The sequence below is a fragment of the Aquarana catesbeiana genome, linkage group LG09 (assembly GCF_042186555.1).
Source record: "Aquarana catesbeiana isolate 2022-GZ linkage group LG09, ASM4218655v1, whole genome shotgun sequence".
Classification (NCBI taxonomy): domain Eukaryota; kingdom Metazoa; phylum Chordata; class Amphibia; order Anura; family Ranidae; genus Aquarana; species Aquarana catesbeiana.
In genome coordinates this window covers 269,725,187-269,869,365 of record NC_133332.1, presented here as the reverse complement: position 1 = coordinate 269,869,365, position 144,179 = coordinate 269,725,187, and positions in this window count along the sequence as shown.

The following is a 144,179-nucleotide window of genomic DNA, read 5'->3' as shown; positions in this document are numbered from 1 at the left end:
ATAAAATGCCCAGATGGCACAACCCCCCCCCCAAATGACCCCATTTTTGAAAGTAGACATCCCAAGCTATTTGCTGAGAGGGATGTTGAGTCCATGGAATATTGTATATTTTGACACAAGTTGAGGGAAAGTGACAATTTTTTTTTTTTTTGCACAAAGTTATCACTAAATGATATATTGCTCAAATATGCAATGGGCATATGTGGAATTACACCCCAAAATACATTCTGCTGCTTCTCCTGAGTGCGGGGATAACACATGTGTGGGACTTTTTGGGAGCCTAGCCGCATACGGGGCCCCGAAACAAAGCACTACCTTCAGGATTTCTAAGGGCGTAAATTTTTGATTTTACTCCTCACTACCTATCACAGTTTTGATGGCCATAAAATGCCAAGATGGCAGAAAACCCCCCCAAATGACCCCATTTTGGAAAGTAGATACCCCAAGCTATTTGCTGAGAGGCATGTTGAGTCCATGGAATATTTTATATTTTGACACAAGTTGCGGGAAAGTGACCAATTTTTTTGCACAAAGTTATCACTAAATGATATATTGCTCACACAGGCTATGGGCATATGTTGAATTGCACCCCAAAATACATTCTGCTGATTCTCCTGAGTACAGGGATACCACATGTGTGGGACTTTTTGGGAGCCTAGCCGCGCACGGGGCCCCGAAAGTAAAGCACCACCTTCAGGATTTCTAAGGGCGTAAAGTTTTGATTTCACTCCTCACTACCTATCACAGTTTTGAAGGCCATAAAATGCCAAGATGGCACAAACCCCCCCCAAATGACCCCATTTTGGAAAGTAGACACCCCAAGCTATTTGCTGAGAGGCATGTTGAGTCCATGGAATATTTTATATTTTGACACAAGTTGCGGGAAAGTGACATTTTTTTTTTGTACAAAGTTGTCACTAAATGATATATTGCTCAAACATGCAATGGGCATATGTGGAATTACACCCCAAAATATATTCTGCTGCTTCTCCTGAGTACTGGGATACCACATGTGTGCGACTTTTTGGGAGCCTAGCTGCGTACGGGGCCCCGAAAAAAAGCACTGCCTTCAGGATTTCTAAGGGCGTAAATTTTTGATTTCACTCCTCACTACCTATCACAGTTTTGAAGGCCATAAAATGCCAAGATGGCACAAACCCCCCACCCAAATGACCCCATTTTGGAAAGTAGACACCCCAAGCTATTTGCTGAGAGGATGTTGAGTCCATGGAATATTTTATATTTTGACACAAGTTGCGGGAAAGTAACCAATTTTTTTTTGCACAAAGTTATCCCTAAATGATATATTGCTCACACAGGCCATGGGCATATGTGGAGTTGCACCCCAAAATACATTCTGCTGATCTCCTGAGTACAGGGATACCATATGTGTGGGACTTTTTGGGAGCCTAGCCGCGCACTCTAAGATCGTAAAGTTTTGATTTCACTCCTCACTACCTATCACAGTTTTGAAGGCCATAAAATGCCCAGATGGCACAAACCCCCCCCCCAAATGACCCCATTTTTGAAAGTAGACATCCTAAGCTATTTGCTGAGAGGCATGTTGAGTCCATGGAATATTTTATATTTTGACACAAGTTGCGGGAAAGTGACAATTTTTTTTTTTTTTTTTGCACAAAGTTGTCACTAAATGATATATTGCTCAAACATGCAATGGGCATATGTGGAATTACACCCTAAAATACATTCTGCTGCTTCTCCTGAGTACGGGGATACCACATGTGTGGGACTTTTTGGGAGCCCAGCCGCATACGGGGCCCCGAAAAAAAGCACTGCCTTCAGGATTTCTAAGGGCGTAAATTTTTGATTTTACTCCTCACTACCTATCACAGTTTTGAAGGCCATAAAATGCCAAGATGGCACAAACCCCCCCCAAATGACCCCATTTTGGAAAGTAGACACCACAAGCTATTTGCTGAGAAGCATGTTGAGTCCATGGAATATTTTATATTTTGACACAAGTTGCGGGAAAGTGACCAATTTTTTTTTGCACAAAGTTATCACTAAATGATATATTGCTCACACAGGCCATGGGCATATGTGGAGTTGCACCCCAAAATACATTCTGCTGATTCTCCTGAGTACAGGGATACCACATATGTGGGACTTTTTGGGAGCCTAGCCGCGCACGGGGCCCCGAAACAAAGCACCACCTTCAGGATTTCTAAGGGCATAAAGTTTTGATTTCACTCCTCACTACCTATCACAGTTTTGAAGGCCATAAAATGCCCAGATGGCACAACCCCCCCCCCCCAAATGACCCCATTTTTGAAAGTAGACATCCCAAGCTATTTGCTGAGAGGCATGTTGAGTCCATGGAATATTTTATATTTTGACACAAGTTGAGGGAAAGTGACAATTTTTTTTTTTTTTTTTGCACAAAGTTATCACTAAATGATATATTGCTCACACAGGCCATGGGCATATGTTGAATTGCACCCCCAAAATACATTCTGCTCATTCTCCTGAGTACAGGGATACCACGTGTGTGGGACTTTTTGGGAGCTTAGCCGCGCACTGGGCCGCGAAAACAAAGCACCGCCTTAAGGATTTCTAAGGGCGTGAAGTTTTGATTTCACTCCTCACTACCTATCACAGTTTTGAAGGCCATAAAATGCCAAGATGGCACAAAACCCCCCCAAATGACCCCATTTTGGAAAGTAGACACCACAAGCTATTTGCTGAGAAGCATGTTGAGTGCATGGAATATTTTATATTTTGACACAAGTTGCGGGAAATTGACCAATTTTTTTTGCACAAAGTTATCACTAAATGATATATTGCTCACACAGGCCATGGGCATATGTTGAATTGCACCCCAAAATACATTCTGCTGATTCTCCTGAGTACAGGGATACCACATGTGTGGGACTTTTTGGGAGCCTAGCCGCGCACGGGGCCCCAAAAGTAAAGCACCACCTTCAGGATTTCTAAGGGCTTAAAGTTTTGATTTCACTCCTCACTACCTATCACAGTTTTGAAGGCCATAAAATGCCAAGATGGCACACAACCCCCCCAAATGACCCCATTTTGGAAAGTAGACACCCCAAGCTATTTGCTGAGAGGCATGTTGAGTCCATGGAATATTTTATATTTTGACACAAGTTGCGGGAAAGTGACATTTTTTTTTTGTACAAAGTTGTCACTTAATGATATATTGCTCAAACATGCAATGGGCATATGTGGAATTACACCCCAAAATATATTCTGCTGCTTCTCCTGAGTACGGGGAAACCACATGTGTGGGACTTTTTGGGAGCCTAGCTGCGTACGGGGCTCCGAAAAAAAGCACTGCCTTTAGGATTTCTAAGGGCGTAAATTTTTGATTTCACTCCTCACTACCTATCACAGTTTTGAAGGCCATAAAATGCCAAGATGGCACAAACCCCCCACCCAAATGACCCCATTTTGGAAAGTAGACACCCAAAGCTATTTGCTGAGAGTATGTTGAGTCCATGGAATATTTTATATTTTGACACAAGTTGCGGGAAAGTGACCAATTTTTTTTTGCACAAAGTTATCACTAAATGATATATTGCTCACACAGGCCATGGGCATATGTGGAGTTGCACCCCAAAATACATTCTGCTGATCTCCTGAGTACAGGGATACCACATGTGTGGGACTTTTTGGGAGCCTAGCCGCGCACGGGGCTGCGAAAACATAGCACCACCTTAAGGATTTCTAAGGGCGTAAAGTTTTGATTTCACTCCTCACTACCTATCACAGTTTTGAAGGCCATAAAATGCCAAGATGGCACAAAACCCCCCCAAATGACCCCATTTTGGAAAGTAGACACCACAAGCTATTTGCTGAGAAGCATGTTGAGTCCACGGAATATTTTATATTTTGACACAAGTTGCGGGAACGTGACCAATTTTTTTGTTGCACAAAGTTATCACTAAATGATATATTGCTCACACAGGCCATGGGCATATGTGGAGTTGCACCCCAAAATACATTCTGCTGATTCTCCTGAGTACAGGGATACCACATATGTGGGACTTTTTGGGAGTATAGCCGCGCACGGGGCCCCGAAACTAAGCACCACCTTCAGGATTTCTAAGGGCATAAAGTTTTGATTTCACTCCTCACTACCTATCACAGTTTTGAAGGCCATAAAATGCCAAGATGGCACAAAACCCCCCCAAATGACCCCATTTTGGAAAGTAGACACCCCAAGCTATTTGCTGAGAGGATGTTGAGTCCATGGAATATTTTATATTTTGACACAAGTTGCGGGAAAGTGACTAATTTTTTTTTGCACAAAGTTATCACTAAATGATATATTGCTCACACAGGCCATGGGCATATGTGGAGTTGCACCCCAAAATACATTCTGCTGATTCTCCTGAGTACAGGGATACCACATGTGTGGGACTTTTTGGGAGCCTAGCCGCGCACGGGGCCCCGAAACAAAGCACCACCTTCAGGATTTCTAAGGGCGTAAAGTTTTCATTTCACTCCTCACTACCTATCACAGTTTTGAAGGCCATAAAATGCCCAGATGGCACAAACCCCCCCCCCAAATTACCCCATTTTTGAAAGTAGACATCCCAAGCTATTTGCTGAGAGGCATGTTGAGTCCATGGAATATTTTATATTTTGACACAAGTTGCGGGAAAGTGACAATTTTTTTTTTTTCTTGCACAAAGTTGTCACTAAATGATATATTGCTAAAACATGCAATGGGCATATGTGGAATTACACCCCAAAATACATTCTGCTGCTTTTCCTGAGTACGGGGATATGACATGTGTGAGACTTTTTGGGAGCCTAGCCGCGTACTGGGCCCTGAAAAAAAGCACTGCCTTCAGGATTTCTAAGGGCGTAAATTTTTTATTTCACTCCTCACTACCTATCACAGTTTTGAAGGCCATAAAATGCCAAGATGGCACAAAACCCCCCCAAATGACCCCATTTTGGAAAGTAGACACCCCAAGCTATTTGCTGAGTGGCATGTTGAGTCCATGGAATATTTTATATTTTGACACAAGTTGCGGGAAAGTGACATTTTTTTTTGTACTAAGTTGTCACTAAATGATATATTGCTCAAACATGCAATGGGCATATGTTGAATTGCACCCCAAAATACATTCTGCTGATTCTCCTGAGTACAGGGATACCACATATGTGGGACTTTTTGGGAGCCTAGCCGCGCACGGGGCCCCGAAACAAAGCACCACCTTCAGGATTTCTAAGGGCATAAAGTTTTGATTTCACTCCTCACTACCTATCACAGTTTTGAAGGCCATAAAATGCCCAGATGGCACAACCCCCCCCCCCCCAAATGACCCCATTTTTGAAAGTAGACATCCCAAGCTATTTGCTGAGAGGCATGTTGAGTCCATGGAATATTTTATATTTTGACACAAGTTGAGGGAAAGTGACAATTTTTTTTTTTTTTTGCACAAAGTTATCACTAAATGATATATTGCTCACACAGGCCATGGGCATATGTTGAATTGCACCCCAAAATACATTCTGCTGATTCTCCTGAGTACAGGGATATCACGTGTGTGGGACTTTTTGGGAGCCTAGCCGCGCACGGGGCTGTGAAAACATAGCACCACCTTAAGGATTTCTAAGGGCGTAAAGTTTTGATTTCACTCCTCACTACCTATCACAGTTTTGAAGGCCATAAAATGCCAAGATGGCACAAAACCCCCCCAAATGACCCCATTTTGGAAAGTAGACACCACAAGCTATTTGCTGAGAAGCATGTTGAGTCCATGGAATATTTTATATTTTGACACAAGTTGCGGGAAAGTGACCAATTTTTTTGTTGCACAAAGTTATCACTAAATGATATATTGCTCACACAGGCCATGGGCATATGTGGAGTTGCACCCCAAAATACATTCTGCTGATTCTCCTGAGTACAGGGATACCACATATGTGGGACTTTTTGGGAGCCTAGCCGCGCACGGGGCCCCGAAACTAAGCACCACCTTCAGGATTTCTAAGGGCATAAAGTTTTGATTTCACTCCTCACTACCTATCACAGTTTTGAAGGCCATAAAATGCCAAGATGGCACAAAACCCCCCCAAATGACCCCATTTTGGAAAGTAGACACCCCAAGCTATTTGCTGAGAGGATGTTGAGTCCATGGAATATTTTATATTTTGACACAAGTTGCGGGAAAGTGACCAATTTTTTTTTGCACAAAGTTATCACTAAATGATATATTGCTCACACAGGCCATGGGCATATGTGGAGTTGCACCCCAAAATACATTCTGCTGATTCTCCTGAGTACAGGGATACCACATGTGTGGGACTTTTTGGGAGCCTAGCCGCGCACGGGGCCCCGAAACAAAGCACCACCTTCAGGATTTCTAAGGGCGTAAAGTTTTGATTTCACTCCTCACTACCTATCACAGTTTTGAAGGCCATAAAATGCCCAGATGGCACAAACCCCCCCCCAAATGACCCCATTTTTGAAAGTAGACATCCCAAGCTATTTGCTGAGAGGCATGTTGAGTCCATGGAATATTTTATATTTTGACACAAGTTGCGGGAAAGTGACAATTTTTTTTTTTTCTTGCACAAAGTTGTCACTAAATGATATATTGCTAAAACATGCAATGGGCATATGTGGAATTACACCCCAAAATACATTCTGCTGCTTTTCCTGAGTACGGGGATATGACATGTGTGAGATTTTTGGGAGCCTAGCCGCGTACTGGGCCCTGAAAAAAAGCACTGCCTTCAGGATTTCTAAGGGCGTAAATTTTTTATTTCACTCCTCACTACCTATCACAGTTTTGAAGGCCATAAAATGCCAAGATGGCACAAAACCCCCCCAAATGACCCCATTTTGGAAAGTAGACACCCCAAGCTATTTGCTGAGTGGCATGTTGAGTCCATGGAATATTTTATATTTTGACACAAGTTGCGGGAAAGTGACATTTTTTTTTTGTACTAAGTTGTCACTAAATGATATATTGCTCAAACATGCAATGGGCATATGTTGAATTGCACCCCAAAATACATTCTGCTGATTCTCCTGAGTACAGGGATACCACATGTGTGGGACTTTTTGGGAGCCTAGCCGCGCACGGGGCCCCGAAAGTAAAGCACCACCTTCAGGATTTCTAAGGGCGTAAAGTTTTGATTTCACTCCTCACTACCTATCACAGTTTTGAAGGCCATAAAATGCCAAGATGGCACAAAACCCCCCCAAATGACCCCATTTTGGAAAGTAGACAATCCAAGCTATTTGCTGAGAGGCATGTTGAGTCCATGGAATATTTTATATTTTGACACAAGTTGAGGGAAAGTGACATTTTTGTTTTGTACAAAGTTGTCACTAAATGATATATTGCTCAAACATGAAATGGGCATATGTGGAATTACACCCCAAAATATATTCTGCTGCTTCTCCTGAGTACGGGGATACCACATGTGTGGGACTTTTTGGGAGCCTAGCTGCGTACGGGGAACCGAAAAAAAGCACTGCCTTCAGGATTTCTAAGGGCGTAAATTTTTGATTTCACTCCTCACTACCTATCACAGTTTTTAAGGCCATAAAATGCCAAGATGGCACAAACCTCCCACCCAAATGACCCCATTTTGGAAAGTAGACACCCCAAGCTATTTGCTGAGAGGATGTTGAGTCCATGGAATATTTTATATTTTGACACAAGTTGCGGGAAAGTGACCAATTTTTTTTTGCACAAAGTTATCATTAAATGATATATTGCTCACACAGGCCATGGGCATATGTGGAGTTGCACCCCAAAATACATTCTGCTGATCTCCTGAGTACAGGGATACCACATGTGTGGGACTTTTGGGGAGCCTAGCCGCGCACGGGGCCCCGAAACAAAGCACCACCTTCAGGATTTCTAAGGGCGTAAAGTTTTGATTTCACTCCTCACTACCTATCACAGTTTTGAAGGCCATAAAATGCCCAGATGGCACAAACCCCCCCCCCCAAATGACCCCATTTTTGAAAGTAGACATCCTAAGCTATTTGCTGAGAGGCATGTTGAGTCCATGGAATATTTTATATTTTGACACAAGTTGCGGGAAAGTGACAATTTTTTTTTTTTTTTTGCACAAAGTTGTCACTAAATGATATATTGCTCAAACATGCAATGGGCATATGTGGAATTACACCCCAAAATACATTCTGCTGCTTCTCCTGAGTACGGAGATACCACATGTGTGGGACTTTTTGGGAGCCTAGCCGCATACGGGGCCCCGAAAAAAAGCACTGCCTTCAGGATTTCTAAGGGCGTAAATTTTTGATTTTACTCCTCACTACCTATCACAGTTTTGAAGGCCATAAAATGCCAAGATGGCACAAAACCCCCCCAAATGACCCCATTTTGGAAAGTAGTCACCACCAGCTATTTGCTGAGAAGCATGTTGAGTCCATGGAATATTTTATATTTTGACACAAGTTGCGGGAAAGTGACCAATTTTTTTTTGCACAAAGTTATCACTAAATGATATATTGCTCACACAGGCCATGGGCATATGTGGAGTTGCACCCCAAAATACATTCTGCTGATTCTCCTGAGTACAGGGATACCACATATGTGGGACTTTTTGGGAGCCTAGCCGCGCACGGGGCCCCGAAACAAAGCACCACCTTCAGGATTTCTAAGGGCATAAAGTTTTGATTTCACTCCTCACTACCTATCACAGTTTTGAAGGCCATAAAATGCCAAGATGGCACAAACCCCCCCAAATGACCCCATTTTGGAAAGTAGACATCCCAAGCTATTTGCTGAGAGGCATGTTCAGTCCATGGAATATTTTATATTTTGACACAAGTTGCGGGAAAGTGACAATTTTTTTTTTTGTACAAAGTTGTCACTAAATGATACATTGCTCAAACATGCAATGGGCATATGTGGAATTACACCGCAAAATACATTCTGCTGCTTCTCCTGAGTATGGGGATACCACATGTGTTGGACTTTTTGGGAGCCTAGCCGCGTACGGGGCCCCGAAATAAAGCACTGCCTTCAGGATTTCTTAGGGCGTAAATTTTTTATTTCACTCCTCACTACCTATCACAGTTTTGATGGCCATAAAATGCCAAGATGGCACAAAACCCCCCCAAATGACCCCATTTTGGAAAGTAGACACCCCTAGCTATTTGCTGAGAGGATGTGGAGTCCATGGAATATTTTATATTTTGACACAAGTTGCGGGAAAGTGACCAATTTTTTTTTGCACAAAGTTATCACTAAATGATATATTGCTCACACAGGCCATGGGCATATGTGGAGTTGCACCCCAAAATACATTCTGCTGATCTCCTGAGTACAGGGATACCACATGTGTGGGACTTTTGGGGAGCCTAGCCGCGCACGGGGCCCCGAAACAAAGCACCACCTTCAGGATTTCTAAGGGCGTAAAGTTTTGATTTCACTCCTCACTACCTATCACAGTTTTGAAGGCCATAAAATGCCCAGATGGCACAAACCCCCCCCCCAAATGACCCCATTTTTGAAAGTAGACATCCTAAGCTATTTGCTGAGAGGCATGTTGAGTCCATGGAATATTTTATATTTTGACACAAGTTGCGGGAAAGTGACAATTTTTTTTTTTTTTTTGCACAAAGTTGTCACTAAATGATATATTGCTCAAACATGCAATGGGCATATGTGGAATTACACCCCAAAATACATTCTGCTGCTTCTCCTGAGTACGGAGATACCACATGTGTGGGACTTTTTGGGAGCCTAGCCGCATACGGGGCCCCGAAAAAAAGCACTGCCTTCAGGATTTCTAAGGGCGTAAATTTTTGATTTTACTCCTCACTACCTATCACAGTTTTGAAGGCCATAAAATGCCAAGATGGCACAAAACCCCCCCAAATGACCCCATTTTGGAAAGTAGTCACCACCAGCTATTTGCTGAGAAGCATGTTGAGTCCATGGAATATTTTATATTTTGACACAAGTTGCGGGAAAGTGACCAATTTTTTTTTGCACAAAGTTATCACTAAATGATATATTGCTCACACAGGCCATGGGCATATGTGGAGTTGCACCCCAAAATACATTCTGCTGATTCTCCTGAGTACCGGGATACCACATATGTGGGACTTTTTGGGAGCCTAGCCGCGCACGGGGCCCCGAAACAAAGCACCACCTTCAGGATTTCTAAGGGCATAAAGTTTTGATTTCACTCCTCACTACCTATCACAGTTTTGAAGGCCATAAAATGCCAAGATGGCACAAACCCCCCCAAATGACCCCATTTTGGAAAGTAGACATCCCAAGCTATTTGCTGAGAGGCATGTTCAGTCCATGGAATATTTTATATTTTGACACAAGTTGCGGGAAAGTGACAATTTTTTTTTTTGTACAAAGTTGTCACTAAATGATACATTGCTCAAACATGCAATGGGCATATGTGGAATTACACCGCAAAATACATTCTGCTGCTTCTCCTGAGTATGGGGATACCACATGTGTTGGACTTTTTGGGAGCCTAGCCGCGTACGGGGCCCCGAAATAAAGCACTGCCTTCAGGATTTCTAAGGGCGTACATTTTTGATTTTACTCCTCACTACCTATCACAGTTTTGATGGCCATAAAATGCCAAGATGGCACAAACCCCCCCAAATGACCCCATTTTGGAAAGTGGACACCCCAAGCTATTTGCTGAGAGGCATGTTGAGTCCATGGAATATTTTATATTTTGACACAAGTTGCGGGAAAGTGACCAATTTTTTTTGCACAAAGTTATCACTAAATGATATATTGCTCACACAGGCCATGGGCATATGTTCAATTGCACCCCAAAATACATTCTGCTGATTCTCCTGAGTACAGGGATACCACGTGTGTGGGACTTTTTGGGAGCTTAGCAGCGCACGGGGCCGCGAAAACAAAGCACCACCTTAAGGATTTCTAAGGGCGTAAAGTTTTGATTTCACTCCTCACTACCTATCACAGTTTTGAAGGCCATAAAATGCCAAGATGGCACAAAACCCCCCCAAATGACCCCATTTTGGAAATTAGACACCACAAGCTATTTGCTGAGAAGCATGTTGAGTCCATGGAATATTTTATATTTTGACACAAGTTGCGGGAAAGTGACCAATTTTTTTTGCACAAAGTTATCACTAAATGATATATTGCTCACACAGGCCATGGGCATATGTTGAATTGCACCCCAAAATACATTCTGCTGATTCTCCTGAGTACAGGGATACCACGTGTGTGGAACTTTTTGGGAGCTTAGCCGCGCACGGGGCTGCGAAAACAAAGCACCACCTTAAGGATTTCTAAGGGCGTAAAGTTTTGATTTCACTCCTCACTACCTATCACAGTTTTGAAGGCCATAAAATGCCAAGATGGCACAAAACCCCCCCAAATGACCCCATTTTGGAAAGTAGACATCCCAAGCTATTTGCTGAGAGGCATGTTCAGTCCATGGAATATTTTATCTTTTGACACAAGTTGCGGGATGTGACAATTTTTTTTTTGTACAAAGTTTTCACTAAATGATATATTGCTCAAACATGCAATGGGCATATGTGGAATTACACCCCAAAATACATTCTGCTGCTTCTCCTGAGTATGGGGATACCACATGTGTGGGACTTTTTGGGAGCCTAGCCGCGCACGGGGCCCCGAAAAAAAGCACTGCCTTCAGGATTTCTAAGGGCGTACATTTTTGATTTTACTCCTCACTACCTATCACAGTTTTGATGGCCATAAAATGCCAAGATGGCACAAACTCCCCCCAAATGACCCCATTTTGGAAAGTAGACACCCCAAGCTATTTGCTGAGAGGCATGTTGAGTCCATGGAATATTTTATATTTTGACACAAGTTGCGGGAAAGTGACCAATTTTTTTTTGCACAAAGTTATCACTAAATGATATATTGCTCACACAGGCCATGGGCATATGTGGAATTGAACCCCAAAATACATTCTGCTGATTCTCCTGAGTACAGGGATACCACATGTGTGGGACTTTTTGGGAGCCTAGCCGCGCACGGGTCCCCGAACATAAAGCACTGCCTTCAGGATTTCTAAGGGCGTAAATTTTTGATTTTACTCCTCACTACCTATCACAGTTTTGATGGCCGTAAAATGCCAAGATGGCACAAAACCCCCCCAAATGACCCCATTTTGGAAAGTAGACACCCGAAGCTATTTGCTGAGAGGCATGTTGAGGCCATGGAATATTTTATATTTTGACACAAGTTGCGGGAAAGTGACCAATTTTTTTTTGCACAAAGTTATCACTAAATGATATATTGCTCACACAGGCCATGGGCATATGTGGAGTTGCACCCCAAAATACATTCTGCTGATTCTCCTGAGTACAGGGATACCACATATGTGGGACTTTTTGGGAGCCTAGCCGCGCACGGGGCCCCGAAACAAAGCACCACCTTCAGGATTTCTAAGGGCATAAAGTTTTGATTTCACTCCTCACTACCTATCACAGTTTTGAAGGCCATAAAATGCCAAGATGGCACAAACCCCCCCAAATGACCCCATTTTGGAAAGTAGACATCCCAAGCTATTTGCTGAGAGGCATGTTCAGTCCATGGAATATTTTATATTTTGACACAAGTTGCGGGAAAGTGACAATTTTTTTTTTTGTACAAAGTTGTCACTAAATGATACATTGCTCAAACATGCAATGGGCATATGTGGAATTACACCGCAAAATACATTCTGCTGCTTCTCCTGAGTATGGGGATACCACATGTGTTGGACTTTTTGGGAGCCTAGCCGCGTACGGGGCCCCGAAATAAAGCACTGCCTTCAGGATTTCTAAGGGCGTACATTTTTGATTTTACTCCTCACTACCTATCACAGTTTTGATGGCCATAAAATGCCAAGATGGCACAAACCCCCCCAAATGACCCCATTTTGGAAAGTGGACACCCCAAGCTATTTGCTGAGAGGCATGTTGAGTCCATGGAATATTTTATATTTTGACACAAGTTGCGGGAATGTGACCAATTTTTTTTGCACAAAGTTATCACTAAATGATATATTGCTCACACAGGCCATGGGCATATGTTCAATTGCACCCCAAAATACATTCTGCTGATTCTCCTGAGTACAGGGATACCACGTGTGTGGGACTTTTTGGGAGCTTAGCAGCGCACGGGGCCGCGAAAACAAAGCACCACCTTAAGGATTTCTAAGGGCGTAAAGTTTTGATTTCACTCCTCACTACCTATCACAGTTTTGAAGGCCATAAAATGCCAAGATGGCACAAAACCCCCTCAAATGACCCCATTTTGGAAATTAGACACCACAAGCTATTTGCTGAGAAGCATGTTGAGTCCATGGAATATTTTATATTTTGACACAAGTTGCGGGAAAGTGACCAATTTTTTTTGCACAAAGTTATCACTAAATGATATATTGCTCACACAGGCCATGGGCATATGTTGAATTGCACCCCAAAATACATTCTGCTGATTCTCCTGAGTACAGGGATACCACGTGTGTGGAACTTTTTGGGAGCTTAGCCGCGCACGGGGCTGCGAAAATAAAGCACCACCTTAAGGATTTCTAAGGGCGTAAAGTTTTGATTTCACTCCTCACTACCTATCACAGTTTTGAAGGCCATAAAATGCCAAGATGGCACAAAACCCCCCCAAATGACCCCATTTTGGAAAGTAGACATCCCAAGCTATTTGCTGAGAGGCATGTTCAGTCCATGGAATATTTTATCTTTTGACACAAGTTGCGGGATGTGACAATTTTTTTTTTGTACAAAGTTTTCACTAAATGATATATTGCTCAAACATGCAATGGGCATATGTGGAATTACACCCCAAAATACATTCTGCTGCTTCTCCTGAGTATGGGGATACCACATGTGTGGGACTTTTTGGGAGCCTAGCCGCGCACGGGGCCCCGAAAAAAAGCACTGCCTTCAGGATTTCTAAGGGCGTACATTTTTGATTTTACTCCTCACTACCTATCACAGTTTTGATGGCCATAAAATGCCAAGATGGCACAAACTCCCCCCAAATGACCCCATTTTGGAAAGTAGACACCCCAAGCTATTTGCTGAGAGGCATGTTGAGTCCATGGAATATTTTATATTTTGACACAAGTTGCGGGAAAGTGACCAATTTTTTTTTGCACAAAGTTATCACTAAATGATATATTGCTCACACAGGCCATGGGCATATGTGGAATTGAACCCCAAAATACATTCTGCTGATTCTCCTGAGTACAGGGATACCACATGTGTGGGACTTTTTGGGAGCCTAGCCGCGCACGGGTCCCCGAACATAAAGCACTGCCTTCAGGATTTCTAAGGGCGTAAATTTTTGATTTTACTCCTCACTACCTATCACAGTTTTGATGGCCATAAAATGCCAAGATGGCACAAAACCCCCCCAAATGACCCCATTTTGGAAAGTAGACACCCGAAGCTATTTGCTGAGAGGCATGTTGAGGCCATGGAATATTTTATATTTTGACACAAGTTGCGGGAAAGTGACCAATTTTTTTTTGCACAAAGTTACCACTAAATGAAATATTGCTCACACAGGCCATGGGCATATGTTGAATTGCACCCCAAAATACATTCTGCTGATTCTCCTGAGTACAGGGATATCACGTGTGTGGGACTTTTTGGGAGTCTAGCCGCGCACGGGGCCGCGAAGACAAAGCACCGCCTTAAGGATTTCTAAGGGCGTAAAGTTTTGATTTCACTCCTCACTACCTATCACAGTTTGGAAGGCCATAAAATGCCCAGATGGCTCAACCCCCCCCCCCAAATGACTCCATTTTTGAAAGTAGACATCCCAAGCTATTTGGTGAGAGGCATGTTGAGTCCATGGAATATTTTATATTTTGACACAAGTTGCGGGAAAGTGACAATTGTTTTTTTTTTTTTTGCACAAAGTTGTCACTAAATTATATATTGCTCAAACTTGCAATGGGCAGATGTGGAATTACACCGCAAAATACATTCTGCTGCTTCTCCTGAGTACGGGGATATCACATGTGTGGGACTTTTTGGAAGCCTAGCCGCGTACGGGGCCCTGAAAAAAAAGCACTGCCTTCAGGATTTCTAAGGGCGTAAATTTTTTATTTCACTCCTCACTACCTATCACAGTTTTGAAGGCCATAAAATGCCAAGATGGCACAAAACCCCCCCAAATGACCCCATTTTGGAAAGTAGACACCCCAAGCTATTTGCTGAGAGGCATGTTGAGTCCATGGAATATTTTATATTTTGACACAAGTTGCGGGAAAGTGACATTTTTTTTTTTTTTTGCACAAAGTTGTCACTAAATGATATATTGCTCAAACTTGCAATGGGCAGATGTGGAATTACACCCCAAAATACATTCTGCTGCTTCTCCTGAGTACGGGGATATCACATGTGTGGGACTTTTTGGGAGCCTAGCCGCGTACGGGGCCCTGAAAAAAAGCACTGCCTTCACGATTTCTAAGGGCGTAAATTTTTTATTTCACTCCTCACTACCTATCACAGTTTTGAAGGCCATAAAATGCCAAGATGTCACAAAAGCCCCCCAAATGACCCCATTTTGGAAAGTAGACACCACAAGCTATTTGCTGAGAGGCATGTTGAGTCCATGGAATATTTTATATTTTGACACAAGTTGCGGGAAAGTGACATTTTTTTTTGTACAAAGTTGTCACTAAATGATATATTGCTCAAACATGCAATGGGCATATGTGGAATTACACCCCAAAATACATTCTGCTGCTTCTCCTGAGTATGGGGACACCAAATGTGTCGGACTTTTTGGGAGTCTAGCCGCGTATGGGGCCCCGAAAAAAAGCACCGCCTTTAGGATTTCTAAGGGCGTAAATTTTTTAATTTTACTCCTCACTACCTATCACAGTTTTGATGGCCATAAAATGCCAAGATGGCACAAAACCCCCCCAAATGGCCCCATTTTGGAAAGTAGACACCCCAAGCTATTTGCTGAGAGGCATGTTGAGTCCATGGAATATTTTATATTTTTTCACACAAGTTGTGGGAAAGTGACCAATTTTTTTTTTGCACAAAGTTATCACTAAATGATATATTGCTCACACAGGCCATGGGCATATGTTGAATTGCACCCCAAAATACATTCTGCTGATTCTCCTGAGTACAGGGATACCACATGTGTGGGACTTTTTGGGAGCCTAGCCGCGCACGGGCCCCGAAACAAAGCACCACCTTCAGGATTTCTAAGGGCGTAAAGTTTTGATTTCACTCCTCACTACCTATCACAGTTTGGAAGGCCATAAAATGCCCAGATGGCTCAACCCCCCCCCCCCAAATGACTCCATTTTTGAAAGTAGACATCCCAAGCTATTTGCTGAGAGGCATGTTGAGTCCATGGAATATTTTATATTTTGACACAAGTTGCGGGAAAGTGACAATTTTTTTTTTTTTTTTGCACAAAGTTGTCACTAAATGATATATTGCTCAAACTTGCAATGGGCAGATGTGGAATTACACCGCAAAATACATTCTGCTGCTTCTCCTGAGTACGGGGATATCACATGTGTGGGACTTTTTGGGAGCCTAGCCGCGTACGGGGCCCTGAAAAAAAAGCACTGCCTTCAGGATTTCTAAGGGCGTAAATTTTTTATTTCACTCCTCACTACCTATCACAGTTTTGAAGGCCGTAAAATGCCAAGATGGCACAAAACCCCCCCAAATGACCCCATTTTGGAAAGTAGACACCACAAGCTATTTGCTGAGAGGCATGTTGAGTCCATGGAATATTTTATATTTTGACACAAGTTGCGGGAAAGTGACATTTTTTTTTGTACAAAGTTGTCACTAAATGATATATTGCTCAAACATGCAATGGGCATATGTGGAATTACACCCCAAAATACATTCTGCTGCTTCTCCTGAGTATGGGGATACCAAATGTGTGGGACTGTTTGGGAGTCTAGCCGCGTATGGGGCCCCAAAAAAAAGCACCGCCTTTTGGATTTCTAAGGGCGTAAATTTTTGATTTTACTCCTCACTACCTATCACAGTTTTGATGGCCATAAAATGCCAAGATGGCACAAAACCCCCCCAAATGACCCCATTTTGGAAAGTAGACACCCCAAGCTATTTGCTGAGAGGCATGTTGAGTCCATGGAATATTTTATATTTTTTCACACAAGTTGTGGGAAAGTGACCAATTTTTTTTTTTCACAAAGTTATCACTAAATGATATATTGCTCCCACAGGCCATGGGCATATGTTGAATTGCACCCCAAAATACATTCTGCTGATTCTCCTGAGTACAGGGATACCACATGTGTGGGACTTTTTGTGAGCCTAGCCGCGCACGGGGCCCCGTAACAAAGCACCACCTTCAGGATTTCTAAGGGCGTAAAGTTTTGATTTCACTGCTCACTACCTATCACAGTTTTGAAGGCCATAAAATGCCAAGATGGCACAAACCCCCCCAAATGATCCCATTTTGGAAAGTAGACACCACAAGCTATTTGCTGAGAGGCATGTTGAGTCCATGGAATATTTTATATTTTTTCACACAAGTTGTGGGAAAGTGACCAATTTTTTTTTTGCACAAAATTATCACTAAATGATATATTGCTCACACAGGCCATGGGCATATGTTGAATTGCACCCCAAAATACATTCTGCTGATTCTCCTGAGTACAGGGATACCACATGTGTGGGACTTTTTGGGAGCCTAGCCGCGCACGGGGCCCCGAAACAAAGCACCACCTTCAGGATTTCTAAGGGCGTAAAGTTTTGATTTCACTGCTCACTACCTATCACAGTTTTGAAGGCCATAAAATGCCAAGATGTCACAAAAGCCCCCCAAATGACCCCATTTTGGAAAGTAGACACCCCAAGCTATTTGCTGAGAGGCATGTTGAGTCCATGGAATATTTTATATTTTGACACAAGTTGCAGGAAAGTGACATTTTTTTTTGTACAAAGTTGTCACTAAATGATATATTGCTCAAACATGCAATGGGCATATGTGGAATTACACCCCAAAATACATTCTGCTGCTTCTCCTGAGTATGGGGATACCACATGTGTGGGACTTTTTGGGAGTCTAGCCGTGTATGGGGCCCCGAAAAAAAGCACTGCCTTTAGGATTTCTAAGGGCGTAAATTTTTGATTTTACTCCTCACTACCTATCACAGTTTTGATGGCCATAAAATGCCAAGATGGCACAAAACCCCCCCAAATGACCCCATTTTGGAAAGTAGACACCCCAAGCTATTTGCTGAGAGGCATGTTGAGTCCATGGAATATTTTATATTTTTTCACACAAGTTGTGGGAAAGTGACCAATTTTTTTTTTCGCAAAGTTATCACTAAATGATATATTGCTCCCACAGGAAATGGGCATATGCTGAATTGCACCCCAAAATACATTCTGCTGATTCTCCTGAGTACAGGGATACCACATGTGTGGGACTTTTTGGGAGCCTAGCCGCGCACGGGGCCCCGTAACAAAGCACCACCTTCAGGATTTCTAAGGGCGTAAAGTTTTGATTTCACTGCTCACTACCTATCACAGTTTTGAAGGCCATAAAATGCCAAGATGGCACAAACCCCCCCAAATGATCCCATTTTGGAAAGTAGACACCACAAGCTATTTGCTGAGAGGCATGTTGAGTCCATGGAATATTTTATATTTTTTCACACAAGTTGTGGGAAAGTGACCAATTTTTTTTTTGCACAAAATTATCACTAAATGATATATTGCTCACACAGGCCATGGGCATATGTTGAATTGCACCCCAAAATACATTCTGCTGATTCTCCTGAGTACAGGGATACCACATGTGTGGGACTTTTTGGGAGCCTAGCCGCGCACGGGGCCCCGAAACAAAGCACCACCTTCAGGATTTCTAAGGGCGTAAAGTTTTGATTTCACTGCTCACTACCTATCACAGTTTTGAAGGCCATAAAATGCCAAGATGTCACAAAAGCCCCCCAAATTACCCCATTTTGGAAAGTAGACACCACAAGCTATTTGCTGAGAGGCATGTTGAGTCCATGGAATATTTTATATTTTGACACAAGTTGCGGGAAAGTGACATTTTTTTTTGTACAAAGTTGTCACTAAATGATATATTGCTCAAACATGCAATGGGCATATGTGGAATTACACCCCAAAATACATTCTGCTGCTTCTCCTGAGTATGGGGATATCACATGTGTGGGACTTTTTGGGAGCCTAGCCGTGTACGGGGCCCCGAAAAAAAGCACTGCCTTCAGGATTTCTAAGGGCGTACATTTTTGGTTTTCCTCCTCACTACCTATCACAGTTTTGATGGCCATAAAATGCCAAGATGGCACAAACCCTCCCCAAATGACCCCATTTTGGAAAGTAGACACCCCAAGCTATTTGCTGAGAGGATGTTGAGTCCATGGAATATTTTATATTTTGACACAAGTTGCGGGAAAGTGACCAATTTTTTTTTTTGCACAAAGTTATCACTAAATGATATATTGCTCACACAGGCCATGGGCATATGTGGAGTTGCACCCCAAAATACATTCTGCTGATCTCCTGAGTACAGGGATACCACATGTGTGGGACTTTTTGGGAACCTAGCCACGCACGGGCCCCGAAACAAAGCACCACCTTCAGGATTTCTAAGGGCATAAAGTTTTGATTTCACTCCTCACTACCTATCACAGTTTGGAAGGCCATAAAATGCCCAGATGGCACAAACCCCCCCCCCCCAAATGACCCCATTTTTGAAAGTAGACATCCCAAGCTATTTGCTGAGAGGCATGTTGAGTCCATGGAATATTTTATATTTTGACAGTTGCGGGAAAGTGACAATTTTTTTTTTTTTTTGCACAAAGTTGTCACTAAATGATATATTGCTCAAACTTGCAATGGGCAGATGTGGAATTACACCTCAAAATACATTCTGCTGCTTCTCCTGAGTACGGGGATATCACATGTGTGGGACTTTTTGGGAGCCTAGCCGCGTACGGGGCCCTGAAAAAAAGCACTGCCTTCAGGATTTCTAAGGGCGTAAATTTTTTATTTCACTCCTCACTACCTATCACAGTTTTGATGGCCATAAAATGCCAAGATGGCACAAAACCCCCCCAAATGACCCCATTTTGGAAAGTAGACACCCCAAGCTATTTGCTGAGAGGCATGTTGAGTCCATGGAATATTTTATATTTTGACACAAGTTGCGGGAAAGTGACATTTTTTTTTTGTACAAAGTTGTCACTAAATGATATATTGCTCAAACATGCAATGGGCATATGTGGAATTACACCCCAAAATACAATCTGCTGCTTCTCCTGAGTATGGGGATACCACATGTGTGGGACTTTTTGGGAGCCTAGCTGCGTACGGGGCCCCAAAAAAAAGCACTGCCTTCAGGATTTCTAAGGGCGTACATTTTTAATTTTACTCCTCACTACCTATCACAGTTTTGATGGCCATAAAATGCCAAGATGGCACAAACCCTCCCCAAATGACCCCATTTTGGAAAGTAGACACCCCAAGCTATTTGTTGAGAGGATGTTGAGTCCATGGAATATTTTATATTTTGACACAAGTTGCGGGAAAGTGACCAATTTTTTTTTTGCACAAAGTTATCACTAAATGATATATTGCTCACACGGGCCATGGGCATATGTGGAGTTGCACCCCAAAATACATTCTGCTGATCTCCTGAGTACATGGATACCACATGTGTGGGACTTTTTGGGAGCCTAGCCACGCACGGGCCCCGAAACAAAGCACCACCTTCAGGATTTCTAAAGGTGTAAAGTTTTGATTTCACTCCTCACTACCTATCACAGTTTGGAAGGCCATAAAATGCCCAGATGGCACAAACCCCCCCCCCCCAAATGACCCCATTTTTGAAAGTAGACATCCCAAGCTATTTGCTGAGAGGCATGTTGAGTCCATGGAATATTTTATATTTTGACACAAGTTGCGGGAAAGTGACAATTTTTTTTTTTGTACAAAGTTGTCACTAAATGATATATTGCTCAAACATGCAATGGGCATATGTGGAATTACACCCCAAAATACATTCTGCTGCTTCTCCTGAGTACGGGGATACCACATGTGTGGGACTTTTTGGGAGCCTAGCCGCGTACGGGGCCCCTAAAAAAAGCACTGCCTTCAGGATTTCTAAGGGCGTACATTTTTGATTTTACTCCTCACTACCTATAACAGTTTTGATGGCCATAAAATGCCAAGATGGCACAAACCCCCCCAAATGACCCCATTTTGGAAAGTAGACACCCCAAGCTTTTTGCTGAGAGGCATGTTGAGTCCATGGAATATTTTATATTTTGACACAAGTTGCGGGAAAGTGACCAATTTTTTTTTGCACAAAGTTATCACTAAATGATATATTGCTCACACAGGCCATGGGCATATGTGGAATTGCACCCCAAAATACATTCTGCTGATTCTCCTGAGTAGAGGGATACCACATGTGTGGGACTTTTTGTGAGCCTAGCTGCGCACGGGGCCCCGAAACAAAGCACCACCTTCAGGATTTCTAAGGGCGTAAATTTTTGATTTTACTCCTCACTACCTATCACAGTTTTGATGGCCATAAAATGCCAAGATGGCACAAAACCCCCCAAATGACCCCATTTTGGAAAGTAGACACCCGAAGCTATTTGCTGAGAGGCATGTTGAGGCCATGGAATATTTTATATTTTGACACAAGTTGCGGGAAAGTGACCAATTTTTTTTTGCACAAAGTTACCACTAAATGAAATATTGCTCACACAGGCCATGGGCATATGTTGAATTGCACCCCAAAATACATTCTGCTGATTCTCCTGAGTACAGGGATATCACGTGTGTGGGACTTTTTGGGAGCCTAGCCGCGCACGGGGCCGCGAAAACAAAGCACCGCCTTAAGGATTTCTAAGGGCATAAAGTTTTGATTTCACTCCTCACTACCTATCACAGTTTTGAAGGCCATAAAATGCCAAGATGGCACAAAATACCCCCAAATGACCCCATTTTGGAAAGTAGACACCACAAGCTATTTGCTGAGAAGCATGTTGAGTCCATGGAATATTTTATATTTTGACACAAGTTGCGGGAAAGTGACCAATTTTTTTGTTGCACTAAGTTATCACTAAATGATATATTGCTCACACAGGCCATGGGCATATGTGGAGTTGCACCCCAAAATCCATTCTGCTGATTCTCCTGAGTACAGGGATACCACATGTGTGGGACTTTTTGGGAGCCTAGCCACGCACGGGGCCCCGAAACAAAGCACCACCTTCAGGATTTCTAAGGGTGTAAAGTTTTGATTTCACTCCTCACTACCTATCACAGTTTTGAAGGCCATAAAATGCCAAGATGGCACAAAACCCCCCAAATGACCCCATTTTTGAAAGTAGACATCCCAAGCTATTTGCTGAGAGGTATGTTCAGTCCATGGAATATTTTATATTTTGACACAAGTTGCGGGAAAGTGACAATTTTTTTTTTGTACAAAGTTGTCACTAAATGATATATTGCTCAAACATGTAATGAGCATATTTGGAATTACACCCCAAAATACATTCTGCTGCTTCTCCTGAGTACGGGGATACCACATGCGTGGGACTTTTTGGGAGCCTAACCGCGTACGGGGCCCCGAAAAAAAGCACTTCCTTCAGGATTTCTAAGGGCGTACATTTTTGATTTTACTCCTCACTACCTATCACAGTTTTGATGGCCATAAAATGCCAAGATAGCACAAACCCCCCCAAATGACCCCATTTTGGAAAGCAAACGCCCCAAGCTATTTGCTGAGAGGCATGTTGAGTCCATGGAATATTTTATATTTTGACACAAGTTGCGGGAAAGTGACCAATTTTTTTTTGCAGAAAGTTATCACTAAATGATATATTGCTCACACAGGCCATGGGCATATGTGGAATGGCACCCCAAAATACATTCTGCTGATTCTCCTGAGTACAGGGATACCACATGTGTTGGACTTGTTGGGAGCCTAGCCGCGCACGGGGCCCCGAAAATAAAGCACCACCTTCAGGATTTCTAAGGGCGTAAAGTTTTGATTTCACTCCTCACTACCTATTACAGTTTTGAAGGCCATAAAATGCCAAGATGGCACAAAACCCCCCCAAATGACCCCATTTTGGAAAGTAGACACCACAAGCTATTTGCTGAGAGGCATGTTGAGTCCATGGAATATTTTATATTTTGACACAAGTTGCGGGAAAGTGACATTTTTTTTTTGTACAAAGTTGTCACTAAATGATATATTGCTCAAACATGCAATGGGCATATGTGGAATTACACCCCAAAATATATTCTGCTGCTTCTCCTGAGTACGGGGATACCACATGTGTGGGACTTTTTGGGAGCCTAACTGTGTACGGGGCCCCGAAAAAAAGCACTGCCTTCAGTATTTCTAAGGGCGTAAATTTTTGATTTCACTCCTCACTACCTATCACAGTTTTGAAGGCCATAAAATGCCAAGATGGCACAACCCCCCCCCCAAATGACCCCATTTTGGAAAGTAGACACCCCAAGCTATTTGCTGAGAGGATGTTGAGTCCATGGAATATTTTATATTTTGACACAAGTTGCGGGAAAGTGACCAATTTTTTTTTGCACAAAGTTATCACTAAATGATATATTGCTCACACAGGCCATGGGCATATGTGAAGTTGCACCCCAAAATATATTCTGCTGATCTCCTGAGTACAGGGATACCACATGTGTGGGACTTTTTGGGAGCCTAGCCGCGCACGGGGCCCCGAAACAAAGCACCACCTTCAGGATTTCTAAGGGTGTAAATTTTTGATTTTACTCCTCACTACCTATCACAGTTTTGAAGGCCATAAAATGCCCAGATGGCACAACCCCCCCCAAATGACAACATTTTGGAAAGTAGACACCCGAAGCTATTTGCTGAGAGGCATGTTGAGGCCATGGAATATTTTATATTTTGACACAAGTTGCGGGAAAGTGACCAATTTTTTTTTGCACAAAGTTACCACTAAATGAAATATTGCTCACACAGGCCATGGGCATATGTTGAATTGCACCCCAAAATACATTCTGCTGATTCTCCTGAGTACAGGGATACCACATGTGTGGGACTTTTTGGGAGCCTAGCCGTGCACGGGGCCCCGAAAATAAAGCACCACCTTCAGGATTTCTAAGGGCGTAAAGTTTTGATTTCACTCCTCACTACCTATCACAGTTTTGAAGGCCATAAAATGCCAAGATGGCACAAAACCCCCCCAAATGACCCCATTTTGGAAAGTAGACACCCGAAGCTATATGCTGAGAGGCATGTTGAGGCCATGGAATATTTTATATTTTGACACAAGTTGCGGGAAAGTGACAATTTTTTTTTTTTTTGCACAAAATTGTCACTAAATGATATATTAGTCAAACATGCAATGGGCATATGTGGAATTACACCCCAAAATACATTCTGCTGCTTCTCCTGAGTACGGGGATACCACATGTGTGGGACTTTTTGGGAGCCTAGCCGCATACGGGGCCCCGAAAAAAAGCACTGCCTTCAGGATTTCCAAGGGCGTAAATTTTTTATTTTACTCCTCACTACCTATCACAGTTTTGATGGCCATAAAATGCCAAGATGGCACAAAACCCCCCCAAATGACCCCTTTTTGGAAAGTAGACACCCCAAGCTATTTGCTGAGAGGCATGTTGAGTCCATGGAATATTTTATATTTTGACACAAGTTGCGGGAAAGTGACCAATTTTTTTTTTGCACAAAGTTATCACTAAATGATATATTGCTCACACATGCCATGGGCATATGTTGAATTGCACCCCAAAATACATTCTGCTGATTCTCCTGAGTACAGGGATACCACGTTTGTGGCACTTTTTGGGAGCCGAGCCGCGCACGGGGCCGCGAAGACAAAGCACCACCTTAAGGATTTCTAAGAGCGTAAAGTTTTGATTTCACTCCTCACTACCTATCACAGTTTTGAAGGCCATAAAATGCCAAGATGGCACAAAACTCCCCCAAATGACCCCATTTTGAAAAGTAGACACCACAAGCTATTTGCTGAGAGGCATGTTGAGTCCATGGAATATTTTATATTTTGACACAAGTTGCGGGAAAGTGACAATTTTTTTTTTGTACAAAGTTGTCACTAAATGATATATTGCTCAAACATGCAATGGGCATATGTGGAATTACACCCCCAAAATATATTCTGCTGCTTCTCCTGAGTATGGGGATACCACATGTGTGGGACTTTTTGGGAGCCTAGCTGCGTACGGGGCACCGAAAAAAAGCACTGCCTTCAGGATTTCTAAGGGCGTAAATTTTTGATTTCACTCCTCACTACCTATCACAGGTTTGAAGGCCATAAAATGCCAAGATGGCATGAACTCCCCCCCCAAATGACCCCATTTTGGAAAGTAGACACCCCAAGCTATTTGCTGAGAGGATGTTGAGTCCATGGAATATTTTATATTTTGACACAAGTTGCGGGAAAGTGACCATTTTTTTTTTTCACAAAGTTATCACTAAATGATATATTGCTCAGACATGCCATGGGCATATGTGGAGTTGCACCCCAAAATACATTCTGCTGATCTCCTGAGTACAGGGATACCACATGTGTGGGACTTTTTGGGAGCCTAGCCGCGCACGGGCCCCGAAACAAAGCACCACCTTCAGGGTTTCTAAGGGCGTAAAGTTTTGATTTCACTCCTCACTACCTATCACAGTTTGGAAGGCCATAAAAATGCCCAGATGGCACAAACCCCCCCCCCAAAATGACCCCATTTTTGAAAGTAGACATCCCAAGTTATTTGCCGAGAGGCATGTTGAGTCCATGGAATATTTTATATTTTGACACAAGTTGCGAGAAAGTGACAATTTTTTTTTTTTTTTGCACAAAGTTGTCACTAAATGATATATTGCTCAAACTTGGAATGGGCAGATGTGGAATTACACCCCAAAATACATTCTGCTGCTTCTCCTGAGTACGGGGATATCACATGTGTGGGACTTTTTGGGAGCCTAGCCGCGTACGGGGCCCTGAAAAAAAGCACTGCCTTCAGGATTTCTAAGGGCGTAAATTTTTTATTTCACTCCTCACTACCTATCACAGTTTTGATGGCCATAAAATGCCAAGATGGCACAAAACCCCCCCAAATGACCCCATTTTGGAAAGTAGACACCCCAAGCTATTTGCTGAGAGGCATGTTGAGTACATGGAATATTTTATATTTTGACACAAGTTGCGGGAAAGTGACATTTTTTTTTGTACAAAGTTGTCACTAAATGATATATTGCTCAAACATGCAAAGGGCATATGTGGAATTACAACCCAAAATACATTCTGCTGCTTCTCCTGAGTATGGGGATACCACATGTGTGGGACTTTTTGGGAGTCTAGCCGCGTATGGGGCCCCGAAAAAAAGCACTGCCTTTAGGATTTCTAAGGGTGTAAATTTTTGATTTTACTCCTCACTACCTATCACAGTTTTGATGACCATAAAATGCCAAGATGGCACAAAACCCCCCCAAATGACCCCATTTTGGAAAGTAGACACCCCAAGCTATTTGCTGAGAGGCATGTTGAGTCCATGGAATATTTTATATTTTTTCACACAAGTTGTGGGAAAGTGACCAATTTTTTTTTTGCACAAAGTTATCACTAAATGATATATTGCTCACACAGGCCATGGGCATATGCTGAATTGCACCCCAAAATACATTTTGCTGATTCTCCTGAGTACAGGGATACCACATGTGTGGGACTTTTTGGGAGCCTAGCCGCGCACGGGGCCCCGAAACAAAGCACCACCTTCAGGATTTCTAAGGGCGTAAAGTTTTGATTTCACTGCTCACTACCTATCACAGTTTTGAAGGCCATAAAATGCCAAGATGGCACAAACCCCCCCAAATGATCCCATTTTGGAAAGTAGACACCACAAGCTATTTGCTGAGAGGCATGTTGAGTCCATGGAATATTTTATATTTTGACACAAGTTGCGGGAAAGTGACTTTTTTTTTTTGTACAAAGTTGTCTCTAAATGATATATTGCTCAAACATGCAATGGGCATATGTGGAATTACACCAAAAAATACATTCTGCTGCTTCTCCTGAGTATGGGGATACCACATGTGTGGGACTTTTTGGGAGCCTAGCCGCGTACGGGGCCCCGAAAAAACGCACTGCCTTCAGGATTTCTAAGGGCGTACATTTTTGATTTTACTCCTCACTACCTATCACAGTTTTGATGGCCATAAAATGCCAAGATGGCACAAACCCTCCCCAAATGACCCCATTTTGGAAAGTAGACACCCCAAGCTATTTGCTGAGAGGATGTTGAGTCCATGGAATATTTTATATTTTGACACAAGTTGCGGGAAAGTGACCAATTTTTTTTTGCACAAAGTTATCACTAAATGATATATTGCTCACACAGGCCATGGGCATATGTGGAGTTGCACTACAAAATACATTCTGCTGATCTCCTGAGTACAGGGATACCACATGTGTGGGACTTTTTGGGAGCCTAGCCGCGCACGGGCCCCGAAACAAAGCACCACCTTCAGGATTTCTAAGGGCGTAAAGTTTTGATTTCACTCCTCACTACCTATCACAGTTTGGAAGGCCATAAAATGCCCAGATGGCACAAACCCCCCCTCCAAATGACCGCATTTTTGAAAGTAGACATCCCAAGCTATTTGCTGAGAGGCATGTTGAGTCCATGGAATATTTTATATTTTGACACAAGTTGCGGGAAAGTGACAATTTTTTTTTTTTTTGCACAAAGTTGTCACTAAATGATATATTGCTCAAACTTACAATGGGCAGATGTGGAATTACACCCCAAAATACATTCTGCTGCTTCTCCTGAGTACGGGGATATCACATGTGTGGGACTTTTTGGGAGCCTAGCCGCGTACGGGGCCCTGAAAAAAAGCACTGCCTTCAGGATTTCTAAGGGCGTAAATTTTTTATTTCACTCCTCACTACCTATCACAGTTTTGAAGGCCATAAAATGCCAAGATGGCACAAAACCCCCCCAAATGACCCCATTTTGGAAAGTAGACACCCCAAGCTATTTGCTGAGAGGCATGTTGAGTCCATGGAATATTTTATATTTTGACACAAGTTGCGGGAAAGTGAAATTTTTTTTTGTACAAAGTTGTCACTAAATGATATATTGCTCAAACATGCAATGGGCATATGTGGAATTACACCCCAAAATACATTCCGCTGCTTCTCCTGAATATGGGGATACCACATGTGTGGGACTTTTTGGGAGCCTAGCCGCGTATGGGGCCCCGAAAAAAAGCACTGCCTTTAGGATTTCTAAGGGCGTAAACTTTTGATTTTACTTCTCACTACCTATCACAGTTTTGAATGCCATAAAATGCCAAGATGGCACAAAACCCCCCCAAATGACCCCATTTTGGAAAGTAGACACCCCAAGCTATTTGCTGAGAGGCATGTTGAGTCCATGGAATATTTTATATTTTTTCACACAAGTTGTGGGAAAGTGACCAATTTTTTTTTTGCACAAAGTTATCACTAAATGATATATTGCTCACACAGGCCATGGGCATATGTTGAATTGCACCCCAAAATACATTCTGCTGATTCTCCTGAGTACAGGGATACCACATGTGTGGGACTTTTTGGGAGCCTAGCCGCGCACGGGGCCCCGAAACAAAGCACCACCTTCAGGATTTCTAAGGGCGTAAAGTTTTGATTTCACTGCTCACTACCTATCACAGTTTTGAAGGCCATAAAATGCCAAGATGGCACAAACCCCCCCAAATGATCCCATTTTGGAAAGTAGACAATACAAGCTATTTGCTGAGAGGCATGTTGAGTCCATGGAATATTTTATATTTTTTCACACAAGTTGTGGGAAAGTGACCAATTTTTTTTTTTGCACAAAGTTATCACTAAATGATATATTGCTCACACAGGCCATGGGCATATGTTGAATTGCACCCCAAAATACATTCTGCTGATTCTCCTGAGTACAGGGATACCACATGTGTGGGACTTTTTGGGAGCCTAGCCGCGCACGGGGCCCCGAAACAAAGCACCACCTTCAGGATTTCTAAGGGCGTAAAGTTTTGATTTCACTGCTCACTACCTATCACAGTTTTGAAGGCCATAAAATGCCAAGATGGCACAAACCCCCCCAAATGATCCCATTTTGGAAAGTAGACAATACAAGCTATTTGCTGAGAGGCATGTTGAGTCCATGGAATATTTTATATTTTTTCACACAAGTTGTGGGAAAGTGACCAATTTTTTTTTTTGCACAAAGTTATCACTAAATGATATATTGCTCACACAGGCCATGGGCATATGTTGAATTGCACCCCAAAATACATTCTGCTGATTCTCCTGAGTACAGGGATACCACATGTGTGGGACTTTTTGGGAGCCTAGCCGCGCACGGGGCCCCGAAACAAAGCACCACCTTCAGGATTTCTAAGGGCGTAAAGTTTTGATTTCACTGCTCACTACCTATCACAGTTTTGAAGGCCATAAAATGCCAAGATGTCACAAAAGCCCCCCAAATGACCCCATTTTGGAAAGTAGACACCACAAGCTATCTGCTGAGAGGCATGTTGAGTCCATGGAATATTTTATATTTTGACACAAGTTGCGGGAAAGTGACATTTTTTTTTTTGTACAAAGTTGTCACTAAATGATATATTGCTCAAACATGCAATGGGCATATGTGGAATTACACCCCAAAATACATTCTGCTGCTTCTCCTGAGTATGGGGATACCACATGTGTGGGACTTTTTGGGAGCCTAGCCGCGCACGGGCCCCGAAACAAAGCACCACCTTCAGGATTTCTAAGGGCGTAAAGTTTTGATTTCACTCCTCACTACCTATCACAGTTTGGAAGGCCATAAAATGCCCAGATGGCACAAACCCCCCCCCAAATGACCCCATTTTTGAAAGTAGACATCCCAAGCTATTTGCTGAGAGGATGTTGAGTCCATGGAATATTTTATATTTTGACACAAGTTGCGGGAAAGTGACAATTTTTTTTTTTTTTTGCACAAAGTTGTCACTAAATGATATATTGCTCAAACTTGCAATGGGCAGATGTGGACTTACACCCCAAAATACATTCTGCTGCTTGTCCTGAGTACGGGGATATCACATGTGTGGGACTTTTTGGGAGCCTAGCCGCGCACGGGGCCCCGAAACAAAGCACCACCTTCAGGATTTCTAAGGGCGTAAAGTTTTGATTTCACTGCTCACTACCTATCACAGTTTTGAAGGCCATAAAATGCCAAGATGGCACAAACCCCCCCAAATGATCCCATTTTGGAAAGTAGACAATACAAGCTATTTGCTGAGAGGCATGTTGAGTCCATGGAATATTTTATATTTTTTCACACAAGTTGTGGGAAAGTGACCAATTTTTTTTTTTGCACAAAGTTATCACTAAATGATATATTGCTCACACAGGCCATGGGCATATGTTGAATTGCACCCCAAAATACATTCTGCTGATTCTCCTCAGTACAGGGATACCACATGTGTGGGACTTTTTGGGAGCCTAGCCGCGCACGGGGCCCCGAAACAAAGCACCACCTTCAGGATTTCTAAGGGCGTAAAGTTTTGATTTCACTGCTCACTACCTATCACAGTTTTGAAGGCCATAAAATGCCAAGATGGCACAAACCCCCCCAAAAGATCCCATTTTGGAAAGTAGACAATACAAGCTATTTGCTGAGAGGCATGTTGAGTCCATGGAATATTTTATATTTTTTCACACAAGTTGTGGGAAAGTGACCAATTTTTTTTTTTGCACAAAGTTATCACTAAATGATATATTGCTCACACAGGCCATGGGCATATGTTGAATTGCACCCCAAAATACATTCTGCTGATTCTCCTGAGTACAGGGATACCACATGTGTGGGACTTTTTGGGAGCCTAGCTGCGCACGGGGCCCCGAAACAAAGCACCACCTTCAGGATTTCTAAGGGCGTAAAGTTTTGATTTCACTGCTCACTACCTATCACAGTTTTGAAGGCCATAAAATGCCAAGATGTCACAAAAGCCCCCCAAATGACCCCATTTTGGAAAGTAGACACCACAAGCTATCTGCTGAGAGGCATGTTGAGTCCATGGAATATTTTATATTTTGACACAAGTTGCGGGAAAGTGACATTTTTTTTTTTGTACAAAGTTGTCACTAAATGATATATTGCTCAAACATGCAATGGGCATATGTGGAATTACACCCCAAAATACATTCTGCTGCTTCTCCTGAGTATGGGGATACCACATGTGTGGGACTTTTTGGGAGCCTAGCCGCGCACGGGCCCCGAAACAAAGCACCACCTTCAGGATTTCTAAGGGCGTAAAGTTTTGATTTCACTCCTCACTACCTATCACAGTTTGGAAGGCCATAAAATGCCCAGATGGCACAAACCCCCCCCCCAAATGACCCCATTTTTGAAAGTAGACATCCCAAGCTATTTGCTGAGAGGATGTTGAGTCCATGGAATATTTTATATTTTGACACAAGTTGCGGGAAAGTGACAATTTTTTTTTTTTTTTGCACAAAGTTGTCACTAAATGATATATTGCTCAAACTTGCAATGGGCAGATGTGGACTTACACCCCAAAATACATTCTGCTGCTTGTCCTGAGTACGGGGATATCACATGTGTGGGACTTTTTGGGAGCCTAGCCGCGCACGGGGCCCCGAAACAAAGCACCACCTTCAGGATTTCTAAGGGCGTAAAGTTTTGATTTCACTGCTCACTACCTATCACAGTTTTGAAGGCCATAAAATGCCAAGATGGCACAAACCCCCCCAAATGATCCCATTTTGGAAAGTAGACAATACAAGCTATTTGCTGAGAGGCATGTTGAGTCCATGGAATATTTTATATTTTTTCACACAAGTTGTGGGAAAGTGACCAATTTTTTTTTTTGCACAAAGTTATCACTAAATGATATATTGCTCACACAGGCCATGGGCATATGTTGAATTGCACCCCTAAATACATTCTGCTGATTCTCCTGAGTACAGGGATACCACATGTGTGGGACTTTTTGGGAGCCTAGCCGCGCACGGGGCCCCGAAACAAAGCACCACCTTCAGGATTTCTAAGGGCGTAAAGTTTTGATTTCACTGCTCACTACCTATCACAGTTTTGAAGGCCATAAAATGCCAAGATGGCACAAACCCCCCCAAATGATCCCATTTTGGAAAGTAGACAATACAAGCTATTTGCTGAGAGGCATGTTGAGTCCATGGAATATTTTATATTTTTTCACACAAGTTGTGGGAAAGTGACCAATTTTTTTTTTTGCACAAAGTTATCACTAAATGATATATTGCTCACACAGGCCATGGGCATATGTTGAATTGCACCCCAAAATACATTCTGCTGATTCTCCTGAGTACAGGGATACCACATGTGTGGGACTTTTTGGGAGCCTAGCCGCGCACGGGGCCCCGAAACAAAGCACCACCTTCAGGATTTCTAAGGGCGTAAAGTTTTGATTTCACTGCTCACTACCTATCACAGTTTTGAAGGCCATAAAATGCCAAGATGTCACAAAAGCCCCCCAAATGACCCCATTTTGGAAAGTAGACACCACAAGCTATCTGCTGAGAGGCATGTTGAGTCCATGGAATATTTTATATTTTGACACAAGTTGCAGGAAAGTGACATTTTTTTTTTTGTACAAAGTTGTCACTAAATGATATATTGCTCAAACATGCAATGGGCATATGTGGAATTACACCCCAAAATACATTCTGCTGCTTCTCCTGAGTATGGGAATACCACATGTGTGGGACTTTTTGGGAGCCTAGCCGCGCACGGGCCCCGAAACAAAGCACCACCTTCAGGATTTCTAAGGGCGTAAAGTTTTGATTTCACTCCTCACTACCTATCACAGTTTGGAAGGCCATAAAATGCCCAGATGGCACAAACCCCCCCCCCAAATGACCCCATTTTTGAAAGTAGACATCCCAAGCTATTTGCTGAGAGGATGTTGAGTCCATGGAATATTTTATATTTTGACACAAGTTGCGGGAAAGTGACAATTTTTTTTTTTTTGCACAAAGTTGTCACTAAATGATATATTGCTCAAACTTGCAATGGGCAGATGTGGACTTACACCCCAAAATACATTCTGCTGCTTGTCCTGAGTACGGGGATATCACATGTGTGGGACTTTTTGGGAGCCTAGCCGCGTACGGGGCCCTGAAAAAAAGCACTGCCTTCAGGATTTCTAAGGGCGTAAATTTTTTATTTCACTCCTCACTACCTATCACAGTTTTGAAGGCCATAAAATGCCAAGATGGCACAAACTCCCCCCAAATGACCCCATTTTGGAAAGTAGACACCCCAAGCTATTTGCTGAGAGGCATGTTGAGTCCATGGAATATTTTATATTTTGACACAAGTTGCAGGAAAGTGACATTTTTTTTTGTACAAAGTTGTCACTAAATGATATATTGCTCAAACATGCAATGGGCATATGTGGAATTACACCCCAAAATACATTCTGCTGCTTCTCCTGAGTATGGGGATACCACATGTGTGGGACTTTTTCTGAGTCTAGCCGTGTATGGGGCCCCGAAAAAAAGCACTGCCTTTAGGATTTCTAAGGGCGTAAATTTTTGATTTTACTCCTCACTACCTATCACAGTTTTGATGGCCATAAAATGCCAAGATGGCACAAAACCCCCCCAAATGACCCCATTTTGGAAAGTGGACACCCCAAGCTATTTGCTGAGAGGCATGTTGAGTCCATGGAATATTTTATATTTTTTCACACAAGTTGTGGGAAAGTGACCAATTTTTTTTTTGCACAAAGTTATCACTAAATGATATATTGCTCACACAGGCCATGGGCATATGCTGAATTGCACCCCAAAATACATTCTGCTGATTCTCCTGAGTACAGGGATACCACATGTGTGGGACTTTTTGGGAGCCTAGCCGCGCACGGGGCCCCGAAACAAAGCACCACCTTCAGGATTTCTAAGGGCGTAAAGTTTTGATTTCACTGCTCACTACCTATCACAGTTTTGAAGGCCATAAAATGCCAAGATGGCACAAACCCCCCCAAATGATCCCATTTTGGAAAGTAGACACCACAAGCTATTTGCTGAGAGGCATGTTGAGTCCATGGAATATTTTATATTTTTTCACACAAGTTGTGGGAAAGTGACCAATTTTTTTTTGCACAAAGTTATCACTAAATGATATATTGCTCACACAGGCCATGGGCATATGTTGAATTGCACCCCAAAATACATTCTGCTGATTCTCCTGAGTACAGGGATACCACATGTGTGGGACTTTTTGGGAGCCTAGCCGCGCACGGGGCACCGAAACAAAGCACCACCTTCAGGATTTCTAAGGGCGTAAAGTTTTGATTTCACTGCTCACTACCTATCACAGTTTTGAAGGCCATAAAATGCCAAGATGTCACAAAAGCCCCCCAAATGACCCCATTTTGGAAAGTAGACACCACAAGCTATTTGCTGAGAGGCATGTTGAGTCCATGGAATATTTTATATTTTTACACAAGTTGCGGGAAAGTGACTTTTTTTTTGTACAAAGTTGTCACTAAATGATATATTGCTCAAACATGCAATGGGCATATGTGGAATTACACCCCAAAATACATTCTGCTGCTTCTCCTGAGTATGGGGATACCACATGTGTGGGACTTTTTGGGAGCCTAGCCGCGTACGGGGCCCCGAAAAAAGCACCGCCTTCAGGATTTCTAAGGGCGTATATTTTTGATTTTACTCCTCACTACCTATCACAGTTTTGATGGCCATAAAATGCCAAGATGGCACAAACCCTCCCCAAATGACCCCATTTTGGAAAGTAGACATCCCAAGCTATTTGCTGAGAGGCATGTTGAGTCCATGGAATATTTTATATTTTGACACAAGTTGCGGGAAAGTGACAATTGTTTTTTTTTTTTTTGCACAAAGTTGTCACTAAATGATATATTGCTCAAACTTGCAATGGGCAGATGTGGAATTACACCCCAAAATACATTCTGCTGCTTCTCCTGAGTACGGGGACATCACATGTGTGGGACTTTTTGGGAGCCTAGCCGAGTACGGGGCCCTGAAAAAAAGCACTGCCTTCAGGATTTCTAAGGGCGTAAATTTTTTATTTCACTCCTCACTACCTATCACAGTTTTGAAGGCCATAAAATGCCAAGATGGCACAAAACCCCCCCAAATGACCCCATTTTGGAAAATAGACACCCCAAGCTATTTGCTGAGAGGCATGTTGAGTCCATGGAATATTTTATATTTTGACACAAGTTGCAGGAAAGTGACATTTTTTTTTATATAAAGTTGTCACTAAATGATATATTGCTCAAACATGCAATGGGCATATGTGGAATTACACCCCAAAATACATTCTGCTGCTTCTCCTGAGTATGGGGATACCACATGTGTGGGACTTTTTGGGAGTCTAGCCGCGTATGGGGCCCCGAAAAAAAGCACCACCTTTAGGATTTCTAAGGGCGTAAATTTTTGATTTTACTCCTCACTACCTATCACAGTTTTGATGGCCATAAAATGCCAAGATGGCACAAAACCCCCCCAAATGACCCCATTTTGGAATGTAGACACCCCAAGCTATTTGCTGAGAGGCATGTTGAGTCCATGGAATATTTTATATTTTTTCACACAAGTTGTGGGAAAGTGACCAATTTTTTTTTTTGCACAAAGTTATCACTAAATGATATATTGCTCACACAGGCCATGGGCATGTGGTGAATTGCACCCCAAAATACATTCTGCTGATTCTCCTGAGTACAGGGATACCACATGTGTGGGACTTTTTGGGAGCCTAGCCGCGCACGGGGCCCCGAAACAAAGCACCACCTTCAGGATTTCTAAGGGCGTAAAGTTTTGATTTCACTGCTCACGACCTATCACAGTTTTGAAGGCCATAAAATGCCAAGATGGCACAAACCCCACCAAATGATCCCATTTTAGAAAGTAGACACCACAAGCTATTTGCTGAGAGGCATGTTGAGTCCATGGAATATTTTATATTTTTTCACACAAGTTGTGGGAAAGTGACCAATTTTTTTTTTGCACAAAGTTATCACTAAATGATATATTGCTCACACAGGCCATGGGCATATGTTGAATTGCACCCCAAAATACATTCTGCTGATTCTCCTGAGTACAGGGATACCACATGTGTGGGACTTTTTGGGAGCCTAGCCGCGCACGGGGCAACGAAACAAAGCACCACCTTCAGGATTTCTAAGGGCGTAAAGTTTTGATTTCACTGCTCACTACCTATCACAGTTTTGAAGGCCATAAAATGCCAAGATGTCACAAAAGCCCCCCAAATGACCCCATTTTGGAAAGTAGACACCACAAGCTATTTGCTGAGAGGCATGTTGAGTCCATGGAATATTTTATATTTTGACACAAGTTGCAGGAAAGTGACTTTTTTTTTTGTACAAAGTTGTCACTAAATAATATATTGCTCAAACATGCAATGGGCATATGTGGAATTACACCCCAAAATACATTCTGCTGCTTCTCCTGAGTATGGGGATACCACATGTGTGGGACTTTTTAGGAGCCTAGCCGCGTACGGGGCCCTGAAAAAAAGCACTGCCTTCAGGATTTCTAAGGGCGTAAATTTTTTATTTCACTCCTCACTACCTATCACAGTTTTGAAGGCCATAAAATGCCAAGATGGCACAAAACCCCCCCAAATGACCCCATTTTGGAAAGTAGACACCCCAAGCTATTTGCTGAGAGGCATGTTGAGTCCATGGAATATTTTATATTTTGACACAAGTTGCGGGAAAGTGACATTTTTTTTTGTACAAAGTTGTCACTAAATGATATATTGCTCAAACATGCAATGGGCATATGTGGAATTACACCCCAAAATACATTCTGCTGCTTCTCCTGAGTACAGGGATACCACATGTGTGGGACTTTTTGGGAGCCTAGCCGCGCACGGGGCCCCGAAACAAAGCACCACCTTCAGGATTTCTAAGGGCGTAAAGTTTTGATTTCACTGCTCACTACCTATCACAGTTTTGAAGGCCATAAAATGCCAAGATGTCACAAAAGCCCCCCAAATGACCCCATTTTGGAAAGTAGACACCACAAGCTATTTGCTGAGAGGCATGTTGAGTCCATGGAATATTTTATATTTTGACACAAGTTGCGGGAAAGTGACCAATTTTTTTTTTGCACAAAGTTATCACTAAATGATATATTGCTCACACAGGCCATGGGCATATGTGGAGTTGCACCCCAAAATACATTCTGCTGATCTCCTGAGTACAGGGATACCACATGTGTGGGACTTTTTGGGAGCCTAGCCGCGCACGGGCCCCGAAACAAAGCACCACCTTCAGGATTTCTAAGGGCGTAAAGTTTTGATTTCACTCCTCACTACCTATCACAGTTTGGAAGGCCATAAAATGCCCAGATGGCTCAAACCCCCCCCAAATGACTCCATTTTTGAAAGTAGACATCCCAAGCTATTTGCTGAGAGGCATGTTGAGTCCATGGAATATTTTATATTTTGACACAAGTTGCGGGAAAGTGACAATTTTTTTTTTTTTTTGCACAAAGTTGTCACTAAATGATATATTGCTCAAACTTGCAATGGGCAGATGTGGAATTACACCCCAAAATACATTCTGCTGCTTCTCCTGAGTACGGGGATATCACATGTGTGGGACTTTTTGGGAGCCTAGCCGCGTACGGGGCCCTGAAAAAAAGCACTGCCTTCAGGATTTCTAAGGGCGTAAATTTTTTATTTCACTCCTCACTACCTATCACAGTTTTGAAGGCCATAAAATGCCAAGATAGCACAAAACCCCACCAAATGACCCCATTTTGGAAAGTAGACACCCCAAGCTATTTGCTGAGAGGCATGTTGAGTCCATGGAATATTTTATATTTTGACACAAGTTGCAGGAATGTGACATTTTTTTTTGTACAAAGTTGTCACTAAATGATATATTGCTCAAACATGCAATGGGCATATGTGGAATTACACCCCAAAATACATTCTGCTGCTTCTCCTGAGTATGGGGATACCACATGTGTGGGACTTTTTGGGAGTCTAGCCGCGTATGGGGCCCCGAAAAAAAGCACTGCCTTTAGGATTTCTAAGGGCGTAAATTTTTGATTTTACTCCTCACTACCTATCACAGTTTTGATGGCCATAAAATGCCAAGATGGCACAAAACCCCCCCAAATGACCCCATTTTAGAAAGTAGACACCCCAAGCTATTTGCTGAGAGGCATGTTGAGTCCATGGAATATTTTATATTTTTTCACACAAGTTGTGGGAAAGTGACCAATTTTTTTTTTGCACAAAGTTATCACTAAATGATATATTGCTCACACAGGCCATGGGCATATGTTGAATTGCACTCCAAAATACATTCTGCTGATTCTCCTGAGTACAGGGATACCACATGTGTGGGACTTTTTGGGAGCCTGGCCGCGCACGGGGCCCCGAAACAAAGCACCACCTTCAGGATTTCTAAGGGCGTAAAGTTTTGATTTCACTGCTCACTACCATTACAGTTTTGAAGGCCATAAAATGCCAAGATGTCACAAAAGCCCCCCAAATGACCCCATTTTGGAAAGTAGACACCACAAGCTATTTGCTGAGAGGCATGTTGAGTCCATGGAATATTTTATATTTTGACACAAGTTGCGGGAAAGTGACTTTTTTTTTGTACAAAGTTGTCACTAAATAATATATTGCTCAAACATGCAATGGGCATATGTGGAATTACACCCCAAAATACATTCTGCTGCTTCTCCTGAGTATGGGGATACCACATGTGTGGGACTTTTTGGGAGCCTAGCCGCGTACGGGGCCCCGAAAAAAAGCACCGCCTTCAGGATTTCTAAGGGCGTACATTTTTGATTTTACTCCTCACTACCTATCACAGTTTTGATGGCCATAAAATGCCAAGATGGCACAAACCCTCCCCAAATGACCCCATTTTGGAAAGTAGACATCCCAAGCTATTTGCTGAGAGGCATGTTGAGTCCATGGAATATTTTATATTTTGACACAAGTTGCGGGAAAGTGACAATTTTTTTTTTTTTTTGCACAAAGTTGTCACTAAATGATATATTGCTCAAACTTGCAATGGGCAGATGTGGAATTACACCCCAAAATACATTCTGCTGCTTCTCCTGAGTACGGGGATATCACATGTGTGGGACTTTTTGGGAGCCTAGCCGCGTACGGGGCCCTGAAAAAAAGCACTGCCTTCAGGATTTCTAAGGGCGTAAATTTTTTATTTCACTCCTCACTACCTATCACAGTTTTGAAGGCCATAAAATGCCAAGATGGCACAAAACCCCCCCAAATGACCCCATTTTGGAAAGTAGACATCCCAAGCTATTTGCTGAGAGGCATTTTGAGTCCATGGAATATTTTATATTTTGACACAAGTTGCGGGAAAGTGACAATTTTTTTTTTTTGTACAAAGTTGTCACTAAATGATATATTGCTCAAACATGCAATGGGCATAGGTGGAATTACACCCCAAAATACATTCTGCTGCTTCTCCTGAGTACAGGGATACCACATATGTGGGACTTTTTGGGAGCCTAGCTGCGCACGGGGCCCCGAAACAAAGCACCACCTTCAGGATTTCTAAGGGCATAAAGTTTTGATTTCACTCCTCACTACCTATCACAGTTTTGAAGGCCATAAAATGCCAAGATGGCACAAAACCCCCCCAAATGACCCCATTTTGGAAAGTAGACATCCCAAGCTATTTGCTGAGAGGCATGTTCAGTCCATGGAATATTTTATATTTTGACACAAGTTGCGGGAAAGTGACAATTTTTTTTTTTTTTTGCACAAAGTTGTCACTAAATGATATATTGCTCAAACATGCAATGGGCATATGTGGAATTACACCTCAAAATACATTCTGCTGCTTCTCCTGAGTATGGGAATACCATATGTGTTGCACTTTTTGGGAGCCTAGCCGCGTACGGGGCCCCGAAAAAAAGCACTGCCTTCAGGATTTCTAAGGGCGTACATTTTTGATTTTACTCCTCACTACCTATCACAGTTTTGAAGGCCATAAAATGTCAAGATGGCATAAACCCCCCCCCCAAATGACCCCATTTTTGAAAGTAGACACCACAAGCTATTTGCTGAGAGGCATGTTGAGTCCATGGAATAATTTATATTTTGACACAAGTTGCGGGAAAGTGACATTTTTTTTTGTACAAAGTTGTCACTAAATGATATATTGCTCAAACATGCAATGGGCATATGTGGAATTACACCCCAAAATACATTCTGCTGCTTCTCCTGAGTATGGGGATACCACATGTGTGGGACTTTTTGGGAGCCTAGCCGCGCACGGGGCCCCGAAAAAAAGCACTGCCTTCAGGATTTCTAAGGGCGTACATTTTTTATTTTACTCCTCACTACCTATCACAGTTTTGATGGCCATAAAATGCCAAGATGGCACAAACCCTCCCCAAATGACCCCATTTTGGAAAGTAGACACCCCAAGCTATTTGCTGAGAGGATGTTGAGTCCATGGAATATTTTATATTTTGACACAAGTTGCGGGAAAATGACCAATTTATTTTTTGGACAAAGTTATCACTAAATGATATATTGCTCACACAGGCCATGGGCATATGTGGAGTTGCACCCCAAAATACATTCTGCTGATCTCCTGAGTACAGGGATACCACATGTGTGGGACTTTTTGGGAGCCTAGCCGCGCACGGGCCCCGAAACAAAGCACCACCTTCAGGATTTCTAAGGGCGTAAAGTTTTGATTTCACTCCTCACTACCTATCACAGTTTGGAAGGCCATAAAATGCCCAAATGGCACAAACCCCCCCCCAAATGACCCCATTTTTGAAAGTAGACATCCCAAGCTATTTGCTAAGAGGCATGTTGAGTCCATGGAATATTTTATATTTTGACACAAGTTGCGGGAAAGTGACAATTTTTTTTTTTTTTTTTGCACAAAGTTGTCACTAAATGATATATTGCTCAAACTTGCAATGGGCAGATGTGGAATTACACCCCAAAATACATTCTGCTGCTTCTCTTGAGTATGGGGATATCACATGTGTGGGACTTTTTGGGAGCCTAGCCGCGTACGGGGCCCTGAAAAAAAGCACTGCCTTCAGGATTTCTTAGGGCGTAAATTTTTTATTTCACTCCTCACTACCTATCACAGTTTTGATGGCCATAAAATGCCAAGATGGCACAAAACCCCCCCAAATGACCCCATTTTGGAAAGTAGACACCCCAAGCTATTTGCTGAGAGGCATGTTGAGTCCATGGAATATTTTATATTTTGACACAAGTTGCGGGAAAGTGACTTTTTTTTTTGCACAAAGTTGTCACTAAATGATATATTGCTCAAACATGCAATGGGCATATGTGGATTTACACCCCAAAATATATTCTGCTGCTTCTCCTGAGTACGGGGATACCACATGTGTGGGACTTTTTGGGAGCCTAGCTGCGTACGGGGCCCCAAAAAAAAGCACTGCCTTTAGGATTTCCAAGGGCGTAAATTTTTGATTTCACTCCTCACTACCTATCACAGTTTTGAAGGCCATAAAATGCCAAGATGGCACAAATCCCCCACCCAAATGACCCCATTTTGGAAAGTAGACACCCCAAGCTATTTGCTGAGAGGATGTTGAGTCCATGGAATATTTTATATTTTGACACAAGTTGCGGGAAAGTGACCAATTTTTTTTTGCACAAAGTTATCACGAAATGATATTTTGCTCACACAGGCCATGGGCATATGATTTCACTCCTCACTACCTATCACAGTTTTGAATTCCATAAAATGCCCAGATGGCACAACCCCCCCCCCCAAATGACCCCATTTTTGAAAGTAGACATCCTAAGCTATTTGCTGAGACCCATGTTGAGTCCATGGAATATTTTATATTTTGACACAAGTTGCGGGAAAGTGACATTTTTTTTGTACAAAGTTGTCACTAAATGATATATTGCTCAAACATGCAATGGGCATATGTGGAATTACACCCCAAAATACATTCTGCTGCTTCTCCTGAGTATGGGGATACCACATGTGTGGGACTTTTTGGGAGCCTAGCCGCGTATGGGGCCCCGAAACAAAAAGCACTGCCTTTAGGATTTCTAAGGGCGTAAATTTTTGATTTTACTCCTCACTACCTATCACAGTTTTGATGGCCATAAAATGCCAAGATGGCACAAAACCCCCCAAATGACCCCATTTTGGAAAGTAGACACCCCAAGCTATTTGCTGAAAGGCATGTTGAGTCCATGGAATATTTTATATTTTTTCACACAAGTTGTGGGAAAGTGACCAATTTTTTTTTTGCACAAAGTTATCACTAAATTATATATTGCTCACACAGGCCATGGGCATATGCTGAATTGCACCCCAAAATACATTCTGCTGATTCTCCTGAGTACAGGGATACCACATGTGTGGGACTTTTTGAGAGCCTAGCCGCGCACGGGGCCCCGAAACAAAATACCACCTTCCGGATTTCTAAGGGCGTAAAGTTTTGATTTCACTGCTCACTACCTATCACAGTTTTGAAGGCCATAAAATGCCAAGATGGCACAAACCCCCCCCCAAATGACCCCATTTTGGAAAGTAGACACCACAAGCTATTTGCTGAGAGGCATGTTGAGTCCATGGAATATTTTATATTTTGACACAAGTTGCGGGAAAGTGACATTTTTTTTTTGTACAAAGTTGTCACTAAATGATATATTGCTCAAACATGCAATGGGCATATGTGGAATTACACCCCAAAATATATTCTGCTGCTTCTCCTGAGTACAGGGATACCACATGTGTGGGAATTTTTGGGAGACTAGCCGCGTACGGGGCCCCGAAAAAAAGCACTGCCTTCAGGATTTCTAAGGGCGTAAATTTTTGATTTCACTCCTCACTACCTATCACAGTTTTGAAGGCCATAAAATGCCAAGATGGTACAAACTCCCCCCAAAAGAACCTCATTTTTGAAAGTAGACATCCCAAGCTTTTTGCTGAGAGGCATGTTGAGTCCATGGAATATTTTATATTTTGACACAAGTTGCGGGAAAGTGACATTTTTTTTTTTGCACAAAGTTGTCACTAAATGATATATTGCTCAAACATGCCGTGGGCATATGTGGAATTACACCCCAAAATACATTCTGCTGCTTCTCCTGAGTACGGGGATACCACATGTGTGGGACTTTTTTGGAGCCTAGCCGCGTACGGGGCCCCTAAAAAAAGCACCACCTTCAGGATTTCTAAGGGCGTAAAGTTTTGATTTCACTCCTCACTACCTATCACAGTTTTGAAGGCCATAAAATGCCAAGATGGCACAAAACCCCCCAAATGACCCCATTTTGGAAAGTAGACACCACAAGCTATTTGCTGAGAAGCATGTTGAGTCCATGCAATATTTTATATTTTTACACAAGTTGCGGGAAAGTGACCAATTTTTTTGTTGCACAAAGGTATCACTAAATGATATATTGCTCACACAGGCCATGGGCATATGTGGAGTTGCACCCCAAAATACATTCTGCTGATTCTCCTGAGTACAGGGATACCACATATGTGGGACTTTTTGGGAGCCTAGCTGCGCACGGGGCCCCGAAACAAAGCACCACCTTCAGGATTTCTAAGGGCATAAAGTTTTGATTTCACTCCTCACTACCTATCACAGTTTTGAAGGCCATAAAATGCCAAGATGGCACAAACCCCCCCCAAATGACCCCATTTTGGAAAGTAGACATCCCAAGCTATTTGCTGAGAGGCATGTTCAGTCCATGGAATATTTTATATTTTGACACAAGTTGCGGGAAAGTGACAATTTTTTTTTTTAGTACAAAGTTGTCACTAAATGATATATTGCTCAAACATGCAATGGGCATATGTGGAATTACACCCCAAAATACATTCTGCTGCTTCTCCTGAGTATGGGGATACCACATGTGTTGGACTTTTTGGGAGCCTAGCCGCGTACGGGGCCCCGAAAAAAAGCACTGCCTTCAGGATTTCTAAGGGCGTACATTTTTGATTTTACTCCTCACTACCTATCACAGTTTTGATGGCCATAAAATGCCAAGATGGCACAAACCCCCCCCCAAATGACCCCATTTTGGAAAGTAGACACCCCAAGCTATTTGCTGAGAGGCATGTTGAGTCCATGGAATATTTTATATTTTGACACAAGTTGCGGGAAAGTGACCAATTTTTTTTTGCACAAAGTTATCACTAAATGATATATTGCTCACACAGGCCATGGGCATATGTGGAATGGCACCCCAAAATACATTCTGCTGATTCTCCTGAGTACAGGGATACCACATGTGTGGGACTTTTTGGGAGCCTAGCCGCGCACGGGGCCCAGAAAATAAAGCACTGCCTTCAGAATTTCTAAGGGCGTAAATTTTTTATTTTACTCCTCACTACGTATCACAGTTTTGATGGCCATAAAATGCCAAAATGGCACAAAACCCCCCAAATGACCCCATTTTTGGAAAGTAGACACCCCAAGCTATTTGCTGAGAGGCATGTTGAGGCCATGGAATATTTTATATTTTGACACAAGTTGCGGGAAAGTGACCAATTTTTTTTGCACAAAGTTATCACTAAATGATATATTGCTCACACAGGCCATGGGCATATGTTGAATTGCACCCCAAAATAGATTCTGCTGATTCTCCTGAGTACAGGGATACCACGTGTGTGGGACTTTTTGGGAGCCTAGCCGCGCACGGGGCCGCGAAAACAAAGCACCACCTTAAGGATTTCTAAGGGCGTAAAGTTTTGATTTCACTCCTCACTACCTATCACAGTTTTGAAGGCCATAAAATGCCAAGATGGCACAAAACCCCCCCCAAATGACCCCATTTTGGAAAGTAGACATCCCAAGCTATTTGCTGAGAGGCATGTTCAGTCCATGGAATATTTTATATTTTGACACAAGTTGCGGGAAAGTGACCAATTTTTTTGTTGCACAAAGTTATCACTAAATGAAATATTGCTCACGCAGGCCATGGGCATATGTTGAATTGCACCCCAAAATACATTCTGCTGATTCTCCTGAGTACAGGGATATCACGTGTGTGGGACTTTTTGGGAGCCTAGCCGCGCACGGGGCCGCGAAAACAAAGCACCGCCTTAAGGATTTCTAAGGGCGTAAAGTTTTGATTTCACTCCTCACTACCTATCACAGTTTTGAAGGCCATAAAATGCCAAGATGGCACAAAATACCCCCAAATGACCCCATTTTGGAAAGTAGACACCACAAGCTATTTGCTGAGAAGCATGTTGAGTCCATGGAATATTTTATATTTTGACACAAGTTGCGGGAAAGTGACCAATTTTTTTGTTGCACAAAGTTATCACTAAATGATATATTGCTCACACAGGCCATGGGCATATGTGGAGTTGCACCCCAAAATACATTCTGCTGATTCTCCTGAGTACGGGGATACCACATGTGTGGGACTGTTTGGGAGCCTAGCTGCGTACGGGGCCCCGAAATAAAGCACTGCCTTCTGGATTTCTAAGGGCTTAAATTTTTGATTTCACTCCTCACTACCTATCACAATTTTGAAGGCCATAAAATGCCAAGATGGCACAAAACCCCCCCAAATGACCCCATTTTGGAAAGTAGACACCCCAAGCTATTTGCTGAGAGGCATGTTGAGTCCATGGAATATTTTATATTTTGACACAAGTTGCGGGAAAGTGACCAATTTTTTTTTGCACAAAGTTATCACTAAATGATATATTGCTCACACAGGCCATGGGCATATGTGGAGTTGCACCCCAAAATACATTCTGCTGATTCTCCTGAGTACAGGGATACCACATGTGTGGGACTTTTTGTGAGCCTAGCCGCGCACGGGGCCCCGAAACAAAGCACCACCTTCAGGATTTCTAAGGGCGTAAAGTTTTGATTTCACTCCTCACTACCTATCACAGTTTTGAAGGCCATAAAATGCCAAGATGGTATAAACCCCCCCCCCCAAATTACCCCATTTTTGAAAGTAGACATCCCAAGCTATTTGCTGAGAGGCATTTTGAGTCCATGGAATATTTTATATTTTGACACAAGTTGCGGGAAAGTGACAATTTTTTTTTTTTGTACAAAGTTGTCACTAAATGATATATTGCTCAAACATGCAATGGGCATATGTGGAATTACACCCCAAAATACATTCTGCTGCTTCTCCTGAGTACGGGGATACCACATGTGTGGGACTTTTTGGGAGCCTAGCCGCGTACGGGGCCCCTAAAAAAAGCACTGCCTTCAGGATTTCTAAGGGCGTACATTTTTGATTTTACTCCTCACTACCTATAACAGTTTTGATGGCCATAAAATGCCAAGATGGCACAAACCCCCCCAAATGACCCCATTTTGGAAAGTAGACACCCCAAGCTTTTTGCTGAGAGGCATGTTGAGTCCATGGAATATTTTATATTTCGACACAAGTTGCGGGAAAGTGACCAATTTTTTTTTTGCACAAAGTTATCACTAAATGATATATTGCTCACACAGGCCATGGGCATATGTTGAATTGCACCCCAAAATACATTCTGCTGATTCTCCTGAGTACAAGGATACCACGTGTGTGGGACTTTTTGGGAGCCTAGCCGCGCACGGGGCCGCAAAAACAAAGCACCACCTTAAGGATTTCTAAGGGCGTAAAGTTTTGATTTCACTCCTCACTACCTATCACAGTTTTGAAGGCCATAAAATGCCAAGATGGCACAAAACCCCCCCAAATGACCCCATTTTGGAAAGTAGACACCACAAGCTATTTGCTGAGAAGCATGTTGAGTCCATGCAATATTTTATATTTTTACACAAGTTGCGGGAAAGTGACCAATTTTTTTGTTGCACAGAGGTATCACTAAATGATATATTGCTCACACAGGCCATGGGCATATGTGGAGTTGCACCCCAAAATACATTCTGCTGATTCTCCTGAGTACAGGGATACCACATATGTGGGACTTTTTGGGAGCCTAGCTGCGCACGGGGCCCGGAAACAAAGCACCACCTTCAGGATTTCTAAGGGCATAAAGTTTTGATTTCACTCCTCACTACCTATCACAGTTTTGAAGGCCATAAAATGCCAAGATGGCACAAAACCCCCCCAAATGACCCCATTTTGGAAAGTAGACATCCCAAGCTATTTGCTGAGAGGCATGTTCAGTCCATGGAATATTTTATATTTTGACACAAGTTGCGGGAAAGTGACAATTTATTTTTTTAGTACAAAGTTGTCACTAAATGATATATTGCTCAAACATGCAATGGGCATATGTGGAATTACACCCCAAAATACATTCTGCTGCTTCTCCTGACTATGGGGATACCACATGTGTTGGACTTTTTGGGAGCCTAGCTGCGTACGGGGCCCCGAAAAAAAGCACTGCCTTCAGGATTTCTAAGGGCGTACATTTTTGATTTTACTCCTCACTACCTATCACAGTTTTGATGGCCATAAAATGCCAAGATGGCACAAACCCCCCCCCAAATGACCCCATTTTGGAAAGTAGACACCCCAAGCTATTTGCTGAGAGGCATGTTGAGTCCATGGAATATTTTATATTTTGACACAAGTTGCGGGAAAGTGACCAATTTTTTTTTGCACAAAGTTATCACTAAATGATATATTGCTCACACAGACCATGGGCATATGTGGAATGGCACCCCAAAATACATTCTGCTGATTCTCCTGAGTACAGGGATACCACATGTGTGGGACTTTTTGGGAGCCTAGCCACGCACGGGGCCCAGAAAATAAAGCACTGCCTTCAGAATTTCTAAGGGCGTAAATTTTTTATTTTACTCCTCACTACGTATCACAGTTTTGATGGCCATAAAATGCCAAAATGGCACAAAACCCCCCAAATGACCCCATTTTTGGAAAGTAGACACCCCAAGCTATTTGCTGAGAGGCATGTTGAGGCCATGGAATATTTTATATTTTGACACAAGTTGCGGGAAAGTGACCAATTTTTTTTGCACAAAGTTATCACTAAATGATATATTGCTCACACAGGCCATGGGCATATGTTGAATTGCACCCCAAAATACATTCTGCTGATTCTCCTGAGTACAGGGATACCACGTGTGTGGGACTTTTTGGGAGCCTAGCCGCGCACGGGGCCGCGAAAATAAAGCACCATCTTAAGGATTTCTAAGGGCGTAAAGTTTTGATTTCACTCCTCACTACCTATCACAGTTTTGAAGGCCATAAAATGCCAAGATGGCACAAAACCCCCCCCAAATGACCCCATTTTGGAAAGTAGACATCCCAAGCTATTTGCTGAGAGGCATGTTCAGTACATGGAATATTTTATATTTTGACACAAGTTGCGGGAAAGTGACCAATTTTTTTGTTGCACAAAGTTATCACTAAATGAAATATTGCTCACGCAGGCCATGGGCATATGTTGAATTGCACCCCAAAATACATTCTGCTGATTCTCCTGAGTACAGGGATATCACGTGTGTGGGACTTTTTGGGAGCCCAGCCGCGCACGGGGCCGCGAAAACAAAGCACCGCCTTAAGGATTTCTAAGGGCGTAAAGTTTTGATTTCACTCCTCACTACCCATCACAGTTTTGAAGGCCATAAAATGCCAAGATGGCACAAAATACCCCCAAATGACCCCATTTTGGAAAGTAGACACCACAAGCTATTTGCTGAGAAGCATGTTGAGTCCATGGAATATTTTATATTTTGACACAAGTTGCGGGAAAGTGACCAATTTTTTTGTTGCACAAAGTTATCACTAAATGATATATTGCTCACACAGGCCATGGGCATATGTGGAGTTGCACCCCAAAATACATTCTGCTGATTCTCCTGAGTACGGGGATACCACATGTGTGGGACTGTTTGGGAGCCTAGCTGCGTACGGGGCCCCGAAATAAAGCACTGCCTTCTGGATTTCTAAAGGCTTAAATTTTTGATTTCACTCCTCACTACCTATCACAATTTTGAAGGCCATAAAATGCCAAGATGGCACAAAACCCCCCCAAATGACCCCATTTTGGAAAGTAGACACCCCAAGCTATTTGCTGAGAGGCATGTTGAGTCCATGGAATATTTTATATTTTGACACAAGTTGCGGGAAAGTGACCAATTTTTTTTTGCACAAAGTTATCACTAAATGATATATTGCTCACACAGGCCATGGGCATATGTGGAGTTGCACCCCAAAATACATTCTGCTGATTCTCCTGAGTACAGGGATACCACATGTGTGGGACTTTTTGTGAGCCTAGCCGCGCACGGGGCCCCGAAACAAAGCACCACCTTCAGGATTTCTAAGGGCGTAAAGTTTTGATTTCACTCCTCACTACCTATCACAGTTTTGAAGGCCATAAAATGCCAAGATGGTATAAACCCCCCCCCAAATTACCCCATTTTTGAAAGTAGACATCCCAAGCTATTTGCTGAGAGGCATTTTGAGTCCATGGAATATTTTATATTTTGACACAAGTTGCGGGAAAGTGACAATTTTTTTTTTTTGTACAAAGTTGTCACTAAATGATATATTGCTCAAACATGCAATGGGCATATGTGGAATTACACCCCAAAATACATTCTGCTGCTTCTCCTGAGTACGGGGATACCACATGTGTGGGACTTTTTGGGAGCCTAGCCGCGTACGGGGCCCCTAAAAAAAGCACTGCCTTCAGGATTTCTAAGGGCGTACATTTTTGATTTTACTCCTCACTACCTATAACAGTTTTGATGGCCATAAAATGCCAAGATGGCACAAACCCCCCCAAATGACCCCATTTTTGAAAGTAGACACCCCAAGCTTTTTGCTGAGAGGCATGTTGAGTCCATGGAATATTTTATATTTCGACACAAGTTGCGGGAAAGTGACCAATTTTTTTTTTGCACAAAGTTATCACTAAATGATATATTGCTCACACAGGCCATGGGCATATGTTGAATTGCACCCCAAAATACATTCTGCTGATTCTCCTGAGTACAAGGATACCACGTGTGTGGGACTTTTTGGGAGCCTAGCCGCGCACGGGGCCGCGAAAACAAAGCACCACCTTAAGGATTTCTAAGGGCGTAAAGTTTTGATTTCACTCCTCACTACCTATCACAGTTTTGAAGGCCATAAAATGCCAAGATGGCACAAAACCCCCCCAAATGACCCCATTTTGGAAAGTAGACACCACAAGCTATTTACTGAGAAGCATGTTGAGTCCATGCAATATTTTATATTTTTACACAAGTTGCGGGAAAGTGACCAATTTTTTTGTTGCACAGAGGTATCACTAAATGATATATTGCTCACACAGGCCATGGGCATATGTGGAGTTGCACCCCAAAATACATTCTGCTGATTCTCCTGAGTACAGGGATACCACATATGTGGGACTTTTTGGGAGCCTAGCTGCGCACGGGGCCCCGAAACAAAGCACCACCTTCAGGATTTCTAAGGGCATAAAGTTTTGATTTCACTCCTCACTACCTATCACAGTTTTGAAGGCCATAAAATGCCAAGATGGCACAAAACCCCCCCAAATGACCCCATTTTGGAAAGTAGACATCCCAAGCTATTTGCTGAGAGGCATGTTCAGTCCATGGAATATTTTATATTTTGACACAAGTTGCGGGAAAGTGACAATTTTTTTTTTTAGTACAAAGTTGTCACTAAATGATATATTGCTCAAACATGCAATCGGCATATGTGGAATTACACCCCAAAATACATTCTGCTGCTTCTCCTGAGTATGGGGATACCACATGTGTTGGACTTTTTGGGAGCCTAGCCGCGTACGGGGCCCCGAAAAAAAGCACTGCCTTCAGGATTTCTAAGGGCGTACATTTTTGATTTTACTCCTCACTACCTATCACAGTTTTGATGGCCATAAAATGCCAAGATGGCACAAACCCCCCCCCAAATGACCCCATTTTGGAAAGTAGACACCCCAAGCTATTTGCTGAGAGGCATGTTGAGTCCATGGAATATTTTATATTTTGACACAAGTTGCGGGAAAGTGACCAATTTTTTTTTGCACAAAGTTATCACTAAATGATATATTGCTCACACAGGCCATGGGCATATGTGGAATGGCACCCCAAAATACATTCTACTGATTCTACTGAGTACAGGGATACCACATGTGTGGGACTTTTTGGGAGCCTAGCCGCGCACGGGGCCCAGAAAATAAAGCACTGCCTTCAGAATTTCTAAGGGCGTAAATTTTTTATTTTACTCCTCACTACGTATCACAGTTTTGATGGCCATAAAATGCCAAAATGGCACAAAACCCCCCAAATGACCCCATTTTTGGAAAGTAGACACCCCAAGCTATTTGCTGAGAGGCATGTTGAGGCCATGGAATATTTTATATTTTGACACAAGTTGCGGGAAAGTGACCAATTTTTTTTGCACAAAGTTATCACTAAATGATATATTGCTCACACAGGCCATGGGCATATGTTGAATTGCACCCCAAAATACATTCTGCTGATTCTCCTGAGTACAGGGATACCACGTGTGTGGGACTTTTTGGGAGCCTAGCCGCGCACGGGGCCGCGAAAACAAAGCACCACCTTAAGGATTTCTAAGGGCGTAAAGTTTTGATTTCACTCCTCACTACCTATCACAGTTTTGAAGGCCATAAAATGCCAAGATGGCACAAACCCCCCCCCAAATGACCCCATTTTGGAAAGTAGACATCCCAAGCTATTTGCTGAGAGGCATGTTCAGTCCATGGAATATTTTATATTTTGACACAAGTTGCGGGAAAGTGACCAATTTTTTTGTTGCACAAAGTTATCACTAAATGAAATATTGCTCACGCAGGCCATGGGCATATGTTGAATTGCACCCCAAAATACATTCTGCTGATTCTCCTGAGTACAGGGATATCACGTGTGTGGGACTTTTTGGGAGCCTAGCCGCGCACGGGGCCGCGAAAACAAAGCACCGCCTTAAGGATTTCTAAGGGCGTAAAGTTTTGATTTCACTCCTCACTACCTATCACAGTTTTGAAGGCCATAAAATGCCAAGATGGCACAAAATACCCCCAAATGACCCCATTTTGGAAAGTAGACACCACAAGCTATTTGCTGAGAAGCATGTTGAGTCCATGGAATATTTTATATTTTGACACAAGTTGCGGGAAAGTGACCAATTTTTTTGTTGCACAAAGTTATCACTAAATGATATATTGCTCACACAGGCCATGGGCATATGTGGAAATGCACCCCAAAATACATTCTGCTGATTCTCCTGAGTACGGGGATACCACATGTGTGGGACTGTTTGGGAGCCTAGCTGCGTACGGGGCCCCGAAATAAAGCACTGCCTTCTGGATTTCTAAGGGCTTAAATTTTTGATTTCACTCCTCACTACCTATCACAATTTTGAAGGCCATAAAATGCCAAGATGGCACAAACCCCCCCCAAATGACCCCATTTTGGAAAGTAGACACCCCAAGCTATTTGCTGAGAGGCATGTTGAGTCCATGGAATATTTTATATTTTGACACAAGTTGCGGGAAAGTGACCAATTTTTTTTTGCACAAAGTTATCACTAAATGATATATTGCTCACACAGGCCATGGGCATATGTGGAGTTGCACCCCAAAATACATTCTGCTGATTCTCCTGAGTACAGGGATACCACATGTGTGGGACTTTTTGTGAGCCTAGCCGCGCACGGGGCCCCGAAACAAAGCACCACCTTCAGGATTTCTAAGGGCGTAAAGTTTTGATTTCACTCCTCACTACCTATCACAGTTTTGAAGGCCATAAAATGCCAAGATGGTATAAACCCCCCCCCCCCCAAATTACCCCATTTTTGAAAGTAGACATCCCAAGCTATTTGCTGAGAGGCATTTTGAGTCCATGGAATATTTTATATTTTGACACAAGTTGCGGGAAAGTGACAATTTTTTTTTTTTGTACAAAGTTGTCACTAAATGATATATTGCTCAAACATGCAATGGGCATATGTGGAATTACACCCCAAAATACATTCTGCTGCTTCTCCTGAGTACGGGGATACCACATGTGTGGGACTTTTTGGGAGCCTAGCCGCGTACGGGGCCCCTAAAAAAAGCACTGCCTTCAGGATTTCTAAGGGCGTACATTTTTGATTTTACTCCTCACTACCTATAACAGTTTTGATGGCCATAAAATGCCAAGATGGCACAAACCCCCCCAAATGACCCCATTTTGGAAAGTAGACACCCCAAGCTTTTTGCTGAGAGGCATGTTGAGTCCATGGAATATTTTATATTTCGACACAAGTTGCGGGAAAGTGACCAATTTTTTTTTGCACAAAGTTATCACTAAATGATATATTGCTCACACAGGCCATGGGCAGATGTGGAATTGCACCCCAAAATACATTCTGCTGATTCTCCTGAGTAGAGGGATACCACATGTGTGGGACTTTTTGTGAGCCTAGCCGCGCACGGGGCCCCGAAACAAAGCACCACCTTCAGGATTTCTAAGATCGTAAAGTTTTGATTTCACTCCTCACTACCTATCACAGTTTTGAAGGCCATAAAATGCCAAGATGGCATAAACCCCCCCCCCCCAAATGACCCCATTTTTGAAAGTAGACACCACAAGCTATTTGCTGAGAGGCATGTTGAGTCCATGGAATATTTTATATTTTGACACAAGTTGCGGGAAAGTGACATTTTTTTTGTACAAAGTTGTCACTAAATGATATATTGCTCAAACATGCAATGGGCATATGTGGAATTACACCCCAAAATACATTCTGCTGCTTCTCCTGAGTATGGGGATACCACATGTGTGGGACTTTTTGGGAGCCTAGCCGCGCACGGGGCCCCGAAAAAAAGCACTGCCTTCAGGATTTCTAAGGGCGTACATTTTTTATTTTACTCCTCACTACCTATCACAGTTTTGATGGCCATAAAATGCCAAGATGGCACAAACCCTCCCCAAATGACCCCATTTTGGAAAGTAGACACCCCAAGCTATTTGCTGAGAGGATGTTGAGTCCATGGAATATTTTATATTTTGACACAAGTTGTGGGAAAGTGACCAATTTATTTTTTGGACAAAGTTATCACTAAATGATATATTGCTCACACAGGCCATGGGCATATGTGGAGTTGCACCCCAAAATACATTCTGCTGATCTCCTGAGTACAGGGATACCACATGTGTGGGACTTTTTGGGAGCCTAGCCGCGCACGGGCCCCGAAACAAAGCACCACCTTCAGGATTTCTAAGGGCGTAAAGTTTTGATTTCACTCCTCACTACCTATCACAGTTTGGAAGGCCATAAAATGCCCAAATGGCACAAACCCCCCCCCAAATGACCCCATTTTTGAAAGTAGACATCCCAAGCTATTTGCTGAGAGGCATGTTGAGTCCATGGAATATTTTATATTTTGACACAAGTTGCGGGAAAGTGACAATTTTTTTTTTTTTTTTTTGCACAAAGTTGTCACTAAATGATATATTGCTCAAACTTGCAATGGGCAGATGTGGAATTACACCCCAAAATACATTCTGCTGCTTCTCCTGAGTATGGGGATATCACATGTGTGGGACTTTTTGGGAGCCTAGCCGCGTACGGGGCCCTGAAAAAAAGCACTGCCTTCAGGATTTCTAAGGGCGTAAATTTTTTATTTCACTCCTCACTACCTATCACAGTTTTGATGGCCATAAAATGCCAAGATGGCACAAAACCCCCCCAAATGACCCCATTTTGGAAAGTAGACACCCCAAGCTATTTGCTGAGAGGCATGTTGAGTCCATGGAATATTTTATATTTTGACACAAGTTGCGGGAAAGTGACATTTTTTTTTTTACAAAGTTGTCACTAAATGATATATTGCTCAAACATGCAATGGGCATATGTGGAATTACACCCCAAAATACATTCTGCTGCTTCTCCTGAGTATGGGGATACCACATGTGTGGGACTTTTTGGGAGCCTAGCCGCGTATGGGGCCCCGAAACAAAAAGCACTGCCTTTAGGATTTCTAAGGGCTTAAATTTTTGATTTTACTCCTCACTACCTATCACAGTTTTGATGGCCATAAAATGCCAAGATGGCACAAAACCCCCCCAAATGACCCCATTTTGGAAAGTAGACACCCCAAGCTATTTGCTGAGAGGCATGTTGAGTCCATGGAATATTTTATATTTTTTCACACAAGTTGTGGGAAAGTGACCAATTTTTTTTTTGCACAAAGTTATCACTAAATGATATATTGCTCACACAGGCCATGGGCATATGCTGAATTGCACCCCAAAATACATTCTGCTGATTCTCCTGAGTACAGGGATACCACATGTGTGGGACTTTTTGGGAGCCTAGCCGCGCACGGGGCCCCGAAACAAAATACCACCTTCAGGATTTCTAAGGGCGTAAAGTTTTGATTTCACTGCTCACTACCTATCACAGTTTTGAAGGCCATAAAATGCCAAGATGGCACAAACCCCCCCCCAAATGACCCCATTTTGGAAAGTAGACACCACAAGCTATTTGCTGAGAGGCATGTTGAGTCCATGGAATATTTTATATTTTGACACAAGTTGCGGGAAAGTGACATTTTTTTTTTGTACAAAGTTGTCACTAAATGATATATTGCTCAAACATGCAATGGGCATATGTGGAATTACACCCCAAAATATATTCTGCTGCTTCTCCTGAGTACAGGGATACCACATGTGTGGGACTTTTTGGGAGACTAGCCGCGTACGGGGCCCCGAAAAAAAGCACTGCCTTCAGGATTTCTAAGGGCGTAAATTTTTGATTTCACTCCTCACTACCTATCACAGTTTTGAAGGCCATAAAATGCCAAGATGGTACAAACTCCCCCCAAAAGAACCTCATTTTTGAAAGTAGACATCCCAAGCTATTTGCTGAGAGGCATGTTGAGTCCATGGAATATTTTATATTTTGACACAAGTTGCGGGAAAGTGACATTTTTTTTTTTGCACAAAGTTGTCACTAAATGATATATTGCTCAAACATGCCGTGGGCATATGTGGAATTACACCCCAAAATACATTCTGCTGCTTCTCCTGAGTACGGGGATACCACATGTGTGGGACTTTTTTGGAGCCTAGCCGCGTACGGGGCCCCTAAAAAAAGCACCACCTTCAGGATTTCTAAGGGCGTAAAGTTTTGATTTCACTCCTCACTACCTATCACAGTTTTGAAGGCCATAAAATGCCAAGATGGCACAAAACCCCCCAAATGACCCCATTTTGGAAAGTAGACACCACAAGCTATTTGCTGAGAGAGGCATGTTGAGTCCATGGAATATTTTATATTTTGACACAAGTTGCGGGAAAGTGACTTTTTTTTTGCACAAAGTTATCACTAAATGATATATTGCTCACACAGGCCATGGGCATATGTTGAATTGCACCCCAAAATACATTCTGCTGATTCTCCTGAGTACAAGGATACCACGTGTGTGGGACTTTTTGGGAGCCTAGCCGCGCACGGGGCCGCGAAAACAAAGCACCACCTTAAGGATTTCTAAGGTCGTAAAGTTTTGATTTCACTCCTCACTACCTATCACAGTTTTGAAGGCCATAAAATGCCAAGATGGCACAAAACCCCCCCAAATGACCCCATTTTGGAAAGTAGACACCACAAGCTATTTGCTGAGAAGCATGTTGAGTCCATGCAATATTTTATATTTTTACACAAGTTGCGGGAAAGTGACCAATTTTTTTGTTGCACAAAGGTATCACTAAATGATATATTGCTCACACAGGCCATGGGCATATGTGGAGTTGCACCCCAAAATACATTCTGCTGATTCTCCTGAGTACAGGGATACCACATATGTGGGACTTTTTGGGAGCCTAGCTGCGCACGGGGCCCCGAAACAAAGCACCACCTTCAGGATTTCTAAGGGCATAAAGTTTTGATTTCACTCCTCACTACCTATCACAGTTTTGAAGGCCATAAAATGCCAAGATGGCACAAACCCCCCCCAAATGACCCCATTTTGGAAAGTAGACATCCCAAGCTATTTGCTGAGAGGCATGTTCAGTCCATGGAATATTTTATATTTTGACACAAGTTGCGGGAAAGTGACAATTTTTTTTTTTAGTACAAAGTTGTCACTAATTGATATATTGCTCAAACATGCAATGGGCATATGTGGAATTACACCCCAAAATACATTCTGCTGCTTCTCCTGAGTATGGGGATACCACATGTGTTGGACTTTTTGGGAGCCTAGCCGCGTACGGGCCCCCGAAAAAAAGCACTGCCTTCAGGATTTCTAAGGGCGTACATTTTTGATTTTACTCCTCACTACCTATCACAGTTTTGATGGCCATAAAATGCCAAGATGGCACAAACCCCCCCCCAAATGACCCCATTTTGGAAAGTAGACACCCCAAGCTATTTGCTGAGAGGCATGTTGAGTCCATGGAATATTTTATATTTTGACACAAGTTGCGGGAAAGTGACCAATTTTTTTTTGCACAAAGTTATCACTAAATGATATATTGCTCACACAGGCCATGGGCATATGTGGAATGGCACCCCAAAATACATTCTGCTGATTCTCCTGAGTACAGGGATACCACATGTGTGGGACTTTTTGGGAGCCTAGCCGCGCACGGGGCCCAGAAAATAAAGCACTGCCTTCAGAATTTCTAAGGGCGTAAATTTTTTATTTTACTCCTCACTACGTATCACAGTTTTGATGGCCATAAAATGCCAAAATGGCACAAAACCCCCCAAATGACCCCATTTTTGGAAAGTAGACACCCCAAGCTATTTGCTGAGAGGCATGTTGAGGCCATGGAATATTTTATATTTTGACACAAGTTGCGGGAAAGTGACCAATTTTTTTTGCACAAAGTTATCACTAAATGATATATTGCTCACACAGGCCATGGGCATATGTTGAATTGCACCCCAAAATACATTCTGCTGATTCTCCTGAGTACAGGGATACCACGTGTGTGGGACTTTTTGGGAGCCTAGCCGCGCACGGGGCCGCGAAAACAAAGCACCACCTTAAGGATTTCTAAGGGCGTAAAGTTTTGATTTCACTCCTCACTACCTATCACAGTTTTGAAGGCCATAAAATGCCAAGATGGCACAAAACCCCCCCCAAATGACCCCATTTTGGAAAGTAGACATCCCAAGCTATTTGCTGAGAGGCATGTTCAGTCCATGGAATATTTTATATTTTGACACAAGTTGCGGGAAAGTGACCAATTTTTTTGTTGCACAAAGTTATCACTAAATGAAATATTGCTCACGCAGGCCATGGGCATATGTTGAATTGCACCCCAAAATACATTCTGCTGATTCTCCTGAGTACAGGGATATCACGTGTGTGGGACTTTTTGGGAGCCTAGCCGCGCACGGGGCCGCGAAAACAAAGCACCGCCTTAAGGATTTCTAAGGGCGTAAAGTTTTGATTTCACTCCTCACTACCTATCACAGTTTTGAAGGCCATAAAATGCCAAGATGGCACAAAATACCCCCAAATGACCCCATTTTGGAAAGTAGACACCACAAGCTATTTGCTGAGAAGCATGTTGAGTCCATGGAATATTTTATATTTTGACACAAGTTGCGGGAAAGTGACCAATTTTTTTGTTGCACAAAGTTATCACTAAATGATATATTGCTCACACAGGCCATGGGCATATGTGGAGTTGCACCCCAAAATACATTCTGCTGATTCTCCTGAGTACGGGGATACCACATGTGTGGGACTGTTTGGGAGCCTAGCTGCGTACGGGGCCCCGAAATAAAGCACTGCCTTCTGGATTTCTAAGGGCTTAAATTTTTGATTTCACTCCTCACTACCTATCACAATTTTGAAGGCCATAAAATGCCAAGATGGCACAAAACCCCCCCAAATGACCCCATTTTGGAAAGTAGACACCCCAAGCTATTTGCTGAGAGGCATGTTGAGTCCATGGAATATTTTATATTTTGACACAAGTTGCGGGAAAGTGACCAATTTTTTTTTGCACAAAGTTATCACTAAATGATATATTGCTCACACAGGCCATGGGCATATGTGGAGTTGCACCCCAAAATACATTCTGCTGATTCTCCTGAGTACAGGGATACCACATGTGTGGGACTTTTTGTGAGCCTAGCCGCGCACGGGGCCCCGAAACAAAGCACCACCTTCAGGATTTCTAAGGGCGTAAAGTTTTGATTTCACTCCTCACTACCTATCACAGTTTTGAAGGCCATAAAATGCCAAGATGGTATAAACCCCCCCCCCCCAAATTACCCCATTTTTGAAAGTAGACATCCCAAGCTATTTGCTGAGAGGCATTTTGAGTCCATGGAATATTTTATATTTTGACACAAGTTGCGGGAAAGTGACAATTTTTTTTTTTTGTACAAAGTTGTCACTAAATGATATATTGCTCAAACATGCAATGGGCATATGTGGAATTACACCCCAAAATACATTCTGCTGCTTCTCCTGAGTACGGGGATACCACATGTGTGGGACTTTTTGGGAGCCTAGCCGCGTACGGGGCCCCTAAAAAAAGCACTGCCTTCAGGATTTCTAAGGGCGTACATTTTTGATTTTACTCCTCACTACCTATAACAGTTTTGATGGCCATAAAATGCCAAGATGGCACAAACCCCCCCAAATGACCCCATTTTGGAAAGTAGACACCCCAAGCTTTTTGCTGAGAGGCATGTTGAGTCCATGGAATATTTTATATTTCGACACAAGTTGCGGGAAAGTGACCAATTTTTTTTTTGCACAAAGTTATCACTAAATGATATATTGCTCACACAGGCCATGGGCATATGTTGAATTGCACCCCAAAATACATTCTGCTGATTCTCCTGAGTACAAGGATACCACGTGTGTGGGACTTTTTGGGAGCCTAGCCGCGCACGGGGCCGCAAAAACAAAGCACCACCTTAAGGATTTCTAAGGGCGTAAAGTTTTGATTTCACTCCTCACTACCTATCACAGTTTTGAAGGCCATAAAATGCCAAGATGGCACAAAACCCCCCCCAAATGACCCCATTTTGGAAAGTAGACACCACAAGCTATTTGCTGAGAAGCATGTTGAGTCCATGCAATATTTTATATTTTTACACAAGTTGCGGGAAAGTGACCAATTTTTTTGTTGCACAGAGGTATCACTAAATGATATATTGCTCACACAGGCCATGGGCATATGTGGAGTTGCACCCCAAAATACATTCTGCTGATTCTCCTGAGTACAGGGATACCACATATGTGGGACTTTTTGGGAGCCTAGCTGCGCACGGGGCCCGGAAACAAAGCACCACCTTCAGGATTTCTAAGGGCATAAAGTTTTGATTTCACTCCTCACTACCTATCACAGTTTTGAAGGCCATAAAATGCCAAGATGGCACAAAACCCCCCCAAATGACCCCATTTTGGAAAGTAGACATCCCAAGCTATTTGCTGAGAGGCATGTTCAGTCCATGGAATATTTTATATTTTGACACAAGTTGCGGGAAAGTGACAATTTTTTTTTTTAGTACAAAGTTGTCACTAAATGATATATTGCTCAAACATGCAATGGGCATATGTGGAATTACACCCCAAAATACATTCTGCTGCTTCTCCTGACTATGGGGATACCACATGTGTTGGACTTTTTGGGAGCCTAGCCGCGTACGGGGCCCCGAAAAAAAGCACTGCCTTCAGGATTTCTAAGGGCGTACATTTTTGATTTTACTCCTCACTACCTATCACAGTTTTGATGGCCATAAAATGCCAAGATGGCACAAACCCCCCCCCAAATGACCCCATTTTGGAAAGTAGACACCCCAAGCTATTTGCTGAGAGGCATGTTGAGTCCATGGAATATTTTATATTTTGACACAAGTTGCGGGAAAGTGACCAATTTTTTTTTGCACAAAGTTATCACTAAATGATATATTGCTCACACAGGCCATGGGCATATGTGGAATGGCACCCCAAAATACATTCTGCTGATTCTCCTGAGTACAGGGATACCACATGTGTGGGACTTTTTGGGAGCCTAGCCACGCACGGGGCCCAGAAAATAAAGCACTGCCTTCAGAATTTCTAAGGGCGTAAATTTTTTATTTTACTCCTCACTACGTATCACAGTTTTGATGGCCATAAAATGCCAAAATGGCACAAAACCCCCCAAATGACCCCATTTTTGGAAAGTAGACACCCCAAGCTATTTGCTGAGAGGCATGTTGAGGCCATGGAATATTTTATATTTTGACACAAGTTGCGGGAAAGTGACCAATTTTTTTTGCACAAAGTTATCACTAAATGATATATTGCTCACACAGGCCATGGGCATATGTTGAATTGCACCCCAAAATACATTCTGCTGATTCTCCTGAGTACAGGGATACCACGTGTGTGGGACTTTTTGGGAGCCTAGCCGCGCACGGGGCCGCGAAAATAAAGCACCATCTTAAGGATTTCTAAGGGCGTAAAGTTTTGATTTCACTCCTCACTACCTATCACAGTTTTGAAGGCCATAAAATGCCAAGATGGCACAAAACCCCCCCCAAATGACCCCATTTTGGAAAGTAGACATCCCAAGCTATTTGCTGAGAGGCATGTTCAGTCCATGGAATATTTTATATTTTGACACAAGTTGCGGGAAAGTGACCAATTTTTTTGTTGCACAAAGTTATCACTAAATGAAATATTGCTCACGCAGGCCATGGGCATATGTTGAATTGCACCCCAAAATACATTCTGCTGATTCTCCTGAGTACAGGGATATCACGTGTGTGGGACTTTTTGGGAGCCCAGCCGCGCACGGGGCCGCGAAAACAAAGCACCGCCTTAAGGATTTCTAAGGGCGTAAAGTTTTGATTTCACTCCTCACTACCCATCACAGTTTTGAAGGCCATAAAATGCCAAGATGGCACAAAATACCCCCAAATGACCCCATTTTGGAAAGTAGACACCACAAGCTATTTGCTGAGAAGCATGTTGAGTCCATGGAATATTTTATATTTTGACACAAGTTGCGGGAAAGTGACCAATTTTTTTGTTGCACAAAGTTATCACTAAATGATATATTGCTCACACAGGCCATGGGCATATGTGGAGTTGCACCCCAAAATACATTCTGCTGATTCTCCTGAGTACGGGGATACCACATGTGTGGGACTGTTTGGGAGCCTAGCTGCGTACGGGGCCCCGAAATAAAGCACTGCCTTCTGGATTTCTAAAGGCTTAAATTTTTGATTTCACTCCTCACTACCTATCACAATTTTGAAGGCCATAAAATGCCAAGATGGCACAAAACCCCCCCAAATGACCCCATTTTGGAAAGTAGACACCCCAAGCTATTTGCTGAGAGGCATGTTGAGTCCATGGAATATTTTATATTTTGACACAAGTTGCGGGAAAGTGACCAATTTTTTTTTGCACAAAGTTATCACTAAATGATATATTGCTCACACAGGCCATGGGCATATGTGGAGTTGCACCCCAAAATACATTCTGCTGATTCTCCTGAGTACAGGGATACCACATGTGTGGGACTTTTTGTGAGCCTAGCCGCGCACGGGGCCCCGAAACAAAGCACCACCTTCAGGATTTCTAAGGGCGTAAAGTTTTGATTTCACTCCTCACTACCTATCACAGTTTTGAAGGCCATAAAATGCCAAGATGGTATAAACCCCCCCCCCCCCAAATTACCCCATTTTTGAAAGTAGACATCCCAAGCTATTTGCTGAGAGGCATTTTGAGTCCATGGAATATTTTATATTTTGACACAAGTTGCGGGAAAGTGACAATTTTTTTTTTTTGTACAAAGTTGTCACTAAATGATATATTGCTCAAACATGCAATGGGCATATGTGGAATTACACCCCAAAATACATTCTGCTGCTTCTCCTGAGTACGGGGATACCACATGTGTGGGACTTTTTGGGAGCCTAGCCGCGTACGGGGCCCCTAAAAAAAGCACTGCCTTCAGGATTTCTAAGGGCGTACATTTTTGATTTTACTCCTCACTACCTATAACAGTTTTGATGGCCATAAAATGCCAAGATGGCACAAACCCCCCCAAATGACCCCATTTTGGAAAGTAGACACCCCAAGCTTTTTGCTGAGAGGCATGTTGAGTCCATGGAATATTTTATATTTCGACACAAGTTGCGGGAAAGTGACCAATTTTTTTTTTGCACAAAGTTATCACTAAATGATATATTGCTCACACAGGCCATGGGCATATGTTGAATTGCACCCCAAAATACATTCTGCTGATTCTCCTGAGTACAAGGATACCACGTGTGTGGGACTTTTTGGGAGCCTAGCCGCGCACGGGGCCGCAAAAACAAAGCACCACCTTAAGGATTTCTAAGGGCGTAAAGTTTTGATTTCACTCCTCACTACCTATCACAGTTTTGAAGGCCATAAAATGCCAAGATGGCACAAAACCCCCCCAAATGACCCCATTTTGGAAAGTAGACACCACAAGCTATTTGCTGAGAAGCATGTTGAGTCCATGCAATATTTTATATTTTTACACAAGTTGCGGGAAAGTGACCAATTTTTTTGTTGCACAGAGGTATCACTAAATGATATATTGCTCACACAGGCCATGGGCATATGTGGAGTTGCACCCCAAAATACATTCTGCTGATTCTCCTGAGTACAGGGATACCACATATGTGGGACTTTTTGGGAGCCTAGCTGCGCACGGGGCCCGGAAACAAAGCACCACCTTCAGGATTTCTAAGGGCATAAAGTTTTGATTTCACTCCTCACTACCTATCACAGTTTTGAAGGCCATAAAATGCCAAGATGGCACAAAACCCCCCCAAATGACCCCATTTTGGAAAGTAGACATCCCAAGCTATTTGCTGAGAGGCATGTTCAGTCCATGGAATATTTTATATTTTGACACAAGTTGCGGGAAAGTGACAATTTTTTTTTTTAGTACAAAGTTGTCACTAAATGATATATTGCTCAAACATGCAATGGGCATATGTGGAATTACACCCCAAAATACATTCTGCTGCTTCTCCTGACTATGGGGATACCACATGTGTTGGACTTTTTGGGAGCCTAGCCGCGTACGGGGCCCCGAAAAAAAGCACTGCCTTCAGGATTTCTAAGGGCGTACATTTTTGATTTTACTCCTCACTACCTATCACAGTTTTGATGGCCATAAAATGCCAAGATGGCACAAACCCCCCCCAAATGACCCCATTTTGGAAAGTAGACACCCCAAGCTATTTGCTGAGAGGCATGTTGAGTCCATGGAATATTTTATATTTTGACACAAGTTGCGGGAAAGTGACCAATTTTTTTTTGCACAAAGTTATCACTAAATGATATATTGCTCACACAGGCCATGGGCATATGTGGAATGGCACCCCAAAATACATTCTGCTGATTCTCCTGAGTACAGGGATACCACATGTGTGGGACTTTTTGGGAGCCTAGCCACGCACGGGGCCCAGAAAATAAAGCACTGCCTTCAGAATTTCTAAGGGCGTAAATTTTTTATTTTACTCCTCACTACGTATCACAGTTTTGATGGCCATAAAATGCCAAAATGGCACAAAACCCCCCAAATGACCCCATTTTTGGAAAGTAGACACCCCAAGCTATTTGCTGAGAGGCATGTTGAGGCCATGGAATATTTTATATTTTGACACAAGTTGCGGGAAAGTGACCAATTTTTTTTGCACAAAGTTATCACTAAATGATATATTGCTCACACAGGCCATGGGCATATGTTGAATTGCACCCCAAAATACATTCTGCTGATTCTCCTGAGTACAGGGATACCACGTGTGTGGGACTTTTTGGGAGCCTAGCCGCGCACGGGGCCGCGAAAATAAAGCACCATCTTAAGGATTTCTAAGGGCGTAAAGTTTTGATTTCACTCCTCACTACCTATCACAGTTTTGAAGGCCATAAAATGCCAAGATGGCACAAAACCCCCCCCAAATGACCCCATTTTGGAAAGTAGACATCCCAAGCTATTTGCTGAGAGGCATGTTCAGTCCATGGAATATTTTATATTTTGACACAAGTTGCGGGAAAGTGACCAATTTTTTTGTTGCACAAAGTTATCACTAAATGATATATTGCTCACACAGGCCATGGGCATATGTTGAATTGCACCCCAAAATACATTCTGCTGATTCTCCTGAGTACAGGGATATCACGTGTGTGGGACTTTTTGGGAGCCCAGCCGCGCACGGGGCCGCGAAAACAAAGCACCGCCTTAAGGATTTCTAAGGGCGTAAAGTTTTGATTTCACTCCTCACTACCCATCACAGTTTTGAAGGCCATAAAATGCCAAGATGGCACAAAATACCCCCAAATGACCCCATTTTGGAAAGTAGACACCACAAGCTATTTGCTGAGAAGCATGTTGAGTCCATGGAATATTTTATATTTTGACACAAGTTGCGGGAAAGTGACCAATTTTTTTGTTGCACAAAGTTATCACTAAATGATATATTGCTCACACAGGCCATGGGCATATGTGGAGTTGCACCCCAAAATACATTCTGCTGATTCTCCTGAGTACGGGGATACCACATGTGTGGGACTGTTTGGGAGCCTAGCTGCGTACGGGGCCCCGAAACAAAGCACCACCTTCAGGATTTCTAAGGGCGTAAAGTTTTGATTTCACTCCTCACTACCTATCACAGTTTTGAAGGCCATAAAATGCCAAGATGGTATAAACCCCCCCCCAAATTACCCCATTTTTGAAAGTAGACATCCCAAGCTATTTGCTGAGAGGCATTTTGAGTCCATGGAATATTTTATATTTTGACACAAGTTGCGGGAAAGTGACAATTTTTTTTTTTTGTACAAAGTTGTCACTAAATGATATATTGCTCAAACATGCAATGGGCATATGTGGAATTACACCCCAAAATACATTCTGCTGCTTCTCCTGAGTACGGGGATACCACATGTGTGGGACTTTTTGGGAGCCTAGCCGCGTACGGGGCCCCTAAAAAAAGCACTGCCTTCAGGATTTCTAAGGGCGTACATTTTTGATTTTACTCCTCACTACCTATAACAGTTTTGATGGCCATAAAATGCCAAGATGGCACAAACCCCCCCAAATGACCCCATTTTTGAAAGTAGACACCCCAAGCTTTTTGCTGAGAGGCATGTTGAGTCCATGGAATATTTTATATTTCGACACAAGTTGCGGGAAAGTGACCAATTTTTTTTTTGCACAAAGTTATCACTAAATGATATATTGCTCACACAGGCCATGGGCATATGTTGAATTGCACCCCAAAATACATTCTGCTGATTCTCCTGAGTACAAGGATACCACGTGTGTGGGACTTTTTGGGAGCCTAGCCGCGCACGGGGCCGCGAAAACAAAGCACCACCTTAAGGATTTCTAAGGGCGTAAAGTTTTGATTTCACTCCTCACTACCTATCACAGTTTTGAAGGCCATAAAATGCCAAGATGGCACAAAACCCCCCCAAATGACCCCATTTTGGAAAGTAGACACCACAAGCTATTTACTGAGAAGCATGTTGAGTCCATGCAATATTTTATATTTTTACACAAGTTGCGGGAAAGTGACCAATTTTTTTGTTGCACAGAGGTATCACTAAATGATATATTGCTCACACAGGCCATGGGCATATGTGGAGTTGCACCCCAAAATACATTCTGCTGATTCTCCTGAGTACAGGGATACCACATATGTGGGACTTTTTGGGAGCCTAGCTGCGCACGGGGCCCCGAAACAAAGCACCACCTTCAGGATTTCTAAGGGCATAAAGTTTTGATTTCACTCCTCACTACCTATCACAGTTTTGAAGGCCATAAAATGCCAAGATGGCACAAAACCCCCCCAAATGACCCCATTTTGGAAAGTAGACATCCCAAGCTATTTGCTGAGAGGCATGTTCAGTCCATGGAATATTTTATATTTTGACACAAGTTGCGGGAAAGTGACAATTTTTTTTTTTAGTACAAAGTTGTCACTAAATGATATATTGCTCAAACATGCAATGGGCATATGTGGAATTACACCCCAAAATACATTCTGCTGCTTCTCCTGAGTATGGGGATACCACATGTGTTGGACTTTTTGGGAGCCTAGCCGCGTACGGGGCCCCGAAAAAAAGCACTGCCTTCAGGATTTCTAAGGGCGTACATTTTTGATTTTACTCCTCACTACCTATCACAGTTTTGATGGCCATAAAATGCCAAGATGGCACAAACCCCCCCCAAATGACCCCATTTTGGAAAGTAGACACCCCAAGCTATTTGCTGAGAGGCATGTTGAGTCCATGGAATATTTTATATTTTGACACAAGTTGCGGGAAAGTGACCAATTTTTTTTTGCACAAAGTTATCACTAAATGATATATTGCTCACACAGGCCATGGGCATATGTGGAATGGCACCCCAAAATACATTCTACTGATTCTACTGAGTACAGGGATACCACATGTGTGGGACTTTTTGGGAGCCTAGCCGCGCACGGGGCCCAGAAAATAAAGCACTGCCTTCAGAATTTCTAAGGGCGTAAATTTTTTATTTTACTCCTCACTACGTATCACAGTTTTGATGGCCATAAAATGCCAAAATGGCACAAAACCCCCCAAATGACCCCATTTTTGGAAAGTAGACACCCCAAGCTATTTGCTGAGAGGCATGTTGAGGCCATGGAATATTTTATATTTTGACACAAGTTGCGGGAAAGTGACCAATTTTTTTTGCACAAAGTTATCACTAAATGATATATTGCTCACACAGGCCATGGGCATATGTTGAATTGCACCCCAAAATACATTCTGCTGATTCTCCTGAGTACAGGGATACCACGTGTGTGGGACTTTTTGGGAGCCTAGCCGCGCACGGGGCCGCGAAAACAAAGCACCACCTTAAGGATTTCTAAGGGCGTAAAGTTTTGATTTCACTCCTCACTACCTATCACAGTTTTGAAGGCCATAAAATGCCAAGATGGCACAAAACCCCCCCCAAATGACCCCATTTTGGAAAGTAGACATCCCAAGCTATTTGCTGAGAGGCATGTTCAGTCCATGGAATATTTTATATTTTGACACAAGTTGCGGGAAAGTGACCAATTTTTTTGTTGCACAAAGTTATCACTAAATGAAATATTGCTCACGCAGGCCATGGGCATATGTTGAATTGCACCCCAAAATACATTCTGCTGATTCTCCTGAGTACAGGGATATCACGTGTGTGGGACTTTTTGGGAGCCTAGCCGCGCACGGGGCCGCGAAAACAAAGCACCGCCTTAAGGATTTCTAAGGGCGTAAAGTTTTGATTTCACTCCTCACTACCTATCACAGTTTTGAAGGCCATAAAATGCCAAGATGGCACAAAATACCCCCAAATGACCCCATTTTGGAAAGTAGACACCACAAGCTATTTGCTGAGAAGCATGTTGAGTCCATGGAATATTTTATATTTTGACACAAGTTGCGGGAAAGTGACCAATTTTTTTGTTGCACAAAGTTATCACTAAATGATATATTGCTCACACAGGCCATGGGCATATGTGGAAATGCACCCCAAAATACATTCTGCTGATTCTCCTGAGTACGGGGATACCACATGTGTGGGACTGTTTGGGAGCCTAGCTGCGTACGGGGCCCCGAAATAAAGCACTACCTTCTGGATTTCTAAGGGCTTAAATTTTTGATTTCACTCCTCACTACCTATCACAATTTTGAAGGCCATAAAATGCCAAGATGGCACAAACCCCCCCCAAATGACCCCATTTTGGAAAGTAGACACCCCAAGCTATTTGCTGAGAGGCATGTTGAGTCCATGGAATATTTTATATTTTGACACAAGTTGCGGGAAAGTGACCAATTTTTTTTTGCACAAAGTTATCACTAAATGATATATTGCTCACACAGGCCATGGGCATATGTGGAGTTGCACCCCAAAATACATTCTGCTGATTCTCCTGAGTACAGGGATACCACATGTGTGGGACTTTTTGTGAGCCTAGCCGCGCACGGGGCCCCGAAACAAAGCACCACCTTCAGGATTTCTAAGGGCGTAAAGTTTTGATTTCACTCCTCACTACCTATCACAGTTTTGAAGGCCATAAAATGCCAAGATGGTATAAACCCCCCCCCCCCAAATTACCCCATTTTTGAAAGTAGACATCCCAAGCTATTTGCTGAGAGGCATTTTGAGTCCATGGAATATTTTATATTTTGACACAAGTTGCGGGAAAGTGACAATTTTTTTTTTTTGTACAAAGTTGTCACTAAATGATATATTGCTCAAACATGCAATGGGCATATGTGGAATTACACCCCAAAATACATTCTGCTGCTTCTCCTGAGTACGGGGATACCACATGTGTGGGACTTTTTGGGAGCCTAGCCGCGTACGGGGCCCCTAAAAAAAGCACTGCCTTCAGGATTTCTAAGGGCGTACATTTTTGATTTTACTCCTCACTACCTATAACAGTTTTGATGGCCATAAAATGCCAAGATGGCACAAACCCCCCCAAATGACCCCATTTTGGAAAGTAGACACCCCAAGCTTTTTGCTGAGAGGCATGTTGAGTCCATGGAATATTTTATATTTCGACACAAGTTGCGGGAAAGTGACCAATTTTTTTTTGCACAAAGTTATCACTAAATGATATATTGCTCACACAGGCCATGGGCAGATGTGGAATTGCACCCCAAAATACATTCTGCTGATTCTCCTGAGTAGAGGGATACCACATGTGTGGGACTTTTTGTGAGCCTAGCCGCGCACGGGGCCCCGAAACAAAGCACCACCTTCAGGATTTCTAAGATCGTAAAGTTTTGATTTCACTCCTCACTACCTATCACAGTTTTGAAGGCCATAAAATGCCAAGATGGCATAAACCCCCCCCCCCAAATGACCCCATTTTTGAAAGTAGACACCACAAGCTATTTGCTGAGAGGCATGTTGAGTCCATGGAATATTTTATATTTTGACACAAGTTGCGGGAAAGTGACATTTTTTTTGTACAAAGTTGTCACTAAATGATATATTGCTCAAACATGCAATGGGCATATGTGGAATTACACCCCAAAATACATTCTGCTGCTTCTCCTGAGTATGGGGATACCACATGTGTGGGACTTTTTGGGAGCCTAGCCGCGCACGGGGCCCCGAAAAAAAGCACTGCCTTCAGGATTTCTAAGGGCGTACATTTTTTATTTTACTCCTCACTACCTATCACAGTTTTGATGGCCATAAAATGCCAAGATGGCACAAACCCTCCCCAAATGACCCCATTTTGGAAAGTAGACACCCCAAGCTATTTGCTGAGAGGATGTTGAGTCCATGGAATATTTTATATTTTGACACAAGTTGTGGGAAAGTGACCAATTTATTTTTTGGACAAAGTTATCACTAAATGATATATTGCTCACACAGGCCATGGGCATATGTGGAGTTGCACCCCAAAATACATTCTGCTGATCTCCTGAGTACAGGGATACCACATGTGTGGGACTTTTTGGGAGCCTAGCCGCGCACGGGCCCCGAAACAAAGCACCACCTTCAGGATTTCTAAGGGCGTAAAGTTTTGATTTCACTCCTCACTACCTATCACAGTTTGGAAGGCCATAAAATGCCCAAATGGCACAAACCCCCCCCAAATGACCCCATTTTTGAAAGTAGACATCCCAAGCTATTTGCTGAGAGGCATGTTGAGTCCATGGAATATTTTATATTTTGACACAAGTTGCGGGAAAGTGACAATTTTTTTTTTTTTTTTTTGCACAAAGTTGTCACTAAATGATATATTGCTCAAACTTGCAATGGGCAGATGTGGAATTACACCCCAAAATACATTCTGCTGCTTCTCCTGAGTATGGGGATATCACATGTGTGGGACTTTTTGGGAGCCTAGCCGCGTACGGGGCCCTGAAAAAAAGCACTGCCTTCAGGATTTCTAAGGGCGTAAATTTTTTATTTCACTCCTCACTACCTATCACAGTTTTGATGGCCATAAAATGCCAAGATGGCACAAAACCCCCCCAAATGACCCCATTTTGGAAAGTAGACACCCCAAGCTATTTGCTGAGAGGCATGTTGAGTCCATGGAATATTTTATATTTTGACACAAGTTGCGGGAAAGTGACATTTTTTTTTTTACAAAGTTGTCACTAAATGATATATTGCTCAAACATGCAATGGGCATATGTGGAATTACACCCCAAAATACATTCTGCTGCTTCTCCTGAGTATGGGGATACCACATGTGTGGGACTTTTTGGGAGCCTAGCCGCGTATGGGGCCCCGAAACAAAAAGCACTGCCTTTAGGATTTCTAAGGGCTTAAATTTTTGATTTTACTCCTCACTACCTATCACAGTTTTGATGGCCATAAAATGCCAAGATGGCACAAAACCCCCCCAAATGACCCCATTTTGGAAAGTAGACACCCCAAGCTATTTGCTGAGAGGCATGTTGAGTCCATGGAATATTTTATATTTTTTCACACAAGTTGTGGGAAAGTGACCAATTTTTTTTTTGCACAAAGTTATCACTAAATGATATATTGCTCACACAGGCCATGGGCATATGCTGAATTGCACCCCAAAATACATTCTGCTGATTCTCCTGAGTACAGGGATACCACATGTGTGGGACTTTTTGGGAGCCTAGCCGCGCACGGGGCCCCGAAACAAAATACCACCTTCAGGATTTCTAAGGGCGTAAAGTTTTGATTTCACTGCTCACTACCTATCACAGTTTTGAAGGCCATAAAATGCCAAGATGGCACAAACCCCCCCCAAATGACCCCATTTTGGAAAGTAGACACCACAAGCTATTTGCTGAGAGGCATGTTGAGTCCATGGAATATTTTATATTTTGACACAAGCTGCGGGAAAGTGACATTTTTTTTTTTGTACAAAGTTGTCACTAAATGATATATTGCTCAAACATGCAATGGGCATATGTGGAATTACACCCCAAAATATATTCTGCTGCTTCTCCTGAGTACAGGGATACCACATGTGTGGGACTTTTTGGGAGACTAGCCGCGTACGGGGCCCCGAAAAAAAGCACTGCCTTCAGGATTTCTAAGGGCGTAAATTTTTGATTTCACTCCTCACTACCTATCACAGTTTTGAAGGCCATAAAATGCCAAGATGGTACAAACTCCCCCCAAAAGAACCTCATTTTTGAAAGTAGACATCCCAAGCTATTTGCTGAGAGGCATGTTGAGTCCATGGAATATTTTATATTTTGACACAAGTTGCGGGAAAGTGACATTTTTTTTTTTTGCACAAAGTTGTCACTAAATGATATATTGCTCAAACATGCCGTGGGCATATGTGGAATTACACCCCAAAATACATTCTGCTGCTTCTCCTGAGTACGGGGATACCACATGTGTGGGACTTTTTTGGAGCCTAGCCGCGCACGGGGCCCCTAAAAAAAGCACCACCTTCAGGATTTCTAAGGGCGTAAAGTTTTGATTTCACTCCTCACTACCTATCACAGTTTTGAAGGCCATAAAATGCCAAGATGGCACAAAACCCCCCAAATGACCCCATTTTGGAAAGTAGACACCACAAGCTATTTGCTGAGAGGCATGTTGAGTCCATGGAATATTTTATATTTTGACACAAGTTGCGGGAAAGTGACTTTTTTTTGTACAAAGTTGTCACTAAATGATATATTGCTCAAACATGCAATGGGCATATGTGGAATTACACCCCAAAATACATTCTGCTGCTTCTCCTGAGTACGGGGATACCACATGTGTGGGACTTTTTGGGAGCCTAGCCGCGTACGGGGCCCCTAAAAAAAGCACTGCCTTCAGGATTTCTAAGGGCGTACATTTTTGATTTTACTCCTCACTACCTATCACAGTTTTGATGGCCATAAAATGCCAAGATGGCACAAGCCCCCCCAAATGACCACATTTTGGAAAGTAGACACCACAAGCTTTTTGCTGAGAGGCATGTTGAGTCCATGGAATATTTTATATTTTGACACAAGTTGCGGGAAAGTGACCAATTTTTTTTTGCACAAAGTTATCACTAAATGATATATTGCTCACACAGGCCATGGGCATATGTGGAATTGCACCCCAAAATACATTCTGCTGATTCTCCTGAGTACAGGGATACCACATGTGTGGGACTTTTTGTGAGCCTAGCCGCGCACGGGGCCCCGAAACAAAGTACCACCTTCAGGATTTCTAAGGGCGTAAAGTTTTGATTTCACTCCTCACTACCTATCACAGTTTTGAAGGCCATAAAATGCCAAGATGGCATAAACCCCCTCCCCAAATGACCCCATTTTTGAAAGTAGACATCCCAAGCTATTTGCTGAGAGGCATGTTGAGTCCGTGGAATATTTTATATTTTGACACAAGTTGCGGGAAAGTGACATTTTTTTTTATGTACAAAGTTGTCACTAAATGATATATTGCTCAAACATGCAATGGGCATATGTGGAATTACACCCCAAAATACATTCTGCTGCTTCTCCTGAGTATGGGGATACCACATGTGTGGGACTTTTTGGGAGCCTAGCCGCGTACGGGGCCCCGAAAAAAAGCACTGCCTTCAGGATTTCTAAGGGCGTACATTTTTGATTTTACTCCTCACTACCTATCACAGTTTTGATGGCCATAAAATGCCAAGATGGCACAAACCCTCCCCAAATGACCCCATTTTGGAAAGTAGACACCCCAAGCTATTTGCTGAGAGGATGTTGAGTCCATGGAATATTTTATATTTTGACACAAGTTGCGGGAAAGTGACCAATTTTTTTTTTGCACAAAGTTATCACTAAATGATATATTGCTCACACAGGCCATGGGCATATGTGGAGTTGCACCCCAAAATACATTCTGCTGATCTCCTGAGTACAGGGATACCACATGTGTGGGACTTTTTGGGAGCCTAGCCGCGCACTGGCCCCGAAACAAAGCACCACCTTCAGGATTTCTAAGGGCGTAAAGTTTTGATTTCACTCCTCACTACCTATCACAGTTTGGAAGGCCATAAAATGCCCAGATGGCACAAACCCCCCCCCCCAAATGACCCCATTTTTGAAAGTAGACATCCCAAGCTATTTGCTGAGAGGCATGTTGAGTCCATGGAATATTTTATATTTTGACACAAGTTGCGGGAAAGTGACCAATTTTTTTTTGCACAAAGTTATCACTAAATGATATATTGCTCACACAGGCCATGGGCATATGTGGAAATGCACCCCAAAATACATTCTGCTGATTCTCCTGAGTACAGGGATACCACATGTGTGGGACTTTTTGGGAGCCTAGCCGCGCACTGGCCCCGAAACAAAGCACCACCTTCAGGATTTCTAAGGGCGTAAAGTTTTGATTTCACTCCTCACTACCTATCACAGTTTGGAAGGCCATAAAATGCCCAGATGGCACAAACCCCCCCCCAAATGACCCCATTTTTGAAAGTAGACATCCCAAGCTATTTGCTGAGAGGCATGTTGAGTCCATGGAATATTTTATATTTTGACACAAGTTGCGGGAAAGTGACAATTTTTTTTTTTTTTTTTGCACAAAGTTGTCACTAAATGATATATTGCTCAAACTTGCAATGGGCAGATGTGGAATTACACCCCAAAATACATTCTGCTGCTTCTCCTGAGTATGGGGATATCACATGTGTGGGACTTTTTGGGAGCCTAGCCGCGTACGGGGCCCTGAAAAAAAGCACTGCCTTCAGGATTTCTAAGGGCGTAAATTTTTTATTTCACTCCTCACTACCTATCACAGTTTTGAAGGCCATAAAATGCCAAGATGGCATAAATCCCCTCCCCAAATGACCCCATTTTTGAAAGTAGACATCCCAAGCTATTTGCTGAGAGGCATGTTGAGTCTATGGAATATTTTATATTTTTTCACACAAGTTGTGGGAAAGTGACCAATTTTTTTTTTCACAAAGTTATCACTAAATGATATATTGCTCACACAGGCCATGGGCATATGTGGAATTGCACCCCAAAATACATTCTGCTGATTCTCCTGAGTACAGGGATACCACATGTGTGGGACTTTTTGTGAGCCTAGCAGCGCACGGGGCCCCGAAACAAAGCACCACCTTCAGGATTTCTAAGGGCGTAAAGTTTTGATTTCACTCCTCACTACCTATCACAGTTTTGAAGGCCATAAAATGCCAAGATGGCATAAATCCCCTCCCCAAATGACCCCATTTTTGAAAGTAGACATCCCAAGCTATTTGCTGAGAGGCATGTGGAGTCCATGGAATATTTTATATTTTGACACAAGTTGCGGGAAAGTGACAATTTTTTTTTTTTGTACAAAGTTGTCACTAAATGATATATTGCTCAAACATGCAATGGGCATATGTGGAATTACACCCCAAAATACATTCTGCTGCTTCTCCTGAGTACGGGGATACCACATGTGTGGGACTTTTTGGGAGCCTAGCCGCGTACGGGGCCACGAAAAAAAGCACTGCCTTCAGGATTTCTAAGGGCGTACATTTTTGATTTTACTCCTCACTACCTATCACAGTTTTGATGGCCATAAAATGCCAAGATGGCACAAACCCCCCCAAATGACCCCATTTTGGAAAGTAGACACCCCAAGCTATTTGCTGAGAGGATGTTGATTCCATGGAATATTTTATATTTTGACACAAGTTGCGGGAAAGTGACCAATTTTTTTTTTGCACAAAGTTATCACTAAATGATATATTGCTCACACAGGCCATGGGCATATGTGGAGTTGCACCCCAAAATACATTCTGCTGATCTCCTGAGTACAGGGATACCACATGTGTGGGACTTTTTGGGAGCCTAGCCGCGCACGGGGCCACGAAACAAAGCACCACCTTCAGGATTTCTAAGGGCGTAAAGTTTTGATTTCACTCCTCAATACCTATCACAGTTTTGAAGGCCATAAAATGCCAAGATGGCACAACCCCTCCCCCCCCAAATGACCCCATTTTTGAAATTAGACATCCCAAGCTATTTGCTGAGAGGCATGTTGAGTCCATGGAATATTTTATATTTTGACACAAGTTGCGGGAAAGTGACATTTTTTTTTTTTTTTTGCACAAAGTTGTCACTAAATGATATATTGCTCAAACATGCCGTGGGCATTTGTGGAATTACACCCCAAAATACATTCTGCTGCTTCTCCTGAGTAAGGGGATACCACATGTGTGGGACTTTTTTGGAGCCTAGCCGCGCACGGGGCCCCGAAACAAAGCACCACCTTCAGGATTTCTAAGGGCGTAAAGTTTTGATTTCACTCCTCACTACCTATCACAGTTTTGAAGGCCATAAAATGCCAAAATGGCACAAAACCCCCCCAAATGACCCCATTTTGGAAAGTAGACACCCCAAGCTATTTGCTGAGAGGATGTTGAGTCCATGGAATATTTTATATTTTGACACAAGTTGCGGGAAAGTGACCAATTTTTTTTGCACAAAGTTATCACTAAATGATATATTGCTCACACAGGCCATGGGCATATGTGGAGTTGCACCCCAAAATACATTCTGCTGATTCTCCTGAGTACAGGGATACCACATGTGTGGGACTTTTTGGGAGCTTAGCCGCGCATGGGGCCCCGAAACAAAGCACCACCTTCAGGATTTCTAAGTGCGTAAAGTTTTGATTTCACTCCTCACTACCTATCACAGTTTTGAAGGCTATAAAATGCCCAGATGGCACAACCCCCCCCCCCCCAAATGACCCCATTTTTGAAAGTAGACATCCCAAGCTATTTGCTGAGAGGCATGTTGAGTCCATGGAATATTTTATATTTTGACACAAGTTGCGGGTATGTGACAATTTTTTTTTTTTTGCACCGTGGGCATATGTGGAATTACACCCCAAAATACATTCTGCTGCTTCTCCTGAGTACGGGGATACCACATGTGTGGGACTTTTTGGGAGCCTATCCGCGTACGGGGCCCCGAAAACCAATCAGGATTTCTAAGGGCGTAAATTTTTGATTCACTCTTTACTACCTATCACAGTTTCGAAGGCCATAAAATGCCAAGATAGCACGAAATTCCGCCAAATGACCCCATTTTGGAAAGTAGACACTCCAAGCTATTTGCTGAGAGGTATGGTGAGTATTTTGCAGCTCTCATTTGTTTTTGAAAATGAAGAAAGACAAGAAAAACATTTTTTTTTCTTTTTTCAATTTTCAACGAGGTCTGCAAAATACTCACTATACCTCTCAGCAAATAGCTTGGGGTGTCTACTTTCCAAAATGGGGTCATTTGGGGGGGTTTTGTGCCACCTGGGCATTCCATGACCTCCGAAACTGTGATAGGCAGTGAAGAGTGAAATCAAAAATTTACGCCCTTAGAAAGATTGAAGGCGGTGCTTGGTTTTCGGGGTCCCGTACACGGCTAGGCTCCCAAAAAGTCTCACACATGTGGTATCCCCGTACTCAGGAGAAGCAACAGAATGTATTTTGGGGTGTAATTTCACATATTCCCATGGCATGTTTGAGCAATATATCATTTAGTGACAACTTTGTGTAAAAAAAAAAATGTCACTTTCCCGCAACTTGTGTCAAAATATAAAATATTCCATGAACTCAACATGCCTCTCAGCAAATAGCTTGGGATGTTTACTTTCAAAAATGGGGTCATTGGGGGGGGGGGTTGAACTGTCCTGGCATTTTATGCACAACATTTAGAAGCTGATGTCAAACATCACCCACTCTTCTAACCACTTGAAGACAAAGCCCTTTCTGACACTTTTTGTTTACATGAAAAAATATTTTTTTTTGTAAGAAAATTACTTTGAACCCCCAAACATTATTTTTTTTTAAATAAATGCCCTACAGATTAAAATGGTGGGTGTTTAATTTTTTTTTCTCACAGTATTTGCGCAGCGATTTTTCAAACGCATTTTTTTTGGGGAAAAAACACACTTTTTAAAATTTTAATGCACTAAAACACACTATATTGCCCAAATGTTTGATGAAATAAAAAAGATGATCTTAGGCCGAGTACATGACATGCTTTAAAATTGCGCACAAATGTGCAGTGGCGACAAACTAAATACATTTTTAAAAACCTTTAAAAGCCTTTACAGGTTACCACTTTAGATTTACAGAGGAGGTCTACTGCTAAAATTACTGCCCTCGATCTGACGTTCACGGTGACACCTCACATGCATGGTGCAATTGCTGTTTACATTTGACGCCAGACCGACGCTTGCGTTCGCCTTTGCGTGAGAGCAGGGGGGGACAGGGGTGCTTTTTTTTTTTGCTTTTTTTTTTTTTTGCTTTTTTTATCTTATTTTTAAACTGTTCCTTTCATTTTTATTTTTTTAATCATTTTTATTGTTATCTCAGGGAATGTAAATATCTCCTATGATAGCAATAGGTAGTGACAGGTACTCTTTTTTGAAAAAACTGGGGTCTATTAGACCCTAGATCTCTCCTCTGCCCTCAAAGCATCTGACCACACCAAGATCGGTGTGATAAAATGCTTTCCCAATTTTCCAATGGCGCTGTTTACATCCGGCGAAATCTAAGTCATGAAATGCTCGTAGCTTCCGGTTTCTTAGGCCATAGAGATGTTTGGAGCCACTCTGGTCTCTGATCACCTCTATGGTCAGCTGGCTGAATCACCGGCTGCATTCTCAGGTTCCCTGTTGGGACAGGAGAGCCAGAGAAAAACATGGAAGACGGTGGGGGGGGATTCCCTCCCACTGCTTGTAAAAGCAGTCTAGAGGCTAATTAGCCACTAGGATTGCTTTTACTTGAAAGCCGACCGCTGGCTGAAAAGAATGATACCAAGATGATACCTAAACCTGCAGGCATCATTCTGGTATAACCACTCAAAGTCCAGCAACATACCAGTACGTTGCTGGTCCTTGTTGGGCATATATTGTAAACTTAATTTTCATGCAGCCTGTGGGCTGAACGAAAAAAAGATATTGATCGGTGGGTATGCCCACCATTAGAATACCTCCCTTCATCCACCCACTTCTAATGATGGGCATACATGCACCGTATATATATGCCGAAGCATGGGGGCATCCTCCCACAAAAGGCAGGAGCAAATCTCTCCTCCACCCACTGCTGCCCCCACGCTTCGGCATATATGCTGAAGTATGTAACTGTGGTGGTGAAATCACCTCCGACAGCGCTGGAGTCACGGCTTTATATATCGTGGGAGCAAACGCTGTTGCTGTCAAGATAAATAAATCCGCGCTGCAACTGAATGGCGTACCTGGTAAGCAAATGATGGTTAACAATAAAACAAAGTAACATTACAGTATAACAGTAAGACTTACCATACCTGCAAAGCAAATACAAAAAAAACATAGTAAAAAATAAAACATTTAACGCAACCTGTGCCTAAAATATATATATGCCGAAGCATGGGGGCATCCTCCCACAAAAGGCAGGAGCAAATCGCTCCTCCACCCACTGCTGCCCCCACGCTTTGGCATATATGCTGAAGTATGTAACTGTGGTGGTGAAATCACCTCCGACAGCGCTAGAGTCACGGCTTTATGTATCGTGGGAGTAAACGCTGTTGCTGTCAAGATAAATAAATCCGCTCTGCAGCTGAATGGCGTACTTGAAAACAAAAAAATGGTTACCAACAAAACACAGTAAACAGTAAAGTATAAAAAAATTGCATATCTGAAAAGCAAACATGGTAAAACATAATAACAATAAAACATTGCAGAATAGAATACAGTAAAAAAGAGCAGAACAATAGAGAGAGAATAGAGAGAGAGAGAGAACAATAAAACAACAACTATTTTTGTTTTTTTTATTTTATATTTTTTTTTGTGTTTTTATTTTTTTTATTTATTTGGGTTTTTTTACACTTTTTTTTAGTAACTTTAACTTTTTTGTAACTGGTACCAAGTTTGGGTCTCTCAAAATGCGATGGCATCTTGGGAGACCCTGTGAAAGTGTGTCCTAGTCTGTGCAATGCTGTACCCTACGCTAAAACTCAACTAGTGTATGGTAGCATTCAAAACATTCACCAATGCATAGACCAGGATTGTCAGGACAGGAGGGACAATAATACCGGGTGTCACGCCTAAATCTGCGCTTGCTAAAGACATGACATCTTCTTTGGGGGGCTCGTTGGGTAGGGGTACTCGAGAGAACATAAGGAAAATGCCTCTCATGCAGCCGGCTTACTGCATTTGGTTGGGGAAGGTGAGGTGGAGCACCGTCTGGATACAGAAGGGCTCTGACGATCTCTTCCTGGAATTTAAGGAAGGATCCAGTCCGTCCTGAAGCTCTGTATAGCACATGAGCGTTCAGCAAAGCCAATTGAAATAAATAAACAGACACTTTTTTGTACCAGCGTCTGGCCTTACGGGCAACTAGGTGCGGCACCAACAACTGGTCATTGAGGTCCACCCCTCCCATATTTTGGTTATATTCGTGAACACAGAGGGGTTTCTCCACAACACCAGTCGCCGTAGTAATTTGGACCATCATGTCTGCATGAAGGGAGGTAAGAACGAAAACATTCTTATTGTCCCTCCATTCATAGCGAGCAAATTATTACACTGCAAGCAGGCTCTCTCTCCCCCAGCCTAAGACGGGAATCTACAAGCGCTGGGGAAAGCCCCGGCGATTAGGTCGCACGGTGCCACATGCTTCAATCTGATGATCAAAAAGGTGACTAAAGAGTGGCACACTTGTGTAATAATTGTCCACGTACAAGTGGTACCCCTTTCCGAATAAGGGTGACACCAAGTCCCACACTATCTTGCCAGCGCTTCCTATGTAGTCAGGGCAGATTGTCGGCTCTACGTGACTATCTTTGCCCTCGTAAACCATAAATCTACATGTATAGCCTGTGGCCCTGTCACAGATCTTATACATCTTGACCCCGTATCTGGCACGCTTGCTGGGAAGGTACTATTTGAATGACAAGCGGCCAGAAAATTTAATCAGGGACTCATCAATGCAGACAACTTGATGGGGAGTAAACAAGTCTGCAAAACGTTGGTTGAAGTGGTTTACGAGGGGCCGAATTTTGTAGAGCCGATCGTATCCGGGGTCTCCACGAGGATGACAGAGTTCATTGTCATTGAAGTGCATGAACCGCAAAATCTGCTCGTATCGTGCCCTGGCCATGGAAGCAGAGAACACGGGCATATGGTAAATTGGGTCAGTGGACCAATATGACCGCAACTCACTCTTTTTATTTATGCCCATGTTGAGGGAAAGGCCCAGAAAGATCTTAAATTTGGAGACCGTAATTGGTCTCCAATCTCTGGCAAGGGAGGACTGGGGAATAGTGGCGATGTGTTGACCAGCGTACAAATTGCTTTGGTCCACAATAGATCTATAGAGATCTAGAAGAAGAAGAAGAAGATGAAAGATTGGGAGTCTGGTACGCCTGACCTTAGCAGGGACCACAACTCCATCGTCAGAGCTATCTGTCATGGAGCCGCTGTCCTCTACAGGATCGTATTCTGAGCCTGAATCTGACAGATGAGTGACTTCCTCTTCACTATCTGTCATGCTCAGACACGTGTAGGCCTCTTCACTAGTGTACCTTCGATTTGCCATTTTGGGCTCTAAATTTAGGGGTACACTAGTGATACTCACAGGCAAAAAAGCTCCTGACTGTTAGCGACTGATTCAAAACGCTACCAAAAAACTGTTAGTGATCGCAGGGATCAGGCCTGACTCTGCGAACGCTGCAGTTATGTGTGCTTAGTGTTTTGTAAGTGTCAGTGATCGATCGATGCTACACTTGGGTGGGCTGGGCAGGGCTGGGCCGAGGGGCAAAATGCAGATGCTAGCAGGTATCTGGGCTGATCCCGCTAACACTGCGTTTATGGGAACCCTAAACTGCTGGGGAGTATAAATCTGATCGGATCAGATATCGATCTGTTCAGATACTATAGCACTAAGGGAGGTTTATGCTGCGTGCGTGGGTGTTAACGGTACTGGTGCTAAACTGACGCTGCCTGGGGCGACGCAGACCTTATCTGAGCCTGAAAACATAACGTATATCACCGCCGGGCAATTAGGGGGTTAAACCTTTATAAGGCAATAAACGGCGGGTGCCCTAAAACTATAATAAACTATAAAAAACAAACTAACTAACCAGCGTCACCGTAACACTTATACGGTGATCGCTGGTGAAAGGGTTAACTAGGGGGCAATCAAGGGGTTAAAACCTTTAGTAGGTAGTATATAGGGGTCCCTGTCACTATAAAACACTGACAGCGAACCTATATACTTACCTCCCTAACTAGCGTCACCAGCGACACTAATACATCGATCAGAAAAACGATTGCTTAGTGACACTGGCGACAGGGGGTGATCAAGGGGTTAACCTTTATTAGGGGGGGTACCCTGGACCTAAAGGGGGTACCACAGACCTAACTACCCTAACACTTATAACTGTCACAAACTGACACCAATGCAAAAAAAAAAAACTGCTATTGGTGTCAGTGTGACAGGGGGTACAGGGGGATGATCGGGGGGTGAAAAGTGTGCCTGGCGTGTTCTACTGTTCGTGTAGTGTTGGTGTAACTTACATTGATGTCTTCTCTCCTCTGCGCCAGAACGAAAAGACCGGCTCGAGGAGGGATGACATCACTTCCTCTCCCTCTGTTTACATTACAGAGGCAGGATTTTCATTCGCCGGGAGCGATCGGGAGGGGGTGGCCACGAATGGATGGCCTCCCCCTCACCTCTCATCTCCCGTGAACAAATGCCGGCCGCCTCTGGCACCGGGGGGGGTCCGATCGGACCCTCCACCCGCGGGAGGCAGATCACGTACAGGTACGTGATTCTGCCTGCCCGTGCCATTCTGCCGATGTACATCAGTGTGAGGTGGTCGGCAAGTGGTTACATTTCGTACCTGGGGGGTGTCTATAGTATGCCTGTAAAGGAGCACATGTTTCCCGTGTTTAGAACAGTCTGACAGCAAAATGACATTTCAAAGGAAAAAAAGTCATTTAAAACTACTCGCAGCTATTAATGAATTGTTGGTCCAACAATACACATAAAAGTTCATTGATAAAAACGGCATGGGAATTCCCCACAGGGGAACCCCGAACCAAATTTTTTTTTTAAAATGGCGTGGGGGTTCCCCTAAACTCCATACCAGGCCCTTCAGGTATGGTATGGATATTAAGGGGAACCCCGGCCAAAATTTTTTTTAAAATGGCGTAGGGGTCCCCCATAAAATCTATACCAGACCCTTCAGGTCTGGTATGGATTTTAAGGGGAACCCTGCACCAAAATAAAAAAAAAGGCATGAGGTCCCCCCAAAAATCCATAACAGACCCTTATCTGAGCATGCAACCTGGCAGGCAGCAGGAAAAGAGGGGGGGACGAGACCAGGCCACATGCCCTCAACATTGGGAGGGTGCTTTGGGGTAGCCCCCCCAAAGCACCTTGTCCCCATGTTGATGGGGACAAGGGCCTCATCCCCACAACCATTGCCCGGTGGTTGTGGGGGTCTGCGGGTGGGGGGCTTATCGGAATCTGGAAGCCCCCTTTAACAAGGGGACCCCCAGATCCTGGCCCCCTCTGTGTGAAATGGTAAGGGGGTACAAAATGTACCCCTACCATTTCACAAAAAAACTGTCAAAAATGTTAAAAATGACAAGAGAGTTTTTGACAATTCCTTTATTTAAAGTCTTCTTTTTTCCATCTTCTTTCTTCTATCTTCTTTCTTCTATCTTCCTTCGGTTTCTTCCTCCATCTTCTTACATAGTTACATAGTTAGCCAGGTTGAAAAAAGACACAAGTCCATCCAGTTCAACCATAAAAAAAAAAAAAAATCGTACAATCCAATATACCCAATACTATACCCACAGTTGATCCAGAGGAAGGCAAAAAACCCCAGCAGAGCATGCTCCAATTTGCTACAGCAGGGGAAAAAATTCCTTCCTGATCCCAGAGAGGCAATCGGATTTTCCCTGGATCAACTTTACCTATAAATGTCAGTACCCAGTTATATTATGTACATTTAGGAAAGTATCCAGGCCTTTCTTAAAGCAATCTACTGAGCTGGCCAGAACCACCTCTGGAGGGAGTCTATTCCACATTTTCACAGCTCTTACTGTGAAGAAACCTTTCCGTATTTGGAGATTAAATCTCTTTTCTTCCAGTCGTAAAGACTCTTTTCCTCCAGTCCTCTGTGTTGACCGTAAAGTGAATAACTCAACACCAAGTTCACTATATGGACCCCTTATATATTTGAACATGTTGATCATATCCCCCCTTATTCTCCTCTTCTCAAGAGTGAACAAATTCAGTTCCTCTAATCTTTCCTCATAGCTGAGCTCCCCCATGCCTCTTATCAGTTTGGTTGCCCTTCTCTGCACTTTCTCCAGTTCCCCAATATCCTTTTTGAGAACTGGTGCCCAAAACTGAACTGCATATTCCAGATGAGGTCTTACTAATGATTTGAACAGGGGCAAAATGATATCTCACTCTCTGGAGTCCATACCTCTCTTAATACAAGAAAGGACTTTGCTCGCTTTGGAAACCGCAGCTTGGCATTGCATGCTATTATTGAGCTTATGATCTACCAAAACCCCCAGATCCTTTTCCACTATGGATTCCCCCAGTTGTACTCCCCCTAGTATGTATGATGCATGCATATTCTTAGCCCCCAAGTGCATAACTTTACATTTCTCAACATTAAACCTCATCTGCCACATAGTCGCCCAATTAGACAGTGCATTGAGGTTGGCTTGTAAATTGGAGACATCCTGTAAGGACGTTATTCCACTGCATAGCTTGGTGTCATCTGCAAAGACAGAAATGTTACTTTTGATCCCAGACCCAATATCATTTATAAAGCTATTAAGAGTAAGGGTCCCAGCACTGAACCTTGGGGTACACCACTGATAACCTTAGACCATTCAGAGTAAGAATCATTAACCACTACTCTCTGAATTCTGTCTTTTAGCCAGTTTTTTATCCATTTACAAACCGATATTTCCAAGCCTGTAGACTTTAACTTACACATGATTGCAAAATCCAAGTAAACCACGTCCGCAGCCACCCCTCTGTCCAAGGTTTTACTTACCTCTTCATAAAAAGAAATCAGGTTTGTCTGACAACTTCTGTCTTTCATGAACCCATGCTGTCTGTTGCTTAAAATGTTTTTTTCCAGCAAGAACTCGTCTATGTGGTCTTTTATTAAACGCTCCAGTATCTTCCCGACTATAGAAGTTAAACTAACAGGTCTATAGTTACTTGGTAAAGACTTTGATCCCTTTTTAAATATAGGCACCACGTTCGCCCTGCGCCAGTCCAGTGGTACCATTCCTGTCATTAATGAGTCCCTAAAAATTAGATACAATGGCTTTGAAATTACAGAGCTCGATCCTTTTAGGATCCGTGGGTGGATGCCATCAGGTCCAGGTGCTTTATCCACCTTTATTCTGTCTAAATATTTCTGGACCATATCCCTTTTGAGCCATTGTGGATCATTGGGGGCTGTGTCAATACCACCCCCATTATGGACATGAGCTTCCCCATGCTCTTTTGTATACACAGAGCTGAAGAAAGTATTTAATAAATTAGCCTTCTCCTTGTTCCCAGTCACCCACTCTAGATTATTTTGTAAAGGGCCTACATGCTCAGACCTCACCTTTTTACTATTAATATATTTGAAGAATTTTTTGGGGTTTGTCCTACTATTTTTTGCGATCTGTCGTTCATTTTGAATTTTTGCACCCTTGATTTCCTTTTTACATGTTCTGTTAAATTCTTTGTAGCATTTAAACAACACTAGTGTTCCTTCATTTTTATATTTTTTAAAAGCTCTTTTCTTATTGTTTATAGCTTTTCTAACTTTGACCGTGAGCCACATAGGTTTTCTTTTTAGCCTTTTAAACTTATTGCCCATGGGGATATACTTCGCAGTGAGGTCCCAAACAGTCTTTTTGAAGAATTCCCATTTCTGTTCTGTGTTTATCGCTGCCAATATTCCCTCCCAGTCTAAGTCCTCGAGAGCAGCCCTCATCCTTGGAAAATTTGCTCTCTTGAGGTTAAGTGTTTTATCTTTCCCTTATGTATTTCTTGTTTACAGCTAACATCAAATGAAATCATGTTATGGTCACTGCTACCCAGGTGTTCCTTTATCTGAACATTAGTAATAAGCTCTGCATGGTTTGAGATTACCAGGTCCAATAGAGCTTCATTCCTAGTTGGGGCCTCAATAAACTGGACCATAAAATTGTCCTGTACTAGGTTTATAAATTTTTGCCCTTTAACTGTCCCAGCAGTGCCATTACTCCAGTCAATTTCTGGGTAGTTAAAATCCCCCATTATTATCACTGTCCCAGCCCTTGCAGCCCTTTCCATCTGTGCAAGGAGCTGAGTCTCCACCTCCTCGTTAACATTGGGTGGTCTATAACAAACTCCAATGATTAACTTTGAACTACGCCCATCTATATGCAGTTCCACCCATAATGCTTCAGACTCATCACACTCTCCATCAATCAGGTCCTCTTTCACACTTGCTTTGAGATCACTTCTCACATAGAGACAGACCCCGCCACCTTTCCTTTTTACCCTGTCTTCTTCTTCTGGTTCTTCCTCCGGTGTTCTCGTCCGGCAACTTCCTCCGCGGCGTCTTCTTCCCTTCTTCTTCTCGGGCCGCTCCGCATCCAGGTGGCTCCTGTTGTGTGACGCTTCTTGTCTTCTGATGGTTCTTAAATCGCGGAGGGCGGGGCCACCCGATGACCCCGCCCCCTCTGACGCATGGGGACCTGATGGGAAGTGTCACACAGCGGGAGCCTCCCATCATGGATGCGGAGCGGGCGAGAAGAAGAAGGGAAGAAGACGCCGCGGAGAAAGATGCCGGACGAGAACACCGGAGGAAGAACCAGAAGAACCAGAAGAAGGAGAAGAAGATGGAGGAAGAAACCGCAGGAAGATAGAAGAAAGAAGAAAGAAGATGGAAAAAAGAAGACTTTAAATAAAGGAATTGTCAAAAACTGTCTCTTGTCATTTTTAACATTTTGACAGTTTTTTGTGAAATGGTAGGGGTACAGTACCCCTGTCAGACTTACACGTACCTGACTGACGAACCCGGTATAGCAGAGGAGGCCTCCCGTACGTATCTGGTTCCCAGCCCCTGGTAGTGTAAACAGAAGGCACAGGAGCGCAGAGTGGTAAAAGAGCCTGGCGGGTGACTTGCGGAGGTAAGGCCCAGGATCCTGATGAGTGTGGTCTGGAAGTCCTAGCAAGTAAGGGACTAAGCGACTGGTGCAGAGCAGGAGCAGAAAGGGCAGGTCCGGTCTCAGGCAGAGTTGGCAGCAGACGGTCAGCAAGGTACAGAGGAACAGGCAGGCTCAAAGTCCGGGTCACAGGCAGGGTTGGCAGCAGGCGGGCAATGTAGTACAGAGGAGCAGGCAGAGACGTAGTCAAGGGAAGCCGTGGTCAGGTGCAGGCAGATAACAAGAGAAGTCCAAGACAAGCCGGGGTCACTAGGAGATCAGACAGGCAAACAGGAAGTGGACAGGAAACAGGAACTCAGGCACTGGGAGCTGCAGATCGGACAGCACCGAGCAGAAGGTTCCAGCACATTAAATAGGGCGGTTGGCGCCAAGTGCAGTGTGCGCGCCCATGCCGACGCGCCCAGGTGCGAACCGGCGCACACCGGAGCTCCCAATAGCCGATCTTCTTGGAGAGCTTCTCTGACAGTGCCCCCTCCTAAAGGGCAGCCTCCGGATGCCCATCTGGGCCAGTCTATCAGCGTGAGCACTCCAGAAGTCTCTTAAAAGTTCCTTAGTGTGCAGATTGCTTTCTGGTTCCCAGGAGTTATCTTCTGGTCCATACCCCCTCCATTTGATCAAATATTGGACTTGATCATGTCTCTTTCTGCAGTCCAGGATTGCTTCCACTTCAAATTCTGTCTCGTTATCCACAATTACAGGTTCAGGTGGGCCGGTATTACGACCCGAAAAGGGATTATTGACAGCGGGTTTCAGCAAGGATACGTGGAAGACCGGATGAACTCTTAATGTATTGGGTAGATCCAGTTCATAGGTCACGTCATTAATTTTCCTTTTGATTGGAAAGGGACCCATGAATTTGGGACCCAACTTCTTCGAGGGACAGGCCAACTTTAAGTTGAGGGTGGACAGCCAAACCTGGTTGCCAGGTTCCAGAATGAGTTCTCCACGCTTCTTCCTATCGAACATCCTTTTATTATATTCTTGGGTTTTAGCCATGGTTTCGCGTAGTAATTTATTATTGGTGACAAAGAAATCCATTGTTTCAGCAGCCGCAGGAATAGGGCACTCGGGTAAGGATTCAGGCAGAAATGACGGATGAAAACCATAATTGGCGAAGAATGGTGTCTGTTTAATAGCTGAGTGCACAGAGTTGTTGTATGCGAACTCAGCAATAGGCAGAAGAGAGACCCAATCGTTCTGTGAGAAGGTGGAAAAGCATCGGAGGTATTGCTCCAGGGTTTGGTTAGTCCTCTCTGTCTGCCCGTTTGTCTGGGGGTGATAGGCGGATGAGAACGCCAACTCAATCTCAAGTCACCCACAGAGAGCCTTCCAGAACCTGGAAGTGAACTGCACACCTCTATCGGAGACTATACTTGCTGGTACTCCATGTAATCTTACGATTTTTCTGACAAAAATTTTCGCAGTTTCCACGGCAGAAGGTGTACCTTTCATGGGTAAGAAATGAGCCATCTTAGACAGCCTATCCACAATGACAAAAATGGTGGAAAAACCCTCTGCCAGAGGGAGTTCCACGATGAAGTCCATCGTAATCATCTTCCAGAGTCTTTCTGGAACGGGTAAAGGTTTTAGTAGACCCCAGCCTTTGTCCGACTATTTTTGTTCCGAGCACAGGTGGTGCAGGATTCCACATAACTCTTACCATCCTTTACCAGTTGGGGCCACCAAAATGTTCGTTGCACCAGCTCTGTCGTCTTCATTACGCCAAAATGCCCAGCTAACTTATGATCATGGCAGAGTTCCAGTACTGCCACTCTTAGATTCTCTGGGACCAAGATCTTGTCTTTGAACCGAAACAACCCATTTTGCAAGCATACGTCGACTCCCATAGGTGGGGACAGATTCCTGGAGGCCTGTTTAATTTGGGATATGATATCCCCCTGTAGCAACAGAAAATTTCCAGCAGGAAGGATGGTGTCAGAAGGTAAAGGTTCCTCGGAATCCTGGAACATGCGGGATAATGCGTCCGACTTGGTGTTCTTGGAGCCAGGTCTGTATGTGATGTGAAACTGGAACCTAGAGAAGAACAGGGCCCACCTTGCCTGCCGAGGTCTCAGTCTCTTGGCAGTTCTCAAGTACTCGAGATTCTTGTGGTCAGTATAGACCAAAATGGGATGTGCAGCACCCTCTAAGAGATAACGCCACTCTTCCAATGCGGCCTTAATAGCTAGAAGCTCTCTGTCTCCAACATCGTAGTTCCTTTCGGCAGTGGAGAGTTTCCGAGAAAAAAAAGCTACTGGATAAAGCAGGGACTTGGCACCTTGCCGCTGAGAGAGTACTGCCCCCACAGCGACTTCTGAAGCGTCCACTTCAAGGACGAAAGGTAAGGCAGGGTTTGGATGTTTCAGGATGGAGGCGGAGGTAAACAACTTTTTAAGTTTGTCAAAGGCAGATTGCGCCTCGGTGGACCAACAAAAACGGTTCCCTTGCTTGGTTAGTTTGGTAATTGGTATAATAATTGCAGAGAAGCCTTTAATGAATTTGCGATAAAAGTTGGCGAAGCCAATGAAGCGTTGGACCCCTTTTTTATCGGAGGGAGCGGGCCAGTCGAGGATAGCTGCCACTTTTTGCAGATCCATCTTAATGCCGTCACTAGCAATGATTAGGCCGAGGAACTGGATACATTGGCGTTCGAATTCGCACTTTTCTAATTTGGCGTAAAGTTCATGCTGCCTGAGCCGGGTTAGAACATTTCGGACATGCCTGCAATGTTCGATGACTGAGGAGGAGAAAATCAAGATGTCATCTAGATATACTATAACGTATAAGTCCAGGAGGTCATGGAAAATGTCGTTAATGAAGTGCTGAAACGTTGCAGGTGCGTTGCACAGACCAAAGGGCATAACAAGATATTCAAAGTGCCCGAACCGGGTACGGAAGGCAGTTTTCCACTCATCTCCCTCCCTGATGCGGATTAGATTATAAGCCCCACGGAGATCGAGTTTAGTGAAGATTGTTGCTGAACCTAGTCTTTGGAAGAGTTCGGGTACCAGAGGTAAGGGGTAGCGATTCTTGATGGTTATTTTGTTTAACTCTCTACAGTCGATACAAGGCCGAAGGGAGTGGTCCTTCTTCTCCACAAAGAAAATGCCGGCCCCGGCCGGTAACGTGGATGGACGGATGAATCCTCTCTTTAAGATCTCATCAATATAAGTCTTGAGAGTAGCCAGCTCCTGCTCTGTTAATGGGAAAATTCGTCCAAACGGAACTTCAGACCCAGGCAAAAGTTCTATCGGGCAATCATAAGGCCTGTGAGGAGGAAGGGTTTCCGCCTCCTTTTTACTGAAGACGTCAAGAAAATCCCGATACGGAGTGGGAATCGCTTGCTGCGATTCGGTGTCCACGTCCAGACACATGAGTTGAGAGGCATCTGTAGGGGTACTGGGCAAACAGTGTTGGTGACAATAGCGGGAGCAGAACTTAATTTCTCCGGAAGCCCAATCAATACTAGGGTTATGGGCTTGTAGCCATGGCATTCCCAAAATAATCGGAAAAAGTGGAGAAGAAATCGCATCAAAACGAAGGAATTCTCGATGGTGAGTATCCATAATGGGCAATAGACGAATAGTCTCCTGGGTGACGGGACCCGAGCTGAGGGTGGAGCCGTCAGTGAGATGGACCGCAAGTCCCTGTGATTTTGCTTGGAGAGGAATGCGGTGGATAGCGGCAAAGGTTAGGTCTATAAAGCAGCTACAAGCTCCGGAGTCAATTATGACCGAGACTGTAAGATCCTGTCCTGGAAGCTGTAGAACAATGGGGAGAGCAAGATGATTAGCAGGATTACGTATGACAGGAGCACACTTAGTAGAGGCTGAAAGAGAGTTACGTGTCTTGTTAGGGCAAGATCTCACGTAGTGGCCTGACTCCCCACAGTACATGCATAGGTTGTTGACCCATCGACGCTGTCGCTCTTGAGGTGTGAGGGATGGTCGGAGAAGGCCAAGCTGCATTGGCTCAGAGGGATCAAGCACCGGAGTAGGCGGTACACGAAGGCTTGGGCCGACAGAGCTGGTGGCACTAGGGACCTTTGGGAGGACCCAGGTAGGACGGAACTGACTGGTGGTTCTTTCAGATCGGCGCTCTCTGAGGCGCCGGTCTATCTGAACGGACAGGTTGATGAGGTCCTCCAGCGTCTGTGGTACTCCCACCCGCGCCAACTCGTCCTTAAGTGGATCGGAAAGACCCATGCGAAATTGGTAACGCAAGGCTGCGTCGTTCCAATCCATGTCTGAACTCCAACGCCTGAATTTCAGGACGTAATCTTCAGCGGGTCTACGCCCTTGTTGTAGGGCGTGCAAGGCAGACTCAGCGGTGGCTTTCAACTGGGGGTCCTCATACAGTTGGGACATGGCAGCAAAGGTTGTCTAGGGATGCTGGTTTTTGTTCCAGGAGACGGTGGGCCCAGGTCTGTGGTTTGCCAGACAGGAGAGAAATTACAAAGCCCACCTTTGTTGCTTCCAAGGAGAAGGTTCGTGGTAACAGAGCAAAGTATAGTTCGCAGGCATTGCGGAAGGATCGATACGTGCTACGTTCACCGGAAAATCTGTTGGGTGTAGGTACCCTTGGCTCAGGAGGAAGCATGGCCACGGAGGGAGGAGATGAGAGTCCGGAAGCAGCAGCAGCTAAAGGGTTAGCAGGTGAGGAGAGCACCTGGACTCTCTCTTCCAGCCTAGTGTAGCCTTCCTGAAGGCTCTTTACTGCTTGAGTGAGACCCGCCAGGTGTCTGCATAGCTCCTCCATGGGAGAGGATCCCTGCCCGGGCTCGGACATGGCTGTCCGATACTGTCAGACTTACATGTACCTGACTGACGAACCTGGTATAGCAGGGGAGGCCTCCCGTACGTACCTGGTCCCTGGTAGTGTAAACAGAAGGTACAGGAGCGCAGAGTGGTAAGAGAGCCTGGCGGGTGACTTGCGAAGGTAAGGCCCAGGATCCTGATGCGTATGGTCTGAAAGTCCTAGCAAGTAAGGGACTAAGCGACTGGTGCAGAGCAGGAGCAGAAAGGGCAGGTCCGGTCTCAGGCAGAGTTGGCAGCAGACGGTCAGCAAGGTACAGAGGAACAGGCAGGCTCAAAGTCCGGGTCACAGGCAGGGTTGGCAGCAGGCGGGCAACGTAGTACAGAGGAGCAGGCAGAGACGTAGTCAAGGGAAGCCGTGGTCAGGTGCAGGCAGATAACAAGAGAAGTCCAAGACAAGCCGGGGTCACTAGGAGATCAGACAGGCAAACAGGAAGTGGACAGGAAACAGGAACTCAGGCACTGGGAGCTGCAGATCGGACAGCACCGAGCAGAAGGTTCCAGCACATTAAATAGGGCGGTTGGCGCTAAGTGCCGTGCGCGCACCCATGCCAACGTGCCCAGGCGCGAACCGGCGCACACCGGAGCGCCCAATAGCCGATCTTCTTGGAGAGCTTCTCTGACAACCCCCTTACCATTTCACACAGGGGGGGGCTGGGATCTGGGGGTCCCCTTGTTAAGGGGGGCTTCCAGATTCCGTTAATCCCCCCACCCGAAGACCCCCACAACCACCGGGCAAGGGTTGTGGGGATGAGGCCCTTGTCCCCATCAACATGGGGACAAGGTCTTTGGGGGGCTACCCTAAAGAAACCTCCCAATATTGAGGGCATGTGGCCTGGTACGGTTCAGGAGGGGGGGGGTCCGCTCTCTCGACCTCCCCTCTTTTCCTGCGGCCTGCCAGGTTGCGTGCTCGGATAAGGGTCTGGTATAGATTTTTGGGGGGAACCCACGCCATTTTTTTTTAAATTTTGGCGTGGGCTTCACCTTAAAATCCATACCAGACCTGAAGGGTCTGGTATAGATTTTGAGGGGGACCCCCATGCCATTTTTTTTAAATTTTGGCCGGGTTTCCCTTAATATCCATACCAGCCTTGAAGAGCCTGGTATGGAATTTAGGGGGACCCCCCCACTCCATTTTTTTTAAAATTTTGGTTCGGGGTTCCCCTGTGGGGAAATCCCATGCCGTTTTTTATCAATGAACTTTTAAGTGTATTGTCAGACCGACAATTCATTAATAGCCGCGAGTAGTTTTAAATAACTTTTTTTCCTTTGAAATGTCATTTTGACAGACTGTTCTAAACACGGGAAACATGCGTAAACAATATTACACTTTTATTGTTTTACTTTAAGCATTATTAAAATCACTGCTCCCAAAAAAACGGCCATTTTTAAAACTTTTTTTTGCATTTTTTTGCACTTTTTTTGCATTGATCCATGTCCCCTGGGGCAGGACCCAGGTCCCCAAATACTTTTTATGACAATACCATGCATATAAGTCTTTAAAATTAGCACTTTTGATTTCTCCCATAGACTTTTAAAGGGTGTTCCGCGGCTTTCGAATTTGCCGCGAACACCCCAAATTGTTCGCTGTTCGTCGAACAACTCAAACTCGAAGCTCATCCCTACTGTTTGTATCCCCTTTTATTTTCATAGCGAATTGCCAGTTGGGATATGTCTTTTTGTCTTTTTTGTAACTTTTTTTCTTTGTATATATTTTATGCACTGCCCACTTTCAGGATATTAAATTATAGAAATAATAAGTGACTTCTGTTGCATTTTAGTGTCTATGGGGTCAATTCACTAAGAGTTAAATAACGGCAAATAAAATGTGGTAAAATAACGCTTGCGGTAAATCAGTTGTGAAAGGTCAATTCCCTAAGAACTTTGCGTTAAATAATGAATGCTGTATTTTCACAATTATGTGGTAACTACCACATTTTTTCATGAGGTCATTTATCGCATGTGTCCGTGGTTAAGGTAATTTCCTGAGGGCGGAGTTGGGCGTTGCATAACTTCCGCCGTGATGTTGGACCTGAGCGAGAGACGGGAGGAGAAGCCAAACATAGTGGATTTGGTGGAGCGCATGGCAAGTTGCTAGCTACCCCAGCACACTCTCTGCTTGCAAGCTCTGCATGACACAAATGTACACCATCACTGCCTACTTCAGCACGCTCTTTGCTTGCAATCTCTGCATGATACAAATGTACATCATCACTGCCACCTCCAGCACATGTCTGCTTCCAAACTCTGCATGACACATGTACACCATCACTGCTTACTCCAGCATACTTACCAACTGTCCCGAATTTCCTGGGACATTCCTGGGATTTAGAACCTTTTCCCGTTTTCTGTGATTCCCGGGAAATGACCCGGGAAATCCTTGTTGTCTCCACCGCCGCCATTTTCTTGAAGATTAGAACAAACAAGAGGCCGGGTGGCTGCCAATAGAAATTGAGCTGCGGCAACACCCACCTCCTGCCCTGCTGCCGGTCTGTCTGTGACCTGATGTGGGAAGGTGCGGGGGGGTGGGCGGCGCCGCAGCTCAATTTCCATTGGCAGCCACCCAGCCGGCTCCGCCTATTTTGTTCCACTGACTCTGCCTGTTCAATCTGGTTTTCTGTAATGGCGGTGGAGAGAGGCTCCGCTGCTGGTGGATACCTGATGAGAGGGGGGCTCTGACTAGGGGATACCTGATGAGAGGGGGGGCTTCACTGGGGGATACCTGATGAGAGGGGGGCTCCACTGGGGGATACCTGATGAGAGGGGGGCTTCACTGGGGGATACCTGATGTAAGGGGGACTCCGATGGGATTGCCTGGTGTAAGGAGGGACTCAGCTGGGATTGCCTGGTGTAAGGAGGGACTCCACTGGGAATGCCTAGTGTAAGGAGAGACTCCACTGGGAATGCCTGGTGTAAGGAGAGACTCCTCTGGGAATGCCTAATGTAAGGAGGGACTCCGCTGGGGACATCTGATGTAAGGAGGGACTCCGTTGGGATTGCCTGATGTAAAGAGGGACTCTACTGGGATTGCCTGGTGTAAGGAGGGACTCCACTGGGGACATCTGATGTAAGGGGGACTCTGCTGGGAAAGCCTGATGTAAACAGGGACTCCGCTGGGAATGCCTGATGTATGGAGGGACTCCGCTGGGAATTCCTGGTGTAAGGAGAGACTCCGCTGGGAATGCCTGGTGTAAGGAGAGACTTCGCTGGGAATGCCTGATGTAAGGAGGGACTCTACTGGGATTGCCTGGTGTAAGAAGGGACTCTACTGGGATTGCCTGGTGTAAGGAGGAACTCTGCTGAGAATGCCTGGTGTAAGGAGGAACTCTGCTGAGAATGCCTGGTGTAAGGAGGGACTCCGTTGGGAATGCCTGATGTAAGGAGGGACTCCGCTGAGAAAGCCTAATGAAAGGAGGGACTCCGCTGGGGACACCTGATGTAAGGAGGGACTCCGCTAGGATTGCCTAATGTAAAGAGGGACTCTACTGGGATTGCCTGGTGTAAGGAGGGACTCCGCTGGGAATGCCTGATGTAAAGAGGGACTCTACTGGGGATACCTGGTGTAAGAGGGACTCCGCTGGGATTGCCTGGTGTATGGAGGGACTCCGCTGGGAATGCCTGATGTATGGAGGGACTCCACTAGGAATGCCTGGTGTAAGGAGAGACTCCACTGGGAATGCCTGGTGTAAGGAGAGACTTTGTTGGGAATGCCTGATGTAAAGAGGGACTCTACTGGGATTACCTGGTGTAAGGAGGGGCTCCGCTGGGAATGCCTGGTGTAAGGAGGGGCTCCACTGGGAATGCCTAGTGTAAGGAGGGACTCCGCTGGGAATGCCTGGTGTAAGGAGAGACTCCTCTGGGAATGCCTAATGTAAGGAGGGACTCCACTGGGGACACCTGATGTAAGAAGGTACTCCGCTGGGATTGACTAATGTAAAGAGGGACTCTACTGGGATTGCCTGGTGTAAGGAGGGACTCCGCTGGGGACATCTGATGTAAGCGGGACTCTGCTGAAAATGTCTGATGTAAAGAGGGACTCTACTCAGCATGCCTGGTATAAGAGGGACTCCGCTGGGATTGCCTGGTGTATGGAGGGACTCAGCTGGGAATGCCTGACGTATGGAGGGACTCCGCTGGGAATGCCTGGTGTAAGGAGAGACTCCACTGGGAATGCCTGGTGTAAGAAGAGACTTTGCTTGGAATGCCTGATGTAAAGAGGGACTCTACCGGGATTGCCTGGTATAAGAAGGGACTCTACTGGGATTGCCTGGTGTAAGGAAGAACTCTGCTGAGAATGCCTGGTGTAAGGAGGCACTCCGCTGACAATGCCTGGTGTAAGGAGGGACTCCGCTGGAAATGCCTGATGTAAGGAGGGACTCCGCTGGGAATGCCTGATGTAAGGAGGGAGTCCGCTGGGGACATCTGATGTAAGGAGGGACTCCGCTGGGATTGCCTAATGTAAAGAGGGACTCTACTGGGATTGCCTGGTGTAAGGAGGGACTCCGCTGGGGACATCTGATATAAGGGGGACTCCGCTGGGAATGCCTGATGTAAAGAGGGACTCTACTGGGATTGCCTGGTATAAGGAGGGACTCCGTTGGGGACATCTGATATAAGGGGGACTCTGCTGGGAATGCCTGGTGTAAGGAGAGACTCCACTGGGAATGCATGGTGTAAGGAGAGACTTCGCTGGGAATGCCTGATGTAAAGAGGGACTCTACTGGGATTGCCTGGTGTAAGAAGGGACTCTACTGGGATTGCCTGGTGTAAGGAGGAACTCTGCTGACAACGCCTGTTGTAAGGAGGGACTCCGCTGGGAATGCCTGATGTAAGGAGGGACTCTGCTGGGAATGCCTGATGTAAGGAGGGACTCCGCTGGGATTGCCTAATGTAAGGAGCAACTCTACTGGGATTTCCTGGTGTAAGGAGGCACTCCGCTGGGGACATCTGATGTAAGGAGGACTCCGCTGGGAATGCCTGATGTAAAGAGGGACTCTACTGGGATTGCCTGGTGTAAGGAGGGACTCTGCTGGGGACATCTGATATAAGGGGGACTCTGCTGGGAATGCCTGATGTAAAGAGGGACTCTACTGGGATTGCCTGGTGTAAGGAGGGACTCAGTTGGGGACATCTGATATAAGGGGGGCTCTGCTGGTAATGCCTGGTGTAAGGAGAGACTCCACTGGGAATGCATGGTGTAAGGAGAGACTTCGCTGGGAATGCCTGATGTAAAGAGGGACTCTACTGGGATTGCCTGATGTAAGGAGGGACTCCGCTGGGAATGCCTGGTGTAAGGAGGGACTCCGCTGGGAATGCCTAGTGTAAGGAGGCACTCCGCTGGGAATGCCTAATGTAAGGAGGGACTCCACTGGGTACATCTGACGTAAGGGGGACTCTGCTGGGAATGCCTGATGTAAAGAGGGACTCTACTGGGGATACCTGATGTAAGGAGGACTCCGCTGGGATTGCCTGATGTATGGAGGGACTCTGCTGGGAATGCCTGATTGTATGGAGGGACTCCGCTGGGAATGCCTGGTGTAAGGCGAGACTCCGCTGGGAAATCCTGGTGTAAGGAGAGACTTTGCTGTGAAAGCCTGATTTAAAGAGGGACTCTACTGGGATTGCCTCGTGTAAGAAGGGACTCTACTGGGATTGCCTGGTGTAAGGAGAAACTCTGCTGACAATGCCTGGTGTAAGGAGGGACTCCGCTGGGAATGCCTGATGCAAGGAGGGACTCCTCTGGGAATGCCTGATGTAAGGAGGGACTCCGCTGGGATAGCCTAATGTAAGGAGCAACTCTACTGGGATTTCCTGGTGTAAGGAGGCACTCCGCTGGGGACATCTGATGTAAGGGGGACTCCACTGGGAATGCCTGATGTAAAGAGGGACTCTACTGGGATTGCCTGGTGTAAGGAGGGACTCCGTTGGGGACATCTGATATAAGGGGGACTCTGCTGGGAATGCCTGGTGTAAGGAGAGACTCCACTGGGAATGCATGGTGTAAGGAGGAACTCTGCTGACAATGCCTGTTGTATGGAGGGACTCCGCTGGGAGTGCCTGATGTAAGGAGGGACTCCGCTGGGAATGCCTGATGTAAGGAGGGACTCCGCTGGGAATGCCTGATGTAAGGAGGGACTCCGCTGGGATTGCCTAATGTAAGGAGCAACTCTACTGGGATTTCCTGGTGTAAGGAGGCACTCCGCTGGGGACATCTGATGTAAGGAGGACTCCGCTGGGAATGCCTGATGTAAAGAGGGACTCTACTGGGATTGCCTCGTGTAAGGAGGGACTCCGCTGGGGACATCTGATATAAGGGGGACTCCGCTGGGAATGCCTGATGTAAAGAGGGACTCTACTGGGATTGCCTGGTGTAAGGAGGGACTCCGTTGGGAACATCTGATATAAGGGGGGCTCTGCTGGTAATGCCTGGTGTAAGGAGAGACTCCACTGGGAATGCATGGTGTAAGGAGAGACTTCGCTGGGAATGCCTGATGTAAAGAGGGACTCTACTGGGATTGCCTGGTGTAAGGAGGGACTCCGCTGGGAATGCCTGGTGTAAGGAGGGACTCCGCTGGGAATGCCTAGTGTAAGGAGACACTCCGTTGGGAATGCCTAATGTAAGGAGGGACTCCACTGGGTACATCTGACGTAAGGGGGACTCTGCTGGGAATGCCTGATGTAAAGAGGGACTCTACTGGGGATACCTGATGTAAGGGGGACTCCGCTGGGATTGCCTGATGTATGGAGGGACTCCGCTGGGAATGCCTGATGTATGGAGGGACTCCGCTGGGAATGCCTGGTGTAAGGAGAGACTCCGCTGGGAAATCCTGGTGTAAGGAGAGACTTTGCTGTGAAAGCCTGATTTAAAGAGGGACTCTACTGGGATTGCCTGGTGTAAGGAGGAACTCTGCTGAGAATGCCTGGTGTAAGGAGGGACTCCCCTGACAATGCCTGGTGTAAGGAGGGACTCCGCTGGGAATGCCTGATGCAAGGAGGGACTCCGCTGGGAATGCCTGATGTAAGAAGGGACTCCGCTGGGATAGCCTAATGTAAGGAGCAACTCTACTGGGATTTCCTGGTGTAAGGAGGCACTCCGCTGGGGACATCTGATGTAAGGGGGACTCCACTGGGAATGCCTGATGTAAAGAGGGACTCTACTTGGGATACCTGGTGTAAGAGGGACTCCGCTGGGATTGCCTGATGTATGGAGGGACTCCGCTGGGAATGCCTGGTGTAAGGAGAGACTCCGCTTGGAATGCCTGGTGTAAGGAGAGACTTCGCTGGGAATGCCTGATGTAAAGAGGGACTCTACTGGGATTGCCTGGTGTAAGAAGGGACTCTACTGGGATTGCCTGGTGGAAAAAGGAACTCTACTGAGAATGCCTGGTGTAAGGAGAGACTCCGCTGGGAAATCCTGGTGTAAGGAGAGACTTTGCTGGGAATGCCTGATGTAGAGAGGGACTCTACTGGGACTGCCTGGTGTAAGAAGGGACTCTACTGGGATTGCCTGGTGTAAGGAGGAACTCTGCTGAGAATGCCTGGTGTAAGTAGGGACTCCGCTGACAATGCCTGGTGTAAGGAGGGACTCCGCTGGGAATGCCTTATGTAAGGAAGGACTCTAATGGGATTGCCTGGTATAAGAAGAGACTCTACTGGGATTGCCTGGTGTAAGGAGGAACTCTGCTGAGAACGCCTGGTGTAAGGAGGCACTCCGCTGACAATGCCTGGTGTAAGGAAGGACTCCGCTGGAAATGCATGATGTAAGGAGGGACTCCGCTGGGAATGCCTGATGTAAGGAGGGACTCCGCTGGGGACATCTGATGTAAGGAGGGACTCCGCTGGGATTGCCTAATGTAAAGAGGGACTCTACTGGGATTGCCTGGTGTAAGGAGGGACTCCGCTGGGGACATCTGATATAAGGGGGACTCCGCTGGGAATGCCTGATGTAAAGAGGGACTCTACTGGAATTGCCTGGTGTAAGGAGGGACTCCGTTGGGGACATCTGATATAAGGGGGACTCTGCTGGAAATGCCTGGTGTAAGGAGAGACTCCACTGGGAATGCATGGTGTAAGGAGAGACTTCGCTGGGAATGCCTGATGTAAAGAGGGACTCTACTGGGATTGCCTGGTGTAAGGAGGGACTCCACTGGGAATGCCTGGTGTAAGGAGGGACTCCACTGGGTACATCTGATGTAAGGGGGACTCTGCTGGGAATGCCTGATGTAAAGAGGGACTCTACTGGGGATACCTGGTGTAAGGGGGACTCCGCTTGGATTGCCTGATGTATGGAGGGACTCCGCTGGGAATGCCTGATGTATGGAGGGACTCCGCTGGGAATGCCTGCTGTAAGGAGAGACTCCGCTGGGAAATCCTGGTGTAAGGAGAGACTTCGCTGTGAAAGCCTGATGTAAAGAGGGACTCTACTGGGATTGCCTGGTGTAAGAAGAGACTATACTGGGATTGCCTGGTGTAAGGAGGAACTCTGCTGAGAATGCCTGGTGTAAGGAGGGACTCCGCTGACAATGCCTGTTGTAAGGAGGGACTCCGCTGGGAATGCCTGATGTAAGGAGGGACTACGCTGGGAATGCCTGATGTAAGGAGGGACTCCGCTGGGATTGCCTAATGTAAGGAGCAACTCTACTGGGATTTCCTGGTGTAAGGAGGGACTCCGCTGGGGACATCTGATGTAAGGGGGACTCCGCTGGGAATGCCTGATGTAAAGAGGGACTCTACTGGGGATACCTGGTGTAAGGGGGACTCCGCTTGGATTGCCTGATGTATGGAGGGACTCCGCTGGGAATGCCTGATGTATGGAGGGACTCCGCTGGGAATTCCTGCTGTAAGGAGAGACTCCGCTGGTAAATCCTGGTGTAAGGAGAGACTTCGCTGTGAAAGCCTGATGTAAAGAGGGACTCTACTGGGATTGCCTGGTGTAAGAAGAGACTATACTGGGATTGCCTGGTGTAAGGAGGAACTCTGCTGAGAATGCCTGGTGTAAGGAGGGACTCCGCTGACAATGCCTGGTGTAAGGAGGGACTCCGCTGGGAATGCCTGATGTAAGGAGGGACTACGCTGGGAATGCCTGATGTAAGGAGGGACTCCGCTGGGATTGCCTAATGTAAGGAGCAACTCTACTGGGATTTCCTGGTGTAAGGAGGCACTCCGCTGGGGACATCTGATGTAAGGGGGACTCCGCTGGGAATGCCTGATGTAAAGAGGGACTCTACTGGGGATACCTGGTGTAAGAGGGACTCTGCTGGGATTGCCTGATGTATGGAGGGACTCCGCTGGGAATGCCTGGTGTAAGGAGAGACTCCGCTGGGAATGCCTGGTGTAAGGAGAGACTTCGCTGGGAATGCCTGATGTAGAGAGGGACTCTACTGGGACTGCCTGGTGTAAGAAGGGACTCTACTGGGATTCCCTGGTGGAAAAAGGAACTCTGCTGAGAATGCCTGGTGTAAGGAGAGACTCCGCTGGGAAATCCTGGTGTAAGGAGAGACTTTGCTGGGAATGCCTGATGTAGAGAGGGACTCTACTGGGACTGCCTGGTGTAAGAAGGGACTCTACTGGGATTCCCTGGTGGAAAAAGGAACTCTGCTGAGAATGCCTGGTGTAAGGAGAGACTCCGCTGGGAAATCCTGGTGTAAGGAGAGCCTTTGCTGGGAATGCCTGATGTAGAGAGGGACTCTACTGGGACTGCCTGGTGTAAGAAGGGACTCTACTGGGATTGCCTGGTGTAAGGAGGAACTCTGCTGAGAATGCCTGTTGTAAGTAGGGACTCCGCTGACAATGCCTGGTGTAAGGAGGGACTTCGCTGGGAATGCCTTATGTAAGGAGGGACTCCACTGTGTTGTGGAAAATTTTATGAAGATGTATTTTAATGTTTTAAGACATGTTCTCTGTGTCTGTGGATGTTTGTTGGTTTGTAGGTACCAAGCACAATGCACTGGGCTTCTTGCCTTCAAATGACTATGCACATTAGAGAAGCGAAGTCCGCATAACGAGAGAAACCTATTACATCTCTCTCTTGCGGACTACGCTATCCATTTTTGGATACATATCTGTTTTTATAAGAGGACATTGATATCTGCCTTGTTGGTGTACTCGTTGCGTACATTGGTAACAGCAGTAGCAATGTCCCCGCAGATTGTCTCAAGCCTGTAAGAACCAGTAGAATGAGCTTGCTAGATACTGTTTACTTTGAACAGTATTGGGTGGGCTCCATGCTGACTAAGATGGGGCGTGTGCACTTCCTCCCCTTTTCCCTCCTGTGAGTGCCCTCCCCTTTACTGTTTGTCATTTCCTGTGATGTCACTTGCCATGTAAGAAGTGATTGGCTGTTGGAACCATCACTTCCTGTTTGTGAAAGCTTTTGGTGATAATAAAAGCAGTCTCAGGGCGAAGGGAGGCAGAGATGCTGAGATGAGAACGTGAGGAATGGCGGTTGATGTCTGATTACTTGGATGCGTGGGATTTTAGGTAAGATGCATTTATATCATTAGATATTAGACAAAAATGGGTGCTTATTAGCACAGGAGATATGGATGTGTGCATAGCATACAGCCATCTTTCTACGACAGCTGGGAATGCCTGATGTAAGGAGGGACTCCACTGGGGACACCTGATGTAAGGAGGAACTCCGCTGGGATTGCCTAATGTAAAGAGGGACTCTACTGGGATTTCCTGGTGTAAGGAGGCACTCCGCTGGGAATGCCTGGTGTAAGGAGAGACTTCGCTGGGAATGCCTGATGTAAAGAGGGACTCCGCTGAGAATGCCTGGTGTGAGGAGGGACTCCGCTGGGAATGCCTAGTGTAAGGAGGGACTCCGCTGGAAATGCCTGGTGTAAGGAGAGACTCCTCTGGGAATGCCTAATGTAAGGAGGGACTCCGCTGGGGACACCTGATGTTGGAGGGACTCCGCTGGGGACACCTGATGTAAGGAGGGACTCCGCTAGGGACACCTGATGTAAGGAGGGACTCTGCTGGGATTGCCTGATGTAAAGAGGGACTCTACTAGGATTGCCTGGTGTAAGGAGGGACTCCTCTGGGGACATCTGATTTAGGGGGGCCTCTGCTGGGAATGCCTGATGTAAAAAAGGACTCTACTGGAGATACCTGGTATAAGAGGGACTCCGCAGGGATTGCCTGGTATATGGAGGGACTCCGCTGGAAATGCCTGATGTATGGAGGGACTCCACTGGGAATGCCTGGTGTAAGGAGAGACTCCACTGGGAATGCCTGGTGTAAGGAGAGACTCCACTGGGAATGCCTGGTGTAAGGAGAGACTCCACTGGGAATGCCTGGTGTAAGGAGAGACTCCACTGGGAATGCCTGGTGTAAGGAGAGACTTCACTGGGAATGCCTGATGTAAAGAGGGACTCTACTGGGATTGCCTGGTGTAAGGAGGGACTCCACTGGGAATGACTGGTGTAAGGAGGGACTCCACTGGGAATGCCTGGTGTAAGGAGGAACTCCACTGGGAATGCCTGGTGTAAGGAGGAACTCCGCTGGGAATGCCTGATGTAAGGAGAGACTCCTCTGGGAATGCCTGGTGTAAGGAGAGACTCCTCTGGGAATGCCTGGTGTAAGGAGAGACTCCTCTGGGAATGCCTGGTGTAAGGAGAGACTCCTCTGGGAATGCCTGGTGTAAGGAGAGACTCCTCTGGGAATGCCTGGTGTAAGGAGAGACTCCTCTGGGAATGCCTGGTGTAAGGAGAGACTCCTCTGGGAATGCCTGGTGTAAGGAGAGACTCCTCTGGGAATGCCTGGTGTAAGGAGAGACTCCTCTGGGAATGCCTGGTGTAAGGAGAGACTCCTCTGGGAATGCCTGGTGTAAGGAGAGACTCCTCTGGGAATGCCTGGTGTAAGGAGAGACTCCTCTGGGAATGCCTGGTGTAAGGAGAGACTCCTCTGGGAATGCCTGGTGTAAGGAGAGACTCCTCTGGGAACAACTGATGTAAGGAGGGACTCCACTGGGAACAACTGATGTAAGGAGGGACTCCGCTGGGATTGCCTGATGTAAAGAGGGACTCTACTGGGATTGCCTGGTGTAAGGAGGGACTCTACTGGGATTGCCTGGTGTAAGGAGGGACTCCGCTGGGAATGCCTGGTGTAAGGAGGGACTCCACTGGGGACACCTGATGTAGGAGGGACTCCGCTAGGGACACCTGATGTAAGGAGGGACTCTGCTGGGATTGCCTGATGTAAAGAGGGACTCTACTAGGATTGCCTGGTGTAAGGAGGGACTCTGCTGGGGACATCTGATGTAAGGGGGACTCTGCTGGGAATGCCTGATGTAAAGAGGGACTCTACTGGGGATACCTGGTTTAATGGGAACTACGCTGGGATTGCCTGATGTATGGAGGGACTCTACTGGGAATGCCTGATGTATGGAGGGACTCCGCTGGGAATGCCTGGTGTAAGGAGAGACTCCGCTGGTAAATCCTGGTGTAAGGAGAGACTTCGCCGTGAAAGCCTGATGTAAAGAGGGACTCTACTGGGATTGCCTAATGTAAAGAGGGACTCTACTAGGATTGCCTGGTGTAAGGAGGGACTCCTTTGGGGACATCTGATTTAGGGGGGCCTCTGCTGGGAATGCCTGATGTAAAAAAGGACTCTACTGGAGATACCTGGTATAAGAGGGACTCCGCAGGGATTGCCTGGTATATGGAGGGACTCCGCTGGAAATACCTGATGTATGGAGGGACTCCACTGGGAATGCCTGGTGTAAGGAGAGACTCCACTGGGAATGTCTGGTGTAAGGAGAGACTCCGCTGGGAATGCCTGATGTAAAGAGGGACTCTACTGGGATTGCCTGGTGTAAGGAGGGACTCCGCTGGGAATGCCTGGTGTAAGGAGGGACTCCACTGGGAACAACTGATGTAAGGAGGGACTCCGCTAGGGACACATGATGTAAGGAGGGACTCTGCTGGGATTGCCTGATGTAAAGAGGGACTCTACTAGGATTGCCTGGTGTAAGGAGGGACTCCTCTGGGGACATCTGATTTAGGGGGGGCTCTGCTGGGAATGCCTGATGTAAAAAAGGACTCTACTGGAGATACCTGGTATAAGAGGGACTCCGCAGGGATTGCCTGGTATATGGAGGGACTCCGCTCGAAATGCCTGATGTATAGAGGGACTCCACTGGGAATGCCTGGTGTAAGGAGAGACTCCACTGGGAATGCCTGGTGTAAGGAGAGACTCCACTGGGAATGCCTGGTGTAAGGAGAGACTCCACTGGGAATGCCTGATGTAAAGAGGGACTCTACTGGGATTGCCTGGTGTAAGGAGGGACTCTACTGGGATTGCCTGGTGTAAGGAGGGACTCTACTGGGATTGCCTGGTGTAAGGAGGGACTCTACTGGGATTGCCTGGTGTAAGGAGGGACTCCGCTGGGAATGCCTGGTGTAAGGAGGGACTCCGCTGGGAATGCCCAATGTAAGGAGGGACTCCACTGGGAACAACTGATGTAAGGAGGGACTCCGCTGGGATTGCCTGATGTAAAGAGGGACTCTACTGGGATTGCCTGGTGTAAGGAGGGACTCCACTGGGGACATCTGATGTAAAGGGGACTCTGCTGGGAATGCCTGATGTAAAGGGGACTCTGCTGGGAATGCCCAATGTAAAGAGGGACTCTACTGGGATTGCCTGGTGTAAGGAGGGACTCCACTGGGGACATCTGATGTAAAGGGGACTCTGCTGGGAATGCCTGATGTAAAGGGGACTCTGCTGGGAGTGCCTGATATAAAGAGGGACTCTACTGGGATTGCCTGATGTATGGAGGGACTCTACTTGGATTGCCTGGTGTAAGGAGGAGCTCTGCTGAGAATGTCTGGTGTAAGTAGGGACTCCGCTGACAATGCCTGGTGTAAGGAGGGACTCCGCTGGGAATGCCTTATGTAAGGAGGGACTCCACTGTGTTGTGGAAAATTTTATGAAGATGTATTTTAATGTATTGTCATAAGTCTCCCAGTGTTAGATTTAATCGAGGAGCGCTCTAGCAGAGCACACTTGGGTTGAATCAAGACCAGTGGTAAAAATGGTCAGTATGAAAACCTTCTCATGGGATTTGAGACATGTTCTCTGTGTCTGTGGATGTTTGTTGGTTTGTAGGTAGCAAGCCCAATGCACTGGGCTTCTTGCCTTCAAATGACTATGCACATTAGAGAAGCGAAGTCCCCATAATGAGAGAAACCTATTACATCTCTCTCTTGCAGACTACGCTATCCTTTTTTGGATACATATCTGTTTTTATAAGAGGACATTGATATCTGCCTTGTCGGTGTACTCGTAGCTTACATTGGTAACAGCAGTAGCAATGTCCCCGCAGATTGTCTCAAGCCTGTAAGAACCAGTAGAATGAGCTTGCTAGATACTGTTTACTTTGAACAGTATTGGGTGGGCTCCATGCTGACTAAGATGGGGCGTGTGCACTTCCTCCCCCTTTCCCTCCTGTGAGTGCCCTCCCCTTTACTGTTTGTCATTTCCTGTGATGTCACTTGCCATGTAAGAAGTGATTGGCTGTCAGAACCATCACTTCCTGTTTGTGAAAGCTTTTGGTGATAATAAAAGCAGTCTCAGGGCGAAGGGAGGCAGAGATGCTGAGATGAGAACGTGAGGAATGGCGGTTGATGTCTGATTACTTTGATGCGTGGGATTTTAGGTAAGATTCATTTATTTCATTAGACGAAAATGGGTGCTTATTAGCACAGGAGATATGGCTGTGTGCATAGCATACAGCCATCTTTCTACGACAGCTGGGAATGCCTGATGTAAGGAGGGACTCTGCTGGGATTGCCTAATGTAAAGAGGGACTCTACTGGGATTTCCTGGTGTAAGAAGGCACTCCGCTGGGGACATCTGATGTAAGGGGGACTCCGCTGGGAATGCCTGATGTAAAGAGGGACTCTACTGGGGATACCTGGTGTAAGAGGGACTCAGCTGGGATTGCCTGGTGTATGGAGGGATTCCGCTGGGAATGCCTGATGTATGGAAGGACTCCACTGGGAATGCCTGGTGTAAGGAGAGACTCCACTGGGAATGCCTGGTGTAAGGAGAGACTTCGCTGGGAATGCCTGATGTAAAGAGGAACTCCGCTGGGAACGCCTGGTGTGAGGAGGGACTCCGCTGGGAATGCCTAGTGTAAGGAGGGACTCCACTGGAAATGCCTGGTGTAAGGAGAGACTCCTCTGGGAATGCGTAATGTAAGGAGGGACTCCGCTGGGGACACCTGATGTAAGGAGGGACTCCGCTGGGGACACCTGATGTAAGGCGGGACTCCGCTGGGGACACCTGATGTAAGGAGGGACTCCGCTAGGGACACCTGATGTAAGGAGGGACTCTGCTGGGGACAACTGATGTAAAGAGGGGCTGTACTGGGATTGCCTGCTGTAAGGAGGGACTCCGCTGGGGACATATGATGTAAGGGGGACTCTGCTGGGAATTCCTGATGTAAAGAGGGACTCTACTGGGGACATCTGATGTAAGGGGGACTCCGCTGGGAATGCCTGATGTAAGAGAGACTCCGCTGGGAATGCCTGGTTTAAGGAGGGACTCCACTGGGAATGCCTGGTGTATGGAGGGACTCCGCTGGGGACACCTGATAACAGGTGACGTGGCAAGTGACACACTCGGGGCTTCTACTGATTCTACATTATGGTGAGTTTAACAATTTTTTTTGTTACAATGTAAATAATTGAAATAATGCGCTTCAATCATCCTGTCACCATAATAACCATGGTTCCGGGATGATTGAAGCGCCAACAACAGCTGTTTGGAGTACCTTTATCTGCTGATTGTTAACCACTTGCCAACCGGCTCCTGTACATATACGTACATATGCTGCCACAAGCAAGGTATCCATCTCTTCAGGAGCCGGTTGTGTTTACGCTAATGGTGGTCTCTGCGGTGGATTTGCCGCAAGATCAGCGTTATCGGCGGTGGGAAAGGTGCCAGCCCCCTCCCGCCGTTCTCCCACTCCCTCTGCCACTTACCGGAGCTGTCAGCAGTTGTGGAGGCAATTGGGACCTGTCCGTGGCTGGGTATTGAGACGAGTGAGGGGAAGATGGCCCCCACCCATCTCCATACCGTATCAGGGCGGAAGCGACGTTATAACGTCTCTTCTGTCCATACGTCTTAAAGGGCCATTTTTTCAAAGTCATTTTTTCAGATGACAAATTTTTTTTTTTTTTTTTTCCATTTAAGTCCAAATATGAGATCTGAGGACTTTTTGACCCCAGATCTCATATTTAAGAGGACCTGTCATGCTTTTTTCTTACATTCTATTACAAGGGATGTTTACATTCCTTGTAATAGGAATAAAAGTGACCCCATTTAAAAAAAAAAAAAAAAACAATGAAAAAAGAAATAAATTCAAGTAAAATAAATAAGAAAAAAAAACATTTTTAAGCGCCCCGTCCCGACGAGCTTGTGCACAGAAGTGAACGCATACGTGAGTATCGCCCGCATATGAAAACGGTGGTCAAACCACACATGTGAGGTATTGCCGCAATCGTTAGAGCAAGAGCAATAATTCTAGCTCTAGACCTCCTCTGTAATTCAAAACATGCAACCTGTAGATTTTTTAAACATCGCCTATGGAGCTTTTTAAGGCTAAAAATTTGATGCCATTCCACGAGTGGGCGCAATTTTGAAGTGTGACATTTTGGGTATCAATTTACTTGGTGTAATATTATCTTTCACAATATAAAAAAAATTGGGCTAAGTTTACTGTTGTCTTGTTTTTTTATTAAAAAAAGTGAATTTTTTCCAAAAAAAGTGCGCTTGTAAGACTGCTGTGCAAATACGGTTTAAAAAAAAATATTGCAATGACCGCCATTTTATTCTCTAGGGTGTTAGAGAAAAAACAATATATAATGTTTGGGGGTTCTAAGTAATTTTATAGCAAAAAAACTGTTTTAAACTTGTAAACACCAAAATCTCAAAACAAGGTTAGTCCTATATTTCTATCGTGGTGTAGGATCTGGGCCTGCTGTTCCTGCATCTTTCTTTCTTTCTTTCTTTCTTTCTTTCTTTCTTTCTTTCTTTCTTTCTTTCTTTCTTTCTTTCTTTCTTTCTTTCTTTCTTTCTTTCTTTCTTTCTTTCTTTCTTTCTCTCTTTCTTTCTTTCTCTCTTTCTTTCTCTCTTTCTTTCTCTCTTTCTTTCTCTCTTTCTTTCTCTCTTTCTTTCTCTCTTTCTTTCTTTCTCTCTTTCTCCCCTCCATCCCTCGTTCATCTCAGACTCTAACCACACCTCCTTTGAGTCATGCCCCTTTAAGCCACGCCCAATAGTTAGCTTAAACCACGCCCATTTTATCGCAGTTGCGCGCTGTGCATGCCACATTTTTATTTCCCCTCTCTACTTCAAATGAATGCCCCGCCCCCTAATTATAAGACTCCTCCCACAGGCCAAAAAGTGTCCCCATACATTTTTTTACAATGTTGGCAACTATGCTCCAGCACATATCTGCTTGCAAGTTCTGCATGAAATATTTCTACAACATCACTACTCCTGCATAAAACATCCACATTTAACTCCATCATGTGCTTGTACACCATGTGCATCTATCTTGCATTTTACCACTTTCTACATGCATGCACCATTGCAACAATACTGCATCCACCATGCATTTCACCTAGGGTTGTCGCCTGTCCGGGATTCACAGGAAGGTGAGGGGGAACTATGCACGCTGCATTACTATTCTCTTTGAAGTGCCCAAAGGTGTCCCAGGTCTGTTATCCTATAGAGCAGGGGTCTCCATACTTTCTTAAAAAAAAGGGCCAGTTTATTGTCCTTCAGGCTTTATGGGCACCAGACTGTGGCAGGAGTGGATATTTTCCTGGCATCAGTGGGAGTAAACATCACCACAATTGGTATTAGAGAGAGGAATAGTGCCCCTTCGTTGGTATCATTGGCAGGAATTGTATTGTTTTGGTGTCAGTAGGAGAAATGGTGCCCCATTTTTGGTGTCAGTTGGCAGAATAGTGTCTCGTATCATTGGGAGGAATAGTGCTCCAAGGACTGGATAAAGGCAAGAAAAGGGCCACATCTGGCCGCCAGGCCGCAGTTTGGAGACCACTGCTATAGAGTATATAAAAAAAGAGCCAAAAATTGCTGTGCGCCGCTAAAGAGTTCGGGTTTGGCGTGAAGATAAAGTGGCAACCCTAATTTCACCGCCAGCAAACTCTGCATGCACCATTGCAATGCACTTCACCGCCAGCTAACTCTTCATGCACTACTGCAGCAATATTGCATCCACCATGCAGGTCACCGCCAGCAAACTCTGCTTGCACTTCAATAATGTTGGCATATGTATGTGTTATGCCTTCGGCCTATAAGGAAAAATAATATCTTCTGGACTAGCAATACCAACATTGTCCACTAGATGCCACTAACAAAATAATACTTATGGGCAGTGTCTTATGGTTTATTACATATTTTCTGTTATATCACTGGGAACTAGCTCCACTTCCTACTACAAGTTTCTTTCACTTTCTCCACTGTGACAGACCCCATGAGAGCCAGCTAAGCCTGCACCACATGTTTCCGAGGAAAATCCTGGTTCTTCTAAGGCAGCATCGCTGGTATGCTAAAAGATGTGTTTAAGGGCTCTTTCTCACGGGGCGGATCAGTGATGATCCGCCCCGTGAACACCCGCTTGCTCAGCGGGGATCGCTCCGCCGATCCCCGCTGAGCAGGAAGATGACAGGTCCATCGCTGCACGCTGTGCAGCGGCGGACCTGTCAGAGCGTCGCTCTCCCCTATGGGGGGATCGGATGATGACGGACCGTAGTGTCCGTCGTCACCCGATCCGATCCGAAAACGGATGGAAAAGTAGGTTTTTCCTCCGTTACACTTTTCGGATCGGAGCGGGGTCGGATGTCAGTGGACATGTCACCGCTGACATCCGACGCTCCATAGGGATGAATGTATGTCCGTTTTTCATCCGAAAACGGAAGGATGAAAAACGGACATACGGATCCCTCGTGTGAAAGAGGCCTAATTGTCTACCCAGTGGACATTTGTTTATGTTCATGTATTTATTATATGTTCATTTTATCTGTTTATATCTAGTTTCACCCTGTACATCCTATTCTTATACAGCCACCATCTGTTCATTGTAATAAAGTTCCAAAGTTAGAGACAGTCTGGTTATTTTAAGATTCAAGGTTTAACCATTTGCCGACCACTTGCCGACCGCCTCACGACGATATACGTTGGTAGAATGGCACAGGCAGGCAAAGTAACGTATGGGTACGTTACTTGCCTCCCGTGGGCGGGGGGTCCTATCGGACCCCCCCCCGGTGCCCGAGGCGGCCGGTAAAGTTCCCTGAGCGATCCGTGCTGAGGGGGATGCCATCCATTCGTGGCCAGCCCCTCGCGATCACTCCCAGCCAATGACAAGTTTCCTCTGCCTCTGTAGTGTAAACAGCGGCAGAGTAAGTGATGTCATCTCTCCTCGTGTCGGTCTTTTCCGTTCCGGCGCCGAGGAGAGAAGCCATCCAAGTAAGTGCACCAACACTACACGAACAGTAGAACACACTAGGCACACATTTCACCCCCCGATCACCCCCCTGTACGCCCTGTCACAGTGACACCAATAGCAGTTTTTTTTATTTTTCTGATTACTGCATTGGTGTCAGTTTGTGACAGTTATAAGTGGTAGGGCAGTTAGGGTTAGCCCCCTTTAGGTCTAGGATACCCCCCTAATCCCCCCTAATAAAGGTTAACCCCGTGATCACCCCCTGACACCAGTGTCACTAAGCGATCGTTTTTCTGATCCCTGTATTAGTGTCACAGGTGACGCTAGTTACGGAGGTAAGTATATAGGTTCGCCGTTAGCGTTTTATAGTGTCAGGGACCCCCATATAGTACCTAATAAAGGTTTTAACCCCCTGATTGCCCCCTAGTTAACCCTTTTTACCAGTGATCAGGTATAACTGTTACGGATGACGCTGTTTAGTTAGTTTGTTTTTTATAGTTTCAGGGCACCCGCCGTTTATTACCTAATAAAGGTTTAACCCCCTGATCGCCCGGCGGGTGATATAAGTTAAGTTTTAGGGTTAGATAGGGTCTGCGTCGCCCCAGGCAGCGTCAGGTTAGTGCCAGTACCGCTAACACCCACGCACGCAGCATACACCTCCCTTAGTGGTATAGTATCTGAACTGATCAATATCTGATCTGATCAGATCTATACTAGCGTCCCCAGCAGTTTAGGGTTCCCAAAAACGCAGTGTTAGCGGGATCAGCCCAGATACCTGCTAACACCTGCGTTTTGCCCCTCGGCCCAGCCAAGCCCACCCAAGCGCAGTATCGATCGATCACTGTCACTTACAAAACACTAAACACACATAACTGCAGCATTCGCAGAGTCAGGCCTGATCCCTGGGATCGCTAACAGTTTTCGTTGGTAGCATTTTGATACAGTCGCTAGCAGTCAGGAGCTTCTTTGCCTGTGAGTCTCACTAGTGTACCACTAAATTTAGAGCCCAGAATGGCAAATCGAAGGTACACTAGTGAAGAGGCCTACACGTTTCTGAGAATGACAGATAGTGAAGAGGAAGTCACTCATCTGTCAGATTCAGGCTCAGAATACGATCCTGTAGAGGACAGCGGCTCCATGACAGATAGCTCTGACGACAGAGTTGTGGTCCCTGCCAAGGTCAGGCGTACCAGACCCCAATCTTCTTCTGCTGTTGTTGAGGTGCAAGAATCGCAGGTCCCTCGTATGGAGCAGAGCAGTCCTAGCGCCGCTATTCCTTCTGGCGAACTGGCAAGCACCAGCGGCCTAGTACTCCCTGGTCGTAGTCAATCCAGCACTGCAGTAACACTTGGTGACGAGGCGAGTCCCATAAGTGCAGTTCAAGCTGGTGAGGTGGCAAGCACAAGTAGTGTCCCGCTGCCACCAAGAAGAAGAGGAACACAGGCCCGTCATGCCCATAGTGCTCTTCCTGCTGCATTCACCAATCCTAATTGGGAACCCACCACTTCTGCAGCACCCGTACTTCCCCCCATTCACTGGCCAACCCGGCATTCAGGTGGAAACAGTTGATTTTATGTCACTTGATTTTTATTTGCTGTTTTTCACCGAAGATCTCTATAGATCTATTGTGGATCAAAGCAATTTGTACGCTGGTCAACACATCGCCACTATTCCCCAGTCCTCCCTTGCCAGAGATTGGAAACCAATTATGGTTTCCGAATTTAAGATCTTTCTGGGCCTTTCCCTCAACATGGGCATAAATAAAAAGTGAGTTGCGGTCATATTAGTCCACTGACCCAATTCACCATATGCCCTTGTTCTCTGCCTCCATGACCAGGACACGATACGAGCAGATTTTGCGGTTCATGCACTTCAACAACAATGGACTCTGTCGTCCTCATGGAGACCCTGGATACGATCGGCTCTACAAAATTCGGCCCCTCGTAAACCACTTCAACCAACATTTTGCAGACTTGTTTACACCCCATCAAATTGTCTGCGTTGATGAGTCCCTGATTAAGTTTTTTGGTCGCTTGTCATTCAGACAGTACCTTCCCAGCAAGCGTGCCAGATACGGGGTCAAGATGTATAAGCTCTGTGACAGGGCCACAGGCTATACATGTAGTTTTATGGTTTACGAGGGCAAAGATAGTCAAGTAGAGCCAACAAACTGCCCTGACTACATAGGAAGCGCTGGCAAGATTGTGTGGGACTTGGTGTCACCCTTATTCGGAAAGGGGTACCACTTGTACGTGGACAATTATTACATGAGCGTGCCACTTTTTAGTCACCTGTTTGATCATCAAATTGGAGCATGTGGCACCGTGCGACCTAATCGCCGGGGCTTTCCCCAGCGGCTTGTAGATTCCCGTCTTAGGCTGGGGGAGAAAGCCTGCTTGAAGTGTAATAACTTGCTCGCTATGAAGTGGAGGGATAATAAGAATGTTTTCGTTCTTACCTCCCTTCATGCAGACACGACTGTCCAAATTACTACAGCGACTGGTGTTGTGGAGAAACCCCTCTGTGTCCATGAATATAACCTTAACATTGGAGGGGTGGACCTCAACGGCCAGTTGTTGGCGCCGTACCTAGTTGCCCGTAAGGCCAGACGCTGGTACCAAAAAGTGTCTGTTTATTTATTTCAATTGGCTTTGCTGAACGCTCATGTGCTATACAAAGCTTCAGGATGGACTGGATCCTTCCTTATATTCCAGGAAGAGATCGTCAGAGCCCTTCTGTTTCCAGACGGTGCTCCACCTCACCTTCCTCAACCAAATGCAGTAAGCTGGCTGCATGAGAGGCATTTTCCTCATGTCCTCCCGAGTACCCCTACCCAACAAGCCCCCCAAAGAAGATGTTGTGTCTGCAGCAAGCGCGGATATAGGCGTGACACCCGCTATTATTGTCCTTCCTGTCCTGACAATCCTGGTCTTTGCATTGGTGAATGTTTTGAACGCTACCATTCACTAGTTGAGTATTAGCGTAGGGTACAGCATTGCACAGACTAGGCACACTTTCACAGGGTCTCCCAAGATGCCATCACATTTTGAGAGACCCGAACCTGGTACCAGTTACAAAAGTTACAGTTACAAAAAAAAGTGTGTAAAAAAAAAAAAAAAAAAAAAAAAAAAAAGTGAAAAAAATAAAAACACAAAAAAATATATAAAATAAAGAAAACAAAAATAGTTGTTGTTTTAATGTTCTCCCTCTCTCTATTCTCTCTCTATTGTTCTGCTGTTTTTTACTGTATTCTATTCTGCAATGTTTTATTGTTGTTATTATGTTTAATCATGTTTGCTTTTCAGATATGCAATTTTTTTATACTTTACTGTTTACTGTGTTTTATTGTTAACCATTTTTTTGTTTTCAGTTACGCAATTCAGCTACAGCGCGGATTTATTTATCTTGACAGCAACAGCACTTGCTCCCACGATACATAAAGCTGTGACTCCAGCGCTGTCGGAGGTGATTTCACCACCACAGTTACATACTTCAGCATATATGCCAAAGCATGGGGGCAGCAGTGGCGAAGGAGCGATTTGCTCCTACCTTTTGCGGGAGGATGCCCCCATGCTTCAGCATATATATATTTTAGGCACAGGTTGCATTAAAAAATGTTTTAATTTTTACTATGTTTTTTTTGTATTTGCTTTGCAGGTATGGTAAGTCTTACTGTTATACTGTAATGTTATTTTGTTTTATTGTTAACCATCATTTGCTTAGCAGGTACGCCATTCAGTTGCAGCGCGGATTTATTTATCTTGACAGCAACAACGTTTGCTCCCACGATACATAAAGCCATGACTCCAGCGCTGTAGGAGGTGATTTCACCACCACAGTTAAAAAAAATAGCTATATATATAAGCATGGGGGCAGCAGGGGCGGAGGAGCGATTTGCTCCTACCCTTTGGGGCGGATGCCCCCATGCTTCGGCATATATAAACGGTGCATGTATGCCCATCATTAGAAGTGGGTGGATGAAGGGAGGTATTCTAATGGTGGGCATACCCACCGATCAATCTCTTTTTTTTTCATGCAGCCCACAGGCTGCATGAAAAAAAAGTTTACAATATATGCCCAACAAGGACCAGCAACGTATTGGTATGTTGCTGGAATTTGAGTAGTTATACCAGAATGATGCCTGCAGGTTTAAGTATCATCTTGGTATCATTCTTTTCAGCCAGCGGTCGGCTTTCATGTGATCGCAATCCTAGTGGCTAATTAGCCTCTAGACTGCTTTTACAAGCAGTGGGAGGGAATGCCCCCCCACCGTCTTCCATGTTTTTCTCTGGCTCTCCTGTCCCAACAGGGAACCTGAGAATGCAGCCGGTGATTCAGCCAGCTGACTATAGAGGTGATCAGAGACCAGAGTGGCTCCAAACATCTCTATGGCCTAAGAAACCTGAAGCTACGAGCATTTTATGACTTAGATTTCGCCGGATGTAAACAGCGCCATTGAGAAAGCATTTTATCACACCGATCTTGGTGTGGTCAGATGCTTTGAGGGCAGAGGAGAGATCTAGGGTCTAATAGACCCCAATTTTTTCAAAAAAGAGTACCTGTCACTACCTATTACTATCATTGGGGATATTCCCTGAGATAACAATTAAAATGCTAAAAAAAAAAAAAAAAAAAATGAAAGGAACAGTTTAAAAATAAGATAAAAAAGCAAAAAAAAATAATAAAGAAGAAAAAAAAAAAAAGCACCCCTGTCCCCCCCGATCTCGCGCAAAGGCGAATGCAAGCGTCGGTCTGGCGTCAAATGTAAACAGCAATTGCACCATGCATGTGAGGTAGACCTCCTCTGTAAATCTAAAGTGGTACCCTGTAAAGGCTTTTAAAGGCTTTTACAAATGTATTTAATTTGTTGCCACTGCACATTTGTGCGAAATTTTACAGCACGTCGTGTTTGGTATCCATGTACTCGGCCTAAGATCATCTTTTTTATTTCATCAAACATTTGGGAAATCTAGTGTGCTTTAGTGCATTAACATTTTAAAAAGTGTATTTGAAAAATCGCTGCGCAAATACTGTGTGAAAAAATAAATGAAACACCCACCATTTTAATTTGTAGGGCCTTTGCTTTAAAAAAATATATAATGTTTGGGGGTTCAAAGTAATTTTCTTGCAAAAAAATAATTTTTTTCATGTAAACAAAGTGTCAGAAAGGGCTTTGTCTTCAAGTGGTTAGAAGAGAGGGTGATGTGTGACATAAGCTTCTAAATGTCGTGCATAAAATGCCAGGACAGTTCAAACCCCCCCCCCCCCAAATGACCCAATTTTGGAAAGTAGACACCCCAAGCTATTTGCTGAGAGGCATGTCGAGTCCATGGAATATTTTATATTGTGACACAAGTTGCAGGAAAAAGACCATTTTTTTTTTTTTGCACAAGGTTGTCACTAAATGATATATTGCTCAAACATGCCATGGGAATATGTGAAATTACACCCCAAAATACATTCTGTTGCTTCTCCTGAGTTCGGGGATACCACATGTGTGAGACTTTTTGGGAGCCTAGCCGCGTACGGGACCCCAAAAACCAAGCACCGCCTTCAGGCTTTCTAAGGCTGTAAATTTTTGATTTCACTCTTCACTGCCTACCACAGTTTCGGAGGCCATGGAATGCCCAGATGGCACAAACCCCCCCAAATGATCCCATTTTGGAAAGTAGACACCCCAAGCTATTTGCTGAGATGTATGGTGAGTATTTTGCAGACCTCACTTTTTGTCACAAAGTTTTGAAAATTGAAAAAAGAAAAAAAATACATTTTTCTTGTCTTTCTTCATTTTCAAAAACAAATGAGAGCTGCAAAATACTCACCATGCCTCTCAGCAAATAGCTTGGGGTGTCTACTTTCCAAAATGGGGTCATTTGGGGGGGGTTGTGCTATCTTGGCATTTTATGGCCTACGAAACTGTGATAGGTAGTGAGGAGTGAAATCAAAAATGTACGCCCTTAGAAATCCTGAAGGCAGTGATTGGTTTTCAGGGCCCTGTATGCAGCTAGGCTCCCAAAAAGTCCCACATATGTGGTATCCCCATACTCAGGAGAAGCAGCAGAATGTACTTTGGGGTGTAATTCCACATATGCCCATGGCATGTTTGAGAAATATATCATTTAGTGACAAGTTTGTGCAAAAAAAAAAAAAAGTTTGTCACTTTCCCGCAACTTGTGGCAAAATATAAAATATTCTATGGACTCAACATGCCTCTCAACAAATAGCTTTGGGTGTCTACTTTCCAAAATGGGGTAATTTTGGGGGGGTTTGTGCCATCTTGGCATTTTATGGCCTTCAAAACTGTGATAGGTAGTGAGGAGTGAAATCAAAAATTTACGCCCTTAGAAATCCTGAAGGCGGTGCTTGGTTTTCGGGCCCCGTACACGGCTAGGCTCCCAAAAAGTCCCACACATGTGGTATCCCCATACTCAGGAGAAGCAGCAGAATGTATTTTGGGGTGTAATTCCACATATGCTCATGGCATGTTTGAGCAATATATCATTTAGTGACAACTTTGTGCAAAAAAAAAAAAAAGTTTGTCATATTCCCGCAACTCTTGTCAAAATATAAAATATTCTATGGACTCAACATGCCTCTCAGCAAATAGCTTGGGGTGTCTACTTTCCAAAATGGGGTCATTTGGGGGGGGAGGGTTTGTGCCATCTTGGCATTTTATGGCCTTCAAAACTGTGATAGGTAGTGAGGAGTGAAATCAAAAATTTACGCCCTTAGAAATCCTGAAGGCGGTGCTTGGTTTTCAGGGCCCCGTATGTGGCTAGGCTCCAAAAAAGTCCCACACATGTGGTATCCCCATACTCAGGAGAAGCAGCTAAATGTATTTTGGGGCGCAATTCCACATATAACCATGGCATGTGTGAGCAATATATCATTTAGTGACAACTTTTTGTAAAAAATTTTTTTTTATCGTTATTCAATCACTTGGGACAAAAAAATGTAATATTCAATGGGCTTAACATGCCTCTCAGCAATTTCCTTCGGGGGTCTACTTTCCAAAATGGGGTCATTTGGGGGGGTTTGTACTGTCCTGCCATTTTAGCACCTCAATTAATGAGGCAGTCATAAACTAAAAGCTGTGTAAATTCCAGAAAATGTACCCTAGTTTGTAGACGCTATAACTTTTGCGCAAACCAATAAATATACGCTTATTGACATTTTTTTTACCAAAGACATGTGGCCGAATACATTTTGGCCCAAATGTATGACTAAAATTGAGTTTATTGGATTTTTTTTATAACAAAAAGTAGAAAATATCAATTTTTTTCCAAATTTTCCATCTTTTTCCGTTTATAGCGCAAAAAATAAAAACACAGAGGTGATCAAATACCATCAAAAGAAAGCTCTATTTGTGGGAACAAAAGGATGCAAATTTCGTTTGGGTACAGCATTGCATGACCGCGCAATTAGCAGTTAAAGCGACTCAGTGCCAAATTGTATAAAGTGCTCTGGTCAGGAAGGGGGTAAATCCTTCCGGGGCTGAAGTGGTTAGGCTGTATGTTGAGCTACATGCACGTCCGGGGCAAAGGTGTAGCGAGAACAGAACAGTGAAACAGCGGCTATCCAGCAAGTGGGATTTAGGACAGTGACTAAACAGAGGCCTTCTACCCTGTCAGCACAGTCACCTGCATATGGCAATACAGCACGCTCTACACAGTCAAGCATTCCTGCAAGCAACATGTCACATAGCCAGGCATCCTCACTCAAGACAAGGTCCCAAGTTTTCGGCTCCTCTAGATCTTCCTCTGCAAGCAATGCACTTGCCATCGCACATGCAAAAGCTGAGCCGCCAAGGCCCAAGCAGCCTTTGCTGAGCAAGAAATGCAGATTAAAAAGGAGAAAGTGAGGCTAAAAATAGAAAAAGTGCAGCAAGATGCACAGTTATTATTATTGTTATTATTATTATACAGGTTTTATATAGCGCCAGCAGTTTGCTCAGCGCTTAACAAAATAAAGGCACGCTTTACAGTTACATTACAACTTGGTACAAGAGGAATCAGAGGATCTTGTTCATTAGAGCTTTCAATCTAAAAAGGAAGGGTCAATTGATACAAAAGGTAATAGCTGTGGGGGATGAGCTGATGGAGGAAGTAAAACAGTGTTAGTTAGAAGAAGGATAGGCTTCTTTAAAGAGAAGGGCTTTCAGGAATCGTCTAAAGATGGATAGATTAGGGGACAGTCGGACAGATTGGGGTAGGGAGTTCCAAAGGATGGGAGAAGCTCTGTAGAAATACTGGAGGAGAGCATGGGAGGAGGTGACAAGGAAGCTAGAGAGCAGGAGGTCTTGGGAGGACCGAAGTGAGCGGTTTGGTTGGTATTTTGGGACTAGGTTAGTGATGTAGCTGGGGGCAGAGTTATGGATGGCTTTGTAAATTATTGTTAGTACTTTGAATTTTATTTGTTGAGTGAGTGGAAGCCAGTGGAGTGATTGGCAGAGAGGGGTGGAGGGCACCGAATGGTTGGTAAGGTGGATGAGCCTTGCAGTGGCATTCATTATGGACTGAAGGGGGGATAGTCTATGTAAAGGTAATCCAATGAGGAGGGAATTGCAATAGTTGAGGCGAGAGATAACTAGGGAGTGAATTAGAAGCTTGGTGGTGTCATTAGTTAAAAAGGGGCGTATTCTGGAAATGTTGCAGAGGCTAAGGCGGCATGATTTGGACAGGGATTGTATGTGGGCCTGAAAGGACAGTTCAGAGTCTAAGGTTACCCCTAGCACCCTGGCATGTGGGGACGGACTGATAGATGTGCCATTGATCTTGACAGAGAAGTTAGGGGAAGGGGTACGTGGAGATGGAAATATTAAGAGCTCAGTTTTAGATAGATTCAGTTTGAGGAAGTGGTTTGACATCCAAGCTGATATGTCTGTTAGTAAATCAGTGATGCATGAGGAGATTGATGGGGTGAGCTGAGGGGCAGAGAGATAGATTTGGGTGTCATCGGCATATAAATGGTAGTGGAAGCCATGGGAGGCTATCAGCTGACCCAGGGAGGACTTGTAGATTGAGAATAGTAGAGGTCCAAGGACAGAACCTTGGGGGACCCCAATGGTAGGAGGAGTTGGAGAGGAGGAAGTGGAGTTGTAAGTGACACTGAAGGTGCGATGAAATAGGTAAGATTCGAACCAACGGAGAGTGCAGCCATGGAGACCAAGCAAATTGAGTTTTTTGAGGCGGAGGGGGTGGTCAACTGTATCAAAGGCATCGGAAAGGTCCAAGAGTAAGAGTACGGAATAATGACCGTTGATTTTGGCTGTTAGTAAGTCGTTTGTGAGCTTTAGGAGGGCAGTTTCCATGGAGTGCTGTGGGCGAAATCCAGACTGAAGGGGATCAAGAAGGTTATTCTCAATGAAGTGGTCGCTCAGTCGGTTGTAGACTAAATGTTCAAGGAGTTTGGAGGCAAAAGGGAGTTTGTGATAAATAGGTCATGGACGGTGGTGAGTTTGTTACAAACAGAGTGGGCATTCCAAAGGACACAGGAGAAGGCGAGGCTGGTTCTAGGCTAAAAAGGAATAGAAATGAGATTGTGTGGATTGCGGCTGCGATCAGAAGATGGGGGGTGCTGGGTATGTTGGCCGAAGGTAAATCATTGCGGTCCAGGATTTGGGGAAATATCTCCAGAAGTTAGGGAAGCAGAAGGGTGAGAGAGGCGATATGGGAGTGTAACTTATGTGGTGGGACATGTGTCCTGCAGGTTTTATTGGTATATGGGTTCAGAATTAGCAGGAGCTGATATGTGCAGTAATAAGGTGAAGACAGGAGTGAGGGTGATATATATAAGCTGTGGGGGTGGAGAAGATGGGTGAAGGAGAGTAAATTTAAGGAGAGAGGATGCAACTGTGAGAAGGAAAAGTAGGGCTTGCATGATAGAGTGGTGAGATTGAGAGGAAGCCTGAATGAGAGATGAAAAAGTTTGATGGATAATCAGGTCACCTGTAGTCTGTTTAGTATTCTGCAGAAGTCTGTTGTGGATTTTCGCTTTGTGCATTCACTGAAGTGCTGAGCCGAAGTGTAATACTTAATCCAATATTAATACTAGAGGTCGACCGATATGGGTTTTTCTCTGGCCGATGCCGATATTTAGAAATCGCGGTGGCCGATTCCGATATGTGATGCCGATTTTTTTTTTGGGCCGATATATTTGGCTGATTTTTTTTTCTTTTTTTCCCTTCATCTCATAAAATCTAACAGTTAGACCCCTTTCACACTGGGGCGTTTTTCAGGCGCTTTTGGGCTAAAAAGAGCGCCTGTAAAACGGCTCCCCTGCAGTCTCAGTGTGATATCCTGAGTGCTTTCACACTGAGGCGATGCGCTGGCAGGATGTAAAAAAAAAGTCCTGCAAACGGCATCTTTGGAGCGGTGTATACCACCACTCCTGCCCATTGAAATGAATGCGCACCGCTGCCGAAGCGCCTGCAAAGCGTTTTGGCAGCGGCGCTTCAGGGGCGCATTTAACCCCTTCCTCGGCCGCTAGCTGGGTTATAAGCGCCTCTAAAATGACGGTAAAGCGCCGCTAAAACTAGCAGCGTTTTACCATCAACGCATGCCCACTCCAGTGTGAAAGCAACCTTAAGTGATACAGAAATTTTTTTACATTTAAACATTAAACAAAACAAACCTCCAATCAGTTCACTTGTATGTATAATTTAGAAAAAAAAAAAAAAAAACTATCTTAAATATTAAATACACAAAAACAGGTAATCAAAACTTTTGGACGAAAAAAAAATGGGCTAACTTTACTGCTTAGTTTTTTTTTTTTTAATTCATTACTGTATTTTTTTTTTTTTAAATTGCGTTTAAAAGACCGCTGCGCAAATACCGCGTGACATAAAATATTGCAACAACCGCTATTTTATTCCCTAGGGTCTCTGCTAAAAAAAATATATATAATGTTTGGGGGTTCTAAGTGATTTTCTAGCAGAAAATACAGGATTTTTACCTGTAAGCAACAAGTGTGAGAAAAGATTTAGTCTTTAAATGGTTAAACTGAGAATTCCTACACGGAGTTCAGTCTATTGATAAAAAAGAACTTGAAGAGATACAATGTATCTTCTTATCAGACTTGGCAGGCAGCCCAGAGGAGGAGAGAAGATAACTTTGAGGCAACTTGCATTGACTCTATTACAGAAGTAATTTGCAAGTCACAGCTGAAGTTACAATCGGCCTTTTTTATCAGCACAATCAGCCGATGCCGATTAAGTAAAAAACGCCAAATATCGGCCGATATATCGGCCAGCCGATATATCGGTCGACCTCTAATTAATACTTTATCCAAGATGATAGTTGCTAATGCAATCCCTGCCTGTGCAAACCCCTGGCTGTGCATCCCCTAGAGAAGGCCCAAATTTATACTGAGTTTGGGTGGGGGTATTGCCAATTAATTAGTCAGGATTGCATAGGAGGAACACATGGCTAACAGAATGAACTCCTCACACCAAAGGCTTACTACAAGACACCTCAAGAGAGCAGAAGGGTCAGGCAGTTAGAGGCCGAGGAAGCTCTCCTAGAAGTAGTCCTAGAGAAACTCACTGTAGAGAAGGAAGCAGCAGCTGCCATAGCCAAAGCAGAGGCCTTAGAATTAGCTGTATAACCTAGAAGTGAATGCAGCAGACGCAGCAATATTCTTGGGCTAGAGGCTGAAACTCAAGATTCTCTACAACGAACTTCAGATTACATCAATCAACATTTTAAGCCAGGCAGTGACAAAGATGATGTCAAAGAGACAATCCAAAGACACTACACGGTACCGCCGCAAGTCAGCGACAAGTCCCAAGCCTACAAACAGGAGAAATCCATGCCAAGTGACGCCTCCTACAACAGACTCCCTATACATGAGGTAACAGAGCCTTCTAATCGTTCTCCAGAACCAACGTTCAAGCCAGAACGGTACAACAGAGGCCGGCTTGACACCCTCAAAAGGTATGACTACACACAGCCATCTCACCATGGAAACACACAGCAGGCTAACCAAGCCACCATAGACTTTGCAAGGTTCTTTGGACAACGTGAGTTAGTTAGTTAGTTAGTTAGTCACCAAAGGACTTGAAAAGCTTAATGACCGCCCTGAAAGCTACAGAGCCTGGTGGTCTTCCACTCAAAATGCCAGAGACTTTTTGGTCTTGGAGTGAAGAGATAGAACTTGCTAATGGAACTTCAAGTAGCTAAATCCGAGGGGAACTTACAAGGACTTGCATTCCTTGACACAGCCAGAGGTGTCAACCCCATTGTACAAAAGTTACCCTATAACTTGCAAGAGCAGTGGATTACACATGAATCCTGATTTAAAAGACAGCATGATGTTCCATTCCCTCCTTTTCCTGTTTTTGTGGACTTTGTGTGCCAGCAAGCTAAAACAAGAAATGAAAGTTTTGATTTTAAATTGTCATGTGCTGCTCCTTCAGGACTTAACCCGCGCAAACCAACAGTAACAGTAAACAAAATTAACATGACTCCTCCAGATTCTTTCCACAGGTCTGCCAGCTTCTCCAACTCAGAGACAAAGATCCTGGTAAGCTTGCTTCGGAAGCCACATCCTCTCCTAAAATGCAGAGCTTTCAGAGAGAAAACCCTGCAAGACCGCAAGGCCTTCCTCAAGGAGAACCACATCTGCTACAGGTGCTGCTCTTCAACATCTCACTTTGCTAAGGACTGTAAGGTCAGTTTAAAATGTACAGAATGTGACAGCTCAGATCACAACACAGGTTTACATCCTGGGCCAGCTCCGTGGACTTTACAACACACTCTCAGCACTAGTGAGCATGGCGGAGAGGAAGAGCACACCACTACAACAGCACCAGAGATCACTTCACAATGTACAGAGGTCTGCAAAGGAGTCATAGGTGGCAGGTCCTGCTCCAAAATCTGCTTAGTCGGAGTCTACCCAGCGGGTCAAAAAGACAAAGCTATTAAGCTTTACGCAATTCTGCATGACCAAAGTCACAAGTCATTAGCCAGCTCAACCTTCTTTGTCATCTTTGGCATTAAAGGCCTCAGCATCTCCTACTCCTTAAAAACTTGTGCAGGAATAGTGGAGACAGAGGGGAGGAGAGCATCTGGCTACCAAGTCGAGTCCATTGACGGACAATCATGCTTGTCTTTGCCAACTCTTATTGAATGCAACCAGATCCCTGACCAAAGATCTGAAATTCCTACACCAAATGCAGCTACTCATCACCCACACCAAACGCATAGCGCATCTGATACCAGAACTTGATCTTCAGGTTTAGATTATCCTAGTCCTTGGGAGAGTTATCTTACAATTCCACAAATTAAGAGCTTAAATGAATGGTCCCAACAACGCTCCTTATGCTCAGAGGTTAGACCTCGGATGGGTCATCATAGGAGATGTCTGTCTAGGAAGCGTGCACAAACCTAACTCCGTTAGCAGCATGCTCACAAATACCCTAGAGAATGGGCGTCCCTTTCTTTTCCAGCCATGCCACAACCATTTCCTTGTTAAGGAATCAGCCTACACCACCCACTTGTCTTGTCCCTTCACAAGCCCCACTAGTGAAATCTTTGTCTGTGACAGTAACCGAGACCATTTAGGGTGCACAGTCTTTCAAAGAAATAAAGATGACAATCGTGTGGCAATGTCTATTGAGGATAAACTCTTCTTATAAATAATGGAGCAAGGACTCGTCAAAGATAGCACAAACAGCTGGGTCCCACCTCTTCCCTTCAGACCACAGAGGCAACGCTTACCCAATAACAGAGAGCAAGTGCTACAACATTTCTCTTCCCTTATATGTAATTTACAAAGAAAGCCAGAGATGAGAGAACATTTATTTTCTTTAATGGGGAAGATCTTTGAGAACAGTAACGTCAAGATAGCTCCCACCCTTAAAGACTCTGAATAGTGTTGGTGTCAGGGCTGGGCTCAGCCCTTCCTTCTCTGAGCTGGCCGCTCAGCTGTGGGCTAATTGCCAGCTCTTTTCTCTCCACAGTGACTCAGCTGTTGATGATCTGCTCATCAGTCCTGGCTATTTAAAGCCGTCCAGCTCACTTCATCTCTGCCTTTGCCTTTGGTCACATCTCAGAGACTTCTCCTGCGTTCCTGTTGAAGACTTGTTTGGCTGACTACCCAATCTAGTTACTGAACTCTGGCTATGTATTGACTATGCTTACTCTGTTTACCTTTTTGTTATTATTCAACAAGTGTGATAAACTGTACTTCTGTCTCGGTCTGATTCATAGTTTCTGACAGTAGGCGAAGGCCATGAATTCAGAAGATGCAGTCAGTCCACTTGTTGGTAATATTTTTTCCAGTTTGGATGACCAGGATCACTGCATGGATCAGCTTTCCTTGGCGTTACAAATGCTCCTGACTCGCACAGCTCACCTGGAATCTTCCACTATGACTGCTCCGGTACAACCTGTGTTGCAGGCCGTCCCTGCTGCTGCTCCAGTCTCTGTGCAGGCACCCTCCTCGAGTATTACCTCTATAAGAGGCATGTCTGGTTCCTCTCCACTTACCCAGCGATTTGGGGGCGATCCAGTTCAATGCAGAGGGTTTCTCAACCAGGTTGAGATATACTTTGAGATGCTGCCCCAGGTGTTTCCCATGGACAGAAGCAAAGTAGGTTTTGTGATATCTTTGCTTTCTAAAGGAGCGCCTTGGCCTGGACAAACCCTCTATGGGAGACGCAAAAACCGTGGTCCTGAGTTACCCAGAATTTGTGGCTTCCTTCAAAACGGTATTTTACGCTCCCACATGCTCCGCTTCTGCCACCAAGAGCCTCATGTCCATCAAACAGAGTATGAGAACTGTTGCCGATTACGCCATTGAATTCCGTACTCTGGCAGCAGAGGTTGCTTGGAACAATGAGGCCCTCGTGGCTGCCTTCTCTCATGGTCTCTCGGATAACATCAAGGATGAGATAGCAGCCTGAGTGTCAGAGAAGGATTCATAACCCATCCTGCCAGTCTCTTCGTTTTCCTGCACGTTTGCGGGGCGGAACGAAGCTTTGGCGCACGCACGTTGCTGCCTATAAAAGCTGCCTCCTCCCTTAGGCAAATCGCTGGTTTGTCTTCATCTTCCTGTGTGCCTTTTCCTGCTTCCTGTTTTGCTGATTACCTGTTGTGACCCGGATTGACCTCGACCTGCCTTGATCTTCTCCTGGACCTTACCTCTGGCTTGTTTAACGGACTTCGCTTACGTCTTTGGTGTTTGATACTCGGCCTGTGACCCGGATTACCTTCAGTCTCCTGTGCCTTGACCCTCTGCTTGTGACCCGGATTGCCTTTAGTCTCCTGTGCCTTGACTCTCTGCCTGTGATCCCGGATTTACCTTGGCTTCCAGCCTTCTTATGGACTGTCTCCTGGTGTTTGACCCTGGGCCTGTTCTGACTTCACCGCTCTCCAGCTCCAGTTACCTGTTCCTGCACAGCTACCAAGTCCCACGCTGATCTTCACGCAAGTCCTGCCCAGCCTGTTGGTAGCTTGTGCCTCTTTGTGCCATTCACCCTCTGTACCATCTCCAGGGGGGGAGTGCACTCAGTCGTAAGAATGAACTGCTCTCTGCATCTCTGCCTCGGTGAGTACTCCACCTTCTGACACCGAGATATACCCACTGAGCTGGAGAGGTTGATCACATTTGCCATCCTCATTGACTCCAGACTCAGATAAAGACTCTCTTTTAAGGAGCGCTGGTGCAAGCCTCTGTACATTTGTCTCCGAGCTTTGCAGTCCCACCCTTGCCTCCCTCACCTCCCGTTCCTCCTGGTGCCGAGTCCGTCTGTGAAGATGAACCCATGCACTTAGGTTTCACGCGTCTCTCTGCGGATGAGAGAGCCCTTAGGAGGAGGGAGAGATTGTGCCTTTATTGTGGCCAGGCTGGTCACTTTTTGAAGTCTTGTCCTACCCGTCCAGGGAACACTCGAACCTTCATCTCCAGTTTCCCAGAAAGATAAGCCCCTGGTTTCGGTCACCCTGTCTTGGGCTGAGTCATCCGTCGAGATACAGGCTCTAATTGACTCTGGGGATGCAGGCCTGTTCATTGATGCTGCCTTTGTATCGAAGCACTCTATTCCACTGCAGCTGCATGACACTCCACTTGCCATTGAGGCTCTTGACGGGAGACCTCTACAGCCTACCCATGTGACTCATGAGAATGTTCCATTGTCCATGGTCGTAGAGGCCCTTCACCATGAGATAATCCAATTCCAAGTTGTTTCCTCACCTAAATTTCCGCTGGTTATTAGTTATCTTTGGTTACAGAGGCACAACCCCTCTTTTGATTGGCTCCGTACTGAGGTTCTGTCCTGGTCGCCACAGTGCAGTGAGAGATGCTTCCAGAAGGTAGCCAAGGTCCTGTGCACCTCTTCACTCTCCTCTCTGCCAGAGGAGTACCACAATTTTAGCGATGTCTTTGACAAAGGTCAACTGGTAGTTTGCCTCCACACCGGCCTTATGGTTGTGCAATTGACCTTCAACCTGGTGCCATACCCCCTAGTGGCCGGGTTTACCCTTTGTCAGTCTTGGAGGATAAGGCCATGGAGGAGTATGTTGCAGACGCACTTTCTCGCGGTTTCATCCGCAAATTCTTGTCTCCTGCTGTTGCTGGGTTTTTTTTGGGAAGAAGAGTGGTGAACTGAGACCTTGTATCGATTATAGGGGTCTCAAACATTTCACGATTAAGAATGCCTATCCCATTCCATTGATTACAGAGTTATTTGACCGCCTCAAGGGAGCAGCGGTTTTCACGAAGCTTGATTTGAGAGGGGCATACAATCTTGTCAGGATTAAGGAGGGCGACAAGTGCAAAACTGCGTTTTAATACCAGATCAGGTCATTATGAGTATCTCGTAATGCCTTTTGGCTTTTGTAACGCTCCGGCAGTTTTTTCAGGAGTTCATTAACGATGTCCTCCGAGATTTGTTGCAGTTATGTGTGGTGGTTTATTTTGACGATATCCTCATATTTTCCAAGTCCCTGGAGAGCCACCATACAGATGTCTGTCGTGTGCTTCAGAGACTAATGCCCTGTACACACGGTCGGATTTTCCGGCGGAAAATGTGCGATCGGAGCTTGTTGTCGGAAATTCCGACCGTGTGTGGGCTCCATCTGACTTTTTCCATCGGAATTTCCGACACACAAAGTTTGAGAGCAGGCTATAAAATTTTACGACAACAAAATCCGATCGCGTCAATTCCGACCGTGTGTGTCCAATTCTGATGCACAAAGGGCCACGCATGCTCAGAATAAATTCCGAGACGGAACTGCTTGGTCTGGTAAAATTAGCGTTCGTAATGGATATAGCACTTTCGTCACGCTGCAATGTTTTTAATTGTTTAATGCAGCGCACTCTCTTCTTCTTTATAATGCTAGAAGAATGAAGTTGTTTTGCTGCTCTTATTCACACAGAGTTCTCACAAACTTCTTTCTTTTATTATTTTTCGTGATTTCATCAATATAATATTTTTATTTGTCACATCTACTGAAAAATTTTTTTTTTTATGTTTTTAGATACATTTTTTTTATTTTTTTTTTAAATCCTGATCTTGTGTTTTTTTTTTCCTGAATAGTTTTGGGTGTGTTTTGTGTGTCAAGTTACCACAACACCATTATTATCTTGTATTATTTAATCTCAAGGAGGTTGCTTGGTGTTGGTGTCTCTTGTTAATTTCACATTGTATTTTTGAAATGGACCTGCTTCCTCACAAACAAACTGTCCTTTTTGAAGGACAACACACATAGGTGAGTATAATTAAACAAACCAAAAATTTTTTAAGGGGTCCTAACCAAAGAAAGAGGGAGGAAACTCTGGAGAGACAGTAGAAATTGGCGAAGCCTTTGGCCCTCAGGGCACACATCAACTATTTTACAGCAACATTGGTGGCCTGAGGAGTCCATATATAAGGGAGTACAATCTGGTCCAGAAGTCCAGGAGATCATGAACAGCAGCAGATGACATGTATGTCCCCAGGCTGTGGCCATACAAGAGCCTGCATCTTTTGTCAGACCAGACTGAACCCAGGCCATCACTTTCTTGTCTTCCTTCCACTCTTCCTTCCATGCTGTGTCTGTGGTGGTGGAGGTGTGGCAGGAGGAGGAGGAGGATGATGCAACTCACACAGGTGGGTATTGGGTGTGATTTCACCCCTCACCCCCTTAGTTAATGTTTCATAGAGGATGTCCTCACACATGAGGCATTGGCTCTCCTGCATGACCTGCAGTTTGGTGGCAGCCATGCAGGCAAAGGCCTCTTCACGAGTGGGGGTGGCTCTGAGGGATGCAGAAGCCTCCTGAATCAGCCTGAGTGCTGAATCCTCCACGTTACTCCCCTTCCTGGGTCTTTTCTTTGGAAGGCAGAGGGGAGGGACCTGCGATTCTGTGAGGCTCCTACTGGGCCCGGCCACCTCCTGGCTGCCACTAACCCCGGCCACCTCCTGGCTGCCACTTACCCCCGCCTCCTCCTGGCTGCCACTTACCCCCGCCTCCTCCTGGTTGCCATTAACCCCTGCCTCATCCTGGCTGCCACATTCCACAGCCTCCTCCTGGCTGAGGTCTTCCTGTGTATGAAAAAGGGACATAGTTTTAGTTTTTTCTTCATCAATCACACACAATTTTCAGCTCATGTCTGTTGCAAATTGAATGTTAAGAAATATAAAAGATGTATGTAAACACCTTTATTTAAGCAGCAATTAGTAATCAATAATAACATCTAGGAAACATCATTCATTTATTGACCAGAAATCTGTAGAAGAATGCTATACCTGGCTCAAGCTGGGCTCCTCCACTTCTTCCTGGCTGGAAGTCCCAGGTTGGACATCGGAAGCCTCAGCTGGGGTGGAAGATAGGGTGGAAGGAAGGGTTGAGAGGGATTCCCTGACTTCAGTCTGGTCTGACAGAAATCGCAGTCTCTCATAGTACCAGAGCCTGGGGACATAAACGTCATCTGCTGCAGCTACTGATCTCTGGGAATCCTGGACCTTCTTGCGCTCCCTAAGATAAGTGCTCCTCAGACCACCAATTTTGGCTTTTAAATAGAGGATGGTTGCTGTGGGGACCACCGGCTTCACCAACTCCAGCAGTTTCTCCAGTGCTGCCTGCCTCTTTTGTTTATGATTATAATGCGGGTGTTTGACCTGCCACAGACAGGGCAGCTCCCTGTACTTGTCTATGAACAGGGGGAGGAAGTTGTGGTCATTGAAGCCATCCATTTTATCTGCAATACACAAGACAATCACTAATGTCAGGCTAAAGTCTCCTAATCTTGTCCCAATATAGGCCTCAATCTCTAAGCAGTATAGGCCCAAGTTTAAATGTTACCGTCATTATCACGATCGGCGCTTCCTATACTCCTTCCTCCGCTCACAGATCGTACATACTACGCACGCGTGTTACGCTTTATATACACTGCGCATGCGTGAAACTCCGCCCGCCCCTGACATTCTTTCTAGTCTATTCCCCACCCCTTCTCGTTCGGCACAGTGGGGGAGAGCACATGGTGGAGACAGAGCAAGTGCGTACTAATTACAGCAACGAGGAGGAGGAGGAAAGCCCAGAGCCAGAAACGTCACGATCCCGGAGGAGATGATTTAAGGCATCAAATATGGTCTTTGTAGAGATGGTGGAGATGGTCGACATACTGAAGAGGGCCGACTATGATGGGAAGTATGGACTTTACCCCAACCCCAATGTCAGAAAAGCCAAGATCATGGTGAAAGTTGTGAAGAGTCTGCAGAAGAATTTTGGGGTACGGCGATCCAAGGATCAACTGAGGAAGCGGTGGTCAGACCTCAAAATCGGAGTACGATCAGTATAGAAGGATCAGGAGAGTGCTGCAAAAAAGTAAGTAGTTGTGCTGTGTTCCTATTCTTTGTTTTCATTACGTTTTGCTGCTCCATGTGCTTTTCTTTACTGTTGTACAGTTTAAAATGGCAACTTTCATGCTCATGGACGCATTATTCATTCGTAGGAAACATTGTTCGTTCGGCCAATAAAACACAATGTTTTGTCCAGATGCATTTCAATACATTTTTTTCTGGCCTACTTCTCTTAAAATAAATTTGTTGTCTAGATGGGTTTGTAACTAGAATGAAATGCTAAATAGATTCTGTGTAAGGAGAGGACACTCAGCAGCTGTTTACACATCTGGACGCTGGAGCACTAGTGTGGGACACCAGAACACCCTTTTTATTAGGGGCCCCACACAGGTGCTCCAGTGTATACTATAGGGGTGACTCCATCTGTGAAGCTTGTACAAAACAGGTAAGTATTCAAGCTTGACAAAGGAAAAAAATATTTCTTCATCTTGGAATTCTGCCAAAACAGACAATTGTACCCCACTTCCAAGCAATGTTTCATATTCCTATTTCTGCCATCAAATATCTGTGTGCTAAGTATACCTTTTTTTTTTTTTTAAATAGGGGAGAAAAGACTCGGAGGACACTACTCATCAAAGGAAACAACAGACCCCCCGCCTCATGAAGAAGTGGAAATCCCACAAAAACAACAGGAGGAGGAGGAGGGAGACGTTGTGGAAATTGTCACCACAACAGGTGAGTGTCTGCGACCACAGCTTCAGGTAAGAGATGGATGCCTGCATATTTATAATACATGTTTTTTTTTTTTTTTTTTATATATTTTTAGGTGATCGTGATGTTGTGGATGAAGGTCATTTCACCAGTGAAAGTGCCCAGATCCTGATCGGGGAGATCATGGGGTGTAATAGGAACTTGGAAAACATCAAGCAAAACATCAATGATGTTCAAAACAAAATGAAGAACATCACTGATGTTAGGGAGAGAATTTAAAACCCCTCGAAATCCCTAACTTATTTCTGCTTTTTTTTTTTCTGACAATTTTTTGAACATTTTGTGACATATTATAGAAAAGCGACATTTTGAAGATGCGCACAGTGTATCAACATATGCTATCTGCCATCACGGGAGATCAATGTACGCGTTTTGTGGGTGCAACCCCATCCTCAATAAAGTAGCTGAGAGGAAGGGGTTGCACCCACAAAACACATCCACTGATTCCCCATGATGGCAGCTAGCACATGTTGACATTTGGCAATTTGTGTGCATCTTCAAAAGTTGGCTTTTCCAGGGGTGACTTTACCCCATCTGCTGAACGCAATATCAAACACAGTTTATAAATACTCATGTCTGATATTGCCTTCACTTTCTATAAAAGTTGAACTTTGTAAGTTCCAGAGTTGTGTATTTCTTTTTGCTTTTAAACATGCCTGTTTTACCTTAAAAGGAAATTTCTACTTTTAATGTGACCTAAAAAATTGTTATACAACAAATATGTTGGTTTATTTTAAAAACCTTTTATAAATGCACATGTGATTGTGCTTTGATTAAAAAGATTGAGAATCAACAATGTGTGGCTTCTTCTTTCAATGCTTAAAAGCATTTTTTGTTGTAAAGTTGGTGTTTTCAGTGACAATGGGGGTTATTTGCTAAAGGCAAATCCACTTTGCACTACAAGTGCAGTTTCAGTGCAGTCTCAAGTGCACTTGTAGTGCAAAGTGTATTTGCCTTTTGTAAATAACACCCAACAGTGCTTTCTAATTTTACACAATCACGCCATTTTCAGGACTCCACAAATTTCAGTCAGGGTCAGCTAAAAGTAAGTCAAGCAGTAAAGCTAAGCAAATATTTGTAAAGTTTAAAATATATTTTTATTTAAAAAATGTCTCAGATATTGTCTGGCATATTGATGGCCCCCCTACCCGCAAAGTATTCCATGTATCTTAGACGGACCTCGCGGGCACTCTGGGGGCAAGCCAGGACGGCCAGCTTCAACAGCCGTCAGGGTTGGTTCATTTACATTAATTCCGGCTTCAGGCCCAACTGAGCCAGCATAGTTCACAGAATCTCTCCTTAGAAAGTTGTGGAGAACACAGCAAGCCAGGATGATGTGATTGAGTTTATATTCCGCCATGTGTATCGGTGTAAGAAATAGGTGGAATCGGCTGGCCATTATTCCAAATGTGTTCTCCACCACTCTTCTGGCTCTGGCCAGCTGGTAATTAAAAACCCTCTGGTCTGGGGTGAGGGTCCTCATAGGGAATGGCTGCATAAGATGGTCCCCTGGCGCAAACGCTTCATCTGCAACGAAGACGAATGGGAGTCCTTCCGCATTGTCTTCTGGAGGTGGCAAGTCCAAGCTGCCATTCTGGAGATGCCTGTAGAACTTCGTGTGGGGGCAATGACTCCACCATCTGACATCCGGCCATTCTTCCCCATGTCCACATACAGGAACTCGTAAGTAGCCGACACCACCGCCAACATCACAATACTATTGAACCCCTTGTAGTTGTAATAGTATGACCCCGAGTTGGGTGGTGGGATGATGTGGACGTGTTTCCAATCAATTGCCCCTCCGCAGTTAGGAAAGTCCCACCGCTGGGCAAAGTGGGAGGCCACAGTCTGACATTCCTATGGGTTGGAAGGAAACTGTGGAGTCAAACAAGAAAAATAAATTAATCGTTTTGCACAGAAACATGGAAAGCAGATTAGACACAAACATTCTTGGCCCACATCAGTATAACATTTACTTTAGAGAGTATTTAAAGTCAAAGGTATAAGGTCCACCTATCAGATTCCTTCCCTCCTCTCATGGGCCATTTTATAAATTTTAGGGGGGGGGGGTGTTTTGGACAGGTAACCCTCTCCACTTCATTGAGAGATGAATGGCTAAATAATGTGGATTACTTTGGCCAGCCCCTCCTTACTTCCTTCCTTACTTACTTGTCATAATACAAAGATATATATACACACTGTACACATTTTAGCACATTTTTACATTCTGCTATTACCTATCAAGATAATAATAGGATACAAAAACTTTGAACATTACCATTTGAAAGTATTCAGGCAGGCCCTTGCACTACATGCTTTGGGGAATTCATCCATAAATCTGACCACAAAAGAGGTGGGTATAGTGTGTATGGGTTTGGCCTTGAATTCAGCTTCCTGTCTTTCCAGAACTATGGTTTCCAACCTGTTGCCTGCCTTGTTTGTTCCGTAGAGTATTCCTGCGTTAGAGGAGCATCTCTGTGGCCTTCGTTCCACTTGGGCACAAGTCCAGGAGGCTTTGCAACATGCTAACGATAGGTACAGACTCCATGCTGACCGCAGACGCCTGCCTGCATCATCCTACCGGGTTGGGGACAGAGTTTGGCTGTCATCTCGCAACCTCCAACTTCGTGTTCCTTCTTTGAAGTTCGCACCTCGGTTTATTGGACCTTTCCTATCCTTCGCAGGATTAACCCAGTGGCTTACGCATTGGACCTTCCTCCTAGTATGCGCATCTCTAATGTGTTTCATGTCTCCTTATTGAAACCTTTGGTCTGCAACCGCTTTACCACCTCCGTGCCATGTCCTCACCCTATACAGGTTGAGAACCATGAGTAAGAAGTACAATCCATTGTTGACTCCCATAGGTTCCATGGGAGCATACAGTACCGGGGGAACGCTCCTCGGACGTACATGCCTCTGTCCTCCTCTGTGATTTTCATAGATGTTTTCCCCTCAAGCCCGGTGGTCCTCCAAGGGGGAGGGGTCATTGAGAAGGGGGTACTGTCAGGGCTGGGCTCAGCCCTTCCTTCTCTGAGCTGGCTGTTCAGATGTTGGCTAATTGCCAGCTCCTTTCTCTCCACAATGACTCAGCTGTTGATGATCTGCTCATCAGTCCTGGCTACTTAAAGCCGTCCAGCTCACTTCATCTCTGCCTTTGCCTTTGGTCACATCTCAGAGACTTTTCCTGCGTTCCTGTTGAAGACTTGTTTGGCTGACTACCCAATCTAGTTACTGAACTCTGGCTATGTATTGACTATGCTTACTCTGTTTACCTTTTTGTTATTATTCAACAAGTGTGATAAACTGTACTTCTGTCTCGGTCTGATTCATAGTTTCTGACAGTAGGCGAAGGCCATGAATTCAGAAGATGCAGTCAGTCCACTTGTTGGTAATATTCTTTCCAGTTTAGATGACCAGGATCACTGCATGGATCAGCTTTCCTTGGCGTTACAAACGCTCCTGACTCGCACGGCTCACCTGGAATCTTCCACTATGACTGCTCCGGTACAACCTGTGTTGCAGGCCGTCCCTGCTGCTGCTCCAGTCTCTGTGCAGGCACCCGCCTCGAGTATTACCTCTATAAGAGGCATGTCTGGTTCCGCTCCACTTACTCAGCGATTTTGGGGGCGATCCAGTTCAGACTCTCTACCTGTACAGCGCAGTCCAGGTCTACTTTGGGACTTGAAATCTGATTCCTTTACCTTCCAAATAAACAGAGAAGGGCCCTTCACTCACAGAGGTGTCTTGTCCACAATCAATAGCCTATACAATCCATTAGGATTTGCGGCACCTGTTACAATTCAAGGTAAAGCCCTACTTAGAGACTTGATTAGTGAAACATCCGACTGGGATGCCCCACTACCCCTTGATAAGAGGAACTCTTGGGTAGAGTGGAGGAACTCTCTATAATTTTTAAGGGCACCCAGCCCACTTATATTTAAAGGAAGCAAAAAGTTTATATCAAACAAATTTCCCTCACAGGGGGTTCCACCATTATTGCATTATGGTAATTCAGCCTCCTGGCTTACCTACTGATGACACAGCTGCTTCAGGCCTCAGGCCTAGGTAATAGGTCTGTTCCTCAGACCTGTATGCTTGGGTCAAGCTCTCTCCTAGCTTACCCAGGATTCAAACTGCCACCTGCAGTCTCTCTAAAGAACATGGGTTTCTTCCCAACACTCACACATAGACTTGTGTCTGTAGGGCGGAGTCCTCCTGACTTCCCAGTGAGACTTTCTGTCTCCTTGGGTGAAGCTGTCTCCAAGTGGGAGCCCTGAGCTATATCCCTGGGATGAATATGAACCCAGCCCACAGGTTGGGCTGGGTTCATATTCATCCCAGGGATATAGCTCAGGGCTCCCACTTGGAGCCCTGAGCTATATCCAATCAGCATGCCTCTGTTTACAAGAACCACGGTGAAAGTGCTAATCCACATCGTGAAATGGGGTCACCTCTCCACAAAATATATATGTATGTATGTATTTATGTGTGGTTATTGGTAGATTAGTGTTTATAAAAATTTAAGTATTCACTGTACGTTAATGAAATGTCTAACTATTAGACCCCTTTCACACTGAATGTGCTGGCCGTTGGCATCAATCGCTGCTTGTTTTAGCGGCGCTTTGGGACCGCTTTTCGGCTGCTGGTGGGGCGCTTTTAACCCCACAAAAATGGTTAAAAACTCCAGTTTTGTGGCGCTTTCAAAACGCTTTTCAGGCGCTTTAAAAGTGCTCCCATTCATTTCAATGGGCAGGGTGTTTTTGGAGCGCTAAACACAGCGCTCCCAACCCACCCAAAGATGCTGCTTGCAGGACTTTTCGGAACGTCCTGCAAGCGCAATGTCTCAGTGTGAAAAGACATGTGTATGTGTGAATGGGAGGCGGTTTTCAGGCGCTTAGCAGAGGCTATTTCCAGCGCTAAACTGCCTGAAAAACGCCACAGTGTGAAAGGGGTCTTAAGGTAATTGGAGACAAGTATTTTGTTTAATGAATTGCACGTATGTGTTGTGTAAATGGGGGAAAAAAGAGAAGTTTATTAAAGAGTATTAATAAGGGGGGCATGTCCAAGATGGCAGAGTGACCGGACGTCTTTCCCAGAGCTCTGCCGGAGTGTTCTCCTAATATTATTCGTACTTGAGTATTGTGCTGTTCCGTGCTGCTGAGAAGATGGTGGATGCCTTCTAAATCCTTGTACCATGGGAAAGGAACCAGGAAGATCAGTTTTTCCCCAGGAATACCTCTTGTGGAAGGCCCCGACCTCCGACCTAGGCCCGAGCAGGAGCAGTGTGCCAGCATGGCGTCCCAGACAGACTAGTTGGAGGAGCCCGCCACTTCCTCACCGGGGATTCCAGAGGTCATGGCAGCGAATGCCTAATGTCAGTCTGTCATTGCTTTGTGCCAGACGGCCCTTACAAGTAAAACTGAGGCAGTGCAACTGGATGTGGGACGTATCTGGTAGGACATGGACAAGGTCCGCTCCCGCCTCACAACTGCAGAGGGGCAGATAGGCCACATAGAAGACAACTGTCGGAGCATGATGGCGCTCTCCACGCGCTTCAGTCTAAAATGAAAACCCTGGAATATAGAGCCGAAGATGAAGAAAATCATGGATGGAGGAACAATATCCGTATCATTGGCCTGGCAGAGGGGGCTGAGGGTAAAAATCTTACGGTCTTTGTGGAGGAACTCATGCGCTCCCTTTTGCCTGTGGCTCAGCTGTCACTCTATTTCACTGTAGAGAGAGCACACCCTATGCCGCCGCAGCCATGGGCGCAGGGAGCCCCTCCATGCACCTTTATCCTTCTGCTCCCAGAGACTGGGATGAGATACTCAGGGCAACAAGAGCTCCAGGTGAGCTAAACTATCAGAACAATCAGTTGATGCTGTTCCCTGACTACTCTGTACAGACGCAGAAGCTCCGCTGGTCCTTTGATTCAATTAAAGCTGCACTCCGTACCAGAGGGATCAAATATAGCGTCCTTTTCCCGGCCAAGTTGAGAGTCGTTGATGGTGAGGCAGTCCAGTTCTTTAATCCCTCCAAAGATGCAGTGGACTGGCTGGAATCCCTACCTCCACAGGGATGAAGACCCTGGTCACTGCTACAGTCTGGATACTACTTACCTGACTGCTATCTCTGGGATGCAAGCTATAGGATCCTTCTGTTGGGGGTCTCTTTACTTACCCTGATTTTCCCTTCTGGTGTTTCGAGGGATCCACTCGTTGTTTTGGGCTCCCCCCGGACTGCACAGGGAATCAAAACACCGCTGCTGCGTGAATCTTTCAAGCTTTGTGCCCCTGGCCTAGTCCAGGCGAATACTCTGACTCAGGTAATATTATTCCTTTATCCAGTACCTCCTGATGGGAACTTTACGTATCTATCTCCGCTATCATTTCCAGAAGGAAGGCAGGACTAAAGACTTTTATGGGTTGATTTTCACTCAAATTTTGATACACGTCTCCCAAGTTCCAGTTGCCTTTTGGCCAGGTTATTGTGGATCTAAGCAGTCTCACATTATGTGAGGTCTGCGGGGTGGGGGGAAGGGAAAGGAAGGTCGCCAGTTGCGGACCATGGTTGGACAAGTGGGTTTTTTATGTTTTGTTACCTACTTTTATGTGGTTTTATTATGTACCATTACATTGTTGTTCCTTGGCATGGACTGTTTCTCCTTAATATACCTAATGGCAATATGTTACTGCTGAGGGTTACTAATCAGTGAGGGACTATCTCTGTATGGGCGAGCCCCTCTGTCTGCAGTCCCTGGGGGGGATGGAGTGCGGGCTGATGTATATGTGCTAAATTGCAGTTATGTGACCCTAGCCTTATGTCGACTGTATCTGGAATGTACGGGGTCTCAACTCTGCCATTAAGAGATCCTTGGTGTTTAACTACCTCAAAAAATACAACCCCCAGATTGTTATTTTGCAGGAGACACGCCTGGTGGGGTCTCGCATTCTAGGCCTTAAGTGTCAGAGGCGGCTCTCTGAATAGGCGTCGCCTAAGGCCTCACAGGGACCTTGCGGCTGCCTAATTTGCCTGTGCTTGATCAAGAATATTGGCTCGATCACCCGCAGGGACTCTGTGGCCCAGGGGTGGACTGATCAACTGGCTCCAGTTGCTATCTGTACAAGGCATGCAGGCAGCCATAGGGCACACCGGGTGGGCCACATGTCCATGTGGGGCCCTAAAGCGGCTGAGGTAGCTGGGCTGCTCCTTCAGCCCCGCGCCGCTCACCTGGCCTCTCCATGGCTGGCCAACTGCCTATTCATGTCAGCAGTTGGGCTGTCAGCGGAAACTATCCAGCTGCCCTATGACTGTGAAGGGGAAGGAAGAGCTCCAATAGATTGTGGATCCCAGCGCCTGCTGCTGCCCGGCCAACTGCCCAGAGAGAAAGTGAGTGCCCGGCTGTCAGGGAAATTTTAAGCTTCTCCCTATAAGCATATAATTTCTTTGCTCTTAAAAGCACAAATATAGCTCTCTCATATAATGCCGGGAAAGCGCGCTTTGTATCTCTCCAAGTAACACAGACTGATGCTGGTATTACCTTGAGCTTAGCAGAATCCTCAAGAGAATAGCCAGCTCAGTTTATTTATACAATAAACATGAATAACAAAGGAAGGTGGTGGCTTCAGAATCAGCCAATCAGACACTTGTATTCTTTCAAAAGAACCAATCACACACACATGTACTCAAATAGAAATACAATAGTGACGTGTGTAGACGGTTGTGTGCAGAGCCATGCAGCAAGCCTTTTGTGAGACACAAAGTATATGGCTCTGAACACGATCGTGTGCACATTCCCACTGATACCAATGACCCGAGCCATACTCTATCATGGCTCAGTGGGCATAATTTTGTATGGTTATGCTATGGTTCCCATGTACGCAGATCTGCTTACTTAGGAGTTTAGATGTGGTCACCATGGAGTGGCCAGTCCCTTGGTGAGGCATAAACAAACATTCTTCAAAGAGCAAACAGATCTTTCTGGTTTCCGCAGTCAATGGTCTTCCACCAAAGTCTGTATGTGCGAATACCCTCGCGTGATCGTCTTACAGCAAAACTGACACTGGGGACATCTGACAACATACATTAATACAAATTTCCACAATGGCTCCTCCTCTTTGTCATATGCTCCCATGTGTCCCACAATGGATGGGAAATTGTTCAATCGCATTATAAGCTCAAGCTCCCACCTTGTACATGCAGGAAACCATGCCCAGACCTGGTCGGGGTTGGTGAACAATTCTCTTCTAGCTGTCCCTGCCATTCTTACCTTCTCTCACACCATCAGATCCTCAAGATTGGCCGCGACATAAGATGCCGGGACGAGTTTCACCAGCACACATGAACCTCTTGCATTAGGGGAATTACCTTATAAGCTGTAGATCCGCATAAATACCAAACTAAAGTTGAAGCACACTTGTGATCTACCTAGTTGTCCCGATACCAAAGCTGGCAAGAACCAGAGCTATTGTTAAAATTATAATGAATTTTACCCTCTAGAAATATATTGTTAAATTCTATTGACAAGTGTCTGTTTGGATTTTACTAGTTCGTCAAAACTCCTCATACCAAAATGAACATCACATAGCATGTACCGCCACCATTGCTGGGGCACTAAAGCTCGGTGGAGACTCAGAGTAGACCCAACCATGTGTCCTGTCCACTTTCTTAGCTAGTTGGAAAATACACTTTCATAATATAAAAAAACAAGATACTCCTCATCCTTTGGTTTAGTTGAGCAGCTTCTTGCAGTGGCTGGCGTGGATCCAGTTGTCTCGTCCCTCAAGCTTCTTTACAATGACCCAGTCATCTGGTTGGAAAGAATGTAAACCGGTTATTGTGTCAGGGTCCAGGAGGGACTCGTGAATCCTGTAGTGGACCTTTTGAAGTTCATGTTATAGTGACTGCACCCACCCCATCAGCTGAGAATGTAGAGAGCTGCTGAGGAAAGTACAACTCCGTTTTTGGTTGACCTCCAAACAAACCTAACTCAATGACTATGGTCACTGCGTGGCTTAACATCTGGGGTGTAATACCTGGAACCATTGACAAAAAGTTTCTTAGCATTTGGGATGGGAACCTCCTTCACCAGACCGCTGCTTGCTGATTCAAATTCCACCAGAGAAAGACAGTCGTCCTACTAGTGTCAGGGCTGGGCTCAGGCCTTCCTTCTCTGAGCTGGCAACTCAGCTGTCGGCTAATTGCCAGCTCCCATCTCTCTCCACAGTTACCCAGCTGTTGTAGATTCTGCTTGTTAGTCCTGCCTATTTAAAGTCGTCCAACTCACTTGATCTTTGCCTTCGCCTTTGTCAACATCACAGAGACGTTCTCCTGAGTTCCTGTTGAAGACTTGCTTGGCTGACGTTCCTTCTGGCTCCTGATCCTGCTTGCTGTACTACTACGTTTATCTCTGGCTCTCTGACATTTGCTTGGCTGACTACCCGATCCGGTTACTGAACTCTGGCTTGTTTTGACTACGCTTACTCTGTTTACCTTATTATTATTATTATTATTAAACAAGTTTGATTTAACTTTACTTCTGTCTCGGTCTGATTCATGGTTCCTCATACTAGCTCCTCTCTCGCCCCTCTCTTTCTCGCCACCCTCTCTCTCGCCCCTCTCCCTCCTCTCTTGCCCCTCTCTCACCTCTCTTGCCCCTCTCTCTTTTGTCCCTCTTTTGCCCCTCTCTCGCCCCTCAACCTCTTGCCCCTCTCCCTCTCTCTCGTCCCTCTCCCCATCTCTCGCCCCTTTCTCTCTCCCCTCTCTCACACCTCTCTCTCTCCCCCTCTCTCCCGCCCCCTCACCCCCTCTCTCCTCTCTCGCCCTCCTCTCTCCCCTCTCTCTCTTACCCCTCTATTTCGCCTCTCTCTCATCCCCTCTCTCTCTTGCCCCCTCTTTTTCGCCCCCCTCTCTCCCTCCCCTCTCTAACCCCTCTCTCCCCTCTCTCTCGCCCTCTCTCTCACCCCTCCCTCACTCTCTCTCTCTCACGCCCCCTCTCTTGCCCCTCTCTCACCCTTCTCTCTCACCCCCTCTCTCTCTCTCCCCACTTTCTTGCCCCCCACTTTCCTTCACCCCTCTCTTCCCCTTCTCTCTCACCCTTCTCTCTCTCCCTTCTCTCTCACTCTTTTATCTCTCTCGCCCCCTCTCTCTCTCTTTCCCCCTATCTCTCTCGCCCCTCTCTCGCCCCTCTTTCACCCCTCTCTCGTTCCTCTCCCCTCTCTCTCACCCCTCTCTCTCCCCCTCTCTCTCCCCCTGTCTCCCTTGCTTCTCTCTCTCCCCCTTTTTTCCTTGCCCCCTCTCCCTCTCACACCTCTCACCCCTCTATTTCGCCCCTCTCTTGCCCCCCGCTCTCCCTCCCCTCTCTCTCCCTTCTCACCTCCTCTCTCTCTCCCCCTCTCACCGTTCTATTTTGCCCCCTCTCTCTCTTGCACCTCTTTCTTGCCCCCCTCGCTCTCTCTTGCTCCCCCTCTCTCTCTCGCCCCTCTCTCTTGCCCTCTCTCTCTTGCCCCTCTCTCACCCTTCTCTCACCCTTCTCTCTCTCTCCCCTCTCTCTCTCTCCCCCTCCCTCTCCCCTCTCTCTCACCTTCTCTCGCCCCCTCTCTCTCTTGCCCCCTCTCCTCCTCTCGCTCCTCTCTCCCCTTTCTCTCGCCTCTCTCTCCCCTCTCTCGTCTCTCTCTCTCATCCCTCTCTTGCCCCTCTCTCTCTCGCCCTTCTCTCCCCTTTCTCTCTCGTGTCTCTCGCCCCCTCTCTCCCTTCCCTCTCTCTCTCCCTTCTCTCACCCCCCCCCTCTTTCGCTCCTCTCTCTTGCCCCTCTCCTTCTCATCACTCTCTCTTTCTGCCCCTCTCTCTTGCCCCTCTCCCTTTTCTCTTGCCCCTCTCTCACCTCTCTTGCCCCCTCTCTCGCCCCTCTTTCGCCCCTCTCTCGGCCCTCTCTCTTGCCTCTCTTTTCCGCCCCTCTCCCTCTTATCCCTCTCCCTCTCTCTCGCCCCTCTCCCCTCTCTCGTCCCTCTCCCCCTCTCTCTCGTCCCTCTCCCTTGTCCCCCTCTCTCTCTCTTCCCTCTCTCCCCTCTCACTCTTCTCTCCCTTGCCCCCCCTCTCTCTCATCCCTCTATTTTGCCCCTCTCTCTCTCGCCCCTCTCTCTCCCTCTCCCCTCTCTCTCCCCCTCTCTCCCCACCCTCCCCCTCTCTCGCCACTCTCTCTCTCCCCTCTCTCGCCCATCTCTCCCCTGTCCCCTCTCTTTCTCCTCTCTCTCTCGCTTCCTCTCTCTCTTGTCCTCTCTCTCTCTCCGCTCTCTCGCCCACTCTCTCTCCCCTCTCTCTCCCCTTTCTTTCTCGCCCCTCTCTCTCTCCCCCCTCTCTCGTCTCTCTCTCCTTCCTCTTTCTCTCCTCTTACCTCTCTCTCCCTTCCCTCTCTCTCTCCTCTCACCTCTCTCTCCCTTCCCTCTCTTTCTCGCCTCTCTCGCTCCCTATCTCTATGTCGCCCCCTCCCTCCCCTCTCTCTCACCTCTCTTGCCCCCTCTCTCTCCCTCTCTGTCTCTCTCACATCTCTCTTGCCCCACTCTCGCGCCACTCTCTCTTTTGCCCCTGTCTCTCCCCCTTCTCTCTCCCCCTCTCTCTCGCCTCTTTCCCCTCTCTCAGCCCTCCCTCCTCTCTCAGCCCTCCCTCTCTCGCCCCCCTCTCTCGCCCCCTCTCTCTCGCCCCTCTCTCCCTTGCCCTCTCTCTCTTGCCCCTCTCTCTCTCACCCTTCTCTCTCTCGCCCCTCTCTCTCCCTCTGTCGCCCCTCTCTCTCCTGCCCCCTCTCTCCCTTGACCCCCTCTCTCTTGCCCCTCTTACCCCTCTCTCGCGCCTCTCTCTCTCTCCTATCTCGCCCCTCTCTCTAATCCTCTCTCTCTTGCCCCCTCTCTCTCGCACTTCTCTCTTTCTCGCCCCACTATTTTGCCCCTCTCTCTCCTCCCTCTCTCCCCTCTCTCTCTTGCCCTTCTCTCGCCCGCCCCTCTCTCTCTCGCCCCCTCTCTCGTCCCCTCTCTCTCTCGCCCCCTCTGTCTCTCCCCCCTCTCTCTTTACCCCTCTCTCTTTCCCCCTCTCCCTCTTGCCCCCTTCTCTCACCCCCTCTCTCGCCCCTCTCTCTCGCGCCCTTCTCTCTCTCGCCCCT